The sequence below is a fragment of the Balaenoptera acutorostrata genome, chromosome 6 (assembly GCF_949987535.1).
Source record: "Balaenoptera acutorostrata chromosome 6, mBalAcu1.1, whole genome shotgun sequence".
Classification (NCBI taxonomy): domain Eukaryota; kingdom Metazoa; phylum Chordata; class Mammalia; order Artiodactyla; family Balaenopteridae; genus Balaenoptera; species Balaenoptera acutorostrata.
In genome coordinates this window covers 29,687,791-29,831,969 of record NC_080069.1, presented here as the reverse complement: position 1 = coordinate 29,831,969, position 144,179 = coordinate 29,687,791, and the positions used below count along the sequence as shown (strand labels likewise).

The window sequence follows — 144,179 nt, the reverse complement described above, 5'->3', positions numbered from 1 at the left end:
ATTTATTTATTTTTGGCCACATTGGGTCTTTGTTGCTGCGCGCGGTCTTTCTTTAGTTGCGGCAAGCGGGGGTTACTCATTGCTGCGGTGCACGGGCTTCTCATTGTGGTGTCTTCTCTTGTTGCAGGGCATGGGCTCTAGGTGCGTGGGCTTCAGTAGTTGTGGCACGCAGACTTCAGTAGTTGTGGCGCATGGGCTGTAGAGCACAGGCTCAGTAGTGGTGGCGCACAGGCCTAGTTGCTCTGCAGCATGTGGGATCTTCCTGGACCAGGGCTCGAACCTGTGCCCCTGCATTGGCAGGCGTATTCTTAACCACTGCACCACCAGAGAAGCCCCTTCTCACACCATTTATTGAAGAGAGTGTCTTTTCTCCATTGTATATTCTTGCCTCCTTTTGTCATAGACTGATTAAACATAAGTGCATGGGTTTATTTCTGGGATCTCTATTCTGTTCCATTGATCTATGTCTCCATTTTTGTGTCAGTACCATACTGTTTTGAGTATAGTCTGAAGTCAGGGATAATGATATTTCCAGCTTTGTTTTTCTTTCTCAAGACTGTTTTGGCTATTCGGGGTCTTTTGTGTTTCCATACAAATTTTAAAATTAATTGTTCTAGTTCTGTGAAAATGCCATTGGTATTTTGATAGGGATTGCACTGAATCTGTAGATTGCCCTGGATAGTATGGTCATCTTACTAACAATTTTTCCAGTCCAAGAACATAGTGTATCCTTCCATCTGTTTGTGTCATCTTTCACTTCTTTCATTGGTGTCTGACAGTTTTCCAAGTACAGGTATTTTACCTCCTTAAGTAAGTTTATTCCTAGGTATTTTATTCTTTTTGATGCAATGGTAAATGGGATTGTTTACTTAATTTCTCTTTCTGATAGTTCTTTGTTAGTGTATAGAAATGCAACAGATTTATGTATATTAATTTTGTATCCTGAAACTTTACTCAATTCACTGATGAGCTCTAGTAGTTTTCTGGTGGTGTCTTTAGATTTTACTATGTATAGAATCATGTTATCTACAAACAAGTGTCCATTTTACTTCTTCCTTTTCAATTTGGATGCATTTTATTTCTTTTTCTTCTCTGATTGCTGTGGCTGAGACTTCCAAAACTATATTGACTAAAAGTGGTAAGAGTGGGCATCCTTGTCTTTTCCTGGTTTTAGGGGAAATGCCTTTAGCTTTTCACCATTGGGTATGATGACGTTAGCTATGGGTTTGTCATATGTTGGCTTTATTATATTGAGGTAGATTCCCTCTATGCCTACTTTCTGAAGAGTTTTTATCATAAATGGATGTTCAATTTTATCAAACGTTCGTTCTGCATCTATTAAGATGATCATATGGTTTTTATTCTTCAGTTTGTTTTATTCTTCAATCAACGTTAATATCACATTGATTGATTTGCACATATTGAAAAATCCCTGCATAACTGAGATAAAACCCGCTTGATCATGGTGTATGATTCTTCAAACGTACTGTTGGATTCAGTTTACTAATTGTTGAGGATTTTTGCATCTATGGTCATCAGTGATATTGGCCTGTAATTTTCTTTTTTGTGTGATATCTTTGTCTGGTCTTGGTATCAGGATGATGGTGGCCTCATAGAATGAGCTCAGAAATGTTCCTTCCTCTGTAATTTTTTGGAATAATTTCAGAAGGACAGGTGTTAACTCTTCTCTAAATGTTTGTTAGAATTCACCTATGAAGCCATCTGGTCCTGGAATTTTGTTTGTAGGGAGTTTTTAATTAGTGATTCAATATCATTACTGGTAATTGCCTGATTCATATTTTCTATTTCTTCCTGGTTCAGTCTTGGGAGATTGTACATATCTAAGAATTTGTCCATTTCTTCTAGATTGTCCATTTTATTGGCATATAGTTGCTCATAGTAGTCTCTTATGATTCTTTGTATTTCTGTGGTATCAGTTGTAACTTCTCATTTTCATTTTCGATTTTATTAATTTGAGCACTCTCCCCTTTTTTCTTGATAAGTCTGGCTAGAGGTTTATCAATTTTGTTTATCTTTTCAAAGAATAGGCTTTTAGTTTCATTGATCTTTTCTACTGTTTTTTAAGTCTCTATTTCATTTATTTCTGCTCTCATCTTTTGATTTCTTTCCTTCTATCAACTTTGGGTTTTGTTTGTTCTTCTTTCTCTAGTTCCTTTAGGTGTAAGTTTAGGTTGTTAATTTGAGATTTTTCTTGTTTCCTGAGGTAAGCTTGTATCACTATAAGCTTCCCACTTAGAATTGTTTTTGCTGCAGTTCTAAGGTTTTGGATCACCGTATTTTCATTTTCATTTGTCTCTAGGTATTTTTTATTTCCTCTTTGATTTCTTCAGCAATCCATTGGTTGTTTAGTAACATATTGTATAAGCCTCCATGTGTTTGTGTTTTTTGCAGTTTTTTTCTTGTAGTTGATTTCTAGTCTCATAGTATTGGGGTTGGAAAAGATGCTTGATATGATTTCAATTTTCTTAAATTTATTAAGGCTTGTTTTGTGGCCTGACATTTCATCTATCCTGGAGAATGTTCCACATGCACTTGAAAAGAATGTGTATTTTTCTCCTTTCAGATGGAATGCTCTCTCTCTCTCTCTCTCTCTCTCTCTCTCTCTCTCTCTCTATATATATATATATATATATATATATATATATAATCAGTTAAGTCCATCTGGTCTAATGTGTCATTCAGGGCCTTTGTTTTCTTATTGATTTTCTGTCTGGATGATCTGTCCATTGATGTAAGTGAGGTGTTAAAGTCTCCTACTAGTATTGTGTTACTGTCAATTTTTCCTTGTTTGTCTGTTAATATTTGCCTTATATATTTAGGTGCTCCTATGTTAGGTGCATATATATTTACAACTGTTATATTGTCTTCTTGGATTGATCCCTTGATCATTATGTAGTGTCCTTCTTTGTCTCTTGTAACAGTCTTTATTTTGTCTGATATAAGTATTGCTACTTTTTTATTTCCATTTATGTGGAATACCTTTTTTCCATCCTCTCACTTTCAGTCTCTGTGTGTCTCTGATCTGAAGTGAGTTTCCTGCAGGTAACATATATATGGGTCTTGGTTTTGTATCCATTCAACCACTCTGACTTTTGGTTGGAGTATTTAGTCCAGTTACATTTAAGGTAATTATCAATATGCGTGTTCTTATTGCCATTTTGTTAATTGTTTTGGGTTTGTTTCTGTAGGTCTTTTTTTTCCCCTTTCTTCTTCTTTTGTTTTCTTGTGATTTGATGACAATTTTTAGTGTTATGTTTGGATTTCTTTTTTGTGTGTATATTAATTATAGATTATTGGTTTGTGGTTACCATGGAGTTTTTATATAGTAGTCTGTGTGTGTGTGTGTGTGTGTGTGTGTGTGTGTGTGTGTGTATAATTTTTTTAAGTTGCCGATCTCTTAATTTCAAATCAGTTTTTAAAACCCTGAATTTGTGCTCTCATCCCCTCATGATTACTGTTTTTGATATCATATTTTACATCTAATTTCTTTGTATATCCTTTGACTGCTTATTGTGGTTATAGATGATTTTATTACTTTTGTCTTTTAACCACCCTAATAGCTTAGTGTGTGGATGATTTCCTACCTTTACTTAATGTTTACCTTTACAGGTGAGCTTATTTATTTTGTAATTTTCTTGTTTCTAGTTGTGGCCTTTTCTTTTTTACCTAGAGAAGTTTCTTTAACATTTGTTGTAAAGCTGGTTTGGTGGTGCTGAACTCTATCAGCTTTTACCTGTCTGTAAAGCTTTTGATCTCTCTATCAAATCTGAACAAGAGCCTTGCTGGGTAGAGTATTCTTGGTTATAGGTTTTTCCTTTTCTCCACCCTAAATATATTGTGACACTTCCTTCTGGCCTGCAATGTTTCTGCTGAAAAGTCAGCTTTTAACCTTATGGGAGCTCTCTTGTATGTAACTTATTGCTTTTCCCTTGCTGCTTTTAAATATTTTCTCTTTATATTCAATTTTTGTCATTTTAATTACAATTTGTCTTGGTGTATTCCTCTTTGGGTTCATCCTGTATGGGACTCTCTGTGCTTCCCGGACTTGGGTGACTGCTTCCTTTCACTGCTTAGGGAAGTTTTCAGCTACTATGCTTTCAAATATGTTCTCAGCCCCTTTCTTTTTCTCTCTCTTCTCCTTCTGGGACCCTTATAATGCAACTGTTAGTGGGCTTGATGTTGTCCCAGAATTCTCTTAAACTGTCTTCATTTCATTTCATTCTTTTTTCTTTTTTCTGTCAGCAGCAGTGATTTCTACTACTCTGTCTTCCAGTTCACTGATCTGTCGGGTTCAAACCCTGGTTCCACCATCTACCAGCAGAATGGCTTTAGCTTCACTGGATTTCAGTTGTCTTCCATGTAAATCAGGATATTCATATTATCAGTGGTTTAGTCTTAACAGGCTACCAATGAGTACACACAAAAACACACACACACAAAGCCTATTCCACACAAGCAACAAAAAAGTAAATAGATAAATTGGACTGCATCAAAATTAAAAACTTGTGCATCAAAGGACACTATCAAGAAAGTGAAATGATAAACCACAGAATGAGAGGAAATATTTGTAAATCATATATCTAATAAGGGTCTAATATCTATTATAAATAAAGAACTCCTACAACTCAATAATGAAAAGATAACCCAATTAAAAAACAGGCCAAAGATCTGAGTAGACATTTTTTCAAAGAAGATAAACAAATGGCCAACAAACTCATGATAATATGCTCAACATCTGTAGTCATTAGGGAAATGCAAGTCAAACTAATAAAGAGATAGCACTTCACATCTGCTAGGATGCCTATTTTTTTTTATAGCCCAGAAACTAACAAATGTTAACAAGGATAGAGAGATATTGAAATTTTGTACATTATTAGTAGAATGTAAAATTGTGTAGCCACTATGGAAAATAGCTTGGTGTTTCCTCAATAAATTAAACATAGTATTACCATATGACCCAGCAAGTCCACTCTTGGGTTTATACCCAAAAGAATAGAAAATGGCTGTTTGTTTGAACAAAAACTTGTACACAAATGTTCATAGCAACACTATTTACAAAAGCCCCAAAGTGGAAACATCTCAAATGTCCATCAACCAATGAATGGATAAGCAAATGTGGCATATCCATACAAAGGAATATTATTTGACCATAAAAAGGAATATAATATTGACACATGCTATAACATGGATGAACCCTGAAAACACTATACTAAATGAAAGAAACTAGTCACAAAAGGCCACACATGGTATTATTCTATTTATATGAAATGTCTAGAATAGGTAAATCCAGAGAGACAGAAAGCAAATTAGTAGTTGCCAGGGCAGGGGGAGGACTGAATGGGGATTGATTGCTTCATGGATATGGGAGTCTCCTTTTAGGGAGATGGAAATGTTTTAGAATTTGGTAGCTGTGATGGTTGTACAACATTGTGAATGTACTAAATGTCACTAATGGTAAATTTTATGTTACGTGATTTTAACACAATTAAAAACATAAAATATTAAAAATTTAAAAGCCTGTTCTCCCTAGCCAAAAAACCAGAAGAGTGTGGCCTAACAATAGGAATCCTTTTAGGCAACACCCACCCTACTCCAGCCAAAGACAAAGAGGAGGTCTGCACCAATACCCCCTCTGTGGTTTCAGTTGGGCTGAGAGGAAGTTGACCCTCCATCCCCTTCCTATAGAAGCAGGCAGCAGGTGAGTTTTGGTGGGATCAAGTAAGCTGTTCATCTTCCATCACTTTCCCAGCAGAAGCAAGCAGTACTTTGATGCTCCCACAAATAGAGTCTAGAAAGCTGAGGCTTCATCCCTCACAGCATCAGTAAGACTGAACAAGGCAGTACAAGTCAGGGTAAATAAACACTTTACTTTCCCCTGACTCTTGGTGTTGGTGAGGCCCAGTAGGGAACTAAACTTGTGTTCCCACCCTGCAGCAACAAAGCAGTGTGAGCCAGCCTTCTAACTCTCCTTCCCTCAGATCAACTCCAGCAAGAGTTGTTCCTGCTCACAAAGTGTGCTTTGACTGGTACCACACTTCAGCTAAAAAATTATCAGCAAGGTTCAGTGGGGAACTACACATACACACCTACCTGACCCTTGTACTACAGATGAACAGGAGGACTACCTGATTTAAAAAAAAGAAGATGATGATGATGAAGTAGAATCCAGAGTCTCATAATATAATATGTAAGATGTCCAAAATACAATACAAAAAATCACTTGTCATTCCAAGATCCAGGAAAATCACAACATAAATGAAAAAGACAAGCAACATATAACAACACTGACATAACTCAGATATTGAAATTATCTGACAAGGATTTAAAGGCAGCCATTATAAAAATGCTTCAACAAGCAATTATAAATTCTCTTGAAACAAATTTTAAAAATAGAAAATATCATTCAAGAAGTAAAAGTTATGAAAAAGAACAAAATGGTAATGATAGAATAGAAAAATACAACAACTAGAATGAAAAACACATGGTAGGGCTCAGTAGTAGAGTGGAGATCATAGATGATAGAATCAGTAAATTTGAGGCCAGATTAAGAGGATTTACACAATCTGAGCAACAGAGAGAAAATGGACAGAAAAAAAATTTAGAACAGTTTCAAGGACCTGTGAGAAAATAAGAAAAGAGCTAACATTCATTTTCATTGTAGTCTTAAAAGGAAAGAAGCAAAAGACAGACGAAAAAATATTTGAAGAACTAATGGCTGAAAACCTACTAAACTTAAAGATACCAGCCTGTATATTCAAGGTGAGCAAATATTAAATAAGGTAAGCCTAAGGAAATCCACACTATGACACAACATATTTAAAATTCTGAAAACTGTAAATATAGGAAAAAATCTTGAAAATGACCAGAGAGAAAAGACACCTTACTTATAAGGCAACATAAATTTGAATTAAAGCAGATTTCTCATCAGGAACTATGTAGGCACATTTTTCAAGTACTGAAAGAACTGTCAACCATGAATGCCAAATCCAATGAAACTGTCCTTCAAGCAATGAAGGATAAAAGAAATTTAAGAAAATTTACTGTTATAAGACATTCTCTTAAATGATGGCTAAAGAAAGCTCTGTAAACAGAAAGGAAATGGTGAAAGAAAAATGTCTGGAATGTCAGAAAGGAAAGAACAACATTAACATGGGTAAAAATAGGAGTAAATGTAAAAGACTATCTTACTTCTCATGAGTTTTTAAATCATATTTGATGATTGAATCAAAATTATATAATCTGATGTGGTGCTCAATGTATGAAGAAGAAATACTAAAGATATATTTTTTAAATGGGGAAGGTAAAAAACATAAAGGAAATTAAGTTTTCTACACTTCACAATATATTCAAAAACACTATACATAAATCAAAAGAGAATACTAAAAAATGTTGAAATAATCCACAGAAAGATATTAAAAGAGAAACAGAGGACTGAAAAATAAAAGAAACAAACAAACAGAAAACAAAATAAACTGTCAGACTTTAGTCGTAATATTATCAGTAATTATCTTAAACGTAAATGATCTAAATACACTAGTTAAAAGACAGAAATTGATGGAGTGGATAAAATTGTGATTCCAACAGTATGCTGACCACAAGAAACTCAATTCAAATACAACAACTTAGGCAGATTGTAAAGTAAATGATAGAACTAGATGGACCATGAAAATGTTATTTTTTTTAAAGTAGGAGTGGCTATTTGAATATTAGCAGAGAAAAGAAAAATACTAAAGAGAAAGAGGGACATTACATAACAATTAAAGGATTGATCTACCATGAAGCCATAATGACCCTAAATGTGCATGCATAAAACAACAGAACCTCAAAATATACATGAAGCAAGAACCAATAGACCTTAAAAGAGAAATGGAAAAAGTCTGAAATTATAGTTGGGAACTTCAACAACATTTACTCAACAATTGATATATTGCTAGACAGAAAATCAGCAAGAATACAGAAAAACTTAACAATAAAGCCAACCACCATAATCTAATTGAGATTTATAGACCACTCCACTCAACAACAGCAGAACACACATTCTTTTCAAGCACCTATAAAACATTAACAAAGATAGACAATATCCTGGGCCATAAAACAATCATCAGCAAATTTTTTAAAATTAATATTATACATTGGCTTCCCTCGTGATGCAGTGGTTGAGAATCTGCCTGCCAATGCAGGGGACATGGGTTTGAGCCCTGGTCTGGGAAGATCCCACATGCCGCAGAGCAACTAGGCCCGTGAGCCACAACTACTGAGCCTATGCGTCTGGAGCCTGTGCTCCACAACAAGAGAGGCCGCAATAGTGAGAGGCCCGTGCACCGCGATGAAGAGTGGCCCCTGCTTGCCACAACTAGAGAAAGCCCTCACACAGAAACGAAGACCCAAAACAGCCAAAAATAAATTAATTAATTAATTAATTTTTTTTTAAATTAATATCATACAGAGTGTGTTCTCTAACCAGAATGGAATCAAACTAGAAATCAATAAGAGAAAGACAACAGAAATATCTCTAAACACTTAAAAATGAAACAATACACTTCTAAATAATCCATGGGACAAAAAGAAATTCTCAAAGGAAATTCAAAAATACATTTAACTAAATAAAATAAAAACATATCATATTCAAATTTGTGGGATGCAGCTAAAATAGAGCTTACAACAAAATTTATAGTATTGGAAGTATAGTGTCCATCAATGGATAAATGGGTAAAGAGGTGGAATATGTATATATACAATGGAATATTATTCAGCCATGAGAGAGAAGGAAATCCTGCCATTTGTGACAACATGGGTGGAACTTGAGGGTGTGATACTAAGTGAGGTAAATCAGGCAAAAAAAAATAAATACTGTATGATATCACATACATGTACAACCTACAAAAACCAAACTCATAAAAACAGAGAGTAAAATAATAGTTACCAGGGGATGGGGGTGGGGGACAAAACAGCTGTTGTTTAAGGGTACAAATTTGCAATGAGTTAGTAAATAAGCCCTGGAGATCTAATGCACAATGAGGTGAATATAGACAACAATGTTGTATTATATCATAAAACCTGCTAAGAGATTAGACTTTAATTATCCAAATCGCTAAAAAGAAATGATAATTATGTGATGTGACAGAGGCACTAATTATCCCTACATTGACAACCTTGCTACAATGTATAAATGTATCAAATTAATATGTTGTACACCTTAAATTTATACAATGGTATATGTCAAATATATTTCAGTTAAAAAAATCTCATTTACCATAGCACCAAAAAGAATAAAATACCTAGGAATAAACCTACCTAAGTTCATTTGTATCATTTTTTTTAAGATTCCACATATAAGCAATATCATATGATATTTCTCTTTCTCTGACTTACGTCACTCAGTATGATGAACTTATTTACAAATCAGAAATGGACTCACAGACTTAGAGAACGAACTTATGGTTACCAAGGGGGAAGTGTGGTAGGGAGGGATAGTTAGGGAGTTTGGGATTGACATGCACACACTGCTATGTTTAAAATGGATAATCAAAAAGACCTACTGTATAGCACAGGGAATTCTGCTCAATATTATGTAACAACATAAATAGGAAAAGAATTTGAAAAAGAATAGATACATGTATATGTATAATTGAATCACTTTGCTGTACACATGAAACTAGCACAACATTGTTAATCAACTATACTTCAGTATAAAATTAAAAGTTTTTTAAAAAATAAAATGTATTTTAGTATATTAAATATAAAAACCTATGGAGGCAAAAGACCTGTACTCTGAGAATTACAAGATGCTGATGAAAGAAATTGAAAATGACACAAACAGATGGAAAGATATACCATGTTCTTAGAGTGGAAGAATTAATATTGTCAAAATTACTATATTACCCCAGGAAATGTACAGATTCATTGAAATCCCTATCAAATTACCAATGACATTTTTCACAGAACTAGAATAAAAAATTTTTTAATTTATAAGGAGACACAAAAGATCCTGAATACCCAAAGCAATCTTGAGAAAGAAAAATCGAGCTGGAGGAATCAGACTCCCTGACTTCAGACTATACAACAAAGCTACAGTCATCAAAACAGTATAGTACAGGCACAAAAACAGAAATATAGATCAATGAAACAGGATAGAAAGCCCAGAAATAAACCCGTGCACCTAAGGTCAATTAATCTATGACAAAGGAGGCAAGACTATACAATGAAGAAAAGACAGTCTCTTCAATAAATGGTGCTGGGAAAACTGGACAGCAACATTTAAAAGAATGAAATTAGAACATTCTTTAACACCATACACAAAAATAAACTCAAAATGGATTAAAAACCTAAATGTAAGACCTGATACTGTAAAACTCTTAGAGGGAAACATAGGCAGAACACTCTTTGACATAAATCACAGCAATATCTTTTTTGATCTGTCTCCTAGAGTAATGGAAATAAAAACAAAAATAAACAAATGGGACCTAATTAAACTTAAAAGCTTTGCACAGCAAAGGAAACCATAAACAAAACAAAAAGACAACCCACAGAATGGGAGAAAGTATTTGCAAACGATGCGACCAACAAGGGATTAATCTCTGAAATAAACATTCAGCTCAATATCAAAAAACAAACAACCCAATCAAAATATGGGCAGAAGACCTAAAGAGACATTTCTCCAAAGAAGACTTACGGATGGCCAATAGGCACATGAAAAGATGCTCAGCATCACTAATTGTTAGAGAAATGTAAATCAAAACTACAATGAGGTACCACCTCACACTGGTTAGAATGGCCATCATTAAAAAGTTTACAAATAACAAATGCTAGAGGGGGTGTGGAGAGAAGGGAACCCTCTTACACTGTTGGCGGGAATGTAAATTGGTACAGCCACTGTGGAGAACAGTACGGAAGTTCCTTAAGAACCTAAAAGTAGAGTTCCCATATGATCCAGCAATCCCACTCCTGGGCATATATCTGGAGAAAACTATGGTTTGAGAGGATACATGCACCCCAATTTTCACTGCAGCACTGTTTACAATAGCCAAGACATGGACGCAACCTAAATGTCCATTGACAGATGAATGTATAAAGAAGATGTGTAGTGAAGTTGAATGTATAAAGAAGATGTGTAATGAGTAATAGAATATTACTCAGCCATTAAAAAGAATGTATAATGTCCGTTGCAGTAACATGGACAGACCTGGAGATTATCACACTAAGTGAAGTAAATCAGACCAAGAAAGACAAATATCATATAATATTGCTTATATGTGGAATCTTAAAAAAAAGTATAAAAATGAACTTATTTACAAAACAGAAACAGACTCACAGACTTAGAAAACAAACTTATGGTTACCAAAGGGGAAAGGTGGGGGGGGGGGGGAGGGATAAACTGGGAGTTTGGGATTAACATATACACATTACTATATTTAAAATAGATAATCAAAAAGGACCTACTGTATAGCACAGGGAATTCTGCTCAATATTCTGTAACAACCTAAACAGGAAAAGACTATGAAAAAGAATATATTTGTGTGTGTGTGTGTGTGTGTGTGTGTGTGTGTATACACACACATATATATACACATATATATACATACATATATATATTATATGTAATAAAGACTTTTATAAGAAAAAAATTTTTTTAATTAAAACCCAGTTAAAAAACAACCACAACCAAAAATGCCTGTTAGGAAGCTGGTCCCAGGAAAACATTAGGATCTGCTTAAACAATCAGGCTGAGGTTCCATCACTTGGGTCCACTAAGGAGACAATCATGGGAACTTGCCCCCAAATCTCTAACACCCCAGAAAATAGACCCCACAAACACACAGTGTGATGGCTGCAGTGTCAAAGCTGCGTATGGTGTGAGCCCTCCGGAGAGAGGGGGTCTAGGCTGCTCTGAGCCTGAACCCTGATGGGAATGGGAGCTAAACACCTGAGGCTCACAGACCTCTATGAGAATATTATGGAGCTCTGGTACCACATGCCAGAACAATGCACATTTGTGAGCATGCATGTGCACACACATATACTGTCATGATAGCATCAGGTCCAGCCATGAACCATCCTCACACTGAGGACCAGGAGCAGCTTCACAGGTGAGGCCATGATGGGCAGAGGAGACGCACTGGGAGAAGTACCCCTCCAGGTGGGAAGATGCTGAACAGCAAGGCTGCGGGAAGGCTCAGCAATGTGAGGTACCAGGGCCCAGGACACACAGGCAGTGCTGACGGTCCACTATAGAGTAGAATGGGCAGCGGGAGTGATGTTTCTTAGGGATTTGGGCCCCAGATCAGAAAGCCCAGGTCTGAGTTGTCCTGCACTGTGACCCTGCTATTGGTTCCAAATGAAAATGGTAACACAATGTTACAAAATCTATGGGACACGGAAAAAGCAGTTCTAATAAGGAAGTTTATGACAACCCAGGAAATAAGAAAAATCTCAAATAAACAATCTAAACTTACTCCTAAAGGAACTACAAAAAGAAGAACAAACAAAACCCAAAGTTAATAGAAGGAAAGAAGTCATAAATATCAGAGCAGAAATAAATGAAATAGAGGCTTAATAAAAAATTGAAAAGATCAATGAAACTAAAAGCGTATTCTTTGAAAAGATAAACAAAATTGATAAACCTCTAGCCAGACTCATCAAGAAAAAAAGGGAAAGGGTCCAAATCAATAAAATTATAAATGAAAAAGGAGAAGTTACAAATGACACCACAGAAATACAAAGGATCATAAGAGACTACTATGAACAACTATATGCCAATAAAATGGACAATCTAGAAGAAATGGACAAATTCTTAGAAATGTACAATCTCTCAAGGCTGAACTAGGAAGAAATAGAAAATATGAATGGACCAATTACCAGTAATGATATTGAATCAGTAATTTAAAAACTCCCAACAAACAAAATTCCAGGACCAGATGGCTTCACAGGTGAATTCTAACAAACATTTAGAGAAGAGTTAACACCTATCCTTCTGAAACTATCCCAAAAAACTGCAGAGGAAGGAACAATCCCAAATTCATTCCATGAGACCATCATGACCCTGATACCAAAACCAGACGAAGATACCACAAAAAAAGAAAATTTCAGGCCAATGTCACTGATGAATATACATGCAAAGATCCTCAACAAAATACTAGCAAACTGACTCCAACAGTACATTAAAAGGATCATACACCATGATCAATTGGGATTTATTCCAGGGATGCAAGGATTTTTTCAATATCTGCAAATAAATCAATATGATACACCACATTAACAAATTGAAGACCATATGATCATTTCAATAGATGCAGAAAAAGCTTTTGATAAAATTCAACATCATTTTATGATAAAATCTCTCAACACAGTGGGTATGGAGGGAACATACCTAAACATAATAAAGGTCATATATGACAAACCCACAACTAACATCATACTCAATGGTGAAAAGCTGAAAGCTTTTTCTCTAAGATCAAGAATAAGACAAGGATACTTACTATAGCCACTTTTACTCAACATAGTAGTATAAGTCCTAGCCATAGCAGTGAGACAAGAAAATGTTAAAAGCCATCCAAATTGGAAAGGAACAAGTAAAACTGTCACTATTTGCAGATGACATGATTTTATATATAGAAACCTTAAAGACTCCATCAATAAACTGTTAGAACTAATTAATTCAGTAATGTTGGGGGATAAAAAACCAGTGCACATGAATTGGTTGCACTTCTATACACTAATAATGACCTGTCAGAAAGAGAAATTAAGAAAAAAGAAAAGAAAACTATCTCATTTACAATTGCATCAAAAAGAATTCAATACCTCCAAATAAATTTAACCAAGGAAGTGAAAGACTTATACTCTGAAAACTATAAGACATTGATGAAAGAAACTGAAGACAAAACAAATGAAGGGAAATATATACCATGCTCATGGATTGCAAGAATTATTGGAAATATCCGTACTACCCAAAGCCACCTACAGATTCTGTGCAATCCCTGTCAAAATAACAATGACATTTTTCTCAGAACTGGAACAAATAATCCTAAAATTTGTATGGAATCACATAAGACCCCAAATAGCCAAAGCAATCTTAAGGAAAAAGAACAAAACTGAAGGGATCATGTGCCCTGATTTCAAACTATACTACAAAGCTATAGTAATGAAAACTGTATGATACCAGCACAAAAACAGACAATGGAATAGAATAGAGAGCACAGAAACAAATCCATGCTTGTATGGTCAATTAATTTATGGCAAAAGATCCAAGAATATAAAGCAGGGAAAAGAGAATCACTTCAATAAATGGTGTTGGAGAAACTGGACAGCTACATGCAAAAGAATGAAAGTGAGCCACTTTCTTACACCATATATAAAAATAAACTCAAAATGGATTAAAAACCTAAATGTAAGATCTGAAACCATAAAACTCCTAGAAGAAAACATAGGCGGTACACTCTTTGACACTGGTCTTAGCAATACTTTTTGGATCTGTCTTCTCAGGCAAGGGCAGCAAAAGCAAAAATAAACAAATGGGACTACATCAATCTAAAAGTCTCTGTACAGCAAAGGAAACAATCAACAAAATGAAAAGGCAACTTAATGGGAGAAAATATTTGCAAATCATATCTATGATAAGGGGCTAATACCCAAAATATACCAAAAACTCACAGAACTCAATATCAAAAAGAGACAATCCAACTAAAAAATATTCAGAGGACCTGAATAGTTAGGTTTCAAAGAAAGACATACAGATGGCCAACAGACACATGAAATAATGCTGAGAATCACTAATCATCAGGGAAATACACAAATGAATACACTATGAATAATACAAATACACTATGTTGTACTCTTGAAACTAATATAATAGTGTATGCCATCTATTCTTCAATAAAAACAACAACAACGAACATAATGCTGGCAATTCTAGTCAGAGCAATTAGGCAAGAAAAAGAAATAAATGGTATTCAAATAAGAAAGGAAGAAGTAAAAAATTATTTCTGTTCAAATATGAAATTATATTATATGTAGAAAACACTAAAGACTCTACACACAAATAAAGCTGTCAGAGCTAATAAGTGAATTCAACAAAGTTGCAAGATATCAAAACAATAGGCCAAAATCAGTTGTATTTCTATACACTAACAATGAAAAGGAAATTAAGAAAATAATGTTATTTACAATAGCATCGAAAAAGAATAAAATACTTAGGAATAAATTTAACAAAGTATACAAAAGACTTGTACACTGAAAACTGCAAATCTTTGCTGAAAGAAATTAAAGAAGGCATAGATGTAAAGACATCCCATATTCATGAAATGAAAGATTTAATATTGTCAAGATCACAATGCTGCCGAGAGGGATCTACAGATTCAATGCAATCTCTATAAAAAAATCTACAGCATTTTTGGTAGAAATAGAAAACCCTCTCTAAAATTCATATGGAATCTCAAATAACACAAATAGCCAAAGGAATATTGAAAAAGAAGAGCAAAGTTGGAGGATTCACACTTCCTAATTTCAAAACTTACTAAAAAAAAAAACCCTACGTTGATGAAAATAGTGTGATCTGGCATAATGACAGACATATAGACCAATGGAATAGAATGGATACCCTAGATATAAACCCTCATATATTTGATTAAATGATTTTCAACAAGTTTGCCAAGACCATTCAGTGGGAAAAAGTTTTTTCAACAAGTGGTACTGGGAAAACTGCATATCCACATGAAAAATAAAGAATTTGTACCCTTACTTTACCCCCTATAAAAAAAAATTATCTCAAAATGTGTCAAGACCTAAACATGAGTTGAAACTATAAAATTATAGTGGGAAACATAGAGAATAATCTTCATGACATTGGATTTGTCAATGATTCCTTAGTTATGACACCAAAAACATAGGCAACAAAAGAAACATAGATAAATTGGATTCATCAAAATTAAAAACTTTTGTGCATCAAAGAACACAGTCAGGAGAGTGAAAAGACAACCCACAGAATGGGAGAAAATATTTGCAAATCAGATATCTGATTAGGTATTCATATCCAAAATATATAAAGAACTCCTACCACTCAACAACAAAAATTAAACAATCTAATTCATAAATGGGCAAAGGGTTGAATAGGCATATTTTTGAAAGATATACAAACGGCCAATAAGCACATGAAGAGATACTCAACATCATTAGTCGTTAGGTAAATGCAAGTCAAAACCACAATTAGATGCCATCTCATGCCTACTAGGATGGCAATTGTATTTTTTTTTTAAAAAAAGGAAAATAACAAGTGTTGGTGAGGACTTGAAGAAATTGAAAATATCACACATTACTGATAGGAATGTAAAATGATCCAGCCAGTATGGAAAACAGTAAGGCAGTTCCTCAAAAATTTAAACATAGAATTACCATATGATGCAGCATTTCCACTTCTAAGCATATACCCAAAAGAACTGAAAGCAAAGACTCAGACACTTGTACACCCATGCATAGAAACACTGCTCACAATAGTCAAAAGGTGGAAACAACCCAAGTGTTCACCAACAGGTAAATGGATAAACAAATGTGATATATACACACAATGAAATATTATTCAGCCATTAAAAGGAATGAAATGCTGTTAATGCTACAATATGAATGAACCTTGAAGACATTATGCTAAGTGAAATAAGCCAGACACAAAAGGGCACATATTGTATGATTCTACTTATATGAGATACCTAGAGTAGGCAAATTCAGACAGAGAGTGGAAAGGTGGTTACCAGGGACTGGCAGAGTGAGGAATGGGAAGTTATTGCTTAGAGGTTACAGAGTTTTTGTTTGGGATGATAAAAAAGTTCTCGAGATAGATATTTGTGATAGTTATACAACATTGTGAATGTAATTAGTTTCATCACTTTAAAATGATGTATACTTGAAAATGGTTAAAATGGTAAATTTTATGTTATGTATATTCTGCCACAATAAAATATAATCAGGAAAGGAAACGAAGGGAGGGAGGGAGAAAGGAAGGAAGGAAAGAAGGAAGGAAGGAAGGAAGGAAGGAAGGAAGGAAGGAAGGATGGAAGGAAGGACGGAAGGAAGGAAGGAAGGAAGGAAGGGAGGGAGGGAGGGAGGGAGGGAGGAAGGAAGGAAAGGAAGAGAGGGAGAAGGCAGGCCAGCCTGGTTGTTATTCCGGGCCTGACAGCGACAGTTGATTGCCTTTCCTGATCCAGCCTCCATACAAACTGTCCTCTTAGGCTGGATATGTATATTTCCAAAGTAAACAGAAGAATAATTTAATCCCCAAAGAAGAGAGTTGAAGGAGGGCAGCAGTTTCTCCTATTTTCACAATCTTAATTTTTCAGGTGAAGGAGAAATGCTCATTCTATTTCCAGATGGAAATCCTAGCATTTCACAAAGGGGACTCTGCTTTCCAAGTGGAGTAGCTCTAGAAATATCCCAGGGTTATGAGTGACTGGATATAACTAACCACACATGAGCCTCACACAGTCAGAATTAATCTTTCCACATTGTGTATGGAGTGTGCTAACCCCATGTTACCAACAAAGAATCCAAGGCTCAGAGGGGCACTGGGATTTGCCCAGCTCTCATAGTTAGAGTACATGGAAGAGTCTATAATAAAATCTAAGTCTGCCTGAATCTTTTTTCCTGATTTCTAGGAATAGGAGACTTTATCAGGCCAGAGGCCAGAGAAATGTTGGATTTGGAAGCAGAAGGTTTAGCTCCAGTATTTACCCCCAATTTACTGTATGTCTTTGGTCCAGTTGTTCCATCTTTCTGTGCTTCATTTTCCGCATCAGTAAAAGGAGGATCAGAATCTTTGCCTCAAGGGGCTTGTAGCTGAGCTCTGTTGAGTTGCTGTGATGTACAGCCTATACTACTTCTTTGGGGGAGATTTACTGGTGGCTGGCCTGATTCTTTCCGTGTGCTTGAGGTGGACATCTTGAGAGAGGTTCATTCTCCTGGTCTGATATATTTTTCTTCCAGAAATGTTAAGATGGAAGTATAATGAAGTAGGCTCCCAAAGTAGAGTGAACACCCATGAGGGAAAGCAAGGGAATTTCTTGGATCTGGACACTTGGTGGCATGTACAGAGATGATTTCTCTTCTGGAAAGGAGTAAGACTAAGTATCTTTTGAAGACCTTATGAAGCCTGATGACCTTTGAGGAAAGTAGGTGGAGAAGCAGGAGAGCTTTCAGTTCCCCTGGGGAGCTATATAAGGAAATGCTGTGAGCAAATGTAAGCATTGGCTTCGGGCCAGCCGCATCCTCCCCGCACTAGCTGTGTGACTTTAATCAGTTCACCTGGGAGCTTCTTATTCCAGGTGCTTACCGTCTTCTTCTGAGCCCTTACAGTAGAATCTTCCTGCTCTGACAAACAGAAGTGGAGTAGATGGCCATGAGTGTGGTCAGACTTCCTTGTGAGGGCAACTCCCTCCCACTGATTGTGTCATTCCTTGAGTGTAGGGGTTTGTTAGTAGCAAACGCATTATGAACACCTACCATCCCAAGCTGCCAAGCACTGGATGCAAAGGTCCCTACAGCGCAGCATTCCCTCACACATCAAGGTGACCAAGTCTCAGAGCCTCTCCTTGGAGCAGGAGTTCACAGTAATGGGGAGACTCTGCAAACTCCCATGCCACAATGGTAACATGAGTGGGTGAAGGGGAACCTGAGGCAAAGTGGAATAGTCTTGCCCCTATACAAAGCTGACACTCAGCCCATCCACTCATGGCCATGTGGGCACTTGGGCCTCACGTGGCCAGAGCTCCCAACTTTTTCTAGAAAATCCAGAGATCCAGATAATTATGTAAAATATCTGTAGCAGTCAAGATTGTCTTGGTTCTGCTATAGTAACAAACCTCAAATCCCAGTGGCTGGAAACAACAGAGATTTTTATCTTGCTCATTCATCGTCTGTGTCCCTTAAAATCTGCAGGAGCCCCTGATCACCATCATTTACCATGATTTTTGTCCTATGTGACTCATTGAGAGGATTTAGGGGACTGGGCCAACTCAGTGCTGGCTAAAGGAGCATCCCCCATCCCAGATGTCTCTATGCCAAGGAGAGCTGGAGGACCTCCCCCTTGCAGTCAAATGCTCAGACCCAGAAGAGACACATCACCTCTGCTTACCTCATTGGTCAGAGCCACACATGGGGCCCCACGTGGCCCCACGTGGCACGAGGTACAAGCTAGCCACAACCTTTAGAGGAAGTCCCAGACAACCACACAGCTAGCCACCCCATCTCCTGATTAGTCAATGTTGGCGTCAACCTGCAGGCCCCACAGAATCCATCTCAGGTAGGATGTAGCCAATGCGCCCAGGGTTGTGTCCTGGGACCGTGAGATAGTAAGGAGAAGTGCTGGAGACCAGATGTGACAGACAGCCAAACACAGAGCCAGCCCACTCAGGCATGGGGGGACTGGCAAATGCTATTACCACACTGCTTTCTCCATTGCTCCATCTCCCCTGAGGTGGTACCTCTCCAGAAGCCTCTGCCCCTCAGGCCTGCAAGTACATGTTCTCAGTGGCCTCACTCCTGCCCTTTGACCTCTTTGTCTGGGATCATCCCATTGCACCTGCCCCCCTACCTGGCCTGCAGCCCCCAGGAAGGGCCAGCCCTGTCCCAGTTCCAGGCCCACAGGACAGGTGTTCAGTAGAGTAGTTTGGAAGAAACAACAAATGAGCACATGGGATCCCCATTTTTCAGATAAAAACTATTTCAGCCAATATTGTTGCCCATTTGCACATGTTGGGTACTGAAGCAAGTACTAACCTAATAACCCAGCACAGGGTACTGGGCGCTTCCTGTGTAGCAGAACCTGCTCTCATTCACTCCTCACAGATGCCCCTGAGGTTGACATCATCATCCCAGTCTACAGATGGGGAGACTGAGGTATGGAGAAGCTAGGAGCTTACCTTTAGCCACCGCTTCCACCATCTCCCCACAGCCACCTGAGGGCCCTGGAGTGAGGAGGGGGCTTGGCTGGCCTGCCCGCTGTGGGCTGTATCCACCACTGGGGGCCATGGCCCTCCCACCTGCAGGCTCAGAATCCAACCCAGGGTTCCATCTCCTTTGCCCCCTCTAGAAAGCTCTTGGTGCTCTGGGTGTCAGCAGGGGGATACCCAGCTCCTGACAGCCAGGCCAGTCCAGAGACAGTGTCCACCCAGCTCAGTCCCTAGTGCCCCCATGTTGACCCTGGACACCTACTGTGGTATCCTTCTCAAAGCCCTGTGCTGGGGAGAGGCGGCATCCCATTTTATAGATGAGAAAAACCAAGTCCACAGGGCCGGCAAGCGTGGACGCATGCTCCAGCCAGACCACCCCCCGCCCCCCAGGGGATACCTTCGGATAGGGCCACTGCATCAGGCGGAACTGATTTGGCAAGGAGGAAGACACATATCTGTTAAATTATTTTTAATTGTGGTAAAATATACATAACATAAAGTTTGGCATTTTAACCATTTTTAAGTGACAACTGAGCAGCATTAGGTACATTCATTGTGTTGTGCAAACATCACCACCATCCATCTCCAAAACATTTTCATCTTGGAAAACTGAAACTCTATCCTCATTAAACACTAACTCCCCATTCCCTCCTCCCCCAGCCCCTGGTACCCACCTTTTTACTTTCTGTCTCTATGAGTCCGGCTACTGTAGGGACCTCATATAAGTGGAATCATACAGTATTTGTTCTTTTGTAACTGCCTTATTTCACTTAGCATAATGTTCTCAGGTTTCATCCATGTTTTAACTTGTGTCAGAATTTCCTTTTTAAGTCTGAATAGTATTCCATTGTATGGATATACCACATTTTGTTTATCCATTCATACATCAGTGGGTTGCTTCCCCTTTTGGCTTGTGAATAATTCTTCTATGAACATGGGTGTGCTAATATCTCTTCAAGACCCTGCTTTCAATTCTTTGGGGTATATACCCAGAAGTGGAATTATTAGATCATATGACAATTCTATATACATTGTTTGAGAAAGAGAGATATTTTTTTTTTAAACATCTTTATTGAAGTATAATTGCCTTACAATAGTGCGTTAGCATCCGCTTTATAACAAAGTGAATCAGTTATACATATACAATATGTTCCCATTTCTCTTCCCTCTTGCATCTCCCTCCCTCCCACCCTCCCCATCCCACCCCTCTAGATGGTCACAAAGCACCGAGCTGATCTCCCTGTGCTATGCGGCTGCTTCCCACTAGCTATCTATTTTACATTTGGTAGTGTATATATGTCCATGACACTCTCTTACCCTGTCACATCTCACCCCACCCCCTCCCCATATCCTCAAGTCCATTTTCTAGTAGGTCTGTGTCTTTATTCCCGTCTTGCCACTAGGTTCTTCATGGCCTTTTTTTTTTTTCCCCTTAGATTCCATATATATGTGTTAGCATACTGTATTTGTTTTTCTCTTTCTGACTTACTTCACTCTGTATGATAGACTCTAACTCCATCCACCTCATTACAAATACCTCCATTTCATTTCTTTTTATGGCTGAGTAATATTCCATTGTATATATGTACCACCTCTTCGTTATCCATTCATCTGTCGATGGACATTTAGGTTGCTTCCATGTCCTGGCTATTGTAAATAGAGCTGCAATGAACATTTTGGTACATGACTCTTTTTGACCTATGGTTTTCTCAGGGTATATGCCCAGTAGTGGGATTGCTGGGTCGTATGGTAGTTCTATTTGTAGTTTTTTAAGGAACCTCCATACTGTTCTCCATAGTGGCTGTATCAATTTACATTCCCACCAACAGTGCATGAGTGTTCCCTTTCCTCCACACTCTCTCCAGCATTTATTGTTTCTAGATTTTTTGATGATGGCCATTCTGACCGGTGTGAGATGAGAGATATATTTTTTAAATGACACTTTTAGTAATTTATATTGACTGTAGAAAAGTGGAAAAAATATAGTTGAGAAAAAAAGAAAACCAAAAGTGACTGTTCTTTTCAATTTTGCAGAAGAAACCCACTATTAAGATATGTGTATGATTCCCTCCAGAGGTGTCAACATGCTTTCAATCAATCCCTCAATTCACCTCCTGTCGGCGTCCTTCGCAGCTAATTGCCCTGGGCTCAGCTGGACTGGGTCGTGGGCCTTCCTCATGGGTGGACACTGGGAAGAGCGCCCCGGCCTGGGGATGCCCACCAGGCCTTCCCTCAACAGAGACCAGCCGTCCTCAAGGTCGCACACCCACAGAACCTCAGGTCCCCAGCACCTCCCCGGCTGCCCACCCAAGGCCAGGCGCCAGGCCCCGCGTGCCTCGCAGGTGCTGGGAGTCCAGCCTGCCCAGCGTCCCAGCGGCTCCAGAGTCATCTAGAGAGTATATTCGAGCTGTCGTGTGGAGTTGAGTTTCTTTTGGCAAACGCTGGAGACTGACAAAAATATTCACGTCAAAACATTTCTGGTGCAAAATTTATGAAAGCATTTGAATTTGGCCTGGGCATTTTTTTCCTTTTTCCTTCTCCCCCTCCCCGCCTTGTCCTGAGTTGGGGGTGGGGAGAAGAGATAGAGTCCAGATGTTGGTGGGAATTAACTTCTCTTCTTTCCCTCCCCCCAGCCCCTCTGGCCAGAGGAACGGCCGAATCAATGGCCGCTGTGTGTCCACACAGCACAAAAGGCCGTGCGGCCGAGCCCTGGGCTCTCCCTGCCTTGCGAGCACCGAGGAAGTACCCCGGCCTGGAGTTTGCCCCCTAACCCCAGGGTCTGGGGTAATTGTCTGCAGAGGCAGCCTGGGGCCGGGCTGGCCATAATGATTTAGGCAGGATCTATTTCACTTCAAGCCTTTTCTACTCCGAAGAGGCCTAATCGAAAGTAATCTGAAAATTAGGGAAAATAAAAACCATGCCCACCGTTACATAAATACCCATTTCCTCGCATCGGCTGCTCGAAATCACCTCATTCCAGAGCAATGTGATGTTTCCCTGATGGGCAAAGCCAAGCCCCCGGGGGCCTTTTGATCCACACCGCCTGCGCCCTGCTCCCTGACAGGGATCCCAGAACATAGGGTGGGAGCTGGAGGGGGAGGAGAGCGGCTGGCCATGAGGTTGGCCCAGGTCCCCAGGGGGACCAGCCCTGCAGACCTCAAATGTTGCCTGGGGGTAAAGAGGGTTTGGGTTTGAGGTGGCCCCACGGACCGTTCATTTATTCCTCCATCCCATTTCCCCCCAAGACCCAAGACTTGCAAGGCCCTCAAGACAGCTCCATACCTCAGCACTCATACCCTCTCCCCCTCCTCCTGAGTCATTCCTTTCAGCCCTCAGATACTCCCAGCTCAGCTGTACCCCAGGACCTTTGCGCAAGCTGTTCCCGAAGTCTGGAGGGCCCTTCCTTGCCCAGGTTTGCACTCGCCGCAGGCCTTTTCTGCTGTCATCTCAGATGGAAAGTCGCTTTCTCAGAGTGGCCTTCCCTTGCTCTCCTTGTCACAGGACCCCTCCTCGCTGCACCCTCACCTCACCCCACCCAAGCCAGGCATGTCATTGCTGGTTTCTTGTTTTTTGAGTCCTGTGCTCAAGCTCCAGCAAACTGGGTCCACATCCAGTTTGGTCACCAAGACTAGAACTCAGTAAACATTTGCTGACAGAATGGAGAAGTTTTTCACACAAGAATGAAGTTCGGTGGTTTACAGAAGTTGGGTGGGGTGGGGTTTGGAGCCCAGGAGTAAACCCGGGTTAGATTCTGCCTTCACCACCCGCCTCCTCACGGGTCTGGCCGCAGGCAGCAGTGTCCTGAGCCCGCAAAGCTCCCAGGCCGGCATCCAGCACACTGAATGGTGGTGTTCAACGTGACTACAAATCCGCTGACATTCCATCAAGGAGCGAGGTCTCCCCTCAGATGTGCTGGGCCTGTGACAAAGAAGCTTCCAGATGGTTCTAGAGGTCCCCAGCCATTCAAGTCTTCCAAGTTAGGCCCCACTTGGAATGTATGGACTCCCTCTCTGGCCCAAGCCAAGTGCTAGGCATGGTGGTGTCACAGGGAACCGGATTCTCTATGTCCTTGAGAGATGGACCCACCCTATGTCCTTGCACGGACACTGCCCTGTCCACCCACACTCATCAACCTTCACTGTGTCAGCCACTCTGGTTTGAGCTGGGACCCTTTGCAGAGCCTCTGCCTCTGCCAGGCAGGTGGAATGTGCCAGGATAAAGTGCCCCTTTGCTGACAGGAGTGGCAGGTAGACATGCCCCAACTCACTCAGGTGGGGAAACTGAGGTTGGAGTTGTACATGGACACCCACAAGGGTGGCTGGCCAGGTGACACATGATTTGCTAGGCTCCTTCTTCCCTGTCTCCCTTCCTCCCTCCTCTCCTGGTGTTTCCTGGGGCTCCGCCCACTCACTGCTGCACTCAGACCCTTGTCTTGAGTCTGCTTGAGGAGGAGACAGCCCCTCCAGGCCTCTATCTCCTCACTGGGATAAGGGACAATTGTTGATGGTGACAGATGATGGAATCTCTGTCAGCCAAGGTGAAGGACACACACTGCCACAGCCACACCGCCAGGGGATCAGCCATTCTTCCCCAGAACAGCCATCTAGCTGGTTTAAACTCAAACCAGAATGGGATGACTGGGGTTCCCCATAATGGAGTCAAGTCTGCTCCCTAAGGCCCTGTCTGTCCTTGGCTGCAGAGATTCCAGGACACTAGAGTTTGGGTGCTTTTAGGGTGGGGCTCGCTCAGGGACACCATGTAGGTCAGTCTCTGAGACCCTGACAGTGGGAGTGAGCCCCTGCCTCTCAGGCTAGGAGTCACCTGGACCAATGCCTATGGCCAGCTGTGCCCATGGTTTTTCAAGAAGGCCTCCAGCCCCAGTTACCTGAGAGGTGGGGTGGGGGGCACTGGCTCAAGAATGAGGAGGGCATTTCCGGAACCAATAATTGTACCAATAACTCACATCCATCACATGCCCAGAGGAGGTAAGAATTTCATACACATTACTGTACTTAATGCTCACCACAGCGCTACAAGTTAGAGATGAACAGGCCCATCTTTTTACAGATGAGGAAACTGAGACACAATGAGGTTGCGTGACTGAGTCCATTGTGACCCATCAAGCCACAGAGCGGCCTGACCCGCAAGTACTGGCAGCTCCTTTTCTGCCCCACAAAGACCCATCTCTGCACTGCCCCCCACCTCAACATCTGCCCAGTTCAGACCCCAATGGTGCTGTGGGAAGCACATCCTCCCAGTGAGAGCTCAGTCAGGATGGAGGGAAATGCCCAGGTGGAGGGAGGGCCCCTTCGCTGGCACATGAGCAAGGGCAGGCAGCGCTGGGGCAGGACAGAAGCTGCCCGCCTTGGGTGGAGGCTGGACCAGGGGGCCCCCCAAGTTCCATGGGCCTGCCAATGTGCCACAGGGGGATGAACAAGTTCAGAGGCTCCTCCCCTGACCACGTGCAGCCTCCACCCACACTGCTGTCATACCCAGGCCTTTGTGTTGTCCCCCACCTGGAGCACATTATCACCCATCACACCAACCCCCACGTGGCCAGCCCCTCTCCAGGGCCTCCTCTGGGCTCTGAAGCCCCGCTTCTGCCTCCTCTCCTGGCAGCCTGTGGGGTCACATGCATTTCTGTGTCAGCCTCCCCGCCAGCCTGGGCCCCTCAAAGACTCACACTGGGTCAGAGCAATGCCCAGCAGAGGGCCCAGTGGCCAGCAGCTGCTGGGGGGTGACGAGTGAATGAGTGAGTGAAGTGAAGGAGCGCATGATGTGGGCTGCACACACCCCTTCTCTCGGTCCCGGCGTCCAACTCTTCACAGCGTACATGGAGGTATAAACACATGGCTCACCAGAAGCTATCTCATACAGGCATGCTTGCCCCCTCCATCCCTTTACATATGCCCAGTGGACCCCCATACCTGCCCAGGATGGACACCAGCTCATCCACACTTCTCCAGGTCCCGAGAGCGGGGAGTCACCCTACTGTCACTGTCGTTTCTACTCTGGAACCTGATGCTGCATCCAGCTCTGACCATAGGGTGTGTGGCAGGGGTAGCCATCAGGCCTACCCAGAGAGTAGCCTGGGCTTCAGGAGACAAAGTGGGGTCCCTGTACCAGTTGCTATCACAGGCCTTGAGATAAGGCTTTGTCCAGCAGCCCCTGGTGACCCCTTCTGCTCATCCAGGCCAGGGGTCTCTCAATGGTAGAGACAAGCCCCTGCAGGTCCCACAGGACACTGAGCCCTTTCCCTGGACCTTGCTGGTCAGAGTTGCAGGAATTTCAAATCTGCCTTTGGAATGTCCCATGTACTGTATCAGGGGACTTTGGCTGAAACTTCCATTTAACAGTCCTGCACCCTGGCCAAGGCTTCCCAGGCAGGCACAGGGCCCAACCCAGAGCCCGGATATGATCCAGTTCAGTGCGGACAAAGGCCACACACATCACCCTGAGAAGATTCAGGAAAGCTGTGAAGCAAGAGAAAGTCATGCAGCTGGGAGTTCTGGAAAGGCTGCTCTGGGTTATAGCAGGAGGTGAGTATTGAATAGAATTGCAAGTGGCTGGTCCCAAGTAAAAGCCTCCCCAGGAGCCAGGCAAGGTGAGCCAAGGTGGCACGCATCATGGAAGCACAGGGCTGGAGTGTCTTCCGAGCGGAGGCTGGAAGGGGCAGGCCCAGGTGGGTGGGCCTGCAGGATGGGCCTGGAGGAATGAGTCTGGAGGCTGGACACCATCGGGAAGCCGGGCAGGAGTTGCTCAGACCTGAGCCAAGTCAGGGAAGGCTCCCCAGGACTAGACTTTGTGGATTGGAGCTGAGGGGTGAACAGAGCTAACCACGAGAGATGGGGGACCCAGAGGCCTCCAGAAGCTGGAAGCCCCCTTTCCCCACAGAGAGAACCCTTCCAGAAGCCCTGCCTCTCAGTCTGGGGTGGGGGCCCAAATGGCTCATTTTCAACCCTTGAAGCTTTGGGGAGTGGGTGTTTTGGGGGTGGGCAGGGGCTCCCAAGGGTAATGTGTGTTTACCCGCAGTAGTCGGGGAAGGCAGGCCATGTGAAGGCTCCCGGAGTGGAGCCGGTGCTCTGTTGCAATTACCCGTAAGCCTGGTGTTTACATGGGGGTTTTACAGAGAATTCAAAGCATATCTTCCTGTTGCTTTGGCAGCGAAGGCGTATCAAGTGAGTGTTCAAAAGGGCCGAACCGCCTTTGCAAAAATAAAAACCAAATGGCTGAGTAATTTCCACCAGAGAAGGACTTACTCTCGCAATTGCATGGTCTATTTAGCATGCTTTCATAAAACCTTTTAACGAATCAGCCCTGAACTCGAGCGCCAGGCCCAACCCACCTGTCAAGCTTGCATTTCCAAACACAGGTATGGCCGCTTGGGAGACTGGACGCAGGTTTCAGTCCCCCGCACAGGGTAGAAGTCCCCAGTGTCCTTCAGGACAAGCCTGGGGCAAGAGGCAGACCCCGCATTCCCAGCAGCAAGGATGCGAGGACTCTGAGCCAGCCAGGGACGGAGGGCCCAACCCAGAGGAAATCCCCGGGGAGGGGGGGACAAAGCAGCATGTCAGTGTGTGACACCATGGGGACACTGGGGGATCCACAGGAGGCCTGACTCAGCCTGGGGAATCAGGGAAATCTTCCAGATGGAGGAGCTGCCTGAACCAGACACTGGAAGGATAAAGTAGGAGAGGACAGACCAGGAGTGAAGGAAGTCTCTGTGAGAGGAGAGCACTCTGAGAGGAGGCCAACCTGGTCCGAGGAGAGTCAGTGATTTGTATGTAGTTACCTAAAGGAGACAAGAAGAAAAATGCTTTCACATGGAAGATTCCATTCCAGAAATAAATGGTGAGCCATTCAGCCAAGCTGGGCTGTTGGGGTTTGTTAAAGGAGCAGGATCTCAGCCTCAAATGAGGGGAAACATAGAAGGCATTAAGTCAACCGTACTGAGGTATTGGGTCTTAGGGTAACTATGTGCTTAACTTAACAAGAAACTACCAAGATGTTTCACACAGTGGGGCCCATTTGATACTGCTACCCGCAGTATATATGAATTCCTACATGCTCCACATTTTCTTCAACACTTCATATTGTCAGTCTAGTAATGTCAGCATTTTAGTGGATACTTAGTGAGTGATATCTCATTACAGTTGTAATTTGCATTTCCCTGATGAGTAATACTGAGACCATTCCATGTGCTTACTGGTCATCTGAATATCTTCTTCTGGAAAAGGTCTTTCAACTCTTCTGCCCTTTTTTGCTGTGTTTGTCTTGTTACTGAGTTGTAAGCATTATGTGTTTTGGACACACAAAATCTATTTAGATTTTTTTTCCCTTCTGAATTTTGGCTTGCGTTTCTTTTTTACCTTTTTATTTTGAAATAATTATAGATCTAAAGCAAGTTGCAAAAGATTTTCGAGGAGTCCTATACACCCTTCACTCTGCCTCCCTCAAGCCTAACATATTGCGTAACAATAGTGTGTAATTAAAACTAGGAGGTTCACATTGATATGGTCCATGGAGCTTATTTAGATTCCTCCAGTTATAGGTACACTCATGCAAGTGTGTGTGTGCGTGTGTGTGTGTGTGCAGCTCTATGCAATTTTATCACATGTAGCTGAATATAACTGTCTCCAGGATCAAGACACTCCACAAGTCTCCCTCACGCTGCCCCCTTATAGCTACTCCCATCCCATCCCTACCCCATGGCAACCAGTAATCTGTTCTCCATCTCTATAATTATGTTATTTAATAAATGTTATATAAAAGGAATCCACAATATGTGTCCTTTTAAATTGGCTTTTCTTCACTCAGCCTAGTTCCCTGGAGATTCATCCATATTTCTGTGTGTGTCAATATTCATTCCTTTTTCTTGCCAAGCAGTGTGTTCCATGGTATTGATATACCACAGTGTTTCCACATTCACTCGTTGAAGGTCGTTAGATCCATTCTAGGTTTTAGCTATTATAAATAAACATTCCTGTCCAAATTTCTGTGTGAAAATACATTTTCATTTTCTGGGATAAATGCCCAAGAGTACAATTGCTGGGTATTCTAAGTCATTTCATTAATAAGTTTAAAAGGAACTACCCAAGTATTTTACAAAGTGGCTACACCATTGTACATTCAAACCAGGAATGTATGAGAGATCAAGTTTCTCTGCATCCCCACAGCATTTGGCGTTGTCACACTTTTTTATTTTAGTTGTTCTGATCGGCATGTAATAATATCACATTCCCCTAATGATTACTGCTTTTGAGCATCTTTTCACAAGCTTATTTGCCATCTGTGGATTATCTTTGGCAAAATGCCTGTTTATGCATTTTGCCCATTTCCTAATGGAATTGTCTCTTACTGTTAGACTTTGAGAGGTCTTTATATATTGTAGACACTAGTATTTTGTCATATATGTGGCTTGCAAACATTTTTCTCCCAGTCTGTAGTTTATCTTTTCATCCTCTCAATAAGGGTCTTTCACAGAGGAGCAAAAGTTTTTACTTTTGATTCATTTTCCTTTTATGGATCATTCTTTTGATATCAAGTCTAAGAACTCTTTGCCTAGTCTAGGTACCAAAGATATTGTCCTAATTTTTTTCTAAAATTCATTTAGTTTTACATTTAAATCTATGATCCATTTTGAGTTCATATTTGTATAAGGTGTGACATTTAGACTGAGGTTCATTGCTTTGAATTACGGCCCAATCTAATCACCTCATTTTGACTTGATTACTTCTGTAAAGACTCTATCTCCACTGAGACTCAGTTACATGAAATCACTAAACAAGCCACTTGGCATAAGAAGGTGACTCTTTCAATGGGGTCTTTCTTAGACTTATTTGATTTTGATTGGTTTGGGTCTTACAGACCATAGCTATGAAGTACTTCCCAGTGCAGCTCCTCTTTTTTTTTTTCCATAGTTCTTTTTGTAAAATTTTATTGAAATATAGTTGATTTACATGTTAATTTCTGCTGCACAGCAAAGTGACTCAGTTATACATATTATATGTATACTTTTTCATGTTCATTTTCATTATGGTTTATCACAGTATATAGAATATATTTCCCTGTGCTATACTGTAGGTCCTTGTTGCTTATCCATCCTATGTATACTAATTTGCATCTGCTAATCCTAAACTCCCAATCCATCCCTCCCCCACCCCACCTCCCCCTTGGCAACCACCAGTCTGTTCTCTATGTCTGTGAGTCTGTTTCTTTTTCATAGATATGTTCATTTGTGTCATACTTTAGATTCCACATATGAGTGATATCATAAGTACAGCTCCTCTTGACTTGCTAGATGGGAAACTGCCTGATTCATGAGTGTTCAATAAAGCCAATTAGATCTTCTAAATTTAAAAGAGACTCTATCTCCAAATAAGGTCACATTCTGAAGTATAGGGATTAGGATGTCAATATATGAATCTTGGGGAACACAATTCAACACATAACACTAATTTAAAGCCTTGCTTTTTAATACAAATTTTAAAAAGAGTTTGTCTATGCCTACTCAAAAGCTTTTTGGAGTTTTGACAAGAATTACGTTAAACCTATAGATTGACTAGGGGAGAACTGACTTGTTTACCACGTTAAGTCTTCCAATTCATGAAGATGGTATGGTTTTCCATTTGTTTAGGTCTTCTTTGACTTCTTTCACCAACATTTTGTAATTGTCAGCTTTTCTGATCCTGTACATGTTTAGTTATACTTGCACCGAAGTGTTTTATTTTCTGTGGAGAGAGTATAAATGATATTATGTTTTTAATGTCAATTTTCAAATGTTCATTTTTAGTATATAGAAATAAAATAGACTTTTGTATTTTGATCCTTTATCTTTCAACCTTGCTGAATTAACTTATTACCTCTAAGAGTCTGTTCATATATTTTGCAGATTCCTTTGGATTTTCTACATATACTATCATTTCATCTGCAAATAGGGGTAGTTTAATTTCTTCCTTTACAATCTGTGCGCTTTTTTCCTTTCCTTGTCACAGTGGCTGGAACTTCTAGTACTATGTGAAATAACAGTGGTGGGAGCAAACATCTCTCCCTTGTTCCCAAACTCAGAAAGAAAGCATTTAGTCCTTCATCATTAAGTATGATGTTAGCTATAGGTTTTTGGGTAGATGTTCTTTAGCAAGTTGAGGGAGTTCACCTCTCTATTCCTAGTTTGTTGACGCTTTTTAAAATAATAAGTAGGGGCTTCCCTGGTGGCGCAGTGGTTGAGAATCCGCCTGCCAATGTAGGAGACATGGGTTTGAGCCCTGGTATGGGAAGATCCCACGTGCCCCGGAGCAACTAAGCCCATGCACCACAACTACTGAGCCTGTGCTCTACAGCCCATGAGCCACAACTACTGAGCCCGTGTGCTGCAACTACTGAAGCCCGTGTGCCTAGAGCCTGTGCTCCACAGCAAGAGAAGCCACCGCAATGAGAAGCCCACTCACTGAAACAAAGAGTAGCCCCTGCTCTCCACAAGTAGAGAAAGCCCGCGCACGGCAACGAAGACCCAACACAGCCAAAATAAATAAATTAAAATAATAATAATAAATGGCTATTGGATTTGTCAAATTCTTTTTCTGCATCCATGGATATAGTCATATTTTTCGTCTTTGACCAGTTGATGCTGATGGTATTGATTGATTTTAAAATATTAAACCAGACTTGATTCCTGAAATAAGTCCCACTATGAGTGTATAATTTTTTGCTTTATATTCCTGGATTTGATTTGCTCATATTTTGTTGAAAATTTTTGCTTCTATATTCATGAAAGATATTAGTCTTTCATTCTGTCTCTCTCTCTGTCTCTCCCCTTTCTCTGGTTTTGGTATCAGGGTAACATTGGTCTCATAAAATAAGTCTGGCAAGTGTTCCCTCTTTTTGTACTTTCTGAGATAGATTTTGCAGAAATGGTGCTAATTCTTCTTTAAATGTTTTCTAGAAGTTTCCAGTGAAAAATCATTTTGGCCGGCAGATTTCTTTTCCAGCAGTTTTAAAATTACCAATCCAATTTATTTTATGGTTATATTACTATTCAATTTTTCTCATTCATCTTGATTGAGTTTCGGTTGTTTTTAGTGTTTGAGGAATTGATCAACTGATTTCTTCTAAATTGTCAAATTTATTCTCATAGAGTTTATTACAGTATTCCCTTACTACATTTTAAATGGCTGCAGAAGCTCTTGTAATACCCTCTGTTTCATTCTTGATATTGGTGATTTGGGTCTTCTCTCTATTTATCTTAGTCTTGCTAAAAGATGATCAATTTTGATGATATTTTTCATTAATTTTCTGTATTGTTTTGCTCTTTTCAATATCATAAATTTCTGCTCTTATCTTTATTAGCTCCTTCCTTCAGATTGCTTTGGATATATTTTGCTCTCCTTTTTCTAATTTCTTGAGGTATGACCATATATTATTGTTTTGAGAACTTTTCTAAATCCTAATATAAGCATTTAGTGCTATAAATTTTCCTCTCAGCATGGCTTTTGCTGTATCCCACAATTTTTGATATGCTATGTTTTTATTTTTACCCAGTTCTATTTATTATTGTATTTTCTTTGAAACTCCCTATTTGTCCCATGGATTATTTAGAAATATGTTGATGATTACTTCCCAAGTGTTTGGAGATGTTCCTTTGGTCTTTACCTTATTGGTTTCTCAGTATGATTTCAATTCTTTTAAATGTGTTGAAGTTTGCTTTATGGCCTATCTTGGTAAACATCCCATGGCTGTTTGAAAAGAATATGTATTCTGCTCTTGCTTGGTGATGTGTTCTGTGTTTTCTCAGTTGCTGAGAGTGAGGTGTTGAATTCCCAAGCATAATTATGGCCTTGTCTATTTCTCTTTTCAGCTCTATCAATTTTTGCTTCATGTACTTGAAAGAGCTGTTAGTGCATGATATTTAGGATTGCTATACCTTCTTGGTGGATTGTTGCTTCTATCATTATGTAATGTTCCTCTTTGTCCCTAGGAATTTTGTTTGCTCTAAATTCTACTTTATATGATATTAACATAGCCACTTATCCTTTTTAAAATTAATGCTTTGATTTGAGTGATGTGTAGAAACCTTTCTTCCATCTAGACTGTCTTTACCCTGCCAACTTTTTAAATATAATTTTCCTAATTATTTCTTTTACATATTTTGAGCACCACATCACAAGGGTGATACTACTTTTGTTTCAACAACAAAATATGATTAAAGAAATTCTTGAGGTAAAGAGATTACTTCTATTTTACTTCTCTTTTTACCTATTGTGTTTGCTTATATTTTTGTCTATTCCTTCTTCTATTTTTACCTATTCTGTTGTCTTTCCTTTCTGAAGTTCCCAGTCTTCTTCTGTTATCATTTCCTTTATGTTGGAGAGATTTCTTTAGCTATTTTTTAAGAGTAGGTGTGCTAGCAACAAATTCTCTTATTGTTTGATCATCTGAGAGTGTATCTTTATTTCCCCTTCAGTCATGAAGGATAGTTTCACTGAAGATAGGATGTTAGGCTGACAATTCTTTTCTTTCTCATTTGAAAATCATTGTGTTACTTCCTTCTGAACTTCACAGTTTCAAATGAGGAATCTACTGTCACTTGAATTGGTGCTTCTTTGTAGGTAATGTGCCATTTCTTTCTGAATTTTAAAAATATTTTTCTTTGTCTTTACTTTTCACAAGTTTAACTCTGATGTGTTATGGTTGGTGTGGATTTCTTTGGATTTATCTTATTTGGAAACACTCAGCTTCTTGAATCTGGAGGTTTATGTCTTTCATGTGGCTTGGTTTTTATTTTTTAATGGAAACTTACAAAAGGCAAAATATTTTTATTTTGATGAAGTTCAATTTGCCAATTTTTAATTTACTTTTTGTTCTTTTTTGTCCATTCTAAGAAATCTTTGCCTATACAAGTTCATGAAGATTTTCTCCTATGTTTTCTTGAAGATGTATAGTTTTAGCTTTTTAAGGTCTCTGATCCTTTTGACCTTAATTTTTGTGTATGAATGAGGTAAGAGCCAAAGCTCTATTTTTTTCCTGGTAGATATCTGGTTTTTCAAGTACCATTTGTTGAAAAGAATTTTCTTTTTGTAGTGAACTGCCTTGGTACCTTTGTTGGAAATCGATAGACTATATACATATAGATATTCCTGGATAATTTCTGAACATGCCATCCAGTTTTATTTTTCTATATCTACTACATTGTTTCATTTGCTTAGTTTAATAACAAGTCTTTATAACTTTATGTCAAGTCTTGAAACCAACCAGTGTAAGTCCAATGTTGTTCTTTTAAAATTGTTTGGTTTAGATGTATTAGGTCCTTTGCATTTCTATGTCAATTTCTACAAAAAAGCTTGCTAAGATTGGAATTGCAATAGATGTATAGAACGATTTTGGGGAAACTGACATCTTAAAAATATTGATTCTTCCGAACAATGAATACAATTTATCTCTTCATTTTTTAAGTCTTTAATTTCTTCCAGCATTTTTTGTAATTTTTAGTGTATAGGTCTTTTGGAAATATTTTTGTTAAATTTATCCTTAAGGATTTTATGTTTTTATGCTATTGTGAAAAGTATCATTTTATAGTTTCATTTTTCCAGTTGTTCATTGCTAGCATATAGAAATACAATTGATTTTTAAATTCTGATCCTGTATTCTGTGGCCTTGATGAACTGGCCTTTGCCAGTTTCTCCAGTCTTAACACTTTTTCCTCTTTCTCTCTTTCTTTGTTCATGATACATAAAACTGATTTATGCTCCAGGTCTTTGCTCAAATGAGTTCCAGTAACTCTTTTGCATATTCCTTAGAAATTCCTATGTGCACAACAGTAGCATCTGTGAATGTCATCTAATATATAGGGCTTTTATTTCTTTCTTGCCTATTGCTTTGGCTAAGTACACTATTGAATAGAAGTGTTAGAATGGATTTCCTTACCTCAATTCTGTTTTGGGGGGGAAGTATCTAGACTTTTATCAAGTTGAAGATATTCCCTTCTATTTATTATATATTTTCATGAAAGATTTGTCTTGAATGGGTGCCTAATTTTATCAAGTGGTTTGTTTTATGTTTGTTTGTTTTTGTTTTTTGAAATGATCATATGGCTTTATTCTTTATTCTCTTAATTTGGTGAATTACATTGATTGATTTGAGAATGTTAAACCAACCTCACCTTCCTGAGATAAACCTCACTTAAATATATGATCCTTTTTATATATTGCTGGATTTGATTGCTAATATTTTATGGAGAATTTTATGTTTGTATTCATAAGGGATATAAGTTTATAGGTTTCTTTGTATTTTTTGGTAATATCTCTAGTTTTGACATCAGTGTAATTCTGGCCTCATAAAATGAGATAAGAAGTGTTGCTTCATCCAGTATTTTTTGAAAGAGTTTATATATTATATCATTATGAAATGTTAGCTAGAATTCACCAGTAAGGCAATCTGGGTCTAGAATTTTGTGAGGGGGGCAGGGAGGTTTTTTAATTATTAATTTGAAAATTTTTATACACAGAAGGCTAACAAGATATTCTCTTTCTTCTTGCACCGATTTTGGTTATTTGTGTCTTTCAAGGAATTTGTCCATATTATGTCAGTTGTCAAACATTTACATAAAGTTGATCATAATATTCTTTGTTGTTTTTTTAATGTCTGCAAGATCAGCAGTAATGACCACTCTTTCACTCTTATATTGGAAATATATATCTTCTCCATTTTTTCTTATCTGTCCAGCTAGAGATTTATCAGTGTTATTCAAAGAACCAAATTGGGGGTTCATTGATTTTCTCTATTATTCTTCTATTTTCTATTTCATTGATTGTTTCACACAGCCATTTAAATTTAAACTTAAAGCAATTAAAAGTAAATAAAATTAAGAATTCAAAACTCAGTCACACTAACCACATTTCCAGTGCTCAACTACACTATATAAACATTTTCATCATTGCAAATAGTTTATCGGTAAGGCCTGTTCTGGAGGGAGGGAGGTCTGTTTCTCAATTGGTCCCATCTCCCCCAGCTAGGCATTTTCTCTAAGCTTCATAGGGGTCGTGGGAGAGCCAGGTGGCTCTTGAAACCATCCTGTCCTCTTGATGACCCTGGCCTTGGTCCCAGCTCAGGCCTTGTGGCCACCTCCTTTCTTCTTGGTCCCTTTGCCTCCTCTCAGTCCCAACCGTCTGTTCTCCACTTTTGTTTCCAGAGGGAGCTTCCAACACAGTGACCTGCCCCTGCACCACCTTTCACAAATTGCAGTGCTCCCATTACCTGGGCTCCCACAGGACTTCCCAGCAGAGCACGATCTGTTTCCCCCATAAGCCTGAGCCATGGCTGCTAGGAGCAGCCCCCACTTTTAAATGAGCCACCAAGAAAATCCATGTCACTTGCATCACTTGGCCTCAGCCACCCACTGGACTACCAGGAAAAAATGCCACCAGCCCCAGAGCTGCATGGCCCCTTCTCTTGGACTTGGTTTATGGCCTAAGCCCCAGAACCAAGCCCCAGGGAACCTCCTCTCCAGGAACCTCCAGGGCCAGCCTAGGAAGGCAGGTTCCAGATCTTTGAGTCCAACCAAGTTTAAGAGTGAGACAGAGCATCCAGGAGGATGTGAGCACCCCATCAGAGGTATTAGGGGTGTCGGGTTGAAGGCCAAACAGCACTTGTCTGAATGGGCTCCTAGGCTGTGGCTGGGGGATCTTGCACTCTACCACCTGGGCTCCCAGGAGCCTGTGCCTGCCTGCACAGGTCAGCCCAGCCCACCACAGTGTGAGTGGCCACAACCCCTCCCTGCTGGCTTAGCCATGCCTCTGACTTCCTGCCCATCAGCCCTCAGACCATGAATCAACAGCAGCCTCACAAGAGGAAGCAGTGATAACTCCAGGCCTCAGAAGGGCCACCCTGGATGCTTGTCTGTCTTAATCCACCCCTGCAGGGCAGGAATTAACAGCCCCTGCTCCACACATGCCATTAGTCCCTCTGCCTGGAGTCCTCTTCCTTACAAACTCCTTCTCTCCACTAAAACATCCCTCTTCTCAAAGTCCCCCTTTGTCCCCCTCCCACCTTCCTGTTCCCTCCTTCCTCTGGGGTCCCTGGTCCTTCAATCCACCTTGCTTTCCCACTATCCACCAGCCACTGGTGCCCTTGCCTGCCCTGAACCAGGGGCTCCCCACGGCTCCAAGGCCCACGTCGAGGACATAGACTATCCTCTGGGGTGAAGTGGGCTAGGAGGGTGTCCATTTGACCACACAGAGGATGCCCTGCTGGGGCTGTGGGCACTGAGGCATGAAAGAATTGAAGGCCTGGATTGTGGGGGTCCTGTAGGCAGTTAGTGGGGAGGCACAGAAGGTGGTTGGGCTGAAGAATGACCACAGGAGGTGGTGTCTGGGACTGAATTTGGGGACTGAAGAAGGGAATCAGGGAAACAGAGTCAGGACAGGGCTGGTATAAGGTATCCTGGGGAAGGCTAAGTTGGGGTGGGCAGGTACATGAGACCTGAAGAAGCCAGAATCAACCCATCTAAGCGTGTTGATGGAACGACAGATAAGAAGGGCCCCTGAGGCCAAAGTCACTGAGGAGTGAGGGTTTGGAGCAGCTGAGTGGGCACAGCTGAGGGGTCCCCTCCAGAAGACTGCAGGGTGAGGGCAGGAGAGCTGAACCCAGAGAATGGCCACATCTGGGGAGAGGAGGAGGGAGGTTTTGAACAGATGGAGAAGGTACCCTTCCTCCCTGAGTGGAGACCATAGCTGGAGCATGAGCCCCCTTTCCCCCACCTTCAGAGCTGCTTCACAGGTTGCAGCACAGCAATTCAAGAAGCACATGGAGCGTTTGATAGATTGGAAATATATCCTAAAGCCACAGTCACAAAAACTATATGGTCTGAGTCTAGAACAGAAAACACAGAAACAAAAAATGAAAGAATTCCCCAGAAAGTATCCTTATTTACATCTGCCACAAGCCCCCAGATGCCTCCTTCTCATGGGACCACCCCCTCAACCCCTAACCCTGGCACTGCTCCTGGTAACCCCCTGGGAAGAGCAGAGTACAGACACCAATAAACTTTGCCAGAGCTTAATCCACAGCCACCAGGAGAAACCCTCCAACAAGTGTCTGTGTGATATGGGTCACAAATACCTGGATGTTGATGGAGGATAAACTTGGGATCCCTGCTCTTGGCCGTTAACTACAGTTCATCCCAGGGAGTCATAGTTAGATCATTTAAAAAGAAAAGAATAAGAAAGTAGGACTGGGGTTTTCCCTCAGATTTAAGCATTTGAGCAAAGATACTGATCCCAGAACACATTGTAGGGACCCATCTGTGAGCCTGGCTTTGGTTTATCCCTATGACCCCATAGAAGGTAAGATAATTGTCCCCATGTTACAGCTCACAGAGGTGGCATCTCTACCAGCTGCAGGTGCAGAGCAGGGAGACCCTTGATGGCCCATCGCAGGCAAAGTCATGCAGTTTTCCTAAACTCTAAAATAAATTAAACCAGAAAGGAGGGAAGGAAGGAAATATAAATGTGGCAGACCAAAGCTTACTCAGAATTGTGGCCCATTTATATGAGATTTCTCTTTGATAAGCAGAAGAGGTATTATTGGTGTACACATATGCACAAGGTATCACTGACTCTCGACAACATTCTAGAACAACATTCTACAAAAAATCCTCCCTCTTCAAGGTAAAAAGGCACATATTGTAACACATGTGGCTTTACACACTTACTAATCAGCCAAAACGAGTAGAAAAGATAAACAGCAGTGTCAGCCTAGCTGAGCCCACATCCGGGGTGTGGAGACCCTGGTGGCCTGTCGGGGCTGTGCTCTCTCAACACGCGACCCATTTGGGCCGGGCAGCCCGAGACAGCATGCTCATGAGTGTGCAGATGCTCTGGCCCAACTCAAGCCAGGCACACGGGCCCTGTTCTCCTGACCATCAGGGAGGCCAAGTCGATGGCTCCGTTTTACAGGGAGGAAATTGAGGCCTGCAGAGCCAGGACCATCTCTCTGCTCCTTCCTACAAGCTCCAGCACATCCGCTGTTTGGTAAATGCAGTTGGGCGGGGTGGGGGGACAGGAGGGATTGCGATCTTGAAATAACACGGGCTGGAGTGTGGGTTCAGGCCGGCAGGCCGGCAGGCGGACAATTAATTACGAGGATCCCGCTTTGAGCCGGGCGAGGGCCCAGCTAGGCCGGGTGTTTACATGCACGCTCGTCTGTTTGGGGCCTGCAAATCCGTGTCAGATGTTAATGGAACAGCATCATTTTTCTGCCGAGGTGGCATCCCCTGGGATGTTTGGATGAGGCGGCCGATGGGACTCGGCCTGGGAAAGGCGGGCTAGCGGCTGAGGAGGGAGGCCATTTGTCAGGCTGCCCGACAGCCCGCAGTGCTCCCCTCACACCACCACCCCTCCTCAACCCTGCAGCCCCACCTGGTGTCCCTCCATCCACCGGGCTCTAGGGACACAAAACCGTGAGTGGTGAAAAGTAAGGATCCACTCCAAAATATGGGAAGGAGACTGCAAACTGGATGTGAATAAACGTTTAACTGATCATCGACACAACCACCTGGGTACACACCCAGCCCAGGGCGCAGCCTCTGCTCCACACCTCACACCTCTGCAAGTCGGGGTGCACGTAGCATGTCTGTTGACAGATCTCTCAGGCCAGGCCTGGCCACCTAAGGCAGGGCTATGTCCTGTGTCCTGCTGCGACTTGCCTCCTCTGTGGGCAGTCCTCTGCAGGCCATAGCAGAGAAGACGTAGGGCAGACCAGGGGGGAACATGCTGTCCCTTCAGCTCCAGATCCCTACTCCATCACCCCCCTCATCATCAGGAAGGCTGATGGAAGAAGAGGCCCAGAGAGGGGAAGTCCTGCCTGAGATCACACAGCAAACAGGCTGTCAGGGCAGGCAGGTAGAGTGGGGCGTGCCCCAGTAGAGGGCCAGGTGGGAATGGCGGGCCTGTGGGGAGTAGTCAGCCCTGCAGCACCTCTGTGTGGGGGTCGCGCTATCAGCCACTCTACAGATGAGGAAGGTGAGGCCAGCCCCAAGGTTCCACAGCCAGGCTGGGCTGGGCCTGCCATGGGCTCCTTGGGCCAAGAGTATAGCCACTCATGTCAGGGGGCGCAGCCTGGACCAAGGCCTGGGGCAGACGAAGCCTTGCTGGAACCCTGGCCCTGCCAACTTCTCCACCCACACTGCCCCCACTGTTCCTCACGAAGCTGGATCCTGCCCCAGGGTCTTTGCTCTACTGTTCCCTCGGTCGCAACACTCTTCCTCCATGGTCTCTGGGCTCTGCTCAAAGGTCACCTTCTCAGAGAGGCCCCCCAGTCCCAGGACCCAAGCCTGAGGTGCAGGGGCAGCGGTAAGTGACTAGCCTTGGGAAAGCTCATGGCACCCTGCCCAGCACACTGCAGGCACTCAGGAAATGGGACCACACTGGCAGCACAATTACTACATGAAACCTATGGAATTCAGCACCAGCCTCTAATGTCTTTGATATGAATCTTATGCACCATTATCATTATTGTTACGGAGAATTGCTTTCACAGGGCTGGGAACACAGCCTGAAGTTTTACATCAGCAGCATCTTTTTCTTTTTTTTTCTTTTTTTTTAAAATTAATTTATTTATTATTTATATTTGGTTGCACTAGGTCTCTGTTGCTGTGCGCGGGCCCTCTCTAGCTGCAGCAAGCAGGGGTCACTCTTCGTTGCAGTGCGCGGGCCTCTCACTGTGGTGGCTTCTCTTGTTGTGGAGCACGGGGTCTAGGCACGCGGGCTTCAGTAGTTGTGGCACACGGGCTCAGCAATTGTGGCTCGCGGGTTCTAGAGCGCAGGCTTAGTAGCTGCGGCGCACGGGCTTAGCTGCTCCTCAGCATGTGGGATCTTCCCAGACCAGGGCTTGAACCTGTGTCACCTGCATTGGTAGGCGGGCTCTTAACCAGTGCGCCACCAGGGAAGCCCAGCATCTTTTTCTTTAACCCTTGGACAATGAGCCCACTTCACTCTTCCTCCCACACACCATCCAGCGCTCAGTACCGTGGACAAGGAGGGCAGAGACCCTGGCAGCCATGTGTCCAACACAAGACCTGCCTCAGTGTCCTCATCTGCAAAGAGGGTTCCTGGTTCAGGGCTGTGCACAGAGGCAGAGTGGGCTGGGTCCAGAGGGGAAAGTGTGGTTGGGGGAAAGGGGGGTTTGAAGGTCTCTGTGCAGCCTGGGGAAGAGGGAGACCCCCGTGATGGAAGGGAGAGTCAGGCAAGGGGATGGGCCAGCCTGCTGCCCTGCCCAACCTTCCACCCCATCCCCTGTGCTCAGCCCCTCACTCCAGCCATCCTCAAAGACGGCACCTCACCTTGTCCCCACTTCAGGGCCTTTGAACGGTAGCTCCTTTCCTCTGCTCTGGCACAGCTCTTCCTCCTGGGCCTTGGGGAGCTGCCCTCCTGGCCGCCGTCTGCAGGATGGTGTCTCTCATTAGCTCAAGGGCTCTGTAACTGTCCTGCCAGCTCCACTAACTGTGAGACTCTGTGCCTCAGTTTCCTCCTTGGTAGGATAGAGACAGTTGTAGGACCTTCCTCAGAGGGCAGTTGTGAGGCGTGAATGCGCTAATATAGGCCAGATACTTAAACAGGTCCCAGCACACCCAGCCCTTAAACAGTTCAGGACCAAGCTGATCCGATTATTATCATCACCTTCCCAACGCTCACAGCATGCTGTTAACTTTCTTTCTCTTTGCCCCTTGCTGTCCCTTTGGCTGTTAGCCCCAGGGTCTTGCCCACAGGACAACACGTGCTAAATGAACTGCTGTTCTATTGAAGGACTGTTCGTTTGTGGCCCTCCCATGCCCCCTGGTGGTCGCTCTCAGTATTGCCCCAAGGCACCAAGTGGGACTCTTTCCTGCAGGTTTGGGGACTGGCTCAGGGTCCGTACAAGGCTCTGAGCACCCAGGCAGGACCATGCAAAGCAGACTGGGCTGCCGGCGGGGCTAAGCTCCCCACTTGCACAGAGACGATGGCAACATGTGCCTGATGGGCTCAAGGGGTAGAGGGCAAGACCTGGGGGAGGAGGAGCCTTTGAGGGGAGAGGGAACCCTAGGAGGAGGGGGATCCTAGGGGAATGTGAGCCAGGGGGAGAGTAACCCCCTTGCCCTCAGCCTACCCTGCAGAGGCTGCTTTCCCGGAGAGTCCACTGCACCTGCTTGCTAACCTGCAGGGGCTCCCCAGGGCCTGCCACATTCCCCACTGTGTGGACACCCTCCGCCTGCTCTGAGCCAGCTCCAGCCCTACCTCCCACCATCTGACCACCCTGAGGTCTGGTCACTTGCCCTGGGGCCTTTGCTTGTGTTGCTGAAGACAATTTCATCTCATGGGCTGCTCCAGGGAAGCTTCCAGACCCCCTTCATTCACCTGGAGTGTAACACAACACCATGGGTGTGTCTCATCACAGCTTGTCCTACTGTGCAAGTGAGCAGGTGGCAGTGTGGGTCCCAGGCAAGGCCCACGCTTCCCAAGAGGAGCAGGGGAACAGGTGCCCCCTCTGAGCTTGGAGTCCTCCTTGGCAAAATCGGCCCCGATGAAGCCTCTGGAAGGTTCTCAACACTGAGCCTGGAACACAATAGGCGCTCAGGAAATGACTGTAAAATTCAGCTGAAATTTGGAAGCCGACTTAAGGGGCAATTTGTTTATTTATGCCATGTTCAGTACACAGGACACAGCCGCATGTGAGTCTCAGTCAGGCAGAACTAGGCAGCCTGCAGTAAAAAAAAACAGCTCCCAACATCTCAGAGGCCTAACATGCAACCCTTCATGTTTCCTCTTGCAACCTTTGTTGCTGGTCAGGTGGCTCTCCAGGGCCCTGCTGCTGGCATCCTGCGGCCCCCAGAAGCTGCCTCAACACGATGGTGGTGTTCCACTTACACCTGTCACCAGGAGGCTGAGAAATTATGGTGAGCAAGGGACAATCCTGGAGCACTCAAGTCTCATCCATGGAGGGCTTCAGTGTGGGCCTCAGTTTACCTACCTGTTAAATGAGGGGTCCGTGGGGCCGGGCAGGGAGCTTGCTCAGCCCCTCCCCTCCCAGTTCACTCACAGGGCTGTTGGCCCTGCATGGAGATGGGGAGAAGACCCTGGAAGGGCCACAGCCAGCACCAAGCACAGAATGACACAGGCCCCTTGCTGCCCCTGCTGCAGGCACACCCAGAAATGCATGCCTCTGGTCCACCTACAGACATTCCCGCACACAAGTGCAGCTGGGGCCACAGTGATGGCCCAGGGCACGACCAGGCCATGCTGCACCAGGATGGTGTGGGTGCAGCCCAGGATAGGGCCTAGGGCCAGGGAAGAGGCTCTGGGTACCTTCTGGGAAGTCCTTCCCAAGCCTAGGGCCCTAGGTCCCAGATGGCCCTCTGAAGACCCAGTCCCTACAGCCATGCTGGGGTGGGAAGACCCAAGGAGCACCCAGATAGCTCAGCCTCAAGGACTCCAGCTCAGAGGTTGGGCAGCCAGAGCCAGGCCTCGGGGGGGTGGGCTGTACAGAACAGCCCAGGGCTTGGCACGGTCCCCCAGCGGCCGTGGGGTGAGGGGGTGGGGACCCCTGGGGAAGCCACAGGGCAAGATCTGGCTGGATCTGGGCAGGGACAGGACAGCTGCCAGGAGGGTGAATGCCCAACCTTGGGGTTTGCAGAGGCCCCTCTTGCAGGGTTCAGCAGAGCGAATTCAGGCTGTAGAGCTGCCTTGGCTGAACACTGCATACCAGGGCCCAGCAATGTCTGAGATGCCTGGCAGCTGGGGCAGCCCCAGCGTGGGCCTAGGGTCTCCTCTGTGGCAGTCCCCTCTGGCCAGTTGGTCATTCTTTCTCCCTAATCCTCGATCCTCACTGTGCCCTGCACTGTGCATCTGTGTATGCGTGGGGGGGGGAGGGGTCTGCTTTTGTTCATTTGTTGGGAATAACATCAGCTCTTTTTTTTTTGGCTGCATTGGGTCTTCGTTGCTGCATGTGGGATTTCTCTAGTTGTGGCGAGCGGGGTCTACTCTTCATTGTGGTTCGTGGGTTTCTCATTGGGTGGTTTCTCTTGTTGCGGAGCACGGGCTCTAGGTATTCGGGCTTCAGTAGTTGCAGCGCATGGGCTCTAGGGCACGCAGGCTTCAGGTAGCTGTGGCATGCGGGCTCAGTAGTTGTGGCTCACGGGCTCTAGAGCGCAGACTCAGTAGTTGTGGCGCACGGGCTTAGTTGCTCCACAGCACGTGGGATCTTCCCGGATCAGGGATTGAACCTATGTCCCCTGCATTGGGAGGTGGATTCTTAACCACTGCACCATCAGGGAAGTCCCTAACATCAGCTTTAGACTGAAATCCTGCACATGTTCTCCGGTGCCTCTCACCGGACTCAACTAAACCGCACAGCTGTGAACACTAAGAAGGTACTAGAGGATGCTAGGGGCTGGGGCTGGTACTGTCAGGGTCTCAAAGGCTGCCCACTCTGACCAAGAGTCTCGTCCGCCTGCTCCTGCAGGCTGGCTCAGGGTGCTGCAGCTTCGGGGTGCAGGGCAGTTCATATGCCCTGTGGGCAATCCAAAGGCTTTCCAAGGGGAAAGTTGGCAGCCAGGGCTGGGCCTGGGTAGGGGGCCTGGCCTGACTGCTCACCCTCACACCCAGCGCACTCACTGGCCCACTCCTCTCCCCAGCGTCGAGGATCCCCACCGTCCTCACTACCAGAGTGGATGACAGTGAACAAGGCAGAAATGACACAGACATGGTTCTGTACAAAACCTGAAATATTTTTACTCTTTTAAAACTTTGATCTAAGTTACCTTAGACCTCATGAACTCGATACAAGAGTAATATGAATTGGGAAATAAAACACTTTAATAGCCACAATAAACTTTGTTAGAAATGTACATGTTGCCAAAATAATAATAATAAAATTAAAAAAATAAAAGAGAGATAGAGAGAGGAAGAGAGAGAACAGCTTGATGGCCAGGTTAGATTATATAAATGTTCAACAAGGACAGGAAAGGAAACCTTCAAAACGCCGGGTCGGAATAGTGAGGGCCCCATGAGGCTCGCCCCTCCCAGCCTCTGGGTCCCGGGGCTGCATCCCCCAAACAGGATGAGCAAGGGTGGCAAGGCCCACGCAAAGCTGCCTCTCCTCATGGACAGAATACCCAGGGATGGGCATATAAACAAAGCTCATAAGAAATGTACAAATATAAAAAGCTACAAACATTAATAAATTACAGCATCACAAAACACAGAAACACTTCACAAGGTGCTAGTAAAATAACTGTACCCCCACCCCCTTCATCAACAAGAAGGAAAGAAAGAGCTGGTATTCAAGTTGAAGATTCCTCTTCAAATGTGTCTGAAATAGATCTTTTGTGTACTGTTTGCTTCTGTAAAGACAGATATAAGGCTGCAAAGACATCACTTGTTTTTCAGGCAATACCTTAGTTCCTAAAAGAAAAAATAATAATAATAACCATAATAATACAAAGAAAGAAGGAAAAGGAAAAGCATCGGAAACCCAACTGTTCATCATACTCGGCAAAAAACTCGTATAAATGTTAATGAAGGACTCTATAGAAAGAAATTCCTAAAGATACTTTTACTCTTATAAAAAAGAAGTTATTTAAAAAGCTATTTACACGCTACATTCTATGAAAAATATGCTTCAGGAAATACATCTAAAATTAAAATACAGGATTGCCTGAGAAACAAATCCAGCCCCTCCGTGTCGATGGGCAGACACGTGGTCCAGGAGCCATCCATGCACTCGACACCAAACGTTAACAGGTGACAAGACAGAAGTGCCTGGCCCCCAAGTCCTCGGGCCACCCGGCCACCATCTGCCCCACCAGGCATATGGCGGGGTGCCTTGGCTGGGAAGTGCTTCTCGGAGTATAGATGGTCAGGCTGGACGGGGCCCACCCATGTGGCTTAGCCTGGGCCCCCTGGGCCCCACACTGTGTCTGGGCCTGAACCCTTCCCTGGGGACCCCATGATGGCTTCCCCCCCAACACTGACACACTGACCCTGCTGATGGCCCCAGCCAGCCCTGAGAAATGCCCCAGGCATTCAGGGTGCAACACCCACCATCCGGCCCACCACCCACCAGCCGGGGAGCACAGAGGCTCCTCTCCTGGCTGGGCCCAACAGTCTCTGGACTTGTCTGAGAATCACTTGGGAAGAGAAGGGGGGCACATACACACCCCGATCTCTCCTCCTCTTCCTCTCTAGTGTCCTTTGCCTTTTTTAAAGCCTCTGGAGGCTACCAGCCTGTGGCCAGCTCAGACTCTGGGCCTGGTGAGCATTGGCTCACTCCTCCTTCCTTGAAGGACTCATGCTCCCAGCAGAGCTGCAAAGGCCCTGCAATCACACCCATGCTCGGGGATGCCTGGAGACTGTCCTGAAACTGGAATGGTCCTCAAACTGGCAGGGCCACGTTTCGGGAACTGGTCACTCTAAGCAACTTGAGAAAGGACGTCTGTCCGTATTGGCGAGCTCCGCCCGCTGAAGCAACAGATGCTCATGTGAGGGGGATGGTTGCCGGGAAGAGGCCAGGCCCTCCCTGGGGTGAGGCAGCAAGGCCACCCTCCTGGGGGCTGATGTTTTAGCAGGGCTCCAAGGGTCCTGAGCGGAGCAGAAGGATCCTGGCTTTCCAAACTTTAAAGGAGCAGTTTTCCATTCCGATGAATTTTCAAAATTTTCCCAAGCCTCTGTTTGGCAGTGGCCATGCCCTTTTTTGTACGCTTTCCTGGGGGAGGCACAGACACAAAAAAGACAGATGAGTGACAGGAGCAGCATGTGGGATGGGGGTCTGTAACCCTCCTGAGCCCCCACCCTGTCTGTAAAATGGGCCTGCAATTCCCAGGTCCGGGGAGTCCTGAATCCCTCCAAAACCACCAATTGTCAGCAAAGCGCCCCACTCAGAGGCTATGTCGACGAGGGGCTGGGCCGTGGTGAGTAGGGTAGGGACAGGCCAGGGATGGCATTAGGGCCACCTAGAGCCACACTCCCCATGTCCATGGCCGGCTGGGCCTCACGCCCATGGTGCAGGGCGTCCGGGGGTGACAGTGGGGATACCACGAGACCCGGCCAGCCGTCCCACCCCTAATTCACACAGAGGAGCCTGGGTCACCTTAGGCTCCTCCCAGTGAATCCTCGGCAAACCACCAACCACACTCTGACTTCAAGCCAGGCCCCAAAGCCGAGGCCCTGGGAGTCTGAAGGGCCAGACCTAACTCCAAAGTAACCAGAACCCCCCTGGTGAGTAACCAGAGCTCTTGGTCTTGAAAGGGACCATTTGTTCCACATACTGACTGAGTGCCTGGCCATACACACTCATGGCTGCAGGGACAAAGGAGACCTGTGGTCATCCACAGGGACAGTCTGCAAGTCTAGGTGACTCAGGGTCGGCGGGCAAGGTACCTTTGGCAGCGGTGTTGTTGGGGGATGACGAGGAGGGCCTCCTCGTGGTGAGGAAGACCCCAGGGGCCATGGGCTGAGAGGCACGGCCGGCTTGGGCCCCAGCAAAGGCGCCGGCTGCCGTGTACTCGTGGTCAACCAGGCTGCTGCTGTGGGACTCTGGTGGGGGCTCAGGTGAGCTACCCTCCTGTGAGGCCTGGCTGCTGGCCGTGCTGGTGGAGGCTGGGGTGGTGGAGGCTGGGGTGGTGGAGGCCGAGGTGGTGGAGGCCGAGGTGGTGGAGGCCGAGGCGGTGGAGGCCGAGGTGGTGGAGGCCGAGGTGGTGCTGGCAGAGGCAGAGGCGGAAGGGGAGGTGGTGTTGGGAGCCAGCTTCCTTTTGGTGTTCTTTTTCTTTTTGCTTTTCTGCTCCTCCTTTGAACAAAACATGCAGGTGTGTCACCCCACAGGGCTGGCCAGGTTTCGGACACTGGGAAGCAGCCTGCAGCCTGGGAGCAGCCTGGTCTGCTGTGCACAAGGCTTCTCCCATGGAGCTGAGCAAGCCAGCACTGCAGGAGCAGAAAGGGCTGGACCACGCCCAAGCCCCACCTCCAGCCACCACGAGCCCTGCAGAGCAGTACCGGGGCCTGTGGAGAGACCACCAGGCCCCCCTCTGTGAGGTGGGCCGTCCTGGACACGGGGACGTGCGGGATGCGGCACCAGTACTCAGCTGTAGTGGACAGACTCGATCTGAGTTTACCTACTGGTGGGCACGTAGTATGGGCCCCCTCCCCCGTCACCCTAACCCCCTCCATTCCCCACCACCCCACTCTGAGCTGCCATGAGACTCCTGCCACCAGTTCCCAGCTTCTCTGCTTCCCACTAGCAGGGACTTGGGAGCCTGGAGGAACCAGGGTCAGCAGTACTCAAATGTCCCCAAGGCTGTGACAGCCCCAGACTGGGTGGTCTCCGTACATGAGGGTGGGGGGAGCAGAGGCATCTGGGGAGCCTGAGCCCAGGAGTGGGTCCCCTCCTCACCTGCTGGGACAGTTTGGCTGCAGCAGCCGCCAGCCCGGTCTCAATGGAGGCCACTCTGGTCCCCTCGCGCACAGGCCTGTCCTGCCTTGGCACCGATGGGCCGACCCTCGCTGCGGGAGAGAAGGTCAACCTGCCTCGAGCAGCCACCCACTGCCTGTGCGCCCTCCTGGGATCCCCAGGTCCTGCCCCAGTCTGTCCCCAAATCCCAGGGACAAGTCACAATTCGGGGAGTGTCAGCATGGGCCCTAACCTGGTGTGGGGCTGGTTTCCCTACACCAGCAAGACAGGAGAGGTCAGAAGGGAAGTCATGTGCTCGGTGAACCAGACCCCACCCCGCTGGCTGCCATGATGGGGGGCCAGGTACAAACGTGACCCTCCCAGGGCTGTTCACTGAGGAGAAACTAGGCAGAGGGCCACCTCACGACAGGGACACCGCACTGCCCTACTGGCAGGAGCTGGGATGCCTTTGGGTGAGCTTGCAAAAGCACCTGGGCTGAGGTCCCGGGAGAAAGAAGTGGAACGCCAATCAGGCTCCTGCAGGCAAGTGACAGCCCGTCTGAGCCCCACACAGAGCTAGTGGGTGTGGAACATGGCTGCTGGCATTCAGTGTGGATGGAGCTCCCCTTCCAGCCCCCAGCACTACCTGTCGGGCTGTAGGGAGCATCATCCGAGCCTTTCCTCTTCTTGGACCGGGACTTGAAAACAGGACTGTCCTCATCCGACTCCAGGGAGGGGTAAACTAGAGGGGCAAAGGGGAGACGGGCTGGGCTGCTGGTGTGGCCACAGGACGGTGGCTGCTGCAGGCTACTGGCAGACCTTGTGACTGGCACCCCCCAGGCTGTCCCCAGGCTGCAGAGCACCAGCCCTCCTGGTGTAGCTGCCACACGCATAGGCGCAGGTGGCCTCTGAAACTGTCAAGCCCAGGCCCCCTTGAGGTCCAGGCAATGGGCTCCATCCAGCGCCCATGGCCACCTGACCAGCTGTTCCTACCCCAGCCTGGCCACCGCACCCACTTGAATGCCCAATTCTCAAAACATCTCCTCTGCTGCTATCAGAGAAGAAAACATCTGATGTCCACAGAGCTGGGTGGCTCTGAAGGACCCCAGGCTCACCTCAGCAAGTCTCTGGAGGAGGGAGACCCACACAGCAGCCCTGGGTGACTCGCTGGGTACCTCCTCCCATTACAGGTTCAACCTCCAAGGCTTGTGACACCTGAACCCCCAGGACCTGCCCTGTGCCCCAAGGGTGCCCAGAAAATGGAGTTCACTCTGCTGTTGATCTGTCAGACCACGGCAGGCCCCTCACTGAGGCCTGAAAGTGTCCACCAGATAGGGTAGGTCCAGCCTCACCACGGGAGGGCTCTCCAGGGACAGGGTCTCCAGGACAAATACACTGCCCTCAGACCATCAGGACTGAACTGAAAACAGGCCCTGCACCATGGGGGCCAACACGGCCCTGGCCCTGAGGAGCACACCGCACCCGCGGGGGCTGGAACATCTATGGGCAATGGGCTGAGGCATGGAGGCAGGTCCTTGCTCCAAGTCCCCTCCCAGGCGGCCAACAGCAGCTCCTTCAGAGCCCGTTGGAACCCAAAGCGCCAGGCCTGGAAGGAAGGGCTGTAGTGGGAGGCGAGGGGCCATGCCCCTGGGCAGAGGCCACAGCTATGGCCCAGCCACCAACTCACTGCCCACCTCAGACTCAGGCCACAAAGCCACTCTGGGCCTCGGTTTCTCTGTCTACACAGACATAGGATGGACATGGTCTCAACGTGTCTGAAATGGTATAGCCACGTGGAGAATAGTCGGGCAGGTTCTCAGAAGGTGAAACAGGCAGTGACCCAGGTATACACCACAGGAGCACCATAGACACAGGCCATACAAAACTCCCTGCACACCAACATTCACAGCAGCACTGTTCACAACTGCCAAAAGGTGGAAGCCAGCCAAGTGCCTGTGGATGGATGAAGGGATAAACAAACATGGTGTGTCCATGTGGTGGAATATTATTCAGCCATCAAAAGGAACAAAGAGCTGACATACGCTACATCGTGGATGAAGCCTGAAGAGTATGCTAATGAAAGAAGCCAGGCACCAAAGACCAAGCACTGTGCAGTTCTGTTCACGTGACACATGCTGATTAGGAATATCTACGAGGCAGCATAAATCAGTGGCTGCCAGGGGCCAGAGGAGAGGTACTGACTCTTAACAGGTACAGGGCAGGGTTCCTTTCTGGATGATGAAACCTTCTCAAATTGGGTGTGATGATGGTGGCATGCACATCCCTCTAAATACACTAAGCACCACTGAGTTTACACGCTTTTAAAGGGTGACTGTTAAGGTCTGTGAATTATATCCATAAGAGGGCCTGGCTCCCAACCCCCAGGTTTAGCACCCCTCCCCGCACAGCCACGCTCACCGTAGTCCGAGTCCTTGAAGCAGGCGTCCAGGTGGTCCTGCTCCTCCTCGTAATCATCCAGGTCCACACTGTTCTTGGCCGCCCTCTTCAGCAGCCGCTTGCCTGCGCTCTTACCACCAGCCCCATTCTTCCGGGTGCCATGGGCCGCCAGCGAGCTGCCCTTGGCCTGGCCAGCACCCCATGTGGTCTGCAGGCAGGAGTCGGAGGCCTGCAGGTTGGCCATGGACAGCATTCCCTGAATGGCTTCCTGTGTGCTGGGGGAGGCGGGGGGCTGGCTGGAGGCACAGAGAGACAGGCACTCAGCCCATGGCCCACACATCCTCCCACTCAGCAGCCAGCAGGGGGTGTGGGGTGGAGGACAGTGGTAGCTGATAACTCCCCCATGGAAAGAGCCAGCTATCCCCTTCCCCTACCCTCTGTTCCCAACCCCCAACACCAAAGGAGGGCTGGAGGCCTTGGGACAGAGAGGGGCATAAAGAGAGAAGAGAGGGAGGAGGATGTGGAGGGAGGGGATGAAGAGGGGCAGAGGGATAGAAGGTGGTAGACAAAGGTGCCATTACTCCTGATCTCTCCTACCATAAAGTCAACAAGCAGACTCCCCCAAGGACCCAGGCCACCCCCCTCCCTCCCTCTTCCACTCCTGCTGGTTTTGTGCACACCTCCACCCACCGTGGACTCCTGCGCTCAGCCCCAGCCCCAAGCGCTCCCTCCCCCATGTCTTCAAGGGAGTCCTCCCATCCGGCACCTGAGATGGGGCAGCAGAGCCCTCTCCCTCCCATGGCACTCGATCTCCCCAGGTGACCCACACCATCTTTTCATGACTGCACCTGCACCAGCACCCAGACCCTCGTCCTTGCCCATCACCCCGCGCTTTTGTCCACCTGGGTCAGGGTGGCCCACCACGGCCTCTGGGGAGCCTGGCCATACCTCTCATTGCACCCTGGGACCCTAGGAAGCAGGACCTGGAGTGGGGCACTGCTTAGCCCTCCTCCCTGGTCACAGACCCAGGAGGCCCAGGAGTCCCAGCAGCGGGCCCGCCCTGTGTGTCTGACATCCAGGCCCCCTCCTGCCTGCCCCATGTGCCCCCAGGGGGTGGACCCACCTGCAGGGCTGCCAGACCCAGAAGCAGCACCCAAAAGTGCCAGTCCACATGGGCCCCTGGTGGTTCTGCATGGTCCCTGCTCCCTCCTCCACTTCTGAGAAGTATTTGAAGCATGTTTAGTAAGACATCAGAACAAGAAGGAGTCCCTGCTCAGAAATAAGGTTCCCAAGATTGAGGCTGGAGGGTGCAGGGAGATGGAGCTGGACCCAGGAAGCACAGACACAGAGGGTGGTCCCCTGTGGTCCTGGGGGCCCACCGAGGCAAGCTTGGACAAAAGCCATCCTGTGAGGGGTACTGCTGGGCTCCAGGCCAAGGACTCCTGCCCCAAGCCAGGAAGAGGCGACGGGCAGGCGCCTCTCTGGGCAGCCCTCCACGAATACCACTTCCCCAAGCCCTGCCCGAGACGCACTGGATCGCAGTGTTTTGGGGTTTTGCTGGAAGCAAATGGATTACGGTTCCAAAGCCACAAACAATGGGAAAAACCAAGTATGGTCAGACCGCCATGGAGAGTCGGGAGCCTTCCACCAGACTCTCCACCTGCCCCAGCATCCTCCAGACCCCCACTGTCCCATGCCATGACGGCAAAGGGCTACCCAGACCCAGCCAAGAGCACATGGCATTTGGTAGCAGTAGTATCATTGTTGTACCATCAGCGCTGATGCTTTCTGAGCAGGGACAGACCCCCGACCCAGCACTAGAGCCAGCAAGAGCTGATAGCTGGCCCCCCATCCTCTGCCAGGCTCTCCAGTGCTCTACACGAATGAGGCCCTTCCAGGCTCACCCTGAAGGTCTCAGGCACCCTCACCCAGCCTCATGGCCCAGCCAAACAGCAGGCTTCCTGCAGGGATGGGAGGGTGGGGGCCGGGACACTCACCATGAGGGTCCTCCGGGAGCCAGCATGGAAGCCAGCCGCCTGCCTGTGCCATCTGGACCTCATGGTCCCAGCCCAGCTCGGCTGCAACCTAAGAGGGAGGGGCCTTGGAGCCCAGGGCTGCAGGCTGTCCACGTGGGCCGGCGAATCAAGGAGCAAAGTCTAACTAGTGCGCATGGAAAATAATACCTTAATCCTCCAATTATCATACCAAAATCCTCTCTTTCCCTCACCCCCAGGCAGTAAACACTAAGCAAACCATCCAGAAGAAATTAACATATTTTCCTCCATTTTCTTCAGCTGGCTTTTTCCAAACAGCAAATACTTAAAACAGAGCAAATGGACCATCAAACACTGACCTACACTCCAAATGGGAGACTCGGGAAAGGAACTGCCTGCGGCGGCCGAGGGGACCCAGCCCCAGCAGGCACACGTGCACGTGTGCAGGCGTGTGTGAGCACATACGTGTGTGCCTACAGAGCAGTTCACAGCGCATCCTCAAACTGGCTGCCCTCCTCCCGGCGGGCTGTGTCCAGGTTCAGTTAGGAGCCCAAGTTGCAGCACCTGTGTCCCAGCTCCATGCAGAGTTCTGGCACCAGCCCCACCTGCCCTCATCCCAGGGGTGCCTCTGCCTGGAACTCATGGGGGACCCAGGGTGTGCAGGGCACTTCTCCAGGGTCTGAGCGTCAACCAGTCACTGAGGTACCAGCTAGCCATAGCCTTCCCGGAAGAAAGGCACCTCCAAAGAGGTGAGGGGCCAGCCCGGGCACCAGCACCTTCCAGGAAAGGGGGGTTCACAGCCAGGCTTCTCCTCATGGCTAAGGGCCTCAGGTCAGGGTCCCTCCACCACTGCAAAGGCCACAGGGCATCTCTGCAGTGAGGGGCTTAGGTTTGCTCATCTACAGAAACCACTTAATGCTGAACAGGAAATCTGCACCCCACAGCTCTGTAGAAGCCTCCAGCCATACACTCCACTCCCATGAGAGAAGGCGCCTACGGCTGTCTGTGAGCATAACACTGCACAAATAATGGTAATTCATGAAAGAAAATACAACCATTTGATTTAGCAAGAACGCTTTTCAATCAAGCCCTAATCCGCCTCCCGGAGTCCCACTGTCTAAGACGGGGCTGACATGCTGCCTCCACAGGCTCGTGGAGCCCCTGGACCTCGATTCTGGAAGCACAGACTGAGAGGCAGAGGGGGACGGGTGGAACGCAGATCTGGAGGACCAAGCGAACCCCAAGCAGGTCACATGAGCCCTGCCTTCCTCAAGCCAAGTCACTCCTGGCTGGATGTCACCGCCCAGCATGGTTAACATTCCAGGACCCCCACGCTTGGGTTCCATTATCAGCAGATGGAGATTCTGGCCCTGCCTCTGCCACTTCCTGGCGGTGTGGCCTTGAGCAAATCACCTAAGCTCTCTGAGCCTCAGTTTCCCCATCCGTGCAGCAGGACTCTCCTGCTGGCTCAAGGACTAGGAGGGGAGCCACCCCCCACCATGGTGGCTGAGGTCCCCAGAATGGGGAGGCTACAGGGGGCACGGGCCCTGATCCCTTGGTTTTCTGTCTGTGGTACTTGTAGCAATTCCATGTGGAAAAAAAAAATGGCCATGATGCATAAAAACAAAAGTTAATTGGGATCAAAAGAGAATTTAACTGGGACCACCATGAGAAAAACAAGCCCCGTGGCCTTCCACCAATGCAAAACCCAAAGAGGATTAATCCATTTCTCTCAAATCAAAGGATTGCAATTGGGCAGGCCTAGGTAGGGAAGACCGCCTGAGCTGAGGAGACACGTGTCCTAGCCTGCCCGACTGCCCAGAATCTCAGGGCCTCCAGGAAAGAACAGCATATACACCAGCAGCGAGTGGGCTCCTGAGGCTGCACATCTGGATGCACACAGGTATCAAGGACAGCGTGGCTTGGTTCCCACACACCCCGCAGTTGGTGTGGGAATCTGGGACCCCTAGCCGATCCAGCCCCTCCTCAGGGAGTGGGCTCTCACGTGTCCGAGCTCTGAAGCCATCATTTCCCTTGCCGCAGATAAGGTCTCTGCAGGGAAGCCAGCTTGGGGTCCCAGAGAGGCCCATTAAATGCCCTTGACCCTGACACTGGGCACACACCGTGGAATTTTTCTTATGTTATTTTTATGGCATTCAGGAAGTGATGAGACAGAGACAGCTGGGGGTCTTGGCCTGGAACAACCCTGACACCCTCCAGGTGCCCAGCCTGGCCCTGCTTCCCCACAGGCACCTAGAGGTATGGTGGCCCCACAGACTCCTCCCTCCAGGGCCCCAACGTGGAACTACTTCTCAGCTGCCTCCCCATCTAGCATCTAGAAGCATCTGTCCTCAGAGCTCTGTGCCCTCGCTCAGGAGCTCTGCAACACACAGGACCTGCACAGCCAGCCCCCCGCTCACCTCTCTGGCCACCTGGCACCACCTCTGCCAGGCAGGGGTCCTGCTCTGGCCGCCTGGCCTCTGGGACGTGGGCTGACGGAGCCCTGCTTGGCCCACCTCTGTGGAAGCACCCACTTCCCCAAGTTCCCCGTGGGCACCGGGCCTACCTGTTGGGGTTGTACTCGAGCGCGCCGACCTCCTCGCTGGCCTGCAGCAGGTCCAAGATGCCCGCAGCCGAACCCCCGCCATCCTTCTTCACTTTGGCATTGCGGGCGGGCTTAGTGTCCGTGTCTATGTGCAGCGAACCCTCATCAGAGGAGTCATCACTCTGCTGTGGGGACAGAGTAGCCGGTCGGAAAAGGACTTGGGCGTAGGGGTAGGGACTACTGTTTCCCTTCTGTGAGAAAAAGAGGTTTGTAAAGAGCCTGTCCTTGTAACGAGCACCATGGGGCTGGCTGACCAGACACACAGAGCAGGGCACAGGGGCCAGAGCTTTGCGCTGGGATCTTGGAGCCCCGCCTGCACCATTTCCCCAGGTGAACCTTGGTTCACAGGACCTTACATGAGACCCCAATATTGAACACAGATACAAGAGGAGTCGGCATGGTTGGACTGGGAACAGGCGGTGTGCCTGTACCTGAGGGACACCAGTTAACAGCCCCTGGCAAGTGGCTCTGCAGGGACACCTTGGGCTCTGCAGGCAGGGTATGACCCCAACAGGGAACCTGGCTTCCTTGGAGACGGCCACCGCATCCTGGGTTGGACATGCATGGCCTTGGAGGACATCTAACTTAACCCCCACATGTTTAGTGCAAGACCCAACCCCCAGCAGGCCTGGCCTGCTACCCCCTGTACCCCAGTCCTCCGGCATCAAGGAGATGCATTATCTTCACGGTGGATCTGACTACGGAGTGCGGCTCCCAAGGCCCCACCACTCATAAGAGACCTGCAGACCTTCCACAAGTCCTGCATCTGCTTTTGTCCCTTTGTGCAGGGTCCCAGGGCTCAGAGCTCCTCATCTGGAGCCCAGCCAGCCTCCCCAGGAAAACATCCCCCTCTGCACTCCACCCAGAAAGCTCAGTCACCCAGAAGGCACTCGCTTACCTTGTAGAGCGCCGAGTCCAGCTTTGGCTTCGTAACGGGCGTGGGCAGCGGCTCCTTCTTGTCCAGTAAGACTGAAAGCAGAGCACATGGGAGTCAGCAGCAGTTTCGGAGGAGCAGAGGGGGACCCTGGTCCAGCCACACCCGATGCCCACTCCACATGCCTGAGATGGCCTTTATGGGGCTGGGCCTGCCCCCTCCCCATGTCCCCCCAACTCACAGGACAAGTCCCTCTTCGGAGCATTTTTCTTCCTCCTAATAGGAAATTCGTCAATCTTGAGCTCCCCGTCATCCGACACGTACTCATACTCATCCCGCACTGGCTGGGGCTTGTCCTCCTTGAAGTTCTGCAAGGCTCCAAACACCCCTGGGCCTGGCTGTGGCTTGAGGGCCTTGGAGCTGGGGCGGCAGAAGTGGGCCGGTCAGTGGACATCTGCACAGCCTGGCTAGTGTCCCCAGCACCACCCCCCACAGGCCTTGGAGGACCAACAGCCAGGCTGGACCCTTCCCAACCCCACAGCCTCCTCTCCAATGTCGTGACCCCAGTGAAGACAACGCACAACCCACAGGGTATATGCCTGGCCCTTTCTCGGGCTATTTAAGGTTGTGCCCCTCACTGCCCCCTCACCCTAGCCAATGGATGAGCACACCTTCTTTCAGGCTGCTCTGGGGCCTGATACAAGCCCAGTGTCAGACGGAGCCAGTGCCAACTGGCCTGGGTTTTCTACATAGCTATTCTAGAAAAATAATTTCAGGGCTGAGGTGTAGACACAATAGTCTAAAAAGTATCACACAACTCATCTCTCTCCTGGGGCAAGACAGGGCCACTGCAAACGAGGAGAGTCCAACGCTCCAGCCGCTGTCTCCCTGTCGGCTGAGGGCACAAGCGCACACTCAGCAGTGGGGACAGCAGGCGGGGCACAGGCATCTGCAATTCCCAACAGGTACACCTCTGATTCCCAACAATGGAAACACAGAGGACAGCTGGCAGTGAGCCCTGCTGGGTGTAGTCATGAGCTACGTAACACAACACACACACATGTACACACACACCCATGTACATACACACAGGTGTGACATAGTTACAGAATCATGTCTCCCTTTCTCCCCTCCATTTCTAAACTCTGTAGCGCAGTCAGTCAGTCATAGAGTTAATGCTGTGCAAAGGCTCCCCGGGACCTAGCAGCTGAGCTTCAGATAAATCAAGGACGTGCTCAGGGCCATGAAGTCAGGGCAACCGGGCCCCTGCAGATCAGACCCAACCCACCTGCTCACCAAGCAGCCTTGGCACATTGCCGTGAGCTCTTGGGAATAACGGGTCCACTTGTGCCAGGCTCTGCAAGAGCACAAGATGCTGACCAGCTCTGTTCCCCCACCACCTAAAAATGGCCTTCTCCCCCCATCTTGCAGATGAGAAAACTCAGGCCTACAGCAGAAAAGTGGCCCCATTGCCACTGGGACATGTCTGCTTCCTGATTGCTGGGCACCCACCCTGGACTTTGGATTCAGCATACAACTGGGTGTGGGACCGAAGCCACAAAGGGCTTCTTGGTGGGCACAGGGTGTCTGACCCACCAACCTCCCATCTGGCCAGCCCACCACACTGGTCAGCAGATGGAGACCCCTTATACAGTCCAGAACCTGGACACACCAGCTCACACACACATACCCTCCCAGGCTAGGTGCCCCAGTCTCTCAGCTCAGTGCCATCTCCTCCAGGAAGCCCTCCCACCAACTCCCTTGGACACACAAGGACTCCACAGCACCCCAGGCCCCACAAATCCTTCTTCCATGGCCCCAATCACAGCCATAATTTTAGATGGATTTGAGAGTGTTGGATTCATACCAGCCCCTCCCCACTGGCATCTAGACTCCAAGGCCAAGATCCTGACCCCCACCATGTCCTCTGTGCCAGCCCAGGACAGCCACTCGGCTAATATCTGCCCAATCACACTCTCCTACTCCTTGTTGGCACACACCACTGCCCCCTGCCCACCTACCCGAGCTTTTTGGCTTAGTAGGCAGGAAAGGAGCCTGCCTGGAGGCCCTCATGAAGGGTGTGCCGAGCAACAGCAGCCAGCTCAGAAGGGGGGCTCACCGCGGAGACCTCCAGGAGGGTGTGTGTGTGTGTCATGTGTGCACAAGCAGGGGATGTGTGTGTGCGATGTGGGGGGGCGGTGCTCAGGGTGTGTGTGTGGCATGTGGCACATGTGCAACCAACCCCTCCTGGCACGAGCACTCACGTACCCTAGAAGTTTCTTGTTGGAGAAGGAAAATGAGAACTTGTTGTCCTTGTTCCCTGACAGAGGAGACTTCTCCAACTTCTGCTCTTCTTCCATCTTCAGTAGGGAGTCGGGTTTGCTGTTCTGAAAAGTAAACCCAGGACCATCCCTGAGCCCCATACAGGCGCCCAGTGGACAGAGGCAGCTGGACTGGGCAGCCTCCTCCCTCTGACATGTCACCTGGGGACCCACTGCAGCCCCAGGCCCACAGGACCTGCCCTCGGATGCTGCCCAGCTCCAGGGAGTGTGAGCTTGAACTAGGGCAGGCCACAAAGGGCAACGCCATCCATCCTCTTAGGCCGAGATGTGCCCACGCCAACCCCTCAGAAGGTAGCTCCGTGGAAGCCACGTGCACACCCAGACCCTCAAAGACCTTCACAGCACTGCCCACCCGCGGACAGGCAGACACACACCTGACATACCCTACAGGCACACACACACACCACCAAGCCCACACTTGCCCCACACACCACCTTCTTTCACGAACATAGCCCTCCCTGAGAGTAGATTCACTCACCAGCATACCTGTACACACACATCTCACCTTGTACTTCCACTTGGCCTCCGACTTGCTCTTAGTCTGCTCTCGGATTTCCAACCTCTCCACGTCGTTCTGCGTGCTGACAACCTCCTTGTTGGGCACATTCAGGACATTCTTTGCGGCCTAGAAAATACTAGCCATTATCTGGTAGCGGACATGGGTGGGCGGCAGTGCTCCATCAGACTACGGTACAAAGTGAGAACCACACAGCACAGAGCCCCTGTCTCCTGCTGGCCTGCATGCATCCGCTAATCCATCAATCTCCCCAACCACCCACCCAACTAACCATCCGTCCATCCACCCACCCATCCATTTACCCACCATCTACCTATCTACCCACCCATCCACCCACCACCCGTCTATCTACCCATCCATCCACCATCCATCCACCCACCCATCCATTCACCAGCCAGCCAGCCACCCACCCACTCATCCATCCACTCATCCATTCACCATCCATCCATCAAACCATTTACCCACACATTCATTCATCTACTCTTACTCCTCCCTCCCTTCCTTCCTTCCTTCCATCCATTCATTCATTCATACATTCATCTGCCCTCTTTGCCTTGAGGAAGGGAAAACCAATGTGCCCCACTTAAGCCCTGCAACACTAGCTCCGGTGGCCACCAAACCCCTGGGAAGTGAGCAATGACCTCCCACTAGCAGGAAATCACTCAATGTGGCCTGGCCTCAGGGACTCATGGTCCCCAAAGCCCACACCTAAGACCCTCTACTCACACTGGTGGGTCCTCAGGGCCAGGCCTGCCTCTCTCACTGCCGCAGGGGCTCAGGCCCCCAAGGACACCTGCCCCCATCGCCGGCTCCACCCCTGCCTCCTCACTGCCCTCCACTGGTGCCTCACCCACCTTCAGGTCTCAGCCAATGTCTGGGCCCCAGGGAAGACTCAGCCGGCTTGTCCCCCCAGATGACCCTCAGTGGTGCCACCCTGACCCAGCAGAGACTCTGCTGCCTTCATCGTGAGGGTCTCTCTCCAGCTGCCCACTACACCAAGCTTGTTGGGGCAGAGCCCAGCTGCCCTGGGTCTCTAGCACAAGGACATCCCACAGGCCTGGTCCTCGGAGGTGTCTGCAGGCCTGCTGACTATAGGTGGGGAGGGTGAGGCCACCCACCTTGCCCTTCTTAGGAGGCTCAATCTTGGTCAGTGCCTCCTTGGTGTGGGCCTCCAGCAGGTCCAGGTTGGGGATGGTGGGTGAAGCCGAGCCCCTGCACTTCTTCCCTTTCTTCTTGCCCCCGTCCTTGAGCTTCAGTGATTTGGGAGGCTTGGGGGGCTTTGGGGGCTTGGGAACTTTGGACGGCTTGGGCATCTTCACGGTTTTGGGAGTCTTTTTTTTGGACACTTTCTCCAGGAAGGACCGAGGAGGGCTGGCCTCAATGGGGGATGGGGGCTCCTCCTTTTCTCGGTCCCCAAAACAGACCTCGTCCGAGGAGATGGCCGCAGTTACTTCAGGTCGGGAGGCCTTGGAGGCATTCTAGGAAAAGGACAGGGAGAGGTGACCAACCACACCCTGCCAGGAGGGTCTCACAGCCCCAGGCCATGCGAGACACTCGAGCAGAAAAGGAGCATCTGTCTACATCATCAGTGACATGCTCACATTCATCCCACACCATCTGTGTGACAGGCTCACGTCCATCTACACCATCTGTGTGACACATTCACATCTGTCCCACACCATCCGTGAGGCAGGGTGCCATCCATCTGCATCACCAGCCACTTGACCCCTTTACCTCCTTGGTGGGGACTAGACAGGCTCACACAAGCAGGGTCTCAAGGGGCTGAAGTCCTCCCTGCAGAGTCCTTCCCCACCCCCACAGGGAGCTGCAGGGAGTCCCCACACTAATTCCCAGGGCTCCCACCAGAAGACTGCAAGTCTACCACCGGGAGCTAGGAGCCCAGAGCCATCATGCAGGTGACCCTGCCGCAGAGGGCTACAGGAGGGGCTGCCTCACACACGGCCGTCTCTGGAGAGATACCCAGGGAAGACAGGCAGAGGCTTCCCTCAACCAAGGTCAGCGGGCCCCGAGGGTCAGCCCTACCTCACTGAGCCGGATCTCTTTGGCGAGGTCTTTGATGAGCTGCGATGGCTTGAAGTGCTCTGGTAGCTCATCCTCGTGCTCCGCCAAAGCCTGCAGGACAGCCACGCACAGGGTCAGCGGGCCAGCCGCCGAGTCTGGGCACTGATGCCCACCCACCCTCCACCCACAGGGGCCCCAAGCAGGCTCAGCTTCTGTGGTTCCTGACTCATGCCCTTTGTCCCTCCAGGCTGTCCCCCATCTACCCACCCAGGACCTCCGGCCCCACTGCCGTCCCGACAGGCACAAGGGCAGGCGCTGCCAAAGGTGTGGACTGTCTGCATGGGGTCCTAAGGGAGTTAGCCCACTCTGGCCAGACACTGCCCCAGCGAGGAGGCTCTGCCATGACTCCACTCTACAGGTGGACAAACAAGTCCCAGAGAGGAGGGGGTGCCTGAGGCCACCACCAGCTGTGAAGTGAATGTGGGCCACCCCTTCTTCCTGGGCACGAGGCCACTCCACCTGGCCACACAGCTGATGTGAGGTAGGAGGGACACCCTGCATTACTCCAGGCCTTGAGGCAAGAGAAGATGTGGCTGAAAGAGGGCTCTAGGAGGGTATCTGCTGCCCCACCCCACCCAGCTCACCCATGAGAGCAGCAGGAAGTGCACAGGTGTTCCCCTCCTGGACTCCCCGCCCCTACAAGGCCTCCTGCGGGCCTGATGGGACCTGCTCAGACTATGCCGGCACCCCTGACTGGGAGAGAGTCCCTTGGCAGTGGACAGGGAGTCCCAAGGCTGGCCAAGCCTCTCCCCTCCCTCTGTACCAACAATCCAGGCAAGATGCCAAAGGAAGTTGGAAGATGCTTCTCTGGAGCCTCCATTAGGAGAAGTAGCTGCTGCACGGATGCTAGTGAAGGTGCTAACGCTTTACAGTGGGGGCATGAGGTGGGGCCCAGACATGCTGCTTCAAGGGAGCCATGAGGGGCAAAGGGCAGTGCTACTGTGGTGGTGTGGGGTGGGGTGATGGAGGGGCACGGGGCAAAGGGACTGTCTGAGTCACAGAGCAAAGCCAGCTTCTGAGTTGATGCCTGGGACAGCCAGTAGGACAAAGAGGACATCTCCACTCTCCTCTTCAGACCCCTGAACATCCAGCCAGTCACTGACTCGAGTCCTCCCTGCTCCCTGTCCTTTCGGGTTCGCGCAGTGCTGTCTCCACCACCTGATTTCCTCCCACTGAACCTCCCTGCCGCCCAGCCCCCACCCCTCAGGCCAGGTCCCTAGATGGAGGGCTCTGTCCTGCATCTGCCCCCACCAACAGGTGTCTGACCTGGCCAGGTGGCACCCACCTGCTTTTCACATGCTAGTTCCCACCAAAGGAAGAACAAGCCTTGGGAATGTCTCCCCGCCTGCCACCCTCCCTTCTGCCCTGGATCACTCCTAGCACACATCCCTACCTGCTTTTTCGTCCATGATCTGAAAGCACCATTGAGAATTTTAGCTCCTTGGACTAAATGAGGGGGCAGCTGCTTCCCAGACTTGTGAGAACCTGGGGGAAGATAGACAGGTTTGCTCAGGAGGGTGCCCACTCTCACCTGCCGCCTGCAGGTGACTTAAAGCCCCAGTGGCGGGGGACGCTCAGGGCCAGACCTTTCAGAGGCCTCTGCCCACTGCCACCTGCCCAACTGCCAATGGTTCCTCTTGGAACCTAGGGGACGCCCACCTAAGATGCCCTGCGAGGGGCAGGATTGGCCTTCCCATTGTCTACACACCAGGCCCCTCATGCAGGTGGCCCGGCTCCTCCCAGCACCTGGTCCCCAGCCTGCATCAGTGAGGGGCCACAGTCATGCCCCAAACCAAGCATCCCTAGACGCTTTCTGATTCCCACCCTCACACTGCCCCCTGCGTAGCTGAAGGATGCCGGGCAGTGGGTCCAGTTCCCACTGGGGTGGCACAGGGCAAGCACCACCTCAAACACACCCTTGGGAGCCAGAGCCAGCCCCAAACAAAAGGGACAGAGCATTCCCCCTTCAGGCAGAGAGCTCAGCATGGAGGCAGAGTAGCCCCGAGCTCTGACACCACCAGGTGACCATTTGTCTGGCCTGTGGCAAATCCCTGGGTCCTCTCAGCTCTGGGGCTGCTGAGCTGCCAGCCCCTTCACAGAGGAAGGCCCGAGGCAGAGAGGCAGGGGCAGCTCAGCGAGGCCCAGCTAGTCAGCGGTCACCCTGGTCAGGCTGTCCCAAGGTCCCCAGGGTGTGACTCCACCTACACTACCCCCATTCCATCTCCCTGGCAAGAGGCCCCTAGGGCAGGGCACTCGCTCTGCCAGGGTGGAGCACAGGGCTTGAATTTAGAGAGCGATGGAAGAATTTCACTGAAACTTGGCCAGCCCAGGTTAAGAACCATTTTCAGCTTTCTCATCTCAAATTAGAGCCAAAGTGCAAAGGAGGAAAAAGGAAGCTCTCCATGAAAGCAAATGCTCCTCCTGGGTCCCTCACCCAGCTGCAGAAAGTTTGGAGACCTGAGCAGGGGTTGGCCACCAGGAGCCAAACGCTGATCCCGAAGGCATGGCCTGGCAGGGCCTGGGACGGAGGGCCATGCCCACAGAGGGCATCGACCCAGTGGAGCCCACCCCTCCCCATAGGCCTTCCACAGGGGACCCTGGCATGCACACCCACCCCCAGTACAGCAGGGATGCTGCAGGGGTCCCTCAGCTGGTAGCCAGGCAGGCCCCCAGGCCCCTCAATGTCCCAACTGAGCCCTGTCAGTAACCGCACAAGGCCACAGGAACCGAGCAGAACACACACCCGGTCTGGGAACGTGCGGCCAGTGCTCTTTTTGCAACACCAGATGACCCTGCAGGCAGTCCAGTCCAGCCCCACAGCACACAGACAGGGAAAGCAAGGCCCGTGAGCTAAGGGGACTTGCTCAGGGCCCATGAAGGCATCGCTCAGCCTGTCCCCCAGGGCCCAGCCACCCTGCTGCATGATGGCAGAACTGTTACCACTCCCCGGCGTCCCTGAGCTCCGCAAGCAAACGAACTGTCCAGAGCCGCAGGCTGAGATGCCGATCAGGGGACGTACTTTTGAATGCCTCCAGCAGGTGCTTCCCCATGTACCAGCAGGCAGTTTCGAAGTTGGGAAACTGAGTCAGGCTGCCCAGTTTCAACCTTCTTTCCACTTCGTATGCTCTGGAAGCCATAGCAAAGAACTATTCAGTGCATTAAGCCCTGAGCAGGCAATGATAAAGGAAGGTGAACCCACACTATGACCAGAGGCCACACCTAGGCCATGACCGCTCAGGCCTCCCTTCTGGGCCCTACGCGGCGAGGTGGACCAGAGGACCACATCAGGATGAGCGCTTTGCGTTAAGGGCAAGCCCCATGGGCCGCGGCTTCTAGACCTCTGGGTCAGTGCCCAAGGAGAAGGCAACTCGGCCTTTCAGCCCACCCCAAACCCACTACAGTCCCGAGGCTGTGCAGCGGCCAGGCACCTCAGGGGCCCTGGTAAGATCACGGCCCCTCTCCTCCTTCCTCCCCACCACACGGAGGCCCGGCCAGGGCTCAGGAGAGGGATCATCACACCGACGGTGGGGACCCTGCCCGGCGGATCCTGGGAGTCAGGTGCGGCCCTACCTCATCTGCATCTCCACGCTCAGGCTGTGGAGGAAATGTCCCGCGAAGGCCAGGCAGTCCACAGGTGTAAGTGTGGCATAAATCCAGCCTGGGGAGACAGGGATGGGGCTATCTCTTCACAGTGTTCTCATGCCAGGCTCTTGGCAGCTACCGGGCCTGACTCCTGCCAGCCCTTCCTCTGTGCCCCCATCCACCCGGGCCCCCTGGAAGGTGCTCTGGCCCTGGCTTCCGTGTAATGAGTGGGTGGGCCCTCCCAGAAGGACAGACTGTGTCCGAGCTCACTCAGTCTATTCTATCCAGCCCTGTATGGTATAGACAGGGAAACTGAGGCCCAGGAGCCAAGGGGACTTGCTCAGACCCACCCCAGGGTCGGGCTGCCTGGCATCCCTGATCTCCACATGCAGGGGTGGAAAGAGACAGGCAGAGTTGCCACACCTCCCGGGAGAGCTGGGTTTGTCCCTACAGACTTTGGGAAATAACTGTGATTGTAGGAAACAGGGGTAGGGGCTAGATCAGGAGGCACTCACTCCTCCAGAGGCACATAAATCAGTGGAAATGTGAGGGCCTCCATATATGACAATTAGAAAATCTGAACACTGGCTAGCTATTTGGCGATACTAAGGAACTGTTAACTGTTCATTTTTAAAGTGTGATGACAGTATTGTAATTATGTTATTTTTAAAAGGAAACCTTACAGATACGGTGAAATATTTATGGGTGAAGCAACATGACATCTGTAAAGGGCATTTATCTGCTCATGTCATGCTTCCTCCTTCTGCATATGTTTGAGATGTTGAGATCAGCAAACACCATCTCTGACAGTGTGGCTGCGCTCTCTGGGCTGGGCTCTTGGGGCCCCATGCAACCCCACGTGCCTGGCCTCTGTGAGCACAGCCAGGCTGGAAGCTGCAGGGGCTCATGGCCCTGAGGTGGCCCCAGAGGTGACCACAGAGCAGGACTGACCCCAAGGCAAGGCAGGGAACAGCCAGGGCATGACCTCCCCTGGCAGACATCAGAGGTGGGAGACACAACATGGGGACAGGGCACTCACCCGAGGGGATGAAGAGCGTCTGGCCCTGCTTGAGGGTGCACTTGTAGCATTTGTCCACCTGGTCAGCAAAGAACATCTCACTGTGGTTTGAGGCCGACTGCCAGCGCTCATACAGGGAGATGTTGGCCGAAGCTGGCTTGATGAGATAGAAGATCTTCTCCCCCTGCCAACAAGAGGCCATTGGCGGAGCCTGTCATATGCTGGGGATGCTGGGGGTGGGCAGTGCCCATCATGCCCTGGGGATGCTGAGAGGGGACGGAGCCCACCATGTCCCGGGGATGGGTCCTAGCTTCAACAGCATCCTGCCCAGGCCCATCATTCCTCCCCTGAAACACTGGGGCCACATGTGCTTTGCAATTCAGACGTCTGCGTGTTAGGAAAACTCTAGGCACAGGCGCCTCTGGCGTGTTCAGGGCAACCCCTACCACTCCACACACCATATTTCTGCAGCACTATGGATGCCTATCTGCCAAGGGGAACAACGTTGTGACCTGCTGTCTGACGAGTTACAAGAAAGCTCTGCTCTTGAGAGTGGCTTGGGTCCCAGCTGGAGATGGAAGGACGGCCCCGCTGCCAGCATCAGCACCAGCCCAGCCCTGCACTTGGACTAGGGAGATATAGAGGTCCTCACTCACGAGGCAGACAGGCTGAGGGTGGGGATGCACGGGGGGCGGGGGCAGGACTTGCTCAGGGCCTCGAAGGGCTAGGATCAGAAGCTGAGCTGCCTACCCTAGCCTGGGCTCTAGCAGGTCTGGGGAGACCCGGGGCAAGGTGGTGAGCCCAAGGCTTAGGTCCTCCTTTTTTGTTTGTTTTCACATCTCTGTTTTCCCCTAGCTTCCCTATCTGTCCCCAGCCAGAAGTCCCCTAGCTCTCTCTGCCACTCAGATGCCACTGCAGCCTTGCTCCCCAGCCCCCAGCCCACCCCCTCATCCTCCCAGTGGGGCATGCTCCCTCATCCCTTCTGCCAGGAAGTCTTCCCAGCACTGCTCTCCCTTCCCTGGACATGAGCCCTTGGTCACCACTGCAGTGGGCCTCCTCCAATTGCTTCATGAGCCTCAATCTTTAGAAAAGGCAACACACGTGTGCTGCTCTGGTCCTGAGGTGCTCTCCCCAACCCCCATGCCTCCCAAGGGCCCAACATCTGTGTCCCTTCTGTGGAGAAACATCTTGTCCCTCATCCCACTTGATGCTGGCCACCATTAGGGCCTGTGGGGACTACAAACGGTCCTGCAGGCGGACAGTGGCCTGGTCAAGAGCAGGTCTTGCCCCTGAGGCCCACGTAGGGCCCACATGGGGAGCAGAGGCAGCGCTCACCTTGAGCACGTGGTACCATGCAGAGGCACCCCCGGAGTCGATGTGAAAGTCAGTGTAGCTGTCCTTCACACAGATCAGGCAGTACTTGGTCACCTTGGGCTTGGCCAACAGTGCGTCATCGGGCCAGTAGTTTTCTACCCAGGACAGTTTCTTTACGATGTCAGGAGGCTCCACAAAGCTGGACATTCTGGGGGCAGGGACAGGAGCAGTCAACAGTGATGGGAGCCGTCAGCACATTTGTTTTGCCCACTGGGCAGGGTGGGAAAGGTGCTCTGAGATGTGTGTCCCATGCCTATTTCTCCACCTCGGGCTACATGGCATTGCTCCCATTCTACAGATGAGCAAACGGAGGTTCACAGAGGGCAGAATGAGCCCAGCTGCTGGGTGTGACTGCGGCAGGCATCCAACACTGAGCTCTCACCCAAAGACGGGCATGGAGAAGGCCTGAGAACCATCTACCCCAGAAACAACTTCCTTCCTGGAGAACTGGAAAGAGACTTGTCAGGTGGGCTCATGCTAGTGTCGCTGGGCACGATGGGGCCCTGAGAGTGAATATCATTGCTCATGCACAGCCCAGGCGCTTCCTGGCAACACCTAAGGAAAAGCCACTTCTCTCCAGAGCAGACAACAGGGGTGCCTGCAACTCCTTGCCATGCTGGGCCATGTCAGACCAGATAACTCATCTCCAGGGAAGATGAGAAAAGGCAAAGGCAGCCTTTGATTCTATTAAATGTCACTGTCCTGGATAGAATGCACAATACTGCATCAAAAACATCCAGCTCAGCAGCACCTGTGCAGTGACACTTCAGCCCAGCCGAGAACGGGGTCTCAGTGTTCTTGCTGCCCTGGGCACATCTCTGCCTTCAAGGCCATGCCTGCTCGGACAAGATGTTCACAAATCATAAGCCAGGCCACCCTGACCTCAACAGCCTCAGTCACAGGCTTAAATCTCCAGCATGTTCCAAACTAGTATCCCTCTCCATCCCTCCACCCTGGCCCCACTCACCTGGTGTCAGAGAACTCAAGGTTGGTAAGGTTAAGGACACGCTTGCGGTTGGTGCTGTAGTAATAGTCCACAAACTCCTTCAGCTTCATCTTGCAGTCCTTCTGCTTGGTGACGTCTGTTACGTCCACACTCCGCTCTGGGCCTGGGGAGGCAGCAGGGGAGGGTGAGCACACCCAGGGAAGATGGTGTGGCCTTCCGTGAGGTCGGGGGCCAGGATGTGCAGAGGAAATGCTCACTCACCCTCAGAAGACAACTGAGGGAGGGTTGAACGCTGAGGCTCTAGGCTCTAACATCTGACCCTCCCCCCACCTGCCCTGCCTGCTCCTTCCCTTGGGTGGCCATGAAGACCCCCTGGTACAGTGGGGTGGCACAGTCATGAGCCTCAGCTAAGGAGGCCAGATAAGCAAATAAAAATACAGGACACCAGGTAAAAACTTACACTTCAGATAAACAATGAAGATGTTTTTAGTGTAAATATGTCCCAAATAATGCATGGACATATTTATACTTAAAAATTTTTTAAATCAAAAAAATTCTTGCATTTCTAGGACACCAACTTATTATTCTGAAAATTGATAATAAAAGGGAAAACATTTATCCTACATTTTCTATACTTGATGGGAAAAGTTCAGGGTAAAAATTGTTGATGACAGAAATAGAGTTCTGGATAACCAAGTAACTAATAAGGGAAAGTTCTTTACAGAAGACTCACAATAGACAGAGAGAGAAGGACAGAATTAGCACACTCTTCCTTTGCAACAGTCCTCACTGGCTGCTCAGACAGTGAGCTGAAAGGCTGATGGAGCATTCTGTGAACAGATGAGACTGCACTGCCTTGACCACTGAAAAGAAGTGGGTGGCAGCACCCCTACCCCAAGAAGGAGTCCTGCCAACAACTTGAACACAAATCTAAGCAACCTCTAACCACCTGTTACAGGAACTATTAGGGACAGAGGAACACGTTAAATGACACCACAGGGACGCTGTCAGCCAAATCCCTAATGTAAGATCTTCCGAAATCTCAAATATGAAAGATTCTCCAGAGAGATTGGTTCAAGATGGCGGAGTAGAAGGACATGAGCTTACTCCCTCTTGCAAGAGCACCGGAATCACAACTAACTGCTGAATAATCATCGACAGGAAGCCACTGGAACTCACCAAAAAAGATACCCCACAGCCAAAGACAAAGGAGAAGCCACAATGAGATGGTAGGAGGGGCGCTATCACAATAAAATCAAATCCCATAACTGGTGGGTGGGTGACTCACAAACTGGAGAACACTTATACCACAGAAGTCCACCCACTGGAGTGAAGGTTCTGAGCCCCACGTCAGGCTTCCCAACCTGGGGGTCTGGCAACAGGAGGAGGAAATCCTAGAGAATCAGACTTTGAAAGCTAGCGGGATTTGATTGCAGGACTTCGACAGGACTGGGGGAAACAGAGACTCCACTCTTGGAGGGCACATACAAAGTATGGTGTGCATCGGGACAGGGGAAGGAGCAGTGACCCCACTGGAGACTGAACCAGACCTACCTGCTAGTGTTGGAGGGTCTCCTGCAGAGGCGGGGGGTGGATGTGGCTCACCATGAGGACAAGGACACTGGCAGCAGAAGTTCTGGGAAGTACTCCTTGGTGTGAGCCCTCCCAGAGTCCGCCAATAACCCCACCAAAGAGCCTGGTAGTCTCCAGTGTTGGGTCGCCTCAGGCCAAACAACCAACAGGGAGAGAACCCAGACCCACCCATCAGCAGACAAGTGGATTAAAGTTTTACTGAGCTCTGCCCACCAGAGCAATACCCAGCTCTACCCACCACCAGTCCCTCCCATCAAGAAACTTGCACAAGCCTCTTAGATAGCCTCATCCACCAGAGGACAGACAGCAGAAGCAACAAGAACCACAATCCTGCAGCCTGTGGAACAAAAACCACAGTCACAGAAAGGCAGACAAGATGAAAAGGCAGAGGGCTACATACCAGATGAAGGAAAAAGATGAAACCCCAGAAAAACAACTAAATGAAGTGGAGATAGGCAACCTTCCAGAAAAAGAATTCAGAATAATGATAGTGAAGATGATCCAGGACCTTGGAAAACGAAAGGAGGCAAAGACTGAGAAGATGCAAGAAATGTTTAACAAAGACCTAGAAGAATTAAAGAACAAACAAACAGAGATGAACAATATAATAACTGAATGAAAAATACACTAGAAGGAATCAATACCAGAATAAATGAGGCAGAAGAACAGATAAGTGATCTGGAAGACATAATGGTGGAATTCACTGCCATGGAACAGAATAAAGAAAAAAGAATGAAAAGAAATGAAGACAGCCTAAGAGACCTCTGGGACAACATTAAAATCAACAACATTCACATTATAGGGGTCCCAGAAGGAGAAGAGAGAGAGAATGGACCTGAGAAAATGTTTGAAGCGATTATAGTCGAAAACCTCCCTAACATAGGAAAGGAAATAGCCACTCAAGTCCAGGAAGTGCAGAGAGTCCCAGGCACGATAAACCCAAAGAGAAACACGCCAAGACACATAGTAATCATACTGACAAAAATTAAAGACAAAGAAAAATTTTTGAAAGCAACAAGGGAAACATGACAAATAACATACAAGGGAACTCCCGTAAGTTTAACAGCTGATTTCTCAGCAGAAACTCTACAAGCCAGAAGGGAGTGGCATGATATATTTAAAGGGATGAAAGGGAAGAACCTACAACCAAGATTACTCTACCCAGCAAGGATCGCATTCAGATTTGATGGAGAAATCAAAAGCTTTACAGACAAGCAAAAGCTAAGAGAATTCAGCACCACCAAACCAGCTCTACAACAAATGCTAAAGGAACTTTTCTCAGTGGGAAAGACAAGAGAAGAAAAGGACCTACATAAACAAACCCATAACAATTAAGAAAATGGTAACAGGAACATACATATCGATAATTACCTTAAACGTGAATGGATTAAATGCTCCAACCAAAAGACAGAGGCACGCTGAATGGATACAAAAACAAGACCCATATATATGCTGTCTACAAGAGACACACTTCAGACCTAGGGATACATACAGACTGAAAGTGAGGGGATGGAAAAAGATATTCCATGCAAATGGAAATCAAAAGAAAGCTGGAGTAGCTATACTCATATCAGATAAAATAGACTATAAAACAAAGACTATTACAAGAGACAAAGAAGGACACTACATAATGATCAAGGGATCAATCCAAGAAGAAGATATAACAATTATAAATATATATGCACCCAACATAGCAGCACCTCAATACATAAGGCAACTGCTCACAGCTATAAAAGAGGAAATCGACAGTAACACAATAACAGTGGGGAATTTTAACACCTCACTTACACCAATGGACAGATCATCCAAACAGAAAATTAATAAGGAAACACAAGCTTTAAATGACACAACAGACCAGATAGATTTAATTGATATTTATAGGACATTCCATCTGAAAACAGCAGATTACACTTTCTTCTCAAGTGCACATGGAACATTCTCCAGGATGGATCACATCTTGGGTCACAAATCAAGCCTCAGTAAATTTAAGAAAATTGAAATCATATCAAGCATGTTTTCTGACCACAACACTATGAGATTAGAAATCAATTACAGGGAAAAAAACGTAAAAAACACAAACACGTGGAGGCTAAACAATATGTTACTAAATAACCAAGAGATCACTGAAGAAATCAAAGAGGAAATCAAAAAATACCTAGAAACAAATGACAATGAAAACATGATGATCCAAAACCTATGGGATGCAGCAAAAGCAGTTCTAACAGTGAAGTTTATGGCTATACAAGCCTACCTCAAGAAACAAGAAACATCTCAAATAAACAATCTAACCTTACGCCTAAAGGAACCAGAGAAAGAAGAACAAACAAAACCCAAAGTTAGTAGAAGGAAAGAAATCATAAAGATCAGCACAGAAATAAATGAAATAGAAACAAAGAAAACAATAGCAAAGATAAATAAAACTAAAAGCTGGTTCTTTGAAAAGATAAACAAAATTGATAAACCATTAGTCAGACTCATCAAGAAAAAGAGGGAGAGGACTCAAATCAATAAAATTAGAAATGAAAAAGGAGAAGTTACAACAGACACTGCAGAAATACAAAGCATCCTAAGAGACTACTACAAGCAACTCTATGCCAATAAAATGGACAACCTGGAAGAAATGGACGAATTCTTAGAAAGGTAAAACCTTCCAAGACTGAACCAGGAAGAAATAGAAAATATGAACAGACCAATCACAAGTAATGAAATTGAAACTGTGATTAAAACTCTTCCAACAAACAAAAGTCCAGGACCAGATGGCTTCACAGGTGAATTCTATCAAACATTTAGAGAAGAGCTAACACCCATCCTTCTCCAACTCTTCCAAAAAACTGCAGAGGAAGGAACACTCCCAAACTCACTATGTGAGGCCACCATCTCCCTGATACCAAAACCAGACAAAGATACTACAAAAAAAAGAAAATTACAGCCAATATCACTGATGAATATAGATGTAAAAATCCTCAACAAAATACTAGCAAACAGCATCCAACAACACATTAAAAGGATCATACACCATGATCAAGTGGGGTTTATCCCAGGAATGCAAGGATTCTTCAATATACGCAAATCAATCAATGTGATACACCATATTAACAAACTGAAGAACAAAAACCATATGCTCATCTCAATAGATGCAGAAAAAGCTTTTGACAAAATTCAATACCCATTTATGATAAAAACTCTCCAGAAAGTGGGCACAGAGAGAACCTACCTCAACTTAATAAAGGCCATATATGACAAACCCACAGCAAACACTATTCTCAATGGTGAAAAACTGAAAGCATTTCTTCTAAGATCAGAACAAGACAAGGATGTCCACTCTCACCACTATTATTCAATATAGTTTTGGAAGTCCTAGCCACGGCAATCAGAGAAGAAAAAGAAATAAAAGGAATAGGGCTTCCCTGGTGGCGCAGTGCTTGAGAATCTGCCTGCTAATGCAGGGGACACGGGTTCGAGCCCTGGTCTGGGAAGATCCCACATGCCGCGGAGCAACTAGGCCCATGAGCCACAACTGCTGAGCCTGCACGTCTGGAGCCTGTGCACCACAACAAGAGAGGCCACGATACTGAGAGGCCTGCGCACCGCGATGAAGAGTGGCCGCCGCTTGCCACAGCTAGAGGAAGCCCTCGCACAGAAACGAAGACCCAACACAGCCCAATAAATAAATAAATAAATAAATAATTTCTTTAAAAAAAGGAATACAAATTGGAAAAGAAGAAGTAAAACTGTCACTGTTTGCAGATGACATGATACTGTACATAGAGAATCCTAAAGATGCCACCAGAAAACTACTAGAGCTAATCAATGAATTTGGTAAAGTTGCAGGATACAAAATTAATGCACAGAAATCTCTTGCATTCCTATACACTAATGATGAAAAATCTGAAAGAGAAATTAAGAAAACACTCCCATTTACCACTGCAACAAAAAGAATAAAATACCTAGGAATAAACCTACCTAGGGGGACAAAAGACCTGTATGCAGAAAACTATAAGACACTGATGAAAGAAATTAAAGATGATACAAACAGATGGAGAGATATACCATGGTCTTGGATTGGAAGAATCAATATTGTGAAAATGACTATACTACCCAAAGCAATCTACAGATTCAGTGCAATCCCTATCAAATTACCAATGGCATTTTTTACAGAACTTGAAGAAAAAAATCTTAAACTTTGTATGGAGACACAAAAGACCCCGAATAGCCAAAGCAGTTTTGAGGGAAAAAAACGGAGCTGGAGGAATCAGACTCCCTGACTTCAGACTATCTTACAAAGCTACAGTAATCAAGACAATATGGTACTGGCACAAAAACAGAAATATAGATCAATGGAACAGGATAGAAATCCCAGAGATAAACCCACGCACCTATGGTCAACTAATCTATGACAAAGGAGGCAAGGATATAAAATGGAGAAAAGACAGTCTCTTCAATAAGTGGTGCTGGGAAAACTGGACAGCTACATGTAAAAGAATGAAATTAGAACACTCCCTAACACCATACACAAAAATAAACTCAAAATGCATTAGAGACCTAAATGTAAGACTGGACACTATGAAACTCTTAGAGGAAAACATAGGAAGAACACTCTTTGACATAAATCACAGCAAGATCTTTTTTGACCCACCTCCTAGAGTGATGGAAATAAAAACAAAAATCAACAAATGGGACCTAATTAAACTTAAAAGCTTTTGCAAAGCAAAGGAAACTACAAACAAGACAAAAAGACAACCCTCATAATGGGAGAAAATATTCGCAAATGAAGCAAGTGACAAAGGATTAATCTCCAAAATATATAAGCAGCTCATTCAGCTCAATATTAAAGAAACAAACACCCCAATCCAAAAATGGGCAGATGACCTAAGTAGACATTTCTCCAAAGAAGACATACACATGGCCACGAAGCACATGAAAAGCTGCTCAACATCACTAATTATTAGAGAAATGCACATCAAAACTGCAATGAGGTATCACCTCACACCAGTTAGAATGGGCATCATCAGAAAATCTACAAACAACAAATGCTGGAGAGGGTGTGGAAAAAAGGGAACCCTCTTGCACTGTTGGTGGGAATGTAAATTGATACAGCCACTATGGAAAACAGTATGGAGGTTCCTTAAAAAACTAAAAATAGAATTACCATATGACCCAGCAATCCCACTACTGGGCATATGCCCAGAGAAAACCATAATTCAAAAAGACACATGCACCCCAATGTTCATTGCAGCACTATTTACAATAGCCAGGTCATGGAAGCAACCTAAATGCCCATCGACAGATGAATGGATAAGGAAGATGTGGTACATATATACAATGGAATATTATTCAGCCATAAAAAGGAATGAAATTGGGTCATTTGTAGAGATGTGGATGGATCTAGAGACTGTCATACAGAGTGAAGTAAGTCAGAAAGAGAAAAACAAATATTGTACATTAACGCATATATGTGGAACCTAGAAAAATGGTATAGATTAACCGGTTTGCATGGCAGAAATGGAGAGACAGATGTAGAGAACAAACATATGGACACCAAGGGGGGAAAGTTGTGGCGGGGGGGCGGCGGTGTGGTGGTATGAATTGGGAGATTGGGATTGACATACATACACTAATATGTATTAAATGGATAACTAGTAAGAATCTGCTGTATAAAAGAATAAATAAAATAAAATGCCAAAAAGAAAAAAAAGAAAGATTCTCCAGGACTAACAACCCCATTTCTCCAAAAAACCAAGGGACTGGAAAGGGGATGGGGGCTGTTACAGAAGAGACTGAAGGGACATCAAACCCAAATGTAGTGTGTGGGTCTTGTTTAGATTCAGAGTCAAACATCCAAATATAAAAAGGTGTTTTTGAGGCAACTGGGGAGAATTTAGGTGGTCTTAGGTGATTTTAAGGAATTATTGTTAGGGTCGTAAAGTGCAAGATGGAACTGTGATTATATTTTTTTTAAAACTGTCTGTTAGCGCTGTGTACTGGAGTTTTCATGGGTAAAATGATGTATGTACCAGAGACTTGCCTTCATATACTTGGGGGAGGAGGGAGTTGGGGAGACAGGAAAACAGCCAAAAGCTGATGGGTTTTGTGACCAGTACTGGGTACATGAGGGTTCACTGCTTATTTCTCTCATTTTGTGTGTGTGTGAAAAGTTGCATAATAAAAAAATTAAGAGGTGAAAGAAAGACGTTTACAACAGAAACCTCTGGACCGTCTCCTCCCCTATTCAGTAAGCTGCTTCCCACTCCTGTAAGCACAACTGGTTGCGGGGTGGTGGGGAGGCAGGGTCTGCGGCAGACCTGGCCCTGCCCTTTGCAGCTGGCTGAGCCTGGGGCCTGGATGACAGAGTTGTGAGCAGGACAACACTAGCTCCTATGCAGAAACAGCTTAGAAAAATGCCTGGCACCTGGTAGACACTCACTAGCTATTATCTGTTATTACAGGCGCTACGACATGGCAGAAACAGTCCTGGACTGTGGTCATTCCCAGACTGAAAACATGAGTCCCTTCTTCCTCCCTGCCACAAGCTGGCCAGCCTTGGGGCATCCCCTGGTGGGCTTCAGCTCCAGAGAAGGGGTGTTTCCCACCCCGCCCCCTGTTCTCTGGAATGCCACTGGCTTCCTGTGTGGCTTGTACAGATGATCTCATTTAATCCTCACACCCGTCTGCCCCCTGCCCCCCATTCATAAGCCTTACAGATGCAAAGGGTCAAGATCTCAGTGATGGAACAACTTGTCTGAGGGTTTCAGCACCTGTGCCCTCTCCTGTCCAGTGTGCGGCCAGAGCTGGCCTTGGCATTTGCCTTTTCAGGGTCTTTTCTCTCCCCTCTCCTCACTGGCCACCCAGGCATCCCTGTGAACACCCCAATACCCAGCAAACATAAGGGCCTCAGAGCCAGGGCTGTGAGGCCACCAGCCCTGCCAAGGTCATTGCAAGCACGTGCTGGCCTCTCTGTGCCAGATGATGTCCCAGCACATACAAGCACTTCATCCACCCAGAGGTGTCCTGACCGAGGGTGTCCACAGCACTGGGAGCTGCCAGGGAACACAAGACAGGGCGCCAATAGCACCAGCTAGAACCCAAAGGGATCCAGAAGAGGAGGTAGTCCTGGGGCCATGGGACGGCGTGTCCAGGGCAGACAAGGGAGGTCAGCCCCCAGGTTGGCCCCAGCAGAGGCTGAGAAGGACATGGCACGAACATCAGGAACTGTGGACAACACAGCTGGGGCCCTCCCAGGCATGACTATCATTAGCGCCCAACAGTACTGTAGCTGGCAGAATCCAGGGGTCCCCACAAAGCCCCCATTTTGCGGGCAGAGTAACTGAGAAGGGAAGGGGCCAGGGTCCAGCATCATTTGCTGGGGCATGGGGTCTCATTCTAAGAAAAGCACCCAGAACGGAACAAGAGGACCCTGAGTCACACTGGCTCACATGGCTCTGGGACACAGTCAGGGCCTGGGCAGCGTATACAGGGACTCCTGGCTCAGGGAGCCCACAACTCACTTGCAGGAGAGGGCACTTACCCACGTAGTTCTCGACGTCGCTGACATAGAAGGTGGGGGCTGGGACCGCCAGGCCCAGCCCATCTTTCTTGGGGACAAGGATGGGCTCGGTGAAGCCATGCTCTTCCATGTAGCCCAGCGTGAGCTGGTTGCCCGTCACGCGGGCCACCACGTCTTCCGCGCTGCAGGGAAATACAAGACGGGGGTCACATCAAGTCCAGGTCCCAGCCTCCATGATCGGCCTGGACAGGGCCTCAGGGCTGCAGACATGGAGCCTGAGCTCCAGGCACACACCGCCCATGCCCCAGAAGGAGGACCTGCCATGGTGCCACACTCAGTGGCCACAGGGCAGCCACAAGGTAGACGTGACAGGGTCCCACACACTCGTCACAGACAGGAACCTTGAGGTCCAGGAGGTCTGGGTACCTGTCCGGGGCCGTGGTGAGTAGAGAATGGGGACACACCGCACCCATCCCTCTTACTATGGCAGAGGGAGCCTCGAGAGATGTGAACGAGATCCCTCCCCCACCTCCCTTGCTCTCCACTCGCCCTCCACTCGATAATATTCCTCTCAAGTGCTCAGAGATCAGACCCCTGCATGGGGGGTAGGTCTAAGCACACAGCAGATGGAGATAAACCCCTTTTCGGAGAGAACCTACCCCCTGGACAAGCCAAACACAGGACCCAGGGCTGCGCTGGGATGCTGTGGTCAGCAGCTCTCCTGCCTCCCTGTGTGCCAGATGCTGCCCTGGGCGCCAGAGACCTGTGGGGCCCAGCTGGAAAGACCCCTGTGTGGTGACGCCAGAGAGGGGCTTTCATCAGATGAGCATGCAAGGCCATTAACCCACAGCTGAGAGCAGTGCTGTGTGCTGTGGTGGAGACAGCAGGAAGCAGTGTCAGACTGGGCCTGTCGAAGACTGGGGGAGCAGGAGTGAGAGGGGCAGGGCTCCAAGTAGAAGGAATGTACCAGCAAAGGCCTTGGAGGGAGGAGGATGTGGCAAATGTGAGGAATAAGAAGGACCTGGGCGGCTGGGGGTGGGGGTAGGGGCAAGCACCCAAGTCAGTGAGGTGGTGGGCCAGGCCACCTATGCCAAGAGCACTGGGGAGCCACTGGACAACTTGAGAAGGGCAGTGACAGTCAGAGGTTCACCTGGCTGCTGTGCGGCTGTACAGTGGACAGCAGCAGGACCACGGTGGGGCACGGCCACCATGGAGGAGGAGGCTCAGCAAGCGATGCCTGGACCAGAAGGTGACAGTGAGAGGGAGGTGGTGGACTCAGGAGATCAGATGGGGGTGGGAGAACAGGGGGAGGCCAAGGGACTGGCCTGAGTGACCAAGGGACCGGGGCCACCGACTGAGGCCTGGAGGTGGGGCAGGAATGGGGGTGGGGGCAGATCCAGAGCTGAGTAGGAACACACTTGTTGGGATTGGCCAGTGGATGCACCAGTTGGACAGACCGGTCAGGAGCTCAGAAGGACTAGTGGCTGGAGAAAGAAGTTGAGGAGCTGCTGGCCAAGGGACAATCTATGAGGCCAGGGAAACAGATGGTGGGGATCGAGCAGAGTTCCCAGAATCCCTCAGGGAGAGTCATCAGCAGGGGAGGGGGCCGGGCAGGGGAGGACAGCCAGCAGAGCATGGTGGCATGGTCTCCACGGAGGACAGGACTCAAGGAGAGGGGGCTGCACCACCGCTACGTGTTGACAAGGGTCAGTTAAGGCGAGGACTGAAGAGTGATCCTGGGGTTTGACGCCATGGTGACAGAGTGTTAGGGATAAATCAGAAGGAGTGAGTGGAGGGTGAGGAAGAAGAAGTAGTGTGGTGGGCAACTGCTGTGAGAAGCTCTGGGAGTACTGGGACAGCACAGAGTCAGCTGTGGAAGCTACAAGGCAGCCAGAGGTAGAAGGTCACCCTTGATAAACTGGAATCCCAAGCTCTTGTCTCACTAGTGAGAGTTCCAAATTCACACCCATGGATTGGGTCTGGAACTGTGAAACCCATGAGGACCCAGCAAGAGGCAAACACGAAACCATCCTGTAGGGACACCTCAGAACCCAGGGCAGACTGGCTGCCATGGGAATGATGCCCTCTGAAGATTACGCCTCACAGAAGGAGGTGAACCCCCAGGAGGGAGAGCCAGCAGCCTCATCTGCCCAGAAGAGTAGATCCCAAGAACTGAGGATAAAAGGATAATTGAAAAGGGGATTTTAAGACAAGTACATTAAACACATCCAAAGGGATAATGAGAGGATAAGGCAAAGAACAGAGAAGGAGGGAAAAGAACAGGCAACACTAAAAAGGAATAGAAATTGTAGAAAAGAAAAATATGATGATTGACATTTTTTAAAACTCAGTAGATACATTAAATAGTAGCTGGCTGAAAAGAAAATAGTGAATTTGATGAAAAGATCTGAAAAATAAGACAGAATGGGGAAGAAGTGCTATTAAAAGAGAAAACAGGACATTTTTCAGAATTGAGATAAAATATGACACCTCAAATTAAAGGCACTTACTGAGTCCTGAACAGGATAAATAAAAATAAATGCCCATTAGAGGCACTGCAGTTTACCTATAGTATATTAAAAATGAGAAAACAATCTCAAAAGTTTTCAGAGAAAAAAACAGATTATTTACCAAAAATGAAAATGAAACAAAACAAAAACTCCAGCGGCTAGACTGATATCAGTAACAAGAAATGTCAAAAGACAACAAAATAGTATCTCCAAAAAGTTCAAGGAAAATAACTTTTACTCTAGAATTTTAGATCCATTTTAGAAAATTAGAATCATGCAAGAATAAAGACAAAATAAAAATATTTTCAGACACAGAGAATATTTTTATAGGCCTTTTCTGAAAGAACTACTAACGGATATAATTCAACAAGAAGGAAACCAAATCTAGAAGGAAGGAGTGCGATTCAAGAAATAATGGAAAACTAATCTACAGATTCCACACAATCCCTGTCAAAATACCAGCTGACTACTTTGCAGAAACTAATATGCTGAACTTGGAATGCTACATGAAATACAAGGCACCCAGATAACCAAAACAGTCTTTAAAAAGAAGGAAGTTGGAGGGCACTTCCCAATTTCAAACTTCACTACAAAGCTACAGTAATCAAGATTGTGTGGTACTGGCATAATATGAGACATATGGATCAATGGAACAGAACTGAGGGTCCAGAAATAAACCCAAACATCTATGGTCAATTGTTTTTCATCAAGGGTACCAATATAATTCAATGGTGAAAGAATAGGCATTTCAATAAATGGTGCATGGGAGAACTGGATATCCACATGCAAAGGAATGAAGTTGGACCTTTACCTCACACCATATACAAAAATTAACTCAAAATGAGTTGAAGACATAAATATAAGAGCTAAAACTATAAAACTTTTAGAAGAAAACATAGGCATAAATCTTCATGACCTTGAATTTGGCAATGGTTTCTTTTTGTTTTTGTCTAAAACAAAAGCACAAGCAACAATAGAAAAACTAAATAAATTAGACTTAATCAAAATTAAAAAATTTTGTTCTTCAAAAGACACCAAGAAAGTGAAAAGACAACCCACAAAACTGGAGAAAGTATTTGCACATCATATATCTGGTAAGGGACTTGTATCTAAAATACATAAAGAATGCTTACAATTCAATAATAAAAAGACAAAAAAAAAACTTTTAATGGGAAAACAACAAATGGGCAACAAGAACATGAAAAGATGCTCAACATCACTAGTCATCAGGGAAATGCAAATTAAAACCACAGTGAGAGACCACTTCACACCTACAAGGATAGGTAGAATCAGAAAGTCAGATAAGGGACTTCCCTGGTGGTCCACTGGTAAAGAATCCACCTTCCAACTCAGGGGATGCGGGGTTTGATCCCTGGTTGGAGAACTAAGATCCCACATGCCGCGGGGCAACTAAGCTGGCTCACCACAACTACTGAGCTCGCACGCCTCAACGAGAGAGAGAAAACCCACATGCCACAACTAGAGAAAAGCCCGCTACAGAGAAGCCCACATGCCACAACTAGAGAGAAGCCTGTGCTTCTCAACGAAAGATCCTGCATGCCTCAACAAAGATCCTGCATGCCTCAACAAAGATCCCGCGTGCCGCAACTAAGACCCGACGCAGCCAAAAAAAAAGTCAGATAATAACAAGTTCTGGTGAATTGAAACCCTCAGACGCTGCTGGTGGGAATGGAAAGTGGTACAACCACTTTAGAAAACAGTCTGGCAGTTCCTCAAACAATTAAATATTGAGCTACTCCTAAAAAAATGAAAATATATGTCCAAACAAAATATTTTACGAGAACATTTATAGTAGAATTCTTCACAGTAGCCAAAAATCAGAAATAACCCAAATGTCCATCAGCTGAAGAACGGATAAACAAAATGTGGTCTATCCATACAACGGAATATTATTCAGCCATAAAAAAGGAATGAAGCACTGACACTTGCTACACCCTGGATGAACCTTGAAGACATTATGCTAAGTGAAATAAGCCAGTCACAAAGGCCACATATTCTCTGATTTCATTTTGATGAAATGTTCAGAATAGGCAAATCTACAGTGACAGAAAGCAGATTAGTGATAGGACTTCAGGGAGAAGTGGGGAGGAATGAGGATGATAAAGCTACAGGTTTCGTTTTGAGGTGATGGAAACGTTCTAAAACTGACTGGTGGTGGTGCAGAGCTGTGAATACACTGAATTGTACCCTTTAAATGGATGGATTGTATAGTATATGAATTATATCTCAATAAAGGTGGGGAAAAAGAAAATAAAAAAGAAAGAAGCCAGAGAGGAAAAATACCTTATCCACTGAGGAGCAAGGGTAAGAGTTACACTGAATTTCTCACCAGAAACCATGCACTCAAGTTGAGCATAGGGTGAGACATTTGAAGTGTTAAAAGAAAAAACCCACCAACTTAGAATTCTGTGCCCATCAAATTATCCTTCAAAAGTGAAGAAGAAGTAAAGACTTTGTCAGACAAACAGGAACTGTCTTCCAGCTGTGAAGGGACAAGGGTGGTTCAGAGCAGCTGTCTGTACAACCTCACATCCACGCAGTCATGGTGCCCCCCTCACCAGAAACCATTTCCTGTGGCCCTGATCCTGCTCTCTGCCCTCGGTCCTCATATAGGACAAGGCTGCGCAGGGGGAGAGTGTGCTCTAAGAAGACGTAGGGACACCCTACCAGGCCGTGGACACAGAGGAAAGCCCACAGCCATTTGATAACAGGACCTGCCACCTCCAGAGGATGGTCTCAGGCTGGACACCAGCCCCCACTCCTGGTCCATAAAATGGGGACGGTAGCCTCTCTCTCAGGAAGGTTCCATGGGAAGGGCCATACCAGGTGGGGGAGATAGGTCCCTTCCCTCCCGGGCTGTGAAGAGGGTCCCCATGACCTGTCCTCGGAGGTGCTGAGAAGGGAGAGATCAGCCCCCATGCCGGGAGCACCTGGAGTTTGGGGGACTGTGCTGCTCCCCCGGAAGGAAACCCATGGCCCTGGAGCCCTAGTGGTGGGGTGCGTACCCAGACCTCAGAGGGAGCAGGCAGGCTGGAGAGGAAAAGGCTGCCAGCTGCTCACCTGGGAAAGGTCCGACTCCGCAACTCCTTGATGAAGAGCTGGCTGCCGTTCTGCACGGGCTTCACTTCGGGAGTCTGCCCCGGGCCGTGTTTGTGCCAGGTTCGCTTCTTTTTCACTGCGGGGGAACAAGAGGCAGGTCATCACCCACAGCCCCCTCCCCGTGCTTCCAGGGATCCGGCCGCGAGGGCAGCCACCGTGAATGCTGCAAGACTCAGGCCCCTCAGAGGCAAAGAACTTGGGGTTCCCTGTCCCTGGCCCACCCAGCCTCCCCTGCCTCTCAGGACCCCAAGTTGTCACAGGGTCAGGAGCCCCCGCCCTCCACGTCCTTGAGTCACAGCCCCCACCTCACTCCCTACCTCCCGACCTGCCAGCTCAGACGATGGCACCCGAAAGCTGGGGCCTTCCTGGGACCCCATGTCACTCAGCAGACTGAGTAGTCTGCTGAGAACTCGTCAGAGGCGCCTCCTGAGAAGGTCCCACTAAGGCTCACTATTCTGGACACCTCCCGCCTGGCCTCCCCTCAGATTTGCCCTCAAACAGCACCAACCCTGTCCTTCCCTGCTGGGACCTTTGCTGCCATGACAGACCACAACTCACAGGCAGGGCAGGCCAGCGCCACCTGCCGTGCCCGCCCTCTGCCCTCCCCACCCCCTGCCCACTCCCTCAGGCTGTCCTATTGTCACACATGCTCCAAGGGCACTGGACACACCCACCTTGGACTTTTTACACGTGAGTATGCACACCTGTCCCTACTGGGCTGTGACACACGTGCACACACATACACATGTATGTGCACCCACGTGCAAGCACACATGCCCCTACTGGACTGGGACAGGCACGTGCACACTAGCACACACACACACACACACACGCAAGCACAAACGTGCACACGCATACACACTAACATTTGCCCCTACTGGACTTCGAGCCCCCAGAGGGAAGGAAGCTATTTCCCTGATACCCTTGTTCCCATTCAGGGAAGCCACAGATTAACTCGGTGAGTGAAGATGGGCCAGGCATGGAGACCATCCCTGGGGACTGCCTGGAAGGGTTTGAAACAGGCTGAGATGAGACTGGAGGTGAGGGAGAGCTGGCGGGGCCCTCAGGGTGCCTGTCCTTCACAGATGCAGACAGGGTGGGGGCTGCAGTCCTCCTGCATCTCGGTGGTTGTGGGGATGAAGGGAGCTGACAACTGCCCCTGAGTAGGACCTGCCTAAAGCAAGAAGGGGAAGGCGCTGGGTGGGTGGTGGCTGAGCTGAGCTCTGTTCCAAACTGCCACCCCTTCCCCGTCTCATCAAGTCATAGCTCCTTGAGACTGTCTCCTACAACAGGTGATATTTACATCATGCTTGGTCTCCAAGACCAAGGTGTGAGTGGATACTATAGAAATCTGTCAAGATCCTACGAAGTGAGGTCCGGAGCTGGAACTTCTGGTGGCAGCACCAGGCACAGACAGGAGATCCAAAGGGATCCAACTATCCTGTAGTCATGTGACCCTAGGCAAGTTACTAGGTATCTCTGTGCTTCATCATTAATGCTAGTCCTGGCTTCCCAGGCTCCTCGTGAGTGTGGAGTGACCTGTGTCAGAAGGTCATGTGGGGAAACCAAGTCTTGGAGGGGGCATGCAGCCCAGCGATAGCAGACATGCAGGGGAGCAGTGGGCAGCAGAAGAAAGAAGCAGCATCTCCATTGCCTGCCAGGAGCTGGGCCTGAGAAGTGCATGCTGACCAGGGGCCAGTGGCAGTCCTGGGTCACCTGGGCTTCCCAGGCCCTCACTCGGGACTGGGCAGCTCCAAGCACCTCATGGAGAGGCTGGAATACGCCTGATACTGTGGCTGGAGCAGGTATGCTGGGACAACGGCCAAAGATGAAGCTGTGAGGCAGGGTCTGAGCTCCATGGGGCTACCCTTGAACCCCTCTGCAGCCCTGGCTGGTGGGCTCCCTCCCTCCCCAGGGCCCATGACCCTCCTAAGCCCAGAGGCTGAGCCTTCTCCTGCCTATGGTGGCCCAAGGCAGGGGCCCTCTGACAAGGTGCCCAGGAGACAGCAGGAAGCTGGTGGGTCTCAGTGGGTCCCCTTGGTTATGGGGGCAAGAGGTGTCCCTAAGGCATTCAGCACCACAGCCCGGCCCACCGTCCTAAGCGTGGTTCACCCCACCATGAAGATGTGACAGCTACACCTGCCTCAGGGAGGAGGAAAGTAAGAAATTAGTAAGTAACCTCTTAAGCAGTCATAGAGCTAACAAGAGGCAACACCAGGATTCAGAACCACTTTAAGGGCCATGTCACCCGCTTCCTGCGAGCCTTCGTGTCAGTAAGGATACCTTGACGAGTTCCCACAGGGATCCCTGGGTCCCCCCCTAAATCTGTGAATTGCGTAAACCTGTGGGCCTGAGGGCCACAGACCAAAATCAGTCCAAGGGACAGGTGGCAACAGCATGGGGCGAGAACCCTGTGATCTGGTAAAGACACGCAAAGCCAGAGGGATGTGGCCTCAGGCCCAGCTCACTCTGGAAACCCCGCCTCCAACCCATCCTGGTGCTCCATTCCCCAGCTCTATCCTGTTCTGGTCCTCTCCCTGCCATCCCCACCTCACTGTGCCCATCACAAACCTCACCCAGGCCAGGGCGAGGAAAGGAGGCAGGCTCATGGGCTTAGGGGGCCCCCAGGGGGCACAGAGTCATCGAGGGGTCTTACTGTGGAAGGTGTGACTGGAATCCAAGCAGAAAAAACCAACCAGTGTGTCACAGACAGGCTCTGGTCAGGGCACACACATGTAAAATAAAGGGTGATGGGCAATCTAGGAGCGCACACTGGCAGAAGATGCTAAAACCAGTGCCTTCGTCCCTGATGGGCACACAGGCCTCAATAACAAGAAGAAGTCTGATTCACAGAATTGATAAATCACATATGCACGCACACACGTGTGCACACATGCAAGACACACATACAGACACACAGCCAAGGAGGGGCTGCAAGGTCCTGCCAGGCTGCAGTCCCACACTGTCTGCTGATCTAGAACAGCGCTCACAGAGGTGGCCCTGCCCCCCACCCTCCTTGAGCACCTCCCAGGGTAGCGCCTACCCAGCCACTCAGCTCTATATGGCAGGGGGGTGTCTCCCGGCCCCAGCCCTGATCAGCCCCCCACCCCACACCCAGGGCCACGAGATGCAGGACCTGGGTCCACACCCTGTCTGTCTCTCCTAGGCTCTGAGCTTTCCTGGAGGTTCATGAGGTACCAGGAATTCAGGTTAAGCCACGGGGTGACAGTCATCCTCCTGTACCTGCTGGAAAGCAGTTACCAGAAGGATCGGGTAATTTAGGTGAGATGATAGTCATCCTCCTGTACCTGCTGGAAAGCAGTTACCAGAAGGATCGGGTAATTTAGGTGAGATGATAGTCATCCTCCTGTACCTGCTGGAAAGCAGTTACCAGAAGGATCGGGTAATTTAGGTGAGATGATAGTCATCCTCCTGTACCTGCTGGAAAGCAGTTATCAGAAGGATCGGGTAATTTAGGTGAGACGTATTGTGAGCATCAGTGCTGCCGACTTCTAGGGGCATGAGGGTAAGTCAGGAACTTGAGAATCTTCATGCCTAGGAAGTTCAGAAGCCACCAGGCCTTCTCTTCTTCATCTTCTCATGCATTTACCTCACGCCCACACGTGCTGGAGGGTAGGGCACAAGAGCCGAAATGCATACAGCTCCCATGGTCACTTAGTGATGATGGGGCACAGGCCAGGCACAAAGAGAGGTCCAAGAAAAGTCAAGGAGAGGTGAGACCCCACTTCACCCAGCTTCCCAAGGGGCTGGGCTGGGCTCCCTTGGCTGGCCTCGACTCACAGAACAGGGGTGCTGGCGGTGGGCTTCCGCCCTGTGCTGGTGTCCTCCCTCTATGCCCACTGGATCCACAGGACTCACTCCACAAGGGCTACAGGGGTCCAGCCCCAGAAGCCCCATGGCACTTCCCCCACATAGACCTGGCCTTGGAACTTGCCTTCTAGCCATGATGTGGGCCACCCTGGATGAGCCTGTGCCTTGGGGAGCCCCCACTGGGCCTCCCACGCCCCCAAAGGACCAGATGGAAGGGGAGGAGGATAAAGTCCTTGTGATGCACAAATAGCAGTTTGAGAAGGGAATTCTTTTGCATTTCAAAAATACAACATTCCTTGGCCGTATACTTCAATAAAAAAAAAAAAACTATTATTTTTCCTCCCTGTACTCTTACTTATTAATAATGTAGAATTGACAGGAAAAAAAATGTTTTTCACTGCTGGAAAAAAAAAGAGAGAGAGAGAAAGGTGATCACCTAAGATTCCATGCAGGGGGTGTTAGAGAAGAGAAGGAGAGCAAATCCCCAACAATCCACATTCCTGGACCCCTGCAGAGAGATGGCCAGCTGGGCAGAGCTGGGCAGGGCTGGGATGGATGGCCCCTTGGACATCTCCCAGGCTATGTACCCATCTCAGGTTGCCTGGTCACTGCTAATGCTGGACTTTGCAACCCCTGCCCAGGCCTTTGAAGGCTGGTGGGCTCTTTGCAAAGGCCGTGAGGGGCCCCAGCTGCATGTGCAGGCAGGAGATGATCAGGAGGGGCCACAGTGGGCCCAGCAAGGCCATGAGGGGCAATGAATGAGGCAGGAGGTGGTCCCTAGATACCAGAGTCCCCTGCCTGCAACTACACAGGGCGGTTCATGCCAGCAAGGTGGGGTCCAGTTGGGGTTGGGGTCAAGGCCAAGCAGAGACCCTGCCCCCACAGTCAGATCCAAGGAGCAGCAGCATGGTGCTATACTTACGGGTGGACTTCCCATGGGTTTTCTCACAGTTTGGGCAGTGGTATATGTCGATGTCTGGGGCCTCCTCCTCTTCCACTCCAACACAGCTGAAACGGATGAGAAACAGACATCATTAACCAGCAGTCAGGACTCCTCAAGTGCTTCCCCTGCAAAGATCTGCAGCACCTCCCACTCACTTTTCAAGAGGAAGGGCAGGGTAGCATGAGGGCAGCTGGGGCAGAGTGTGTGTGGGGACAGTGGCCCACATGGATGGGATGGGAGACTTGAAGTGGAGAGGGAGGGTCAAGGAAGACCTCACCATGTGTGACTGGGAAAGGCAAAGGGAACTGGCCATCCTTTGGGCCTGCCTCCATGAGGGTCATTACTGCCCTGTCACCACAGAGCCCAGGGAGGTTGAGGCGGGGGGAGGGGGGTGCGTGTCTCAGAGCCAGGGCACCCCCACCATTTCACCATAGGCAGTTTGCAGCCATAGGCAGGGCCCCTCTGGACCCCGTGAAGGGGACTGCTGTAAGTCACCTTCCCCAGGGAGCTGTACCATGGTGCTGGGACAACTGGATATCAGAAGGGTGAAGTTGAACCCCTACCTCACACCATATACAAAAAATTAACTGAAAATGGATTAACAATCTAAATATAAGAGCTAAAACTATAACACCCTTAGAAGAAAACACAGGAGTGAATCTTCATGACCTTGGATTTGGGCATGGATTCCTAGAAATGACACCGAAAGCACAAGAAACAAAAGGAAGGGCTTCCCTGGTGGCGCAGTGGTTGAGAATCCGCCTGCCAATGCAGGGGACACGGGTTCGAGCCCTGGTCTGGGAAGATCCCACATGCCACGGAGCAACTAAGCCCGTGAGCCACAATTACTGAGCCTGCGCATCTGGAGCCTGTGCTCCGCAACAAGAGAGGCTGCGATAGTGAGAGGCCCGCGCACCGCGATGAAGAGTGGCCCCCGCTTGCCGCAACTAGAGAAAGCCCTCGCACAGAAACGAAGACCCAACACAGCCAAAAATAAATAAATAAATAAATAAATAAATAAATATTAAAAAAAAAAAAAAAAGAAACAAAAGGAAAAAGACATAAATTAGACATCATCAAACTTTAAAACTTTTCTGCATTAAAGGACACTATCAAGAAAGTGAAAAGGCACTGTGCAGAATGGGAGAAAATATTTGCAAATCATATTACCTGATAAGGGTCTATCATGCAGAATGCATAAAGAACTTTACAACTTAACAACAAAAAGACAAATCAATTTAAAAATGGTCAAAGGGGGCTTCCCTGGTGGCGCAGTGGTTGAGAATCTGCCTGCTAATGCAGGGGACACGGGTTCGAGCCCTGGTCTGGGAAGATCCCACATGCCACGGAGCAGCTGGGCCCGTGAGCCACAATTGCTGAGCCTGCGCGTCTGGAGCCTGTGCCCCGCAACGGGAGGGGCCGCGATGGAGAAAGGCCCGCGCACCGCGATGAAGAGCGGTCCCCGCACCGCGATGAAGAGTGGCCCCCGCTTGCCGCAACTGGAGAAAGCCCTCGCACGAACCGAAGACCCAATACAGACAAAAATAAATTAATTAATTAATTAAAAAGAAAATCCTTAAAAAAAAAAAAAAAATGGTCAAAGGATCTGAATAGACATTTCTCCAAAGAAGAAATACAAATGGCCAACAAGCTCATGAAGAGAAGCTCAACATCCTTAAGTCATCTGGATGCCACTGAAATGCAAATCAAAACCATGAGATACCACTATACACTCACTAGGATGGCTATAATCTTAAAAAGAAAAAAAACAAACAAGCAGGAGACTAGCAAGTGCTGGTGAAGATGTGGAGAAATTAGAACCCTCTCACATTACTGGTAGGAACATAAAATGGTACATTTTCTATGCAAAACAGTATGGTGGTTCCTCAAAAAGTTAAATATAAAATTATAATATGACCTGGCAATTCCACTCCAAGGTATAGACCCAAAAGAACTAAGAACAGTTTCTCAAACGAATCCTTGTATACAAATGTTAACAGCAGCATTAGTCACAATAGCCAAAAGATGGAAGCAACCCAAATGTCTGTCAACTGATGAATGGCTCAACAAATTGCAGTGCCGCCCTACAATGGAGTAGTATTCAGCCTTAAAAAGGAATGAAGTGCTGATGCGCACTACAGCAAGGATGAGCCTCAAAAGCATTGTGCTGAGTGAAGGAAACCAGACATAGAAGGCCACATACTGTGATTCCAGTTACATGATCATGCCCAGAATAGGTAAATGCAGAGAGACAGAGGCCGACGGGCAGCACCAGAGGGTGGGGGCAGAGAGGAATGGGGAGTGACTGTTGAGTGCACACAGAGTTTCCTTTTGGTATGAAAATGTTCTGGAACTAGATAGAGGTGATGGTTGCACAATACTGTGACTGTATTAAATGCCACCAAATTGTTCACTTTAAAATGGTTAATTTTATGTGAATTTTATCTCAATAAAAAAGAAAAAGAACCTGGTGGCCCTGTGAGAGTGACACCATCCATCATCACTAAGGCTGGCTGAGTGCTGACTCTGCATCTGGCAGCATCAAGAACTCTACATTCATTTTTTTGCAGCAACCTTGCAGTAATCGGGATAATTATCATTAGCCCTATTGTACAATGAGGAAACTGAGTCATAAGAGGTTAGCTGTCTGCCCACACCCAAAGGTCTCCTCACCGTTCAGAGGGACAGTTCTCCCCCCACCCTCAGCCACTAGCCCAGGATGAGCACTCAGCAGACAAGACCCTCTGCAGGCCACCAACGCCCCAGGGTCCCTGGGCAGGACACTGCCTGCCACAGCTGCCGCAGTCCGACAGCCCTGGGAACAGAGCCTGAAGCCCAGAAAGACCTTGGCAAGTGTTTTTTTGAAAATATAAAGTTCGGTCTTCACTTCAGAACATAAACGGTAATAAAGTGAAAGAAGTCTGAAGAGTCAGATGTAAAAGACAAAGCCATCAAAATCAGAACATGAGGGCTCATTTGCTCTCACGACGCAAAGTGACTTTCTAAACAAACAAACAAAAAAGAAAATGGAAAGGAAACCGGAGAGGACACTGATGGATTGAAACAGTGCTCCAAATCATGAAAACAAACCTCAAAGTGCTATGAAAAGTATGTACAGCAAATATAGCACAGTTTTTCTGCTCTTCCTCCATGAACTATATACTGGCATCTCCCAACATTAACAGGGCAGAGCCAGGAACAGAACAGGCACATGCTACAGCTGTGTGAGAAGGATGCCCAACCTCATTAACCACCCATGAAAGGCAAGCTAAAATCACAATACATATCATTTTCAACTGACAAATTAACCAAAACCGAACACATTAAACTGGTAACATGCCACATTGGCAAAGGCACAGTGAGGACAGTAAACACAGCCAGATCTCCCCAGCCCCCCGGCATGGGGCGCTCCCTGGAGGCCGGGGCAGCAGAGGACAGCTTCTCTCCACCCAGGAGGAGGAAGAGCTGGCTCACCTGAACCCCCACCCCCTACCCAGGGCTAGCCCACCAGGCCTGACCCTCTGCTCTTTCCCTACCAGTCTTCCCCAAGCCCCTGCCTTCCAGAGCCAGGCTACAGAAGGGTCCTGTGCCTTGGGTCTTCTCTGCATGGCAGGCCCTGAGCTGGCTGTCCTCAGTTTGCTCATCCATAAAGTGGGCTCATGATACCAGCGATCACACCAGGGTGAAGATGGCTGAAACCCAGCAACTGTAGAACCGGGCACACAGTGAGCCCCCATCACCCATACCCACCAGGAGTCATGGACTGAGACAAAGGCAGAGCCCTGCAACTGCTCAGGATTGGCCAGGTCCAGAGACTGGACCCAGAAGTTACACCCCACATCCACACCTGGAGTCCTGTGAAAATTAATAAACAGACCCTCATTTAAAATGGAGTCAGGAGGCCATAATGGAGAGCTCTTACACCCGATCACTCAATGTCAATTATAGACCCAGAGGAAGAGACTATACCTTTGTATCTCCAACAGGAAGAATGTTACTACTTTACTACTACCCAGAAGGAGGAAGAATTTCTCCTTGCCTGGCAACAGCCCAGCCAACCAAAGGCTGTCACACTTAGCCAATGAAAGCCACTATATTTCGAACTCCCAGTTTCCTCCAATGGACTCTTGTTTTACAACAGCTCCTCCCAACTCTCCCTTCTCCTCTATAAAAGAATGTTACTCTCCTTTGTTCCCTGGACTTGCCTGTGGCTTGCCAGAGATTGCATGTCCCAAACTGCAATTCTTTGCTGTGCCTGAATAAACCCATTTTTCTGGTAAACTAGCTGGCTGTGTTATTGTTTTAGGTCAACAGCGCATACTGCACATCCACACTGGGCAGCGGCTCCAGGCTCTCTCCTCACTGGCAGCTCCTGGAGCTCACAAACACTGAGGATGGCCGACCTCCCCTGATGGGTCTGCCTCTGTCCCATGGCCCGGTGTGAACCCCTGCCTGCCCAGGTCCCAGGGGCCCCAGGGACAAATGAGGAGGCTGCAGCAGGTTCTGCTGCAAGGCCTCTATGCGCCGGCACTGACCCTGCAGGTGGGCAGGAGGTCTGAGGTCAGATGACACAGACTTAGGGCCCTTTCAGGAGGTCAGGAGTCAGGTGCACCTTGGAAGGTCCAAGGGGCTTCTCTGATGGAGGCTCCAGGTCAATCAAAAGGAAGGAAACCAATGTGCCTTAAAATACAAACCCCCCGCTTGGCATTCCTCAGGCCTAGTTACTGGGACTGGCTCCCCCAAACACTACCTGCTGGTCCCACACATCCCTGAAGCCTCATCATGCTCTGGAAAGCCCACGGCAGGGGCCCCTGTGACAGGCGTGGAAGCTGAGACCCAGGGGTCACGACCATGTGCATTGTGCTTGCTGACACCCCAACTCCACCCCGGGGGGTCTTTAGAACACCACCACCTGGTGGCCTCAGGTCTCACCTGGGCCAGGATGGGTCTGGCTGTTTGCTATGTTGTGCAGGAAGGCCCCGGGACTGAAAGAGAAACTGAGAAGCAGGGAAGGCGGGTTCTGTTCTGCTGGGAACACCTTAGAGCTGCCCCTCACCTAGGAGGGGAAGCCAGTGCTTGGGCCACCCACCCCACGGAGACCACTACTGGCTCACAACAAGAGCTGGGCACCCAAGGACTGCCCTGATGGACGTGGGGGGCTCAGCACACCCAGCCTGCTAGTCCTCCTGTGTCTACAGCAACGCACCCAAGAGCCTCGCCTGTCCCCTGCCCCCTGCCCCTTGTGGGACTGCAACAGACGAAAGCTCTATGAGGATACAGTGAGCTTCTTGATGGAAGGTGGGCATCACTCTCCTGGGAAGCAGGCACTAGAGCCTGCCATACACTCCAGGCCCAAGCAGGGGTTCGAAGTTACCTGCAAATGGTCCACGGGAAAAAGGAGGATGAGGGGCATCACCTGCAAGCTGGGCCCTGGACGTGTCCGGGCCCAGCTGCATCCGTGTCCCCAGGATCATCACAACTGCACAAGGTAGCCCCAGCTGCAGCCTGGGAGGGTCAGCCAGGCCTCGGGCTGCGCTGGCCAGGTGAGCACACTGTGGTGTCTGGGGGAGGGCATGAGGGTGAGAGGAAGAGGGGCAGAGGCAGGGAGAGAGAGTGGGGGAGGTAACTCAGGGCACAGGGGAAAAGACCAGCAGCTGGGAGAGGTGTTGTGGGGCCAAGGCAGGGAAGCCCTACACAGACCTCGAGGCTAGATGGGGACAGAATCACCCAGGACATCAGTTCTAAAACAGAGCTCCAACTGCAACAGCCCTGACACCTTGGCAAAAAGACACAGTCAGCCAGATAATTGTGGCATTTGTCATTTTTAACTCTGGTGAGAGCAGCAGTCCCCCAAGCACCCCATAGGCCGCATGGCTTCCTAAAGGACAGAAGCTTCAGGGGCCAAATCCAGCCTGCCCAGCCTCAGTGCCCAGGGTGGAAAGCCGTGGCCCACCCAGGGGGTGGGCAGCAGGCAGAAGCACAGGCTGCCAGGGCCACCTAAGACATCAACACGGACCATGCTGACCCCGCTTTCCCTCCCTTGGAGAGAACCCAGGTCGCTGGCACCCAGGACTCCAGGTTCCTAGGAGAAGACTCAAATGAATGAGTGATGTTTCCACCAACCTGTAGACCTCCCAGGGGCCCAGGGATGGCTCTGCCCATGTGACAGCTGAGGGAGAAGCTGGGACACAGACCGAGGTTGGACCCAGGCCTCACAGCATAAAGGAAACCTGGAAACCACCTGCCCGGCACAGGCAGACGGTAATGCAGAATGCTCTGTGCGGGCAGGATACTGCTGAACTAATTTAAAAATAAAAAGAATGAGGTAGATTTTTACAGCCTGACATGGAAAGATATCCACAGTAATTGTAAATTGAAAAATCGCAGGTAATAGGAGAACGTGTATGGTATAATTTCTTTTGGTGGAAAACCCAAAACACAATTATGGGGTGTGTGAATGTGTGTGTGTGTGTGTGTGTGTGTGTGTGCGCATGAGTGTATGTGCACTGCATGCATGTGTGCATACATGTGTAAGTTGCACATGTGTGCATACACGTGTGTGCAAGTGTGTGTGTGGGCCCATGTGTTCCTGTCTATGTGCTCATTCAGTCCACCACACTCACCTTGCCACTGAGGGGGCAGGTGGTGAGAAACAAGGAGAGATGCAGCTGCATTTTCAGGGGCTCACGACACAGTGGGGCCAGGAACTGGTTTGATCTGAGCCACCAGCCACCCCAGCACGCCAGAAAGTCAACCCCAAACAAATGTTAAAGGTAATTTGGTACCCAGAGCCAAGTAAGTAGAAAGACAACAGAATTTTCAAAGGCAGAGGTGAGTGGGGGATAAGACGTCAAAGAAAATGACCAAGAAAAAGGGAACTGAGGGGTGGGAGGCTGCAGATTTCAGACACTTGCAAAGGCGGCAAAATCATGTCAGAATTGCCAAAGTGGCCAGCTGCCCTTGGGAAGTCCTGCTCCCAAGGAAGCCTGGGTTCCCTGCTCTTTGTGCAAAATCTGAATCTGCCCCTTGGAGATGCTCTGGTTGTGAGACCCTTGTGACACCAAGGGCCAGGGGGACCGAGAGAGGAAGCGGCTCTTCTGAGGTCATCCCACAGTAATCCCTGCTCTGCCCTCCAGTAGGGCGACTTCCAGCAGGACTTTCTAGAATCCCAGCCCCAAGCATGCAGGGTATGACCTCATGGTGATGGCCCTGCCTGAGGAGCTCCCCAGGGCACAGGCTCCTGGCCCGGCCTGGGCACCCCACCACACTCCTCTGCTCAGCCTGTGAGAATCAAGGCTGGAATTTTCTCATGAATCCACAATTAGATCGCATTGTGGTTTTTTTCTATTGTGTTGTCAAGAATGTTGATTTAACATAAACCACAACTTCTGTAACACTGTTTTGACTTTTTTTTTAAGTTAGGGGAGGAGCCTCAAAGAAGGAAGTGGCCCCTTTCAGTTCCAGAGGGGAGGGGGACGGGTAAACCTCACCTCACATGCCAGCCCCTGCAGTGTGAAGCACCGAGGGGCTCAGAGGTGGCACAGTTGACGTGTCAATAATGGTCATGATGCAGGTGGGGCCACAGGGACCAGGCACTCATCCTGCCCATGGAGGAATTAACATGGGGAGGAGTCTCCCCAAATATGGTCGTGTGTGCCAAGAGCTTTAAGAAGGATTTTATCCTTCAGGCCAGTAATTCCACAACTACAAACCTATTACAAGGCAGAAAGTAGAAATGCATACAAGATTCACATGCAAGATGGTCCACCGCAAGATTATTTAAAACAGCGAAAAATTAGGAGTAGTAAACTTTTCCAGCCAGGAGGTCAGATACCCAGGTCATGCTACGCTCACACAGCAGAATATTATGCAGTCATCAAAACTCAGGTTTTATTTTTAAGTGTACATGTTTAAGATCTGCAGACACTAAAACTACAGCCCTGGCACACAGAAGGGTTCCACACTGGTGCCAGGCAGTGGCATGCTTGTTTTCTCTTTACACTTTTCTGTACTTTCCTAAATCACTGAAAATGAGTGTGTATTCTTTTTATAACAAGCAGCAAAATTCCTGCTTTATTTGGAAAGTCAGAACGGTGCCCCTTCCCAGCTCACCTCCTCCTGCATTTCTTAGGTCCTGGTGCCCCATTGAGAGGGGCTCCTGAGCTGTCCACCCTGCAGCGAGGCTGGGACACCCATCTCAGGGCCCCTGGGTCTCCCCCAGGGAGCCTGATGGAGGGGAGAGGCCACGTTGGAGACAACAGGGAGAGGCAGGGCAGGCAGACACCTGCATGGAAGCCTGGGCTGGCCAAGGAGCCCTAGAAGGCATGGGGGTGCTCAGTGATTCCCCTCATGATGACTTCATCCTATGTCAAGCCAGCCCCACTTCACGGCCATCCCCTTCCTCCCTCATCCTCCCCCATTCCAGCCTGCGGTCTCCGAAGGACACCCAGAAACTGTTCACTGACACATTTCCACACGATGCAGCCATGGGGACCACAACTCGGTCACCACTCGGCTTCAAGATGGTCATCAGCCACATGTCATACTTAAGGTGGTCCTTTAGGCCCTAATCGTGTGAACAACTACTAAATCACTGAATGCCCAGCCACCAGTCCAGGAGCCACACAACCTTCTGCACACGACAGGGGAGAAATCACAGTGGGAGGAGGGAATTGACACCCTCAGAGCCACACATGGGCTCAAGGCAGTGTGTCTGGGTCCCACCTCGGGACGCCCCCAGGCAGCAGCTGTCCATGGGTTTTGTGGTTTCACCCTAAGAGCCTCAGGCATGGTGTGCAAGGGGGAAGCTGAGGCCCAGAGAGGTCCGCATTTGCCAGGACTAAGTGAAAAGGTGGCAAGAGCAGGTGGGGGCAGCCAAGTCTGTTTGCACCCCACAGCTCGTACGCCAGGCTCAGGAGCCTTCACAGCTTCCAGTCAGCCAAGGGCCTGCTTTGCAGGAGTAGGTAGCAAACACTTTGCCACAGGAGGAGGTGGGGGGTGCAATAAGGACCGGACCCCTGAGGAACCTGAGCCCTCATAGGACAAGTTCATAAAGAAGAGCAGGAAAGGGGAAAGAGAAAACAGCCAGACCTGGCCCAGCTGGAAAAGCCTGGCCCCCAGGGAGGGGAGTGCCTGTGTGCATGGGATGACAGGGTGCCTGCCATGGCCTGGGGGGCGGTAGGTGACACTGCGCCACAGAGGAGGGTCTCACTACCAACCCTGGAGGGCAGTCAGCCTGGGGACTCAGTATATCAGGACCCCCAAGAGTCACACAGACCATGCGGCTTCCACCTGGACCTCGTGGGGACCCAGCCACAGAGCAATGACAGAGATTTGGTGGGGGTAGGTCTGCCTGCTGAGCTCAGATGCAGACTTGTGGGAAAAATCCACACAGTTGTTGTCAGAAGCCACTATGTTTTGGGGTGACTATTACACAGCCACAGATAACCAGGACTATGGGGAGGGACTGAATACTCAGAAGAAATGAAAACAGGTTCCAGAATGTGAAGGACAATTGTCCTCCCAGCCCCTGCCAGTGGGGCAGGTAAGCTCAAAAAGGATTGTATGTACAATGCCCAGCGCCACGCCTGGCACACAGCAGGAGCCTGCAAAGACAGTTCACTGCTTGTTGTAGTCACCATCACCATCACCATCATCATCACTGCAATCATCACCATCATCACTATTATCATCACCACCATCACCAGTACCATCACTACCATCACCATCACCAGCATCATTATCATCATCATCAACATTTTCTCCTGCTGGTCTGATGGATCATGACACATGCTCTCATCTGTCAGCAAGTGGCTGAGAAAGAGCAAAACTCCAGAGGGAAACACAGAATCCACATGGAAAGAATGTCAACATCTATTCTTCTTCCCAGATGTGTCACATCCACTCCTCCAGGACTCTGAGGTGAATGGACTCCAGCCCAGCCCCTCCTTATCTCCAAGGAGAGAATAAGGGGCCAGTGGCCTCTGACCAGCTGAGCCCCACCCCATCTTGCCCAGAGTTTTTCCTTCCTGGCCGTAATACCTTTGTTTGTGCTTCTCCACACTTCCCTCAGCAGGATGGGGCACCCAGGGGAAACAGAAGCCTCCGGGGGATGGAAGATATGGGGGGTTGGAAGCCATGGGGGAACAGCAGCCATCGGGGGGACAAAGCCACGGAGGGGATGAAAGCCATGGGGGGATGGAAGCCACAGGCAGACATGCTGGAGAGGAGTCTCCATCATCTTCCAGGCCAACCCGGAGAGCACCATTCAGAGGAATCTGGAGGAAGCACCACTGCAGGGGAGGAAAGCAGAGCCCAGAGAGCCTTCACTTAACTTCCCAATTTATCACAATTTATCACAATCTCTAAAAGAAACACTTGCGTCCATACTTGCAATGGAAGCAAACATTCATAGATGTACCTTGCAGGACACGTGGGGTTTCTCCTCTCTCCTAGTTCAAAGGTTTAAACAAGGTGGGTCATGACCCTATAAACTGATGTCGCTCACTCCAGTGGGTGCAGGTGGAGGTCAAGGTCTCCAATGTCCACACACCTCTCTTGCCAGCCACCTTGGAGCAGGTGACTCACGTCCCTAGTCTCCTTCATCTAGTAAAGGCACCGAAGGCAGTGGGAGGGGCAGTGAGAGGATTGACAGGATAGAGAAGAGCAGGGCAGGGGGGAGCAAGCACAGGGCCCTGGGAAGGGTCCCAAGTGGGGCAGAGTACAGCCCTGGGGAGTCTACAAACAGGTGCCACTATGAGATGGACAGGACCCAGGCCCTCCCCGGGCACGGGTGAGGGACTCAGGCAGAGCAGGTAGGTGACAGTTCTCTGCCTGCTCAATGTCACCATCACCTGAGAGGGCTCTCCCGACCCACCTCCCGTTTTGAAATTTTAAACCCTATAGAAAAATTACAATGGATGCCCGCGTTCCCTTCACTCAGGTTCTCCAGTGGTTAACAATTCCCCTCATTTGCTTTATATCTCTGTAGTGTTTTTCTGAAACACTTGAAAATATGTTATAGACGTGAGGACCGGCCCCCTAATTCATCAGCCTGCAGTCTCCTAAGAACCAAGCTGTCGCCACCATAACCACAACATCAAAGTTAACACCATAAGACGTGTCCTAATGCACATGTCTACATAGTCACATTTTCCCGGTTGTCTCGACAACATTCCTCACAGCTGTTTGTATGTTTGTCTCAGAATCACACGTGGCACCAGCTGCCCAGCCTCTGGGCTCCTTAAATGGGGGTGAGGGACGCTATCTGTCTTTGGCGCTATTGCCTTTTGCACGCTCCAAGCCAGTGATCTCCTACAGACACTGAGTTCTGGACTGTCTGGTGTTCCTGCACAACCACGCCTGACACGAGTGCCCCATGGGTGGTGCTGGTGCGGGTCACAGACTCGGCTCAGGCTGTGTCCCCATGGGCATGCAGACTGGAGTCTCTTGGCCAGGGCAAGTCCACTATCAGGGGATGAAGAAGCGACTTTGTGAGGGGTCACTCTGTTGCCCCCACAACGTCTGACCTGTGGCCTCAGTGTCCAGGGCTGATCCAGTTATTGCCCTGGGGTTTCCACTTACTAATATGTCCTGGCAATTATATTGTCTTGGCAATATGTCCAGACAAGATGGTAGAGCCTTTGGGAAGGTTTTGAAGATCTGGACCCCAAGCCCCACCTCACTCACTGGATCAGGCCCATTTCTAAAGACAAGCTGGGGCCTGGGAGCTGCTGTAGCAGGGCCGATTTTAGGAAGCCAGGTGAGGCCGGACCTATGCTCCTCTCAGCTCTCACCTGGGGTTTCCATGAGCCATCGGGGCTATAACTTCCTTCTTAGGCGGACACACAACCCCTTCCAGAAAAGCAGCCCACGTGCATAGCATGAGTCCCAGGCTCGCTCCTGGTTAGCAACCTTGGCCCTCGGCCACAGTCTGCACCCAGGTGCCAGCTTTGCCTAGGAATTCACTGCTCAACCTCATTTCTGGACTGTATTTGCTGATGGAAAACCCCAGGAGTCACTGGTGGAAACCACAGCTGGAGCACAGCCCCCTGCACCTGGGACGTAAGTCACTTATCCTCCACGAGTCCTGTTACTCAGCCCTAAGCAAACCGCTCTGCCGGCGCATCTCCAAAGTCCCAAGAGCACTAAAGCTCCACGACCTAGAAACCCATGGGCAGCTCCGTCCCAGAGGAAGCAGGGAAGTCCTTGATTTCCAGTCGGCACGGAGACTCCAGTAGAGATCACAACTGAGCAGACGCCGCCCCCCCGCCCCCCGCCACCCATAAGCAAACAAGAACAGGAGGGAACCAGAGGGAGGTCAGCACTCAAGGGCCCACGACACTCATGTGGACTTAGCTGAAACAACCCTCCTAAGGGTTGCCTTCTTAAAATCTTACTCCTAAAGCATTCAAAAGTACAAACCACATCTGCAGGTTTAGTGTAGGTTAAGTGTTTGTTGGAGAGAAGTAAGCAGGACACAGAGGCTCATGGCACTAATTAACCAAGGCCATGTCAGGGAGGGAAACCTGGCCTTTCCCACACCCCACAGAGACACAGCTGAGGGGGACATCTCCCCATAGCCCTGCCAGGGTGCCCTGCTGCTGGCCTCAGGGACACAAAACCCAAACAATTCCAAACAATGAACAGCAGCACCAGGAGTGAAAAATACCAAGTACCCAAGTCAATGAGTGCTTTCCGTGCAGTCTTATGTGCCTCTGCGAGACCTCAGTTTAGGTCTGGACCACATGTCAAGAATGGAGTAAACAGTAGAAAGACTTTTTGTAGGAAAAAAAACATAGTGAAACTGCCTGACCAGTGATTCAAATCATGGCTTTTAGTAAACAATTTACAGAAAAGGACATAGTGGTTTTTCAACATATGGAAAAGAGGTGCAACAGCACTTTCAGTAAGACATGCAAACTACAAGTGCAAGGTTTTCCACCTATCGGCTGGCACAGCCCTAGGAGACTGGAGAGTACCTGGTGTGTCAATGCTGCAGACAGACAAGCATTCTATGTCCTCAGCAGAAACACACACTGGCACAGCCTCTAGGATGGGAGCTGCTGATACTGAGAACACGTGTACCCTTGTCTGTGGCCCTCTTCCAGGAATGCACAGGTACACTGGCGCAGGGGTGTACACGGCGTTTACTGCAGCAGCAACCAGGTGCCCATCCAGGGGAGACTTAGGTAAATGTCTGGAATGCCAAGAAGTACAAACTCTACACTTTCTATCTGGAACAATCTCCAGGATGTATTGTGCAGCAAAGAGCACAAGTTGCAGAAGGGGCCAGGGTACACACCCATTTTTTGTGGGGCATTGAAAGAAATGCATACACATGCTCCTCTGTAATCAGAATGTTCTGCAAAGACTCAGAAACCTAACCCAAGTGGCCACCTTTGGAGAAGACTGGTGGTCAGCAGGGAGGAGACAGAGTTGCCACTGGAGACAAATTCTTGACTGTTGAATTTTTTCCTGTGTGTGCATATTGCTATCTCCCTTTAAACATTATAAAGAACAACTGTAATCCCAATAAACTGATTTGATTCATATTAGAGCTATTTGAATTTTTTAAAGGACAAAAATAGACTTTTAAAGATATACTCTTCTGACTCTCGAAAATAAATCTGCATAGAATGTAGGTCATAAGCAAGTGCTGGCGTGTGCTTATGGTAAGTGCTCAGAACTTTCTGAGAGCAGGTTCAAGCAGGTAAGACTCGAAGGCTCTTGCAGCATCAAAAATGAAGGGACTCTCAGCAAAAATCCATCCTGCCCAGCACTCTCATTTGTGAGACGAGGACACTAAGGCCAAGCGTGGACAGTGGGCCTACCCACCCTGCTTTAATTCCTTCAACAAATCACATTTAATGTTGTTCTGGGACATGGCAGGAAGCAGGCAGCCCAATGCACAGGGACAGCCTTCCCTGACACAGCTCTAAGGAAAGGACAGAAGCCCTAGCACTCACGGGTCTCCACACAGCTGGCCCTCAGGGACCCATCACATTTCTACATGGCAGGGACCTGAAGGTCATCTAGAACAACCCACCAAATGGGCCCTGACTGTGCACAGGGGATGCTGCATGCCCACAGGTAGGAGCGGGCAGGTGTGAGGGGGCAGAGGTGCAGCCCCCACTCAGCTCAGTGAGCAGCAGAGACGGGAACACCACAGCCCAATGCCAAGCAGGCCCATGGGGGCACCTTGTGGATGTGCACTGAGCTCTGTCAGATCTCCCGATTTTTCAAGAAAACGTGGGAATGCACATCTTTATGTGAAATTTCTTGATTTTAATATGTTGCAGCTAATGGAACTGTTTATGAAAACCCTGTGTTGACCAACATCATGGGCCCAGCACACATCTGTGGCCCAGCAGGCAGTTTGCAACCTCTGCCTCTGCCCCCATCACCAGGTCAGAATATGCTCCCTTGCTCTAGGCAGCTGAGCCCACCTGGGGCCCTCCTCCACTGCCCAGTGCCAGGGTAGTGAGAGGTCCCACTGGCCTCTGAGGCCTTCCAGTGCTCCCTCCTTGGCCAGACCTCAGTGATGATGTCTGGGGTAGCAACCCCTCCTCCCCCACCAACACAGGGTCTGCACACATCCTGACCGAAAGGCGGTCCAGCAGCAAGGGGACTGCATCTGTCCTAGGAGACGCTAGGCCTGGAGCTGCTCTGGGACACTGACCTGCAGAACTAACAGCATAGCTGGTATGTGGTCACAGGATGCTGGGAGGCCAGGACGCTGAAATGCCAGGAGTCCTGGTCCGACCCAGGCCTGCAGCAGCATCAGGGTGAGCAGGAGGGAGGAGGCTGGCCTGGGTGCTGCCCCTCTGGGCGCCTCTCTCAGCCTCCTTGTCCATAGACTACAGCAAGAAAACCTGCTTTTCAGCCTCCCAAGGTCAGGAGAGACTAAAAAACTCACAAACTAAAGTATCCAACAACAGGGGAGCTGTTAAGTCAGTTTCCACCTAACAGATCGTCATGCACCCAAAGGTTTGTACTGACAGGGACACGTTTATGCTGCAATACAGGAAACAGCACACTGAGTCACCCCAACATCCACACAGAAAAGAGATGGGAGGGAGGCTGTGGTGTACAGCAGTTATCAGTGAGCACCTCTGGATGGGGGACAGTTTTCTTATCTTTAAAATAGCTTTTTTGCACAAAAAAACAAAACACAGTCTGAAGAAACAGAGAAAGCATAAGATATGCTTTCTCAGATATGGCAGAGATGTTGGAATTATCAGATAAGGAAATAAAATAACTATGATTACTATGTTAAGGGTTTTAATGGAAAAAGTGGACAACATGTGAGAACAGATGGGCAATGTAAGCACAGAGATGGAAATCCTAAGAAAGGAACAAAAGGAAGTGCTAGAAATCAAAAACACTGTAACAGAAAAAAGAAAGAGAGAAAATCTTGAAACAAAAGCCATAGGGGTAAACCATTTTATTCATAGAAGAGCAAGGATAAGAATTATATGGACTTTTCTTTAGAAATCATTCAAATATGAAGAAAGCAGAGTAAAACATTTAAAATGTTGAAAGAAAAAACACCAATCTAGAATTTTGTATCCTGCAAAATTATCCTTCAAAGGTGAAAGAGAAATGAAGACTTTATCGGACAAGCAAAAATTGAGGGAACCTGTCACCAGTAGACCCACCTTGCAAGAAATGTTAAAAGAATATCTTCAGAGAGAAGGAAAAGAACATAAGTCAGAAATTTGGATCTACATAAAGAAAAGAAGAGCATTAGAAAAGGCATAAATTAAGGGAACATGAAATCTTTTATTTTCTTATTCTCAATTGATCTAACAGATGATAATTTGTTCAAAATAATAGTAGCAACAATGAACTTGATTATAGCTTATGGATAAGTGAAATGAATGATGGCCATGTCATAGGAGATGGGAGGGAGGAATAGGGGATACTCTGTTATAAGGAACTTGCACTATCCATAAGTGGTATATTGTTTGAAAGTGGACTTGGCTTAGCCATAAATATATATATTGCAAACTCAAGAGCAACCACTAAAAAAAAGGTTTAAAAAGAAGTATATATACTAAGAGAGGAGAAAAAAAAGATCATGTAAAATGCTCAATTAAAGCCAGAGAAGGCAGAAAAAGAGTGGAAGACAAAAACCTAAACAAACAACAAGGGCAACAAATAGAAAACGAAAACAAATATAAAGATATTAATCCAACATTTTCAATAATCACTTTAAAAATCAATGGTCTAAATACACAAATTAAAAGACAGAGATTATAAGAGTCGGGGGGAAAAAACAAAACCACATGTTTTCTATCAGAAACTCATTTTAAATATAAAGAGATAGATTAAAAGTAAAGGGACAGGACTTCCCTGGTGGTGCAGTGGTTAAGAATCCACCTGCCAATGCAGGGGACACGGGTTTGATCCCTGGTCTGGGAAAATCCCACATGCCGCGGAGCAACTAAACCCATGCACCACAACTAATGACCCTGCGTTCTAGAGCCCATGAGCCACAACTACTGAGCCCACGTGACACAACTACTGAAGCCTGCACGCCTACAGCCCGTGCTCTGCAACAAGAGAAGCCACCACAATGAGAAGTCTGCGCACCACAACGAAGAGTAGCCCCCACTCACTGCAACTAGAGAAAGCCTGTGCGCAGCAACGAAGACCCAACGCAGACAAAAATTAATTAATTAATTAATTAATTAATTAATTTTAAAAAGTAAAGGGATAATGTAGGGGCAGGAAGGGTATGGGAACTCTGTGCTTTCTCCTCAATTTTAATCTAAAACTGCTCTAAAAAATAAAAGTCTGTTAGAAAATAATAAAAATTTAAAAATTTAGATGGAGGGGAAAAAGTAAAGGGATGAAGAAAGATATATCATTGCTTATACTAGTCAAAAGAAAGCCAGAGTAGCTAAAGTAATTTCAGACAATGTAAACTTCAGAGTAAGAAAAATCACCAGGATAAAGAGGGGCATTACGTAATGATAAATGGGTTCATTTTCCAAGAAGATATAACAATCCTGAACGTGTCTATGCCTAATAACAGCACATCAAAATACCAGAGACAAAAACTGATAGGCTTCAAGGAGCAATAGACAAATTCATTATTATATTAGAGATTTCCACATCCTCTATCAATAATTGACATATCCAACAGACCAAAAACTCAGTAAGGATATAGTTGAACTGAACACCACCACCAACCAACTTGATCTAATTGACATTTATAGAATACATCATCCAACAAAAGCAGAATAAACATTCCTCTCAAGCTCACACAGGACATTCACCAAGAGAGATCACATTCTGGGCAATAAAACACACACTAACAAATTTAAAAGACTAGACGTCATACAAAGGATGCTCACATACCACAATGGAATTACACTAGAAACCAATAATAAAAAGATATCTAGAAAAACCCCCAAATACTAGGAGATTAAATAACTCACTTCTAAATAACACATAGACAAAGTCTAAGGAGAAATTTAAAAATATTTCTAACTAAATGAAAATGAAACACAACTTAAGAAAATTTATGGGATGCAGTGAAAGTAGTGCTTAAAGGGAAATTTACAGCATTGAATGCAAACATTACAAAAGAAGATCTAAAATCAGTTATCTCTGCTTCTACCTAAGGAAACTAGAAAAAGAAAAGAAAACTAAATACAGAGTAAGCAGAAGGAAATAAATAATTAAAAAATTAGAGCAGAAATTAATGAAAATGAAAACAGCAAATAGAAAAAAATCAAGGAAAGCAAAATATGGTTCTTCGGAAAGATCAATCAATTAATCAGCCTCTAGCCAAGTTAACAAAGAAAAAGAGAGAGAGAAGACACAAATTACTAATGTCAGAAATGAAAGAGGGGCCATCACTACAGATCCCATGGACATTGAATGGTTAATGAAGGAATATTATGAACAACTCTAAGCCCACAAATTTGATAACCTAGATTAAATAAACCAATTCTTTGAAAGGTTCAGTCTACCAAAACTCACACAAGGAGAAATAATCTGCTTATGACTGTATCTATTAAAGAAATTGAATCAATATTTAAAAACCTTCCAAAATAGAAAGCACCAGGCCCAGATGGGTTCTCTGATTAATTCTACCAAACATTTAAGGACAATATTATACCAATTCTCTACAATCTCTTCCAGAAATTAGAAGCAGAGGAAATACTTCCTATCTCTTTCTATGAGGCCAGCATTATCTTAATACTAAAACCAGACAAGGACAAAGAAAGGAAAACCATACAGACAAAGACAAGAAAGGAAAACTATGGACCAATATCTTTCATGAACACAGATGCAAAAATCTTCTACAAAACATTAGCAAATCAAATTCAACAATATGTAAAAAGACCAAGAGGGATTTATTCCACCTAAGCAAGGTTGATTCGGTATTTGAAAATCAATTGGGACTTCCCTGGTGGTGCAGTGGTTAAGAATCTGCCTGCCAATGCAGGGGACATGGGTTCGATCCCTGGTCCAGGAAGATCCCACATGCCACGGAGCAACTAAGCTGGTGCACCACAACTACTGAGCCTGCGCTCTAGAGCCTGCGAGCCACAACTACTGGGCCCACACGCCGGAACTACTGAGCCCACGTGCTGCAACTACTGAAGCCCCCACGGCTAGAGCCTGTGCTCCGCAACAAGAAAAGCCACCGCAATGAGAAGCCTGTGCACCACAACGAAGAGTAGCCTCCGCTTGCCACAACTAGAGAAAGCCCGTGTGCAGCAACGAGGACCCAACACAGCCAAAAATAAATAAATAAATAAATTTTTAAAAATAAAATCAATTAACATAGTCCACCACATAAACAGGCTAAAGAAGAAAAATTATATAATCATAGATGGGGAAAAAGTATTTGACAAAGTCCAACACTCCTTCGTGTAAAAATTCACAACAACCTAGGAATAGAGGGTAATTTCCTCTACTTGGTAACAAAGTCCTAAAAAAACAAAAAACAAACAAACAAACAAACACACACACACACACACACAAAACTACAGCTAACATCATATGTAATATGAAAAACTAGATGTTTTTCCCCTAAGATCAGGAACCAGGCAAGGATATTCAATACCACCACTCTTATTCAGCATGGTACTGGAAGTCCTAGCTAATAAAATAAGACAAGAAAAGGAAATAAAAAATATACAGATTGGGAAGGAAGAAATAAAACTGTCTTTGTTTGAAGATGACATGATTGTGTACGTAAAAAGTCCTAAGCAATCAACAAAAACCTTCTGGAACTGTAAGTGATTAGAGCAAGGTTGTGGGATACCAACGTTAATATACAAAGGTAAATTGCTTTCTTACATACCACAATGAATAATTATAAATTGAAATTAAAAATGCAATACAATTTACATTAGCACCCCCAAAAATGAAATACTGAGGTATAAATCTAACAAAATATGTACAAGATCTATATGAGGAAAACTATAAAACTTTGATGAATGTAATCAAAGAACTAAATAAGTGGAGAAATACTCCATATTCATGGATAGGAAGATCAATACTGTCAAGATGTCAGTTCTTCACAACTTGATCTATAGATCTAATGTGATCCCAATCAAAAGGAAAGCAAGTTATTTTGTGGATATCGACAAACTGATTCTAAAGTTTAAATGGAAAGTAAAGAGACAGAATAGCCAACATTGAAGGAGAAGAAAGTAGTTGGAGGACTGACACTATCCAACTTTAAGACTTACTATAAAGCTACAGTAATCAAGATAGCATGGTATTGGGACTTTCCTGGTGGCGCAGTGGTTATGAGTCCGCCTGCCAGTGCGGGGGACACGGGTTTGATCCCTGGTCCGGGAAGATCCCACATGCCACAGAGCAACTGAGCCTGTGCACCACAACTACTGAACCTGCTCTCTAGAGCCCGTGAACCGCAACTACTGAGCTCGCGTGCTGCAACTACTGAAGCCCACGCGCCTAGAGCCTGTGCTCTGCAACAAGAGAAGCCACCGCAATGAGAAGCCCATGCACTGCAATGAAGAGTAGCCCCCAATCGCTGCAACTAGAGAAAGCCCGCGCAGCAGCGAAGACCCAACGCAGCCAAAAATAAATAAAATTAAAACAAAACAATGAGATACAACTACACACCTATTAGAATGACCAAAATCTGGGACACTGACAACATCAAATGCTGGTGAAAATGTGGAACAACAGGAACTCTCATTCATTGTTGCTGGGAATGCAAATGGTGTAGCCGCTTTGGAAGACAGTTTGTCAGTTTCTTACAAAGCTAGGTGTACTCTTACCATTCGATCCAGAAAGGGCATTCCTTGGTTTTTACTCAAATGAACTGAAAACTTATGTCCACACAAATACCTGCACATGGATGTTTATAGCAGCTTTATTCATAACTGCCAAAACTCAGAAGCAACGAAGATGCCTGTAGTAGTTGAATAGATAAATAAGCTGTTGCATATCCAGATGATGAATGTTATTCAGCACTAAAAAGAACTGAGCTATCAAGCCATGAAAGACATGGAGGAAACTTAAATGCGTATCACTAAGAGAAAGAAGCCAGTCTGAAAAGACTACATACGTATGATTCCAACTATATGACATTCTGGAAAACCCAAAACTACGGAGACAGTAAAAAGATCAGTGGTTGCCAGGGGGGCTAGGCGGAGGGATCACAGAGGATTTTTAAGGCAGTGAAAATACTCTGTATTATACTATTGATGTAATGGCAGGTACGTGTCATTATACGTGTGTCCAAAAACATAGAGTGTACAACACCAAGAGTGAACCCTAATGTAAACTATGGACTTTAGTTAGTAATGATGCATCAATATTGGCTCATGAATTATAACAAACATGTCACACTAATGCAAGATGTTAATAATAGGGAAGGCTGGGGGCAGGTATGAAGGGGTACATGGGGACTCTGCACTTTGCACTCAGTCTTTCTGTAAATCTAAAACTACTCTTTAAAAACGTCTTTTTTCAATCAGAAAGGAAAAGTTCCACGTGTGTCCACATGCTTACTAACTGAAAGATCCTAGAGAGACATGGGGAGCCATCTGGTGAGAATGCTGGAGAAAAACTGCCAAAACCTTATGTGAAAATCTTATGAAGGAAATACTAATAAAAACCTATAGAAATAATATCTACCTCAGATGTTACTTAAAATAACTTAAAAATGAGCAAGCAAATGGACAAGGACTAGGATATAAGAAATGCTGACTTACTGGGTAATGAGATGGTGAAACACGCTGCTATTTAATTTTGGAATCCTATGCTAATGTAAATCATCTCTCTAAATTTAAAAGCAAGGCCTAGGCCTCCTGTTCACCCCCACTAAGCCCACTCTTCTCCCTGATTCCCTGATACCAGGAGCAGAGCTCAGGGCTCCAGGCTGAGGCCTCCACTGTGCCTGACCCTCAGCCCCCACCTAGTGAGTGCAGGCCTCCACCCACCACCCACTATCTGCCTCTTAGTCTGATGTCTGGAGCACCATCTGTCTTCTCCCATCTTGCAGGGGCCTCCTTATCTCAGGGTCTCCTCCTCCACACTCTCGGTGCTCCCTCATATGCTCACAGGTCAAGGCCAGGGTGTCCCCCCAAACAGCAGAAATGCCCCCTTGGCCAGCAGGCTTCTGAGACGATCACAGACACACTAGCAGTGTCCAGTGGGTGCAGACTGGCCCACCCCAGACCCTGAGCCCATCTGGACCAGAACTGGCTGTGGGCTGGGGATCCAGAGGCAGCCACTGGGTAGCCTCCAGGTGGTGACTAATGAGGCAATAACAAGGTGAGCACTGAAGGTAAGTGCACTATGCCAGGCCACACACAACCCCATGGGGATGCCATCAGATAGGAGTTCCGGCAGCATCTGGAACAAGCCATCCTGAAGGGAGAATAAGGCTTCCTTCCACAAGCAGGTTTGCAGTAAGGGGTGCCGCTGGGCAAAGGTGAAGTGTACACTGAGGAGCCTGTGTGGTCCTGGCTCAAGACACGCTGGCAGGGACTCAGGGTGCACCCAGCATGTCCCCACCCAGGCTGAGGGTTGCCATTTGAATCTGCAGACAATGGGGGTGTCCAGGTTTCCATGTGGTCGACCCTAGTGGAGAGAATGTTCAGGCAGCAGGTATAGCCGGGCTTGAGCGAAGAGAGGCTGCAGACAGAAAACAGCTGTAAAGGCCCTGAGGTGAGGGCTAGCCTGGGGAAGGGGAAGGGGCTGTGACCCCAGCTGTGTGGAAAGTGGGAGTCCAGCACCAGCAGTACTTTGTGGGGGCGGTCCACAGCCCCTCAAAGTCAACCAAAGGACAGACTGTATCCAAGGCCTGCGAATGCCCTGTGCTCTGTGCTGGAAACACCAGGCCCAGCCAGGAGCCAACCATCCCTTTCCCGACCTGGCCGCTCCCGCCAAGTGGTGACAGGGCCCTAGGGGAGGGGACCCAGTATCTAGATTGGGCCTTGTCCTGCCCATGCACTGCGGCCCAGGGCACCAATATGAGGTTCCCAGCACCAGCGCCATCATCTGGGCCAGCTGCCTCTGCAGCCTTGGGTCCCTGGGAAGGGAAGCCACAGACCTGGGAGTCCATCTCCATTTCTCAGCTTCCTTCCCACATCAGTGCCCCCACTGATGCCCCCATCTGTGCCCCTGAGGGAGGACTCAGGGGTCCTCCCTCTTAGGGAGGGGTCCATCACCCCTCCCTGCTGGAGAGACTCCTAGGCAGGGCCCCCAGCCCCAGGCTCTGGAAGAATGAGAAGGTTCCATCTCCCCCTGGCCTCACCAGCCTGTCACAGCACTAGAGCCACCCCTGAGTGCCCTAAGGGGCAATATCGCAACCAATGAGCCATACAACCAGCCTCAGGCCCTTTGACCAAATAAATTCACTGCTGGGACTCTGCCCCAAAGATGTGATTCCAAAGAACGTAAGAGGGTGTTTTTGATGTTCCGGGTGTTCCACAGAGGGAGGCCTGGCGCAGGGGTGCCACTAACCAAGGGACTAACAGTGAGCCACACCCTGAGAAATCTGAGGCTGTGGAAAAACACAGGAAAACGTTTACAACATCAGGATGTGTCTCCAGCCACGTGGAAACGGCACACGTGGCCTGAAGGCCAGGGGAACAGAAGCAGGGCTGCAGTCCACGGTAGACTACGGGTGGGCCTGCTGCTGGACCTCATTTCTCCTCATGACACTGTAGGTGTTTTTACTGATCAATAACTCTTCTCACAGTTCTGCACTGCTCAGTCATGGCATCAGTCCCTGAAAGGCCTTGTCAGAGAGGCAAATCAACGCAAGACCAGCCCAGGCCCACAGAATATCAGACAGAAGCTGGCTGAAAGCCTCTGCACAGCGGTGGGGTTTCCAGAGCCCATGGAGCAGAGAAGAGGGGGCACACTTTAGGGGGCCACCTCAGATGCTCCAACACCCCCTAGAAACTACACTGTGGGGGCAGGTGCCGGCTGTGCCCCACAGACCTGGGTGAGGACAGCAGCTCCCTGGGGCCTCAGGAGGACAGATTTCCAAACACAAGGAGATGACCTACCCTGAGGGAAAGTAGGACTAAACCCCCAAGTACATTATACAATATAATACATTATATACATTATATTATAATTATATAATTATATATTATAATACATTATATTATATTATATATATTATAATATATTATATTATATTATGTATTATATACATAGTGCACTTACCTTCAGTGCTCACCTTGTTATTGCCTCATTATACAATAATAGAGTCATCTAATAGAAGATATAAAACAATTTTAAATGATAGTAGGAAAAAAAAAAGAATCAAAAGCATTAAACGCACACTCACACATGCTGGAAAAATAAAATGATCAGACAAATCTGAAAAACTAGAACTTCTAGAACTGAAAAATGATATTAAAATTTAAAAGTCCATGAACAGTTTAAGCAACAAATTAGACACATTTGTTTAATGTGTCCATGGAATTCAGAGAATTGGTGAACTGGAGTCACCAGGAATGAAACACCAAGAAAGAAAAAGATATGGGAAAATGTGAAAGCAAAGTAAAGGGCCGTGAAAGAGAATGAGAGGGCCCAACACAAGAAAAAACAGCTTCAGGAGGTGAGGAGAGAATGGAAGAGAGGCCAAGAGATGGAGGCTGAGGGCTGTATGGAATTGAAGAAAGGCCTAGCTCAGCTCTAGGAAGCAGAGCCAAGGCAGGATGGACTGTAAGTAGTTGGAGAAGCGTAACGTCCACCTTGCTGCCACTTGCATTAGTCAGGGCCCTGCTTCCCCTTCTCCAAGAATCTCTTCCCATCACTGCCATCAGGTTTGGGGCGGGGAGGCGTGGGGGAGTGGGGGCAGCAGCTGCTTCGCCACCTGGAGTGTCCTGGAAAAAACAGTCCCCTCATCCCCCAGAAATAACGTTTGGGCTTTGCTCCCACCCTCCTGAGAGCCTTTCTGGTGTGCCCATTAGGCACTGGGGCTCTCACTGGGCACTGATCTACCTGCTGGGTCCTCCTAGGTCCACAGAGACCCTCCTGGCAACAGTGCACGGGGTCGGGGTGCCAGTCCTCCTGCTAGCACACAATTACCCCTCCTGAAACGCCAACTAATCCAAAACACCGATTTTTAAAGTCCATAGTTGCCCAATTTATCCTCTATTCTTTACCAAATAAACACATCGAAAAAAAGATTAGAACCCCTTTCCTGTGTTTTCCACCAGTCAGAGCCTGTCTATAAACTCAGCCTGACTGTGGTGTCGTGATAGTCTTTCCCTCTCTCAGGCTTGAGCAAAACTTAACTCTTTTATGACGTGATGCTACTTAGAACTTCCCGTGCTGAGCCAATGGGGCTCCGGCCAAGTGCCTCCACGCTGTGGGGCTGAGACCCCATCCACACTGGCCTGCTGAGTTTGACAGGCGCCAGGATGTGATCAAAGAGTGGCTGTTGGCCTGGGACTCAATCTGCACGACAACATGCAAAGTGGCTCTGTCACTTTCACTTTACAGGTGAGAAACTGTGACAGGTGAGGTGCTCACTCAGGCCATGTGCTGAAGGTGGCCGCACAGATCTGAGGTTGCAAAGCCATCCCACGCTGTAGGAAGGCCAGGCAGCCTCACATCAGTGAAGCAGTGGCCCAGGCTCCCACAGTGAGGACAGATTCACACAGGTGATGCTCTGGAAAATTCCTAGACTCTCCTCCTAGTGCATCTGCTTTCCCTTCAAGAGAAAGCATGTGCAGCATCCGTGGCCTTGAGGGTTTATGAGGGCCTCCCCCCAAATTCTCAGGGTGCTGAACACAGGCAGCCATATCCTACTCCACCACCCTGTGGCTGCCACACAAACATACATACACATATAACCCACACACACACCACACATAACACACACACACAAACCATACACATATACATGCAAACACATGCTCACAAACACACCACACACATGCATAACACATACACACATACCCCACATGCCACACACTACACACATACACACACACTCTACACATGTACACGACACACCCCACATGTACCACATGCACCTACACACACCACACAAACACACACACAAACACACACCCCACTGCAGGGTTCTCCTCTCACTGGTAAAGCAGGCTAGACCAAGCTGGGGGGCACAAGGCATCCCAATAGCCAGATTCCCTCCCTGAAAAGTGCTGGGACAGTGGAAGTCCTACCTTTCCTAGCTGCAACATCTTCACTGACAAAGATACAGGGCTGGGCTACACCTAGGGTAGCCAGAGTTAGCAAATAAAAATACAGGACACCCAGTCAAATATGAATTTCCAATAAAAAGAAATTCAAACTATTTTTTATCTGGCACCCCTACCTGCATTTCTAAGTTCCTTCTGACTCTGAATCCCACAATGTGCGAAATGAGCGTTGGACCCCGTCTGTCCCAGCTGAGACATTTCATGCTTTAGTGCAGACCAGGAAAGGTGAAACGCAGGGGTGATCATCAAACACTCCAGGTGGTAGACTAGCTCCCCCATGAGCTGTTCACTGGCACGGGATCTCGTTTTGAAACACTGGCATTCAAACGATGAATGCGGCACGCTCCTTTACTTGGTTTTCCAACCCCATCTCCTTGCGCGACCTTGACCATAACTCACTTGGAATTTGTCTGAAACCCCCTCCTTGATCCCTCTAAAAATTCACTTCTTGGACTTACAGAACAGAAAGGCTGACCCGGAGGTCATGCAAGGGCAGCAGCATGACTGTGTGCAGCGTGAGCCTGCTCCGGGGGAGTACACGTATGCTTTCAGGCCATGCCAGTGCCGCCTGATCTCTGCCTGTCACTGCCAGAGGGAAGTGAATGTGCTGGACATAAAAACTAACCCTGAGAATAGCCCCAGCCCCACAAGCCACCCCGAAACTGCCGTCGGGAGCCTCTGCAGGGTCCATAGGGACAGGTGCCTGAGCTGCTCCACCTCCGTGAGGGGCACAGCCAGCAGACCCTGGGGGCTCTGGAACAACCGAGGGTGTCCAACTGGGTTGGCTCACTGAGGCCTGCATTGAAGGGAAGAAGCGGCTGAAGAACAACTGGTACAAATGAAATCACTTATGAAGAACATGCACAATAAAAACAGTTTCTGAGGGTGCAGGCAAGAAGCAAACATGTGGAAAGGTGGGGGCTCGTGTTGGACCCCCAGCAGTGTGGGGACAGAGCGAGGCCAATAGGATGGCACGGGATGCAGCTTCTTAGGGAAATGCCCTCCTGGAGGTGATCATAAGTTCCCTGCATGGGGACCTCTGTGCTGGACCCTCTCGTGGGGTCAGAGGTAGCTGGTCCACCAAAACACACTCACTGCACATGCCTGTGGCAGAATCCTCTGGAGGACAACTGTACTTTCTGGGGCTCAGGGCCAATAGGACACCCTACTAGGCTCTTCCCTGGACCAACCACAGCCAGTCCTGGGACAGAGAGACCCAGGCCCACATGGGCCAGCATTAAGGATGCCATTCTTGGGGACATGAAACAATGATGAGACCTGAGCACATGGCAGCCAAGACTTCCAGCTGTGGAGCCAGCCTGGCCCGGAAGGCCTATGGAAGCTCCTCTTCTGTCCATCTTCCCAGCAAAGGGGACCCCGCCCCAAGCCTCAGGGCCAGCCTGTTGGGCCTTCACACAGCATGAAAGGTGAGTGGGGCCTCCCAGGAGGTATCAGGATGCGGGGCCATGCCTGCCTCCAGAGGCGACAGCTGCAAGGGCCAGGACCAGCATGGGCACGGCGCTACTGATTGAGATTGGTGGCTTTCCCTGCTCGTCATCATCACTTGTGGAAGTTTGATCCAGCCCATAGGGACCCTGATGGCTGCCCATCCCTTGCCCATCCCAGTGTCCCTCTCCATGGCCTTTCTGGTGGGATAGGAGCCAAGTCTCAAAGTTCTGCAAATGAGGAAGTCGGCAAGGCTCCCACAAAGCACAGCCACGTTCATAGGGAGTTGGTGCCACTATTATCAATCAGTCAGCCTGATTCTCACCTGTCAGAATAATCAGGGCTCACGGCAGGCTGTGTGCCTGAATGGGTCAGGCTTTACTGTCTTCTCTTAGGGGCATCTGGACTTTTGCACCCCCCCACCCCGGGTTGGTGGTCATCAGACACGCAGCAGGCCTCCCACCAAGGCTGAGCAGCCGAAGGCTGCAGGGGCAGACCAGCCAGCCCTCTGGAAAGATGAAGTGCAGAGGCCTATCAGCTGAGCTACCGGAAGTGCTGAAACTGGGAGACGGTGCTCCTGAGGACCACTGCACACATTAGCACAGCCCCCTTCTGGGTGCCTAGAGGAGGAGGATGCCAGGCCGAGGTGCTCTCCTGGGGAGGGAAGGGGTTGGAAAATCAGAGAAGCAGACAGCCAAGAAGAGAGGACTTCTTTAAAACCCCCTACTCGTGGCTGTATGGATATTTCCCACACTGTATAGAAAGGGAGGCTGAAAGAACCCACAAATGCAGGAGGGGATGAATGAAAGGGCTTCAGCAGCAGGGGGACTGAAATGTCGCCTACAGGATAGGTCCCAGCCCCCCTGAGAGCATGTGCCAGGTTCCTCCTAGAGACAACAGGGGCCCTTCCCCAGCAGATCTCAGAACACTCAACCATCTCCTGCATCCCAACATAGGCAGGGCTGTTAAAGCCACACCCCTCCGTGGGCACTGCATGTCCACCAGCCCCATGCACCCAGCAAACAGCTGCTTCCAGCTCCGCAGGTAGGGAAACTGAGGTTTGGCAGCCTCTGCTCTCCTCCCCCCACTTCACAGCTCCTCCCTCCAGGGCTCTGTCTCTGCTTTTCCCACAGCCGGCAGGCGGAGGTCCGGGAACAAAGAGGAACCAGGACGAAGGTCCCAGAACGCCTGTCACTCCTGTTGCACGTCTTCCAGAACCTCATAGCCAGGCACTTTTTATTTTTTTAAGACGTGGCAGAAATTCTGAGACTCTCAGGCATGATTTCCCTAACTCTGCCCAGGGACACACCTTCAGTTGTCTGTATCAGCATTATCCTGGGAGGGAAGCCCCAGGAAGCGAGAACAACCCCACCCATTTGCCCTGCCTGCCATCTCCTCAAAGCTGTGGGGGCCGGCTGGGACCGCCAGGAGCCCTCACTCCCACCAGGATAGACCCAACCCACCACAGAAAACAATCAGATTCAAGAAGTGTGGGATTTTAGGGCTGGGAAAGTACTTGACATCACCGGTCTCCTCCTATAGAGGTCTCGGACACACCTGGCAGCCTGTGAGCCCACACTGCTCATCATTCCCAGAGGCCCAGAACCTGCCAGGTGCAGAACTGGGTTGAGCTAGGTGAAGAAGGCACGGCCCAACAAGGCTACCAGTCTCTATAGAATAGTCTCGGCCCTGGTTCTCAGGGGGCACCTCCAGACCCTTTCGGGTTGCTGCCCCAGCACTACCTGCAGCTTCCCTCCCTCCCGCTCTGGGCACAGGGTCCTGACAGAAACAAGCAAACCTCCTTGGATTCTCCTCGCCCACAGTTGTTCAAAGTTACCCGCCCAGGACAGCCACCCATTCAACCTGGTTCTGCCTCTTCTGCTTCAAGCACCCTGTAGATGTCTCAGCACAGACCCCACAACCAGAAAACAGGAGAGGAGGGAGCCTGGCTCAAAAGAAAACTCAGGAACAGCTGGGAGCAGCTCACCCAAGAGGATGGATGGTTGGTAAATGAGGAACTGGGAAAATGTCCACTCCTGCTGGCTGCCGTGGACACAACAATTCGAACAGAAACCAGTTACCAAATCTGACATAGTACAGGAGTAAAACTAACAGTAATATGAAGCTCGGTGAAGTAAAGGAAGTGGGTCAACTTAGGGATATTGACTTTCTGTTTGATGGAATCATCTTAGGAATTCCAGGTCTACCATCCCTCCAAGAACAAGGCACCTTTGGGGGAGGGGGGGTGGGGAGAGGCTGGTAAAAGGGCACAAACTCTCAGCTGTAAGATTAATAAGGTCTGAGGATCTAATGTATAACACAGTGACTAGAGTTCATAACACTGTATTATATAATTGAAATTTGCCAAGAGAGTATAACTTTACCGTTCTAACCAAAAGAAAAAAAAACTATGTGAGATGATGGATATGTTAATTGACTCAATTGCAGGAATCTTTCCACAATGTATACATATATTAAATCATCACATTGTGCACTTTAAATATATTACAATTTTGTCAATTACAACTCAATAAAGCTGGAAATAATAAAACTGAATTTTGTAAAATGTGTAAGAAAAAAAGAATAGGGCATCTTTGAATATGCACATATTTGGGGCAAACCAGCCATGTGGACACACACGTTTGTAAAGGACATGTGCCCAGAGGGTGCATCTGTAGGAATGTCCATCCTCGTGCATTGCAAAGTGCACCTGGCACACTCAGAAAGGATGTGTGCACCAGCATACAGATACACACGTTCTCACGGCATTTCAGAATAGGCTTTTTTTTTTTTACTTTTATAAAAGTTTTATATTTATTTATTTTTTATTTATTTATTTTTTAACATCTTTACTAGAGTATAATTGCTTTACAATGTTATGTTAGTTGCTGCTGTATAACAAAGTGAATCAGCTATATGTATACATATATCCCCATATCTCCTCCCTCTTGTGTCTCCCTCCCACCCTCCTATCCCACCCCTCTAGGTGGACACAAAGCACCGAGCTTATCTCCCTGTGCTATGCGGCTGCTTCCCACTAGCTATCTATTTTACATTTAGTAGTGTATATATGTCCATGCCACTCTCTCACTTCGTCCCAGCTTACCCTCCCCCACCATGTCCTCAAGTCCATTCTCTACATCTGCGTCTTTATTACTGTCCTGCCATTAGGTTCTTGAGAACCTTTTTTTTTTCTTTTTTAGTTTCCATATATATGTGTTAGCATATCGTATTTGTTTTTCTCTTTCTGACTTACTTCATTCTGTATGACAGTCTCTGGGTCCGTACACCTCACTACAAATAACTCAATTTCATTTCTTTTTATGGCTGAGTAATGTTCCATTGTATATATGAGCCACATCTTCTTTATCCATTCATCTGTCGATGGACACTTAGGTTGCTTCCATGTCCTGGCTATTGTAAATACAGCGGCAGTGAACATTTTGGTACATGACTCTTTTTGAATTATGGTTTTCTCAGGGTATATGCCCAGTAGTGGGATTGCTGGGTCATACGATAGTTCTACTTTTAGCTTTTTAAGGAACCTCTATACTGTTCTCCACAGTGGCTGTATCAATGTACATTCCCACCAACAGTACAAGAGGGTCCCCTTTTCTCCACACCCTCTCCAACACTTATTGTTTGTAGATTTTTTGATGATGGCCATTCTGACCAGTGTGAGATGATACCTCATTGTAGTTCTGATTTGCATTTCCCTAATGATTAGTGATGTTGAGCACCCTTTCATGTGTTTGCTGGCAATCTGTATATCTTCCTTGGAGAAATGTATGTTTAGGTCTTCTGCCCATTTTTGGCTTGGGTTGTTTTTTTGAAATTGAGCTGCATGAGCTGCTTATATATTTTGGAGATTAATCCTTTGTCACTCGCTTCATGTGCAAACATTTTCTCCCATTCTGAGGGTTGTCTTTTCATCTTGTTTATGGTTTCCTTTGCTGTGCAAAAGCTTTTAAGTTTCATTAGGTCCCATTTGTTTATTTTTGTTTTTATTTCCATTTCTCTCAGAGGTGGGTCAAAAGGATCTTGCTGTGATTTATGTCATAGAGTGTTCTGCCTATGTTTTCCTCTAAGAGTTTTATAGTGTCTGGCCTCACATTTAGGTCTATAATCCATTTTGACTTTATTTTTGTGTATGGCGTGAGGGAGTGTTCTAATTTCATTCTTTTACATGTAGCTGTCCAATTTTCCCAGCACCACTTACTGAACAGGCTGCCTTTTCTCCATTGTATATTCTTGCCTCCTTTATCAAAGGTAAGGTGACCATATGTGTGTGGGTTTATCTCTGGGCTTTCTATCCTGTTCCACTGATCTATATTTCTGTTTTTGTACCAGTACCATACTGTCTTGATTACTGTAGCTTTGTAACATAGTCTAGAGTCCAGGAGCCTGATTCTTCCAGCTCCGTTTTTCTTTCTCAAGATTGCTTTGGTTATTCGGGGTCTTCTGTGTTCCCATACAAATTGTGAAATTTTTTGTTCTAGTTCTGGGAAAAATGCCAGTGGTAGTTTGATAGGGATTGCATTGATTCTGTAGATTGCTTTGGACAGTACAGTCATTTTCACAATGTTGATTCTTCCAATCCAAGAACATGGTATATCTCTCCATGTGTTTGCATCATCTTTAATTTCTTTCATCAGTGTCTTATAGTTTTCTGCATACAGGTCTTTTGTCTCCTTAGGTAGGTTTATTCCTAGGTATTTTATTCTTTTTGTTGCAGTGGTAAATGGGAGTGTTTCCTTAATTTCTCTTTCAGATTTTTCATCATTAGTGTATAGGAATGCAAGCAATTTCTGTGCATTAATTTTGTATCCTGCTACTTTACCAAATTCATTGATTAGCTCTAGTAGTTTTCTTGTAGCATCTTTGGGATTCTCTATGTATAATATCATGTCATCTGCAAACAGTGACAGTTTTCCTCCATCTTTTCCAATTTGGATTCCTTTTATTTCTTTTTCGTCTCTGATTGCTGCGGTTAAAACTTCCAAAACTATGTTGAATAAAAGTGGCGAGAGTGGACATCCTTGTCTTGTTCCTCATCTTAGAGGAAATGCTTTCAGTTTTTCACCATTGAGAATGATGTTGGCTGTGGGTTTGTCATATATGGCCTCTATTATGTTGAGGTAGGTTCCCTCTATGCCTACTTTCTGGAGAGTTTTTATCATAAATGGGTGTTGAATGTTGTCAAAAGCTTTTTCTGCATCTAGTGAGATTATCATATGGTTTTTATCCTTCAATTTGTTAATATGGTGTATCACATTGATTGATTTGTGTGTATTGAAGAATCCTTGCATTCCTGGGATAAACCCCACTTGATCATGCTGTATGATCTGTTCAATGTGCTGTTGGATTCTGTTTGCTAGTATTTTGTTGAGGATTTTTACATCTATGTTCATCAGTGATATTGGCCTGTAGTTTTCTTTCTTTGTGACCTCTTTGTCTCGTTTTGGTATCAGGGTGAGGGTGGCCTCGTAGAATGAGTTGGGGAGTGTTCCTCCCTCTGCAATATTTTGGAAGAGTTTGAGAAGGATAGGTGTTAGCTCTTCTCTAAGTGTTTGATAGAATTTGCCTGTGAAGCCATCTGGTCCTGGGCTTTTGTTTGTTGGAAGACTTTTAATCACAGTTTCAATTTCAGTGCTTGTGATTGGTCTGTTTATATTTTCTATTTCTTCCTGGTTCCGTCTCGGAAGGTTGTGCTTTTCTAAGAATGTGTCCATTTCTTCCAGGTTGTCCATTTTATTGGCATATAGTTGCTTGTAGTAATCTCTCATGATCCTTTTTATTTCTGCAGTGTCAGTTGTTACTTCTCCTTTTTCAACTGTAATTCTATTGATTTGAGTCTTCTCCCTTTTTTTCCTGAAGAGTATGGCTAATGGTTTATCAATTTTGTTTAGCTTCTCAAAGAACAAGCTTTTAGTTTTATTGATCTTTGCTATTGTTTCCTTCATTTCTTTTTCATTTATTTCTGATCTGATCTTTATGATTTCTTTCCTTCTGCTAACTTTGGGGTTTTTTTGTTCTTCTTTCTCTAATTGCTTTAGGTGTAAGGTTAGGTTGTTTATTTGAGATGTTTCCTGTTTCTTGAGGTAGGATTGTATAGCTATAAACTTCCCTCTTAGAACTGCTTTTGCTGCATCCCATAGGTTTTGGATCGTTGTGTATTCATTGTCACTTGTTTCAAGGTAGTTTTTGATTTCCTCTTTGATTTCTTCAGTGATCTCTTGGTTATTTAGTAGCATATTGTTTAGACTCCATGTGTTTGTATTTTTTACAGTTTTTTTCCTGTAATTGATATCTAATCTCATAGCACTGTGGTCGGAAAAGATACTTGATACGATTTCAATTTCCTTAAGTTTACCAAGCCTTGATTTGTGACCCAAGATATGATTTATCCTGGAGAATGTTCCATGAGCACTTGAGAAGAAAGTGTATTATTTTGTTTTTGGATGGAATGCCCTATAAATATCAATTAAGTCCATCTTGTTTAATGTATCATTTAAAGCTTATGTTTCCTTATTTATTTTCATTTTGGATGATCTGTCCATTGGTGAAAGGGGGGTGTTAAAGTCCCCTACTATGATTGTGTTACTGTCGATTAGCCCTTTTATGGCTGTTAGCATTTGCCTTATGTATTGAGGTGCTCCTATGTTGGGTGCATAAATATTTACAATGGTTATATCTTCTTCTTGGATTGATCCCTTGATCATTATGTAGTGTCCTTCTTTGTCTCTTGTAATAGTCTTTATTTTAAAGTCTATTTTTTCTGATATGAGAATTCCTACTCCAGGTTTCTTTTGATTCCCATTTGCATGGAATATCTTTTTCCATCCCCTCACTTTCAGTCTGTATGTGTCCCTAGGTCTGAAGTGGGTCTCTTGTAGACAGCATATATACGGGTCTTGTTTTTGTACCCATTCATCCAGTCTATGTCTTTTGGTGGGAGCATTTAATCCATTTACATTTAAGGTAATTATCGATATGTATGTTCCTATTCCCATTTTCTTAAATGTTTTGGGGTTTTTTATTGTAGGTCTTTTCCTTCTCTTGTGTTTCCTGCCTAGAGAAGTTCCTTTAGCATTTGTTGTAAAGCTGGTTTGGTGGTGCTGAATTCTCTTAGCTTTTGCTTGTCTGTAAAGGTTTTAATTTCTCCGTCAAATCTGAATGAGATCCTTGCTGGGCAGAGTAATCTTGGTTGTAGGTTTTTCCCTTTCATCACTTTAAATATGTCCTGCCACTCCCTTCTGGTTTGCAGAGTTTCTGCTGAAAGATCAGCTGTTAACTTTACAGGGATTCGCTTGTATGTTATTTGTTGCTTTTCCCTTGCTGCTTTTTTTTTTTTTTATAAATTTATTTATTTATTTATGGCTGTGTTGGGTCTTCGTTTCTGTGCAAGGGCTTTCTCTAGTTGCGGCAAGCGGGGGGCCACTCTTCATCGCGGTGCGCGGGCCTCTCACTATCGCAGCCTCTCTTGTTGCGGAGCACAGGCTCCAGACGCGCAGGCTCAGTAGTTGTGGCTCACGGGCTTAGTTGCTCCGCGGCATGTGGGATCTTCCCAGACCAGGGCTCGAACCCATGTCCCCTGCATTAGCAGGCAGATTCTCAACCACTGCGCCACCAGGGAAGCCCTCCCTTGCTGCTTTTAATATTTTTTCTTTGTATTTAATTTTTGATAGTTTGATTAATATGTGTCTAGGCGTGTTTCTCCTTGGATTTAGCCTGTATAGGACTCTTTGAGCTTCCTGGACTTGATTGACTATTTCCTTTCCCATATTAGGGAAGTTTTCAACTATAATCTCTTCAAATATATTCTCAGACCTGATCTTTTTCTCTTCTTCTTCTGGTACCCCTATAATTCGAATGTTGGTGTGTTTAATGTTGTCCCAGAGGTCTCTGAAACTGTCCTCAATTCTTTTCATTCTTTTTTCTTTATTCTGTTCTGCAGTAGTTATTTCCACTATTTTATCTTCCAGGTCATTTATCCGTTCTTCTGCCTCAGTTATTCTGCTACTGATTCCTTCTAGAGAATTTTTAATTTCATTTCTTGTGTTGGTCATCACTGTTGGTTTGCTCTTTAGTTCTTCTAGATCCTTGTTAAATGTTTCTTGTATATTCTCCATTCTATTTCCAATATTTTGGATCATCTTTACTATCATTACTCTGAATTCTTTTTCAGGTAGACTGCCTATTTCCTCTTCATTTGTTTAGTCTGGTGGGTTTTTACCTTGCTCCTTCATCTGCTGTGTATTTCTCTGTCTTCTCATTTTGCTTAACTTACTGTGTTTGGGGTCTCCTTTTCACAGGCTGCAGGTTTATAGTTCCCATTGTTTTTAGTGTCTGCCCCCAGTGGGTAAGGTAAGGCTGGTTCAGTGGGTTGGGTAGACTTCCTGGTGGAGGGGACAGGTGCCTGTGTTCTGGTGGTTGAGGCTGGATCTTGTCTTTCTGGTGGTCAGGACCACGTCTGGTGGTGTGTTTTGGGGTGTTTGTCAACTCATTATTATTTTAGTCAGCCTCTCTGCTAATGGGTGTGGTTGTGTTCCTGTCTTGCTAGTTGTTTGGCATGGGGTGTTCAGCACTGTAGCTTGCTGGTCACTGAGTGGAGCTGTGTCTTAGCATTGAGATTGAGATCCCTGGGAGAGCTTTCACTGTTTGATATTACGTGGGGCCGGGAGGTCTCCGTTGGACCAATGTCCTGACCTCGGCTCTCCCACCTCAGAGGCTCAGGCCTGACACCCAGCCGGAGCACCAAGACCCTGTCAGCCACACGGCAGGTCTGACTCAAGAAGAAATCACAGTTCTCTGAATAGTTCTCTCCGTCCTCCGACCCAGCGCCACCAGAATGAGCATTTTGAAAATGAATGGTCACACAATGAATGTGGTCAGGAAATATTTTCTGTAACACCAAATCCTACATCTCTCATGGCTTACATTGTATTTTCAGAATTCTTTGCTGTCATTGCTAAAGTAGATCCGATTGGAAGTGGCTCCCCATATTTTTGGCCTTAGGTTACTCTACTCTTTATTTTTAGGTGGAGCATCTGTAAATAATAATTTAGTATCTGTAAGTATCCAAGTGTATTTGAGTAATCATTTGATGTCTGTAAGTAATGGTTTAAAGCTCTGTGAAGGAGGACTTCCCGTTTACAGAGCAGTGTTTAGCTTCTCAGACTGGAACTAACCTATGCTGGCCTGTGCCTTCAGCATGTCTGGTAAGGCTAGTGTCTGCTGGGATCTCCCCAAGGGCCCCCTCTTGTGTCACACCCCCACCAGCCTTGCAAACCACACATTTTGTGGCACTGAGGCCTCACTTGTCTTCCCTCACGTGGAATGAAGTAACTAGGGGCTTAGCTGTCAGTCTGCAGGAGAGAAATGTGAGGACAGACCAGAAGGAGCTTGGCTTACAGGCTCTGTCCTCCAAAGCTGGCCATATGCTTTGGTCCCCACCTAGGGTGGGACACTCCGGCATGAAAGTAGCTGGTGACAGGATGGTCCTGCTGCTCTTGGAAGTCGTCATGGGGCCTCAGTCACTGCTCCTAGTTAGGTGGGGGGGGGGGATGGGGGGGCCCATCCTCAACCCATTAGCCTGAGGCCTCATCCCTGGGATGATCCCTAAGGGGGCCTCTGACTGGACAGGGTCCTATGGGACTTAAAGCTCCACTTGCAGAAAGATGCTTGGGGCAGATGGGGCTGTTGGGTGGCTGACGGAGCCCCTCCTCAGCAGACAGGCTGCAGGCTAGGCTAGCGTTCATTATTGGGGTGGGGGGGGGGTCACATCTGAAGAGGGGTTGCCAGAAGGGCCTTTAGAGTCAAGGGTCCTAAAGAAAGCATCCCTCACCCTTGCCTCCAGGCAGCTGTGCAGTGGCAGACACTTGAGCCCAAGTGTCTATAAAACCTGTAGTCCACAAAATCTGTGAAATGAGAGGCAGGGGAGGATGACCTCTGCACTCTGAAATCTTGTTTTCCTGCTTATTTTATTTCTGATTATAAAAGTGATATTATGTTCCTGGAAAACAAGTTGGAAAGTGGAGATAAGTATGAAAGCAACAGGAAAAACCACTCTCAACCCTCTAACATTTGCTTCCAGCATGTCTTCTGTTTTAACTGATTCACACCAACTAACATCCTATATAGACAATGTAGAATCTTGGGGTTTTTTTCCATTTAACATGATAGCATAAACATTTTCCCGTATCATTGAAATCTTGTCGTAAACGTCACTGTTGATGACTGAATAATTTCCTATTGTGAGTACTTTATAACTTACTTAATCCTCCCCTCAATTCTATCATCTAAGAGTCTAGAATCCTTGATATATTAAATGAATATTCAAAATATCTCTTTATATGTTTTTAAACCTGTTCCAGTGGATTTTTAATAGATAGTCCAGATAAATGGCATGGTCTCTTTAAAAATCAGAAGCAGGTTTTGGAGTATTTATTCCAGCAGTTTCTAGGGAAACCAACTGTATGCAGCTATAGAGCAAATACCTCTGTCAGGAAGCTCTGGGAATTACAGCCTTCCATCTCGATAAAACCCTCAGAGACTCACAAGGTGGCTGGGAAGACAAATTTCACCTGAGAGCAAATGCAATCCAAGGTCATGTTAACAGAAATACCACTCTAGACCAAGAGAGGTAAGGCCCCTGTCCTCAACCCCTACCACACCCCTGAGGGCATCAACTTGGAGGGTGTTTAGGGGTGGGGCCTGGGAACAAACTCTGTGCTGTGACCCTACAGGGGGCAGCCCAGAATGAAGGGAAGGCTGTGGTCCCCATTGCTGCTATATCTTGAGGGAGGAGTGACTGGTGTGCTCCAAGGTCCTATCCTGCTGGAACATTCTAATATCTGTTCTTTATCTTTTTTTTTCTTTTTTAACCATAAAGGACAAGAAAAGCAAAGATCAGGATATTGAAACCTGGATGGGCTCCAGCGGGCCCTTGCCCCAGACTCCCAGAAGGCACAAATGCAAGGTGTAGGGCCTGGAGCAGACATGTGCTGCGGCCCCCTGAGGTGAGTGCCTTTTGATGGACCCTATCCCAGAGGGGACCGGGGCCATGAGGCTAGGTTGGTACAAGCTGGGCCTCAAGGCACACTTCAACAGCAGCCAGCATGACCAGTGGGCAGTGAGCGTGGTGAAAGGACACTGGCTGTGCTTGATCACCTCCAACCTAGTGGTGTGTTGGGAACACTGAGCATCAATGTTGCCATCCCTAAATCAGGGACCTCGCCTGGCTCATGGAGCGGGTCCTGAGGACAAGATGAGGCACACACATACCTTGGACCTCACTGTGCAGAGGGCACCAGAGCCCTCCGTCCATCCCAGGGACACTCACACTGACAGATACCCGCAAGCACAGCATTAGGCCTTGTCCATAGTTCCCCCCGACAGACAGGACACTTCCGGGAAGGCCTTGAAGGATTCTCTTGCCAAGCGACGGGTAAGAATGGCAGGCTGCCAAGTGTTGCTGGGTGACCTCGCCAAGAGCCTTTGCCTTCACTAACTGACAGTGTGTGCAGATCACGGTGAACAGGCCGGTGCTGGGAGATGACGGCGCGCTCCCAGAGGAGGACACGCTGGTACAACAAGGCTCTGTGACCACGTGCCATCATCCAGACCAGCGGCCTCATCACAGGGACCGTCTGCACAGGGATTCCCCCAAGAGTTTAAAATGAATCTGAATCCTGGAATCCCGGAGTGTTGGGAGGGAAGTGGCAAGGAGACAACCAGGCCCGGCTCTGCCACCCCTCAGGTCTCCAGTGGCCAGCTCTGAGGGTGGCTGAAGATGGGCTGGATCCTGATCCGTGGTTCCAACAAGGGACCTTGGAGAGCTGGCCAGGCCGCCCGGGTGACACACAGGTCCTGAGGAAAAGGCAAATGGGCAGGCAGGGAAGGGAGGCCCCAGCAGGATGACCCCGGAGTGGGGCAGGCCTCTACCTGGACAGGCATCAGGCCACCTCCTCCTGACCCCAGAACCTCAAGGCCAGCTGGGCACAGCCTCCCACTGCAGACAAGCAGCCCGGCCACACAGCGAGGTGTTCTGGAATGGGGGCCGACAGTCATCACTCACCGAATCACAGGAGGCACAGGGCTTCCCGCACTCAAACGTGTGCTGCTCAGGACTGGGGGCAGGGCGGCTTCCCCAAGGGCAGAACCAACCAAGAGGGTTCCAGCCCATCTTTGGGGAACACCCCAGGGTCTGGAAAGAGCACCAGGCTGAGAAAGGACACAGACTGCTGGGCAGCCTCTGTTTCTCGTTTGTGAAAGAGGGGCTTGGACCAAGTCCTCCCTGGGAGGCCCAACTCGCACATCCTATTCCAGTGGTGTGTCCGGAGGGCAGGAGCCATTCAAGTGGATGGTGGTAACGTTGGCCCCTAAGGCAGAGCGTAAGAGTGGGGGAGGGGGGAACTGCTCTCTTAGTCAGCTTTTCAGAGAGGCGGTGCAAAAAACTACTCTAATTACATCTTTCTTTTCCAAAGAGTAGTTTGAAATCTAATGAAACAATGCAAGTCTGAGATCTAGAAGAAACTGTGAAAGGGGAACAGCACCATGATCCTAAATGGCAGCCCTTGTGATCAGGACCACGTGGAGAGCGCCCCATGTCCGTGTTGCAGGGACCACCGCAGGGCTGCTGAGTGACACTCAGCTCCCTCACAGGGTCACAGGTAGCCCCGCGAGCTGTCAGGGTGCCCTCACTGGGGCTTGGGTCCTAGGTTCAGGGATGTGTGAAGGTGCCTGGGGGGAGGCCTCACGAGCTGGAGACATGGCTCCTCAAAGGTACACAAACCCTGAAGGATCTTCAGGGTCAGGATCAGAGGACAAAGGGGTCCAAGAAGCCACCACAACTGGAGCAGCTGGGTGTGCAAGGCCTCCAGTAAACGTGGCTCTGTGGGGAGGACTAGGAGTAGGAAGTGCACGGCAATGAAGCAACATGGACTCCTGCGCTGTGACCAGGGTATGGAAGTGATGTGAAATGCTAACAATCAGAGAAACTGAGCCGGGGCATGCACAAACTCTACCATGGCTGCGACTTTTCTATAAACCTAAAACAAGTCTAAAATAAAAGTTTATGAAGAAAATAAAAGCAAATGAGGCTGACTTCACAATAAGACTCAAAAGGAAGGGAGAGGGGATATTTAGCAAACAAGTGAGCTTTCACCCTCTGCCAGCCCTGGAGGTTTGCAGGGGCTCAGAGCACTGCTGGAGCGGGAAGAGGGAGAGGATGGGAGTGCCCCCCGCTGCCCTGACCCATCAGAGGAAGGCTGCCTTTCACTTCACTTCTCAGATTCAACCTGCTCTTTTTGTCTTTGTTAGAAAGCATCTGGGCCACTTACAAAATCCTACAGTTGTAGGGAGAAAAGGATTTAAAAGTGAGTGAGCTTAATAATTAGACAACTACAAACTGAAATGATAATATAATAATATATAATATAAAAACTGCACTACAAAACCATAGTGAGATACAATTTTTCACCTTCCAGACTGAACTGACAAAAGATCAAAAAGTTCAGAAAATGTGCTGCCAGTGTGTAGAGAAATCTGTACAACCTATCTGGCGATTTTAAAACCTGAAATGCTTCCCTTCAACTCAGCACCTTTATTGTCTTGGAATTTATCCAACAGATAAATTCGCACATATGCACACGTAGTCGTATGTACCAGGGTGCTCCCTGTACAAAACTGCAGTTGCTCCAGATGAGAAACAAGCTTAACACCAACCAGGCCAGAGGAGATGGGGAAAACGCATCCCTGAGCGCAGCCCACAGAACAGAGCCCTGTCTGAGAACTATGTCCCAGGCAGAGCCATGCCCGCAGTGTGTGTCTGTGTGCCTATGTGCCTGAGAAAAGAGAGAGGGGGTGGTTGCCTGACACAGACGTTGTATAGACAGAAATCTCTCAGCGGTTTTTCCTAAGGGGCTGCAATCGAGTTGGTTCTGGTGAGAAGACAGCTTTTCACTACATATTCTTTCATACTCTTTTTTAAAAACCCATGTCTTAGTGTTCTGTTTGCAAATTTTTTCAATTAACTATTTTTAAGTGAATAAATGCAGTTATTCCTTATCACAATACACATAAGAAAAGGGGTCAGAAGCTCCATTTTCTACCCAATAAAGGTGAATATGTTTCTGCAGAAGTTCAGTCGCCTCTTGCCCTCAACTGGCGGCAACTGTGTCCCTCAGGGGACATCGGCTATGCCTGGAGGCACTTTTGCTGTCACAGCTGGGGGGGCGGGTGCTACTGGATTAGTAGGCAGAGGCCAGGGATGCTGCTCCACATCCTGTACAGCAAAGAATTTTCTGGCCCCAATGTCCACAGAGCCCAGGCTGAGAAACCCTACTCTAACGTACACACTATTTCCCCAGACGTGTCCAGTCTGGGGCCAGTTTCAATTATTAAAAAGTTTTTTCTCAAATTGAATGCAAATCTGCCTGCCTCCTTCTCCAAGCTTCAATCCAGCACTTGGTTTTTTCACAGTCCTGAGGCTGGGACGGCTGCTCTGCAGAAGGATCACGCGGGGCGGCACCTCCGGAGCTCAGCCGCTGAGTGCAAGGATGAGCAGAGCCATGTGGTGCTCTCTGGTCCCACCAACACCCACCTTCTATTCCAGAGGGTCACATCATCTGTGGACGAAAGGAAGGGAACCACGTGCCCTGTGGAGCTGGAGAAGGGCATGGGATGGGCAGGACTGGGACACGGCATGGGGGGCCTGGGAAAGTGGCTTCATGGCTCCCTGCTCCAGGGTCTCTTCCTCACTTCTGCCCAGCATTACCTTCAGGCCCCACAGGGATTTTAGAGAGTCGGGGGTGGGGAGTGGCTGTGGGACTTGGGAGGGGACATCTCAAGGCCAGCAGAGGGCCACACAGCACACACTGGGCAGAACTGGGCTGAGGACACAGTGGAAAAGCATTTGTACCTGTGTTTTGGGGCTGAACCCAGGTAAAAGGTCCTCAGAGCCCTAGTTCCACACCTAGCTGTGGCTCAGTGAAGGGGGCGCCGATATGACCCGGCCCCTAGACTCACAAAGATGCCCCACCCTCACTTAGTGAGCCACCCCCAGGTTTACCTGTCCACCTCCACATCTGGAGCCAGGGACTGAAATGCAAATGCTTGGTGCTTGTATAGTGGGCAGGTGGCAGGCGCCCTGGCAGACTGGGGTCCAGGTTCCTGAGGGGGATGCTGGAGAGGCCCAGGGGCAGTACCAGGATCAGATGGGGGCCGGCTACACAAGCACCCAGACTGGGATCGAAAGGTCACCATGACAACATGGTACCATGAGAACCACGAGGCCGAACAGCAGCTAAGACTTCCACCTTCCAACAGCATGGGTGAAGCATGGGGAAAGAGCAGTGCCTGGCAGACTTCAAACTTGCCAAGGGGAAGTCAGAGTGGCAAAGCCACATGCGCCACTTATCAGCCGGTGACCCAGGCAGGCTGCTGGCCCTCTCCGAGCCAGAGTCTCTCCTAAGCAGACCCAAGCCTAGTGCCCTTGGGGAGCTGCTGAAAGAACGAGGTGTTGACAGAAAGTATCTGTTGCTGGGAGCAAACAAGAGGCGAGAAACACCCCTCACCGTCCCAGGTGCCCCTTTTTTTATGAGCTATAGCTCCAAAACAGCTGGGAGATTAGCCATAGTTATGTTAGACTTTCCAGGAAAGAAACTCCACAGGCACCAATGGCAACTAATCCTGGAGTTTTGCAAATGTCAGCAGAAGGATGTTTAGTGAGAACCCACCCCGAGCTCTGATGCACATCCGCTGTGTTGCCTCATGCAGTGCTGAGGGATCCCCCTCCCCACAGGGTTTGGGGAGCTCTCCTGGGGAGCTCGTTGCACACCTCCCTGGGCGTTGTTCATCTGGGAGGCACACTGGATCAGGCTGCAGTTTCTTGATTATTCCAGGGTGCCAAAAGTCATGCTGCACCAGGCCTCAGTCTCTTCTGCAGGAAATGGGGGCTGAACCCCTAAATCTGTGTCATCTCTCCAGCTGATGGCAAGTCAGCCCAGGAGGGTGGTGAAATGGGGTCTGGGCAGGGAAGGGTCCTGTGCCTCACTGGGACACGCTCATGTCCCCAGGAAGCACCTTCTCACTGCCCTTCCCACTTAGCCCAACTTCCCTGAGATTCACATTCAGACTCTGACTCGGGGGGTAGTTCTAAGGAGATGGATAAAATGAGAGGCAAAGTCACAAAGTTACAAGAAGATTTTCAAGTATCAGAGTTCGTGTAGCTGGGCTGGTTATACATCAGTCTGGGATTGCCAGCCCAAGTCTGGCTGTCCCAAGGGTAGGTATCTGTGAGCTCAGACCTGGCCCCAGGGCACTCTCCAAGGCCCATCCAGCCATTCACACTTAACCGGCACCATGGGACCTGTGCCCAGCCCACGGTGTGTAGGGCACAAGAAGAAATGAGTTCCACTCTGCACTTCTGTGTGAAGCAGAAAACGGCACCCCACTTGAAGGACCCAGGCCAGAGACTGTGCCCATAGCTTCCTAGGCACTTGACCCACCCCAGCATAAGGCTCACGGTTTAGTCAGCAGCTTGGGCTACCATCCCAGGGGCTTGTTCACTGCCCTCATGTCCTGCTCAACCCAAGGAGCAGTGCTGACCCATCCTACAGATTTGCATTCACTGGGACCTGCTGCCTTCTGGGGTCCTGGGCACTGTCCCCCATCATTAACATCAATGAAGGGGCGCTGGTAGGGGGAGCTCCAGGACAGACACACTGCTGCTGTCCCAGCCTATCATGTTGTAGTGTTGACCTCAGCGAGCTGATCTCTCCAGCCACAGTTCGCTTGCCTCCCAATCAGAACAGCCCACCACCACCAAGCCCTCAGGGGCAGTGGGAAGTTCAGCAAGGCCATGTGCAGCACATGCCCAGCAGTGGGCCCTGATCTACTCAGTGGCAGCTTCCTCAACAGTCAGGGTAAAGGAGATAGAGACCTGCATGGCGACCCCCACACAATACAAGAAGGAGCCCCCCAACACATGTGTATGAAAAATGCCTAGCCCAGGATGTGACATAGGCAAGGCTCAACAAACACTTAAGATTAAAAAGGAAAGCAGCACCCCTCCCAGGGCATGCAGACACACTCTGGACACAGGACATCCACAGGCACCCAGCTGAGTGTGTACACACCCCAGCACATGCATGAACACCTGCACCCCACACATGTCTGGTTCTGGAAATTCAGCTGCCACATGTTAAAAGGTGATTTTTTTTAATAAAAAGGGTAAAAGCACCGGCAGTGAACAATACAAAAAGGAAATTACAAAAACAATCCCACTTACAATTGCATCCAAGAGAATGAAGTACCTAGGAATAAACTAAATCAAGAAATTTAAAACTTGTACACTGAAAACTACAAAACACTGCTGAAAGAAATCAGGGGCTACCTAAATCTAAATAAATGGAAAGACATCCCATGCTCATGCATCAGAAGATGTAATACTAAGATGTCAATACTACCCAAAGCAATCTACAGATTCAATGCAATCCCTGTCGAAATTCCAACAGCCCTTTTTGCAGAAATGGAGAAGCCAATCCTCAAATTCATATGGAATTGCAAGGAGCCCCAAAAAGTCAGCATAATTTTTTTAAAAGAACAAGGTTGGAAGTCTCACACTTCCTGATTTCAAAACTTACTACAAAGCTACAGTAATCAAAACAGTGTGGTACTGGCATAAGAACAGACATACAGGCCAACGGAATGGAATGGTGTCCAGAATTAAATCCTCATGTATATGGTCAAATGGTTTTCAACAAGGCTACCAAGACTTTCGATAGGGAAAGAATAGTCTTTTCAACAAATGGTTCTGGAACAACTGGATACCCACATGCAAATAAATGAAGTTGGATCCCTACTTCAAATCTTATATAAAAATTAACTGAAAATGAGTCAAAAACTAAATACAAGAGCTAAAACTATAAAACTCTTAGAAGAAATCAAAGGGGTAAATCTTCATGACCTCAGATTTGGCAATGGATTCTTAGATATAACACCAAAAGCATAAGCAACAGTAGAAAAAGACAAATTGGACTTCATCAAAATTAAAAATGTTTGTGCATCAATGGGCATTACCACAGAAGTGAAAAGACAACCCACAAAATGGAAAAATATGTGCCAATTTTGTATCTGATAAGGGTCTAGTGTCCAGAATATATAAAGAACTCTTAAAATTCAAAAATAAAAAAAAGAACCCAATTTTAAAATGGGCAAACTGTTTCAACAGACGTTTCTCCAAAGAAGATACACAAATGGACAACAAGCTCATGAAAGCATACTCAACATCATCAGCCATTACAGAGATGCAAAACAAAATCATAATGAGATACCAACTCTCACCCACTAGGACACCCATAATTTTAAAAATAGAAAACAACAAGTGTTGATAAGGATGAGGAGAAATCGGACTGCTCCTGCATTGGTAGTAAGAATGTAAAACGGCGCAGCTGCTGTGGAAAAGTTTGTTGGTTACTCAAAAAGTTAAACATAGAATAATTATATGACCCAGCAATTCCCTAAATAATTGAAAACAGGTCTTCAAACAAGTATTTGTACACAAATGTTCACAGCAGCACTACTGACAATAGCCATAGGTGGAAAAAGCCCAAGTATCCATAAACAGAGGAATGTATATACAAACTGTGGTATATCCTTACAATGGAGTAGTATTCAGCCATAAAAAAAATCAGTGAAGTTCTGATACTTGCCACAACATGGTTGATCCTAAAAAACATTATGCTAAGTGAAAGAAGACAGACACAAAATGTTACATATAGTATGATTCCATTTATATGAAATGTCCAGAATAGATAAATCCACAGGGACAGAAAACAGATGGGTGGTTGTCCAGGGCTGAGAGGAGGAGGGATGGGGAAGTTGTTTAATGGGTTTTCTTTTGAGGTGATGAAAATGTTTAGGAACTAGATAGAGATAATGGCTGCAAGTCATTCTGAATGCACTAAATGCTATTAACTGTGCACTTTAAAATGGTTAAGTTCATGGTATGTGAATTTCACCCTAAATTTTTAAAAAAGGATGAAAGGCGGGTTTCACCATTTGCCTGGACAAACACCACAGGACCTTCAGTTCTTATGCTCTGAGGTCAAAGCCAGTCACTGGCTGGAATTCTAACTATGTTTTACACAGATGTTTTTCCACGGATGACCCAGCACTTTGGGTGGAAGTGAAGAGACCCTGCACCCTGAAGCAGAGGGCCAAGGCCCATTCCAAAGAGCACGGTTAGGCTCACTTCCCACCAAGCCAAAAAGTTGAGAACCAAGACAGGCAGAAGTAGGGGGATGGAAATGGAGTGAGACAGAGGAGAGGTGCAGGGATGGAGGTACAACTCTAAATGGGAGGCCAGCGGGGGACTGGGCACACCTGAGACACAGAGGGTGCTGCAGAGGGCCCAGCTTCCCTACTTGGCACCGGATGTGGCCTTCCTGCTGAGAAGATGTTTCCATCCCCATAGCATTTCAAAACCGTGGACGGTATTGGGGTTTTCAGCACCCTGAGCCAGAATATACCAAACGCCACTTCTGTCCCTGCACCTGGCAGAGGTACCTACACCTGCTGCAGGTGAGGAGACAAGACCCCCACCCCCATCTGCTTGAAGTGGGAGGACAAGGTGGCCCACCTGGCCCACCACCCAAGTAGCTGCGAGAACCAATAAAGAGGATAACTGTGAACTAATCCTGACGCCATAAAGGCCAGCCTGAGTGCGAGCCCTGCAGCACTATTAGTCACATCAGTCATTTAGAAGTCAGTTGACGGCTTTGCTTTACCCACACCGGAATCTTAGGAGTTAGATTCTTCTAGCACACTTTGTCGTGGAACATTATTTTCTGGCCAATACTCCCTCCCAACAGCAAATCTGCTCATTCTTTTTGAAAAAGGCCCTGCCACACGGCCAGGTGCCACGAGCACAGAGGCGAGGGGATGGCCCCAGAGGATTGGGTACCCAGCAGTGGCAGGGTCCACATGAAGTACCCCAAATCTTTGCCCGATCTCAGGCCAACTGCAGCCGCACCTGAGCCAAAGTAGCCCCAAACAAATGTGGGCTGCAGTGCAGAGGCTCACACCAAGCATGTTTCTGAGCCAATATTTTCAATAAAAGCAAACATTCTGGTAATTACCATGAGCTCCAAGTCTCTTCCTTTGAGATTCATCTCATTTGGAAAGGATCAATGGACAGGGGACATCTGCTCTGCCCTCTGTAAGTTGGCAGAACATTCCCCCAACCTCCTTTGGAACTTCTTAAACTCTGGAACTTCTTAAACTCACACAGTGAGAACTCCTCATTTAAAAATGATGAATCGTTGTTCCTAACCACGTCAAACACGCCACAACTCCAGTGCCATGTGAATGGCACTTCCCCCAGTATTAAGGGGTCTCAGGTTGGAAGACTTAATTGTCAGCTCTGATCACCTAGATTGCGACGTTGAGGCCTGTCCCCCCGGCAGGCCCTCCTTTCCCTCCAAGTGCGCACACTTTGCTGGCCAACAGAGCCAGCCAACAGTCTCACTCTGTGGTACTGAGCAGCCATGAGGGCCAAGGACTCAGGAAGAGGCTTTGCCCCAGGAAGCTTAAGGCTGGATGGGGTGAAAGACACAGCGAGAGCCCACAAAGGCCAACCAGTCCTGGGGATGATGGGCACAGAGGTAGGGCCCTGGAGAGGAGGGCAGGCGGACCCCAGATGGAGGGACAAACACACAGGAATCAGAGGGGATCGACACCAGGCAAGTCTTGTCAGCCCACCTTTCTGAGTACTTGCAGAATTCGACCCCTTCTCCACACCCCAGTCCCCACCCCCAGGTCCTGCCTGTCACCTCTCACCTGGACAAAGGCTCCTGTCCCTCCCCACCCTCTTCCCCAACTGTGCCCACAGCAGCCAGAGGGACCCTGTCAAATCCTCAGTCCCCTCCCACTGCTGCTCTGCTCAGAGCCCCCAGGGTGGCTACTGCCTCCTAGCCACACCTGCAGGCCGTCCCTGATGCAGCTTCCTTGCCCTGCACAGTGCTTCCTCCGGGCTCTGAAGCAGCTCCCCAGGCTGGCACGGAACTCCTGATCCACAAGTCTGACTCCCATAGAAAAAACCCTGTAAGAGGCAAGGGAGCTGCCTTGTTACCCCAGGAACCCACAGGGCCAGCACTGCACCCCACACAGAGCATGCACCCCATAGTACTTACTGAGGGATAAATGAAACTTCTACCACTGAAGGACTTGTACAGCACCTTCAGCTTTCAAACTCTTTAAAATCAACTTTACTGATTATGCTTCCAAAAACCCTTCAAGTTTAATACAACAGGAACTTAAAGAGGGCCAGGAAGCTTCAGGATATCTGATACTTTAACAGAATCATTCCTATTTCTCAGAGACAGAGACTCTTCACATCAAGACGGTGACAAGGTGAGAGGCCCAGGTCACTCCCTAGAGTGACTGGTCCATGGTCAGATGCCTTGCTGAAGGCAGGGGTGGAAGGACACATGGGGTCTGACAGAAGACGACAGTCATGAGAAGCCCCCCAGTTCTTGGCCCTAAGTGGCTTTGTGGCACCCTAACTGGGGAGGAAGTTTCCCAATGCCTGAGTAGTGCCATGCTTCCCTATCAAACACACAGATAAGACAGCTCTGAAGACAACCAGCCGCAAAATCCATCCCTTCCTAGTCAAAGCCAATTCCCAGGCGACACTACAGTAGGTGCCAGTGAAGGCAGACTAGGCTGACAAGGTATCCCAGCCCCAGGAGTGACTAGCCATGGTCAAGATGGGGTGGAACACGCGCTCCTGACTTCCCGGCTGAATGAGTACCAGCACAGTCCAGCGGAAAGACCTCCCCAAAGAATGCCAGGAGGGGTGGTCAGGGTGCTCAAGGCTTCCTGCCAAGGTGGACACATTCTGGGAGCAGGTTCTTCCCCTAGAAGGGGACTGCCCCGACCACGATCTCAGCCGGAGATGCTGCTAGAGTCCTACCAGCAAAGAGTTGGCCACTGCCAGTGAAAGTAACCTCAGAGACCCCCTTCCAATCCATCCAAAATGGGGTGCATTGTAGGGATGTGAGGGGTCACAGGTGGAACAAGAGGGAGCCTGTTACTTTCACAGTTATGTTTATTTTTACGAGTACTGTCTATGGCAAGTTATACTAATGTTCTATTTCAGGGAATGATATGAAGTTTCCTTGGAAAAGAAAGATTCAGGAGAGTAAGGAGACACAAGAGTGAAATGGGGTCCTAGACCTAAATAAATCTGCCCGAGGCCTGCAGTTTGGTTAGCAGTACTGCGCTAGTGTTTCTGCCTCAGTTTCCATGCTTCCAGCATAATCTGATAAGATGTTAACTTCAGAGGAGGCAGGGTGTGGGATAGAAGGAAACTGTACCTTTTTTGTAACTCTTCTTTAGGTCTAAACTTCTCTCAAAATAAAAAGTTACAAAGTATTCAAACTTTTAAAAAGTGAGTTGAGCTGTTGAATATGAAGTAAACAACAGTACAGATGATACATGGATCTGGAAAGAACGGAGGGCCATCCATCCAGGAATATCAGGAGATTTGGAAACATGTGGATCATTTCACACACCTTCCTGTCACAGTGGAGAAGGGCCACGCCAAGAGAGGTGGGGGGTTTGCCCAGGGCTGTGAGGGCCACATGCAGCCTTGCCCACAAAGGTCCCAACCCCTGACCCTGTGTTCCCCCATCACAGCACCTCCCCTGAGCCACCCAGGGGACTAAGGACTACAGGAGGTGTTCTGGCCTCAGGGCTCACTCACTTCCGTAAGGGACCCTTGATTAGATGTAGAGAAGCTGTGCCCCATGGCAGGGGGAAAGCACAGCCCCTTTCAGACCCTAGGGCGACCCCACATAGGTGGAAGTGAATCTGTGCTGATCAAAATGATCTGTGCGTATATCAGATCAAATCCAAGACCTCACATGAAAAATAAGAAATAAAGAAATAAGACCTCCCAAAAACATCCCCTTTAGGCTGTCAGGACGCATCTTTCTCCCTGCCTCTGCCTAAGCCAATCGAGCAAATGCCACCAGCCCCTCAGGCCAGCCCTCAGCCCCTTTCCCCTGCCTGCCCCGCATTCTTGGGTCTCTCCCTACCTCCTCCACTCCTCCCACCCCCTACCTCCCTTCTCAAAGTCTAGCTCAGAACTGGTCTTGCCTTCCCCACCCAGAGGAGAGGGCTCCTGGGCAGCAAGACAAGGGTCCTCCCAGGCCCTCACACTCCCCCAGCCTGGGCACCTAGGGAGTTCTGCAGGCCCCCGGTGGGGGTGGGGGAGGAGGGAGAGGCCCTACCACTTTCAGGGCACTCAGGGCCCGCTTCTCAGTATCTCTGGAACTGAGGAGCCATGAAGGATCACATGGCAGCTCTCACCCTTGATCCAGCCATGAACTCTGAGAGGATGCCAACTGGTGGGTGTGCATAGTAGCAGTGTTCTGGGCAGAGCCCAGCGCTCACACTCCAGGCTCCTCTGCTCTGTGGGGTCTCTGCAGCCCTGGACATCCACAGGAAGGCAGCCCAGGAAGCCCAGGAGATTTCAGTGGGAGTCCCTGTCCCATGGAGTCCCACCCCTCCTCACTGGGGTCACTGTCACAGGCACTGAGCTGGGAATCAGGCCTGGTGCTGATCAACCTGAGCGAGCCCTGCCACATCTGGCTGCCTGGCTCCCCACATGTAAACTGGCAGGACTGGACACCATAGTCCATGTTTAAGGGCCACTGGCCCATCCACAGTTAAAGCCAGGGGGAGGCTCTCCTCTCTGGGGGTTGAGGGACCACCTACCACCACACACCCATCTCCTGCCCCCAGCCCTGCTCCTGCTGGGTTTAAGACTGGAGCATAGGAGAGCACACTACCCTGGCCAGCCTCTGGCGGTCCCGCTGAGGCCCAAACACACGAGAACCTGTTGGAGCAGTTTGGGCACCAGTATTACCTCCTCTTCCTCCTCCTCCACTTACTTCTGGGTGGGAAGGGGCCTCGGGCTTTTGAAAACTCGGCACAGGGCCAGGTCATGGTCACAGGCAAAGGCCAAGCTTTATCTCCCCCCACCCCATCTTCCTCTGAGAGCATAAGGTCAAGTGAAAACCAGGGTGGGCCTGTGTCTGAAAACAGGAGGGGAATGGGGAAATGTGATGGCCAGGGAGGAGGCGGCAAAGTCACAACACCCCCACCCACACAGAGACACCATTCTGTCACCCGCACTCCCGCCCGGGGACATGCAGGCCGGCCGGGTCCAGGAGCCCTGCTGGGGCCGGGCAGGGGTCCCGTCCACCCGGACGAGGTGCCGGAGCTCCGGGCCGCGGCGGAGGGTGGGAGCGTCGGCCGCCACCTGGCCGGGCCCCACGTCCGTCCCAGCCCCGCCGGCGTCCGAAACCGCCACTCGCGCCTCTCCGGGGCCCGCGCGGGGAAAGTTCCTGCAACTTCGCGGGGGAGGCGGCGGACGCGGGGCCTGGGCCTCGGGAGCCCGGCCTCCGCGGCCCCGCTGTCAGGCGGCCCGGCCGGCCGGGCGCCCCAACTTCCCGGCCCGGCCCCCACCCGCGGCCCCCCGCGGGCCCGCTTTGTGAGCGGCGGCGGCGAGGGGCGCCCGCCCAGCCCCGGCCCCCGCCCCGGGCACAAAAGGGCGCGCGGCCGGCGGGAGGCGGCGGGCGGGGGCCTGCGGGACGCTCACCGGGCCGGGCCAGGGCCGGGGGCCGGGGGCCGGGGCCGGGGCCGGGCGGCTGCGCGCTCACCTGCCGTGGAACCAGTCCTTGCAGGCGTCGCACTCGATCATGAAGCGGGTAACATCGTAGGGGAGCCGGCAGACGCAGTACACGGGCACCGTCGCCATGTTCGCCGCGCCGCCCGCCCGCCCCTCGGCCCGCGCTGCGCTCCCGGGTCGGGCCGGGCGGGCCGGGCCGGGCGGGGGCCGGGGCCGGGGACGGGGACGGGGCCGGGGACGGGGCCGGGGGCGCACTACAGCCCGCGCGCACCCGGCCGGCGCGTCCACACAAAGCGGGGCGCGCGGTGCAGGGCCGCGCCGGGAGCCGCCCGCTGGCCCGCGGGGCGCAGGGCGCGAGTGTGCGCGGGGGACGGGCCGCGCGCGGGACACAAAAGGGAATGGACGCGCGGGGGCGGCGGGCGGAGAGCCGCGGCCCCACCGAAGGGACCCCCGGCCGCCGAGCGGCCTCTACGTCAGCGCCCCGGGTGGCGCCGCCTCCGCCCGCCAGCCTGGGCCGCCGCTCCCGCCGCGGGAAGGCGGGCCGGGGACCGCGGGGAAGGCGGGCCGGGGTACCCCGCCGGGGGAGAAGGTGGGCCGGGAGAACACTGCTGAGGGAGAAGAGAGACCGGGGGACCTGCCAGGAGAAGGTGGGTCGGGGGACCTGCAGGGAGAGAAGGTGGACTGGGACACCCCTCCAGGGGAGAAGGTGGGCTAGTAGACTGTCATCTGGAAGAAGGTGGGTAGGGGGATTCCCCGGGGAGAAGGTGGACTGAGGGTACAGGGGGAAGGCAGGTCTGGGAGACCCTCTGGGTGTGAGGTGAGACCCCCGAGGAGGAGGACGACGTCCTTCCTGGTTAAGAAGGCCGAGGAGCAACTACTTGGCTCTAAGTTTCATCTGATAAGCAGCGGAGCAGGGGGCAGCCAGGGGTGGGGGGTTCCTCCTGTTCCCTCCTCCCTCCTACCTTACCGACTGAGTTTCTGGCTGGAATACAACTTCCCTTTCCCCCTTACTCCTGGCTGGGGACAGCCCACCGTCCCTCACACGATCTATGGACTTCCCTTGATGCTCAGTCCTCAGAGGACAGAATTCAGGGGACCCGGGAGCATGCTGGCACGGGTCAGCTCTGTAAAGAGAAAGGAGTTACCTGGAATTTGAGCTGCCCAGGAGCCCTGGAGGGAGCCCCCAGGCCTGTGAGACCTAAGGTGCAGGGAGGACAGCAGGTCCCAGGCCTCCTGTCTGTGTCCCAAATTGCTGAGTTCTGCTGGTGGCAACAAGGATATAGGAGGAGGGGGGAACCGAGAGGTGCTGCAGTGTTGCTCTGGGCCCAGCATCCTTTGCCCTAAAGTGGTCCTCCCTCCTCACCTGTGGTGGTCAGGGTAATTGTTGAGTGTGAGAGGGGGAGGGGGCCTGGCTCTGAGGGATCTTTTCCCAAGGCATTCTGTAGCAGGCTCTCCCCTGCCCCCTACCCAGCTGCTGCATCCTTTGGGCATCCGTGATCATTTCAGGATGCTAGAACAGAGCTGGCTCCTAATTCAGAGTAAGGAACCTGTCTGTGCTCCCTCACTCTGTCGGTCTTCCCCACCCTCCCTAAGCAAAATATGCATGGTGCTAGGAGATGCTGGCCACCACAAGCACAGAATTCCAGGCTTGGGGCAGGAAACCTGGCTCAGCTCACCTCACAGAAGCATCCCTGACAGGTACTCAGCTGAGGCCTACAGCTGCTAAGGGCAACTTGCTCCACTTGTAGGCAGCTCTCCCTCCTGCTGAGTCAAAATCTGCCTTCACATTGTCAGCCGCCTTCCCTCTACAGGTGACCCCTCAACCGCAGCCTCAGCAATGACCAGGGCAGGGCCTTAGCTGGGAGGGACAATGTGAGAGTGGGAAAAAGAAGATGGAGAAGGGGGAAGTGGGGAGAAAGGGATTATCTCCCTCCCTCACCCTCTCACACATTGGTGAGCTGCCCAGGATCTGGAGCACAAGGCCTTCCAACCTGAATTCTAGCTGTCACGCTCACCTCCAGAGTCCTTCCTCCTGGTGACAACCTGGATGGCTCTGGAAAGGGAGTGACTATTAAGCATTGTCCACAATTAACACCCTAATGTGAATTGGTGCAGATAAACAGTACTCAGCCTGCAGATCAAAGTCTGCAAGGAGGCCCAGAAGAACCTGGCCTGGGCACTGCTGAGTTACCTTCCCCCATGGCAGTACAGAAGCACTTAGACTAGCAGTGTCCACAACCCCCCACTTATCATCCATCGAAGCCAGAAACTTCTGGAGACCAACTTGACTGTGGGCAGTCCTCATCTCTGACACTTCCATTTCCTATTTTACAAATAATGATAGTAGGTACCCAGCATTTGTCAAATGCTTACCAGGTAGAGTGCACTGTGCTTAGTTCTTCAGACGTGGACCAGAACTCACCCAGCTGCTTATAAAGCACTCAGCATACCCCCTGGGTAGTGATTATTACATACTCAGCACTCACATTGACACCTTAGGTGTTACTGCTGCCACTTTAGAGATAGGTATATAAACAGGTATCAGAGAGAGGTATAGTACTGGTGCCATTTTTCAGAAGTGAAAACTGAGGCCCAAAGCAGTTGAATGCCTCATGGAGGAGGTCAGCTGGCTAGTGAGAGGAAGGAGCAAGCCAGGAACCCAGACTTCTCCAGGGCCTGAGCCTGCACTGCCGCCCCTCTGTCACATCCCAGGGCACCCTGAGCACATACACTAGGCATGGGAGCCCATCCTTGACCCCTAGTCCTTCACTGCTGACCCCTGGGATGGCTCTGGCTACCCTGCGCCACCCATCTCCACTCCTTGCCCTCCAGGACTCCCCTGTCTACAGCTGTGTCCACTTGCATCTGGAAGTGTCCACTGAAATACTTTCCTGTTACTCAAAGCTCTTCCAAGGCTGCCTTCCAGCTACAAACTAAAATAAGACTCAATATGGGTCCTAGACTCTTCCTCTCTTTGGTTTCTCCCAATGAGTTCCCTCTTATCCCCCATCAGAAAACCTGCCTTATCTCTATGTCCTCCCTCTCTCTCATTCATTTACTTCAACATATATTGAATATCTGCTATGTGCTGAGCAGTCTTGTAGCCATGGAGCACTCAGCAGGCCCAAGTGTTGTGGAGCTCATATGGCAGTAAAGGGAGACAGCAACACATATATAGTGGGCTGGGTACCACAGTGCCTGGGAAAACTGGCACAGGGTGGGGGCTGGGCAGAGGTGGAGAACTCCTGAGGTGACCTGGAAGCAGAGGCCTGGAAGGGGTGAGTCGAGGAAGGAAAGCAAAGGGAAATTACTTGCAAGGACCCAGAAAGGAATAGGGGTGGCCTTAGCACTCTGCCACACTAAGCTCAGTGGCCCCTCCATGCGGTCTGCCCCTGACCTCAGCATCCGTCTCCCAAGTTTACCCCGTTCCCCAGGGCACAGCACCCATGTGTCTGTGCAAGCATCAAGACCTCACCACCCACCCCAAGAAGCCTGGCATGCTGTAGGGGTGAGGGGGGTGGGCTTCCAAACTACAAGGCCATGTGCTGCCCCTCCACCCTGGCACTCTGGTGAAGCACGACTGCAGTGCTGCATACCCTGCAGTGAGCATCTGAGGACAAGACGTGTTTTATTCACCTTATTACCCGGTGGAAAAGCAGCATCTTCCAGTATGTGTTCATTCACTCACCTACTACTCAACAAAGTGTACTGAATTGCAGGTACAGGGCTTTTGTTTTTTTTTTTTAAATTGTAACATACACAGCATAAAAATTACCATTTTAACCGTTATTCGGTGTACAGCTCTGTAGCATTAAGTACATTTACAATATTGTGCAGCCATCACCATCATCCATCTCTACAACTATTTTCCTCTTTCCAAACTGAAATTCTGACCCTAACTCCCTATTACCCTTTACCTCCAGCTCCTGGTAACCACCGTTCTACTTTCTGTCTGCATGAATTTGACTACTCTAGGGACCTCATATAAGTGTCATCATACAGTATTTGTCCTTTTGTGTTGCTTATTTCACTTAGCAGAATGTCGTCAAGGTTCATCCATGGTGTAGTATGTGTCAGAATTTCCTTCCTTTTTAAGAACGAATGATACTTCATTGTATGGCTATGCCACATTTGGTTTATCTGCTTACTGTTGATGGACACTTGGGTTGTCCCCACTATTTGGCCATGAGTATGGGTATACAAATATCTGTTCAAGTCCCTGCTTTCACTTCTTTTGTGTGTATACCCAGAAGTGAAATTGCTGAATCATATGGTAATTCTATTTTTAACTTTTTGAGGAACCACCATACTGTTTTCCACAGTAGCTACAGCATTTTACATTTCCAACAACAGTGCACGAGGGTCCTCATTTCTCCACATCTTCATCAACACATGATTTTCTGGTTTTGGATTTGTTTTTTTGTTTGTTTGTTTTTATTTTTTGTATAGCCATCCTAATGTGTGGGAAGTGGTATCTCATTGTGGGTTTGTGTGTGTGTGTGTGGTGGGGGGGGGTTTTTTTGAGGTAAATATTTTTATTTTGATTGATTTCTCAATGTATAGTTCAATATAATAGTTTTTAACGGCAGCAGTTTGGTTCTACTGAAACTCCATGATCACTGTGGTCTTGATTTACATTTCCCTAATGATTAGTGATGTTGAGCATCTTTTTATGTGCTTATTGGCTATTTATATACCTTCTTTGGAGAAATGTCTATTCGCATCTTTTCCTTATTTTTTGAGTT

The 144,179-nt window shown here is 48.3% G+C and overlaps 1 protein-coding gene across 3 annotated transcripts; it reads right to left on the bottom strand.

Moving 5' to 3' along the window:
• Nucleotides 1–44,679: 44,679 nt before the first annotated feature.
• On the bottom strand, nucleotides 44,680–139,841 carry PHF2 (PHD finger protein 2). Of its 3 annotated transcripts, none has more exons than XM_057548726.1 (22): nucleotides 139,466–139,841; nucleotides 87,568–87,653; nucleotides 82,776–82,890; nucleotides 77,206–77,366; nucleotides 68,109–68,250; nucleotides 67,103–67,289; nucleotides 65,789–65,951; nucleotides 64,738–64,825; nucleotides 64,187–64,293; nucleotides 62,561–62,652; nucleotides 61,129–61,218; nucleotides 60,204–60,563; nucleotides 59,074–59,193; nucleotides 58,495–58,613; nucleotides 56,468–56,646; nucleotides 56,251–56,321; nucleotides 55,314–55,477; nucleotides 50,775–51,028; nucleotides 49,003–49,098; nucleotides 48,360–48,469; nucleotides 47,351–47,756; nucleotides 44,680–46,676 (listed from the first exon to the last, which is right to left on the bottom strand). In XM_057548726.1, exons 1-22 carry the CDS (start codon nucleotides 139,561–139,563, stop codon nucleotides 46,588–46,590), a joined length of 3,297 nt encoding a protein of 1,098 aa, XP_057404709.1. In that variant the 5' UTR covers nucleotides 139,564–139,841; the 3' UTR covers nucleotides 44,680–46,587. The 3 variants fall into 3 exon arrangements, with proteins under 3 accessions (XP_057404709.1, XP_057404707.1, XP_057404706.1); XM_057548724.1 differs by having other exon boundaries at nucleotides 50,775–51,049; nucleotides 55,314–55,474; XM_057548723.1 differs by having other exon boundaries at nucleotides 50,775–51,049; nucleotides 139,466–139,838.
• Between the last annotated feature and the right edge of the window lie 4,338 nt (nucleotides 139,842–144,179).

What these genes read in the sequence shown, in the direction of transcription:
- PHF2 (XM_057548723.1), bottom strand. Translation starts at nt 139,563, where the DNA reads ATGGCGACGGTGCCCGTGTACTGCGTCTGCCGGCTCCCCTACGATGTT. An exon ending in AAGGACTGGTTCCACGGCAG is followed by an intron (nt 87,654 to 139,465) that starts GTGAGCGCGCAG and finishes CATCCGTTTCAG; the next exon opens with CTGTGTTGGAGTGGAAGAGG. An exon ending in AACCCATGGGAAGTCCACCC is followed by an intron (nt 82,891 to 87,567) that starts GTAAGTATAGCA and finishes GTTCCCCCGCAG; the next exon opens with TGAAAAAGAAGCGAACCTGG.